The sequence below is a fragment of the Xenopus laevis genome, chromosome 6S (genome assembly GCF_017654675.1).
Source record: "Xenopus laevis strain J_2021 chromosome 6S, Xenopus_laevis_v10.1, whole genome shotgun sequence".
Lineage (NCBI taxonomy): Eukaryota > Metazoa > Chordata > Amphibia > Anura > Pipidae > Xenopus > Xenopus laevis.
In genome coordinates, this window is record NC_054382.1 from 4948314 (window position 1) to 5092492 (window position 144179).

At 41.4% G+C, this 144179-nt stretch overlaps 1 protein-coding gene across 2 annotated transcripts; it reads right to left on the reverse strand.

Moving 5' to 3' along the window:
• Positions 1-32243: 32243 nt before the first annotated feature.
• On the reverse strand, positions 32244-114445 carry wnt9a.S (wingless-type MMTV integration site family member 9A S homeolog). 2 transcript variants are annotated; one of them, XM_041567326.1, is made up of 5 exons: positions 114206-114445; positions 84019-84144; positions 57379-57638; positions 46193-46455; positions 32244-33770 (listed from the first exon to the last, which is right to left on the reverse strand). In XM_041567326.1, exons 1-5 carry the CDS (start codon positions 114289-114291, stop codon positions 33297-33299), a joined length of 1209 nt encoding a protein of 402 aa, XP_041423260.1. In that variant the 5' UTR covers positions 114292-114445; the 3' UTR covers positions 32244-33296. The 2 variants fall into 2 exon arrangements, with proteins under 2 accessions (XP_041423260.1, XP_018124458.1); XM_018268969.2 differs by lacking the exon at positions 84019-84144 and having other exon boundaries at positions 114206-114438.
• Positions 114446-144179: the final 29734 nt, after the last annotated feature.

Below are 144179 nucleotides of genomic sequence, written 5' to 3' on the forward strand. Positions count from 1 at the left end.
ATAATAATAACATTATCATAACATCATTATAATCATACACATTTATAAATACAAAGTAAGATAACAAAATTGAATCTATAGTAAAGTATTTATACAATTTAAAAATAATAAACTCTTCTTCAGTATTTGCTTGGAGGGGGATAGATTGGCGCCCACCAGTTTTTTATGGACTTATAGTTGCCCCAAAGAGTTAAGACTCATTGTGACATTTGCCATTGGATGCAGTTTAATTTAAGTTGTTCTCCAAAAAAATATATATATATATGTTTGGGACTTGTCATCCAGAACACTCAGGACCTGGAGCTTTTTGGATAATGAATCTTTGAGTAATTTGGATCTACTAGAAAATCATATAAACATTAAATAAACCCAATAGGCTAGTTCTTCCTTAGTTGGGATCAAGTACACGGTACTGTTTTATTATTACACAGAAAAAGGAAGTTTTTAGTTATTTGAATTATTTGGATAAAATGGAGTCTATGGGAGACTTTAATTCTGAGCTTTCTGGATAATGGGTTTCTGGATAACGGATCCCATATATATATATATATATGTTTACCAAAAAGACAGAATGCGTCCCCTTTAAAGTGACCCATCGAAAAGGTTTTAAAGATAATTAAAAATAAAATAAATAAAATCTTATATGTTTAGTGGTCCGTCTGTTACAGTTTTTACCACTTTTAAGTGACCTTATTCTAATAATAATAATAATAATAGTTATTCCATTGTTGTAATTTTTGGTGGGTAAAACCCTCAGCAGCATTAATACACCAATGTGTAATCACAAGCACATTCCCGCTGCTGTCGGTTTTTCTTTTAACTTTCCCATACTCCATTGCACCCCTTGATCACCGTGATGCCTTATTTCACAATATTTGTTAATTTCTGCCAACGTAGCGGCGCAGGGAACCGTTAATTACAAGGTTGCTTGAGGATTGCTGGTGCCATCTTGAAAACGCAGAAAATGTGGGCGTCAGAAATCAATTCTCATTAAAGGAGAAGGAAAGACTCTCTTTACTAGAGGGTGCCAAAAGTTAGGCACAGCTAAGTGATTGTATATACCGGGCCTGGGGATTAATCCAACGAGGACCACAGATCGATCGATTCCTTCTACGTTTTTCTTCGCTCGGCTGTGATTGCACAGAAGAGTGAGTTGAATTTTCACTATTTCGATCTACTGCGCATGTGTCGGTCCCGGGAAATTTGAAGAAAGAAGAAGTCGGAAGCCGATCGATCCGCGGTGCTCGCTGGTATAACCCCGGGCCTGATAGAAGCACCAGCCCAGGGTGTGAGGTAAGTATATACAATCGCTTGGGGGTGTCTAACTTTTGGCTCCCCCATTCAGGGTCGGTGCATCTGGGGCGCACCGGGTTCCAAACTGCATGCATACGCAAAATCCGGGAGGCAGTGCGCATGTGCAAAATTCGGCACACCGCTCAACATATGTTTTTTCTTTAAATTGCACCTGATTGGGGAGCAGGTCTGGGCCAGTAGGGGCCCATGAGGGCCAGGGGCCCACCGGGTTTTTTCCCAAAAAAGTCAGACCAGAACACTACTTGCTTTTCAGCTCTCTAACTCTGAGTTAGTCAGTGACTATAAGGGGGGCCACATGGGACATAACTGTTCAGTGAGTTTGTAATTGATCCTCAGCATTCAGCTCAGATTCAAAAGCAACAGTTAAGACCCATGTGACCTCCCCTCAAGTCACTGATTGGTTACTGCCTGGTAACGAATCAGTGAAAACCAAAAGAACTGAAAAGCAGGAAGTAGTGTTCTGGCTATTATGTTACACATCCAGTCACTCCAGCCTTTATACATTACATTTTTGCCTAACTAACTATATTAGATACATTTTTTATTTTGCGCAGTCTTATCTATTTACCCAGTGTTTAGTTTTATACTAAACAATTCCTTTAAAAGGAGTTTCAGCCATCGCCAATGTCTTGCATAATTTGCGTTTATACGCCCCTTGGGATATTTCGGATAGCAACGCAGCATGGTAACACAAGGGGAAGTTCACCTATTTCTTTTTAAAGACGACTGTTTCTTTTGCTTTTCATAATAAATCTGCACTTGCCCATTTTGGGATTTTGATCTGTCCCACTTGAGGACAATCCTGTTTATGTATTTATATCTGTATTATGCCGTTAGTAAGCAATCTTTATATACTGGGGGTTTTTTGCCTCTTTTTTTGCCCGCTGTCAGTTAGAGATCTGTGCACCCTCACGCATTTGCTGAAGGGATTAACTGCTAAATGGACATGTTGTGGTTTCCAGCAGGCGGCCTATAGAGTAAGCATTGTGCTTCACACTGGAATTCCCAAATTCTAGGATCCCCTTTCACTCAATAGTTTTTGTTCCACCAGTAATTATGAGGGCAGGATATTGGCCTTTTGATAGCAGAACGGCAATAATATTTAGACATTGGAATTCCTGTGTCAGACTTGGGGTAACCATAGAAGTATTGCCTCTGCCGACAACACATGAATAAATGAATAAAATGAGGGATTAAGGAGAGCAAAAAGAATGAGATTTCCCTGTAAGAGGGAGCAAGTGTTGTCTGTCAGTTTTTATTTAACATACGGCTTAAGTCTAGACACACAGATTGGCCAGTAATAACATGGGGTAAAGTCACAGAGTGGCATCCAGAAAATGTTTGCATGGAACAAGTTAGAATTAATTGTCTATCTATACACAGAACAATCCTCTTTAGCTTCATTATCACCTAAATTATCCTACTCCCTTGTAAAACCCTTGTAAAATCTAACAAAGATCGGATTGATTGGAACTTTCTATATATATGATGTATTGTACTTCTTCCTTAAATGCTGCAGTAGAAAGCATCACTTTTCCATTGAGTTGCCCTATGGACACTACTGTTGCCCCACCAAGAGCATAACCATAACTTTCTTCTGCTACATAAAATTCTCACCAGAAAGTGTCCCAAGCTCTTCCCACAAGTCAGTAGCCATTAGGCAGGAGAATATTATAATTTTCAAGTTTCAAGAAGTCTGTGACACAAATGACACCACTAAGCACAGGCAACACTGTCAGGGGCCTATCGGTTCCAAATGGAGAAGTCAGGACTATGGAGGAAGCTTTAGGGCAAAGTCCAAGTTTGCAGTAACCAATAGGAATTAGGAGTAGTCAAAATCCAGGCAGTAGTTCAATAGGCAGGCAGAATAGGAGCAAAATCTCTTCACCAAGCCTAGTAAGCACCTTCATTATCCTAGAACAGTGATCCCCAACTAGTGACTCTTGCGAAACATTTTGCTCACCAACCCCTTGGATGTTACTCTTAGCAGGTGTTTATTTTTGAATTTCTGTCTTGGAGGCAAGTTGGAACCTTGGAGCCTCCTTTAGACTGCCAGTAAAAATAGAGGCTACAAAATAGCCAATCACATCTTTGATATATCACCCCAGGAACTTTTTTTCAATTGATTGTGGCTCATGGGTAAATAAAGTTTTGGTAGAATATACCAAACAGGCAGCACTGATAATACTACACAGAAGGTTAACCAATATCATAAGGCTTTCATATGCTGAATACACTTTACAACGTTACTAGAACTTATTATTGTGGGAGAGAAACAGGGGATGAAGAAATTCTGTCAAGGATACTCTACCGCCCAACAATTATTTTGTTCCTGAAATACTGTACTGATGGAGTGATGGAATTTCACCAATGGATACTTCAAATGAGCTTCACACTAAACTTGTTGGTGCTTTGTTGAATTGTAGCACATATTGAGAACGCAGTTTTGACATTAGATCCTATTAAGAAAACTCTATTAAAGGGATACTGTCATGGGAAAAAAACACTTTTTCAAACTGAATCAGTTAATAGTGCTGCTCCAGCAGAATTCTGCACTGAAATCCATTTCTCAAAAGAGCAAACAGATTTTTTTATATTCAATTTTGAAATCTGACATGGGGCTAGACATATTGTCAATTTCCCAGCTGCCACAAGTCATGTGACTTGTGCTCTGATAAACATCAATCACTCTTTACTGCTGTACTGCAAGTTGGAGTGATATCACCCCCCTCCCTTCCCCCCCCAGCAGCCAAACAAAAGAACAATGGGAAGGTAACCAGATAACAGCTCCCTAACACAAGATAACAACTGCCTGGTAGATCTAAGAACAACACTCAATAGTAAAAACCCATGTCCCACTGAGACACATTCAGTTACATTGAGAAGGAAAACAATGCCTCTCCCAAAGTGCAGGCACAAGTCACATGACTGGGGCAGCTGGGAAATTGACAAAATGTCTAGCCCCATGTCAGATTTCAAAATTGAATATAAAAAAATCTGTTTGCTCTTTTGAGATATGGATTTCAGTGCAGAATTCTGCTGGAGCAGCACTATTAACTGATGCATTTTGAAAAAAAACAGTATCCCTTTAACTATAAAGGAAGGTTGTTGTAATTTAAGATAATACTTCAGTGGGTATGAAAAAATCTGTCCGTGCTGAAATTCTTCCAGTGCCCCTTCTTGGCATATAGATGAGGAGCTCAGAGAAGTCATAGTTGCTTCCAACTTCCCCTCAGATCCATTCCTCATTGATATTGGGCTACCTGTGTTGGTGGTTAAGTCACACAATAGCTGACCCTTTGGTTTTGGAATCCATCAGATGATTGATAGGTCAGCCCATGTCGACCTTTAGGTTATCCGTAGTGCCGTGCAAATGACGTCTATATTAAGTAACAAATACTGATTTGCAATGTACAAGGTTATCGGCTCAATGTCCTTATTGCATTGTCTCCTTCTTCCTTCCTGACTCCTCGCTGAAGTGCAACTCTATCATTTTATGGACATTTGCTGATTCATGAAGGTAACACCAATATCACAGTGTTCATTGTTTTTAAAGGCAGCAATTTTTAAATGAGTTCTTGGAAAAATCTGCTATTCAGAGATTTCCCTTCCAAATGCATTTTCCATCTTAAGATCTTAGAAAAGCTTCAGAACAGCTTGATACACAGTCAGGGCCAGATTTACATAGAGGGCACCCCTAGGCCCACTGCCGTTCGTCGCCCCTGTCCCCTCCCCTTTATTCGTGCAAATTTTCATCATGAATGGGGAAATTGAAAAAATGATTGTATCTCCCCAGGGTTTTTGAACCAATGTGGGCGTGGTTGGGCAGCATGCCGCCCCCCTAAAATCCTGCCACCCTAGGCCCGGGCCTAGGTGGCCTTTCCACAAATCCGGGCTTGCACACAGTATCTTTAGGGGGAGAAGAAAGAAAGAAAGAAAGAAAGAAAGAAAGAAAGAAAGAAAGAAAGAAAGAAAGAAAGAAAGAAAGAAAGAAAGAAAGAAAGAAAGAAAGAAAGAAAGAAAGAAAGAACCCAAGAATTTATTTTACATCACATTCCCATTACTACTGAATGTCCAACCTCATAGGTTAAGAATCCCTGATCTATGTAAAAACAGAGATGGATTTACTAAATTCTAGATAAGATGCTGAGTGTAAATATTTTGACTGTTATCTCAACATTTAACAACGTTCTGCAAGATCTCTGATTATTTTGCTAATTTGGGGGAGGATTTGTTAGCCAATGATCCTCAGCTGAGTGGCAATAGTCTGAATAAGTATCCCAGCCGCTGTTAGTTCAGCTGTTTCTCCAGGAGGACTGAGTTTTACCCAAGGATTCCCTTTTCTCTTAACACTCTCTTTACGTCTTTATCCTCTGTAATCTGATCTATCAGAAGGAGGGGATTTTAAAACAACTGTAAGGGGGCCAGACAATGCGACTGGCTCTGCCGGGAAGGCATGTAAACCAATTGTACAAAAAGAAACATGGATTCCCACAGATGTTTATGATAATTACAGTTAAGCCCCAACAAGAGAGCTAAAGCTCGAAACAGAAATCGCATTTACAAAGAAAATACGGTGGTTTTAAAGAAAGTTAATGGTATGTGTAAGCAGGGTTAACGCTGGTATATTTTCCTTCGATTAGGGAGTGTTAGAATATAACTGTATGGGTTCTAGGAACATTCCTTCTCTGCACATTTATACTCATACCATAGTCATATGGTTTTTCTTAAACCTGACCTTATAAAATGATGCCTTGTGATGTCATCGGTCACCTAGGTGTTCCATGTGCATCAGCCCATATTATTGTGACATCACTTACGTATTAAGCTGGTCATACACATACCAATAACATCTTACTAAACGTAATAAATCCGATGTCCATGTGCCTTGGAACTTTGACGGTTCATTAAGTCAGACGTCTAATCTGCCATTGCAATGTATCTGTCAACCTATGTAGTAGATATGATCTGCCATAGGCAATTGTTGGCCCCTATGTGGACTGGCAGCCTACAGGAGCCTTTGTTTGGCAGTACACTTAGGGGCAAATTCACTAAACGCCGAAGAGCCTAAAGCTAGCGTGAATTCGCCAGCTTCACTAACGGACGCTGGCGTAAATTCACTAGTGTTACTTCGCACCCTTACGCCTGGCGAATTTGCTCAAAGGACGTAACTACGCAAATTCACTAACGCGCCGAGTGTTCTGAACGCTACCTTTTACGCCAGACTTCCTTCGCCACCTCAGACCAGACGAAGTGCAATAGAGTAGATAGGGATTGCTTCAAAAAAAGTTAAACATTTTTCTAAGTCCCAAAAAACGCTGGCGTTTTTTCATTTTTTATGGGTGATAGGCTGAAAAAGATCGAGAATTGTTTTCCTTCCCCCCTACATTTCCTAACTCATGGCACCTTAACTATACAGTGGGCACATGTGTAGGGCAAAATAAACATTTTATTTGCTGTTTTGAAGGTTTCCCAGGCATTTGTAGTGATGCTACATATACCTCCATTGTAACTTCAATTTGGCGCAGTATGCAAATTAACCATTGCTAGCGCAACTTCGCTTTGCTTGGTGAATTAACGCTAGCGCAACTTCGCAACCTTACGCTACCCCTGAGCGCAACTTCAGATTTTAGTGAATTTGCGGAGCGCTGGCGAAAATACGCCTGGTGAAAATACGCCTGGCGAAGTGTGGTGAAGCGGACGCTGGCGCAACTACGAAGCTTAGTGAATTTGCCCCCTGGCGTTTATGCAACAAAAATTTGCCTCTAAGCTGGAATTCAAAATTAAGCTCCTGCTTTGAGACTGGGCACAACATCCAATGGATTGGTGAGCAACATATTGCTTATATGCCAATGGTTGGGGATCACTGCCATACAGAACTGTCACTTGTATGGCAACCTAATTATCTTAGTATAAGATTAACTTAAAATATCGCTAACTAGTCATTACCAACTGGGTCCCTTAAAGTTCTTTTTTATTCAATGGCTGTCTTCCTTGGGGCCTTCAGTACTCCGGGCAAAACATCATCCACCCTCGTTCATGAGGTGAGTCAAACATGGCTACTGTACCTCCAGAACCTTTACTACCACTAGCATGAAGCCACCTGACATCCCTATTCCAATGAGATGCTGATTCACCTACAGGATATGATTAAGCCCTCTTGGATTCTGGTATCTCCCACCCATGTTTACATAGAAAAGCCCTAGTATCTAAGATCATAAAAATAAAAATTTATGAGGGCTTACACTCTTTGGGTAAAGATAAAGTTCTACTCCCGAGCTGAAGTCAACTGTAACAGAAGTCCATCTGTAAGATCGCTTGGGAAGTAAATGTACACACTGGGAAAAGTATCTACTGACCTACTTTATTCAATGCTAATAAAATATTAATTAACAGTGTCCACGGCATTTAGGGAAAGTTTGAAATACTTGTATAGGATACACTTAATAGACTTGTGTCCTTGGCACTTCCCTAACAAAAATCAAACAGGGGTAAACAGGGCCGAGGAAAGATGGAGAAAGGAGCCTTGCAAAGCTTTCCAGCAAATACTTCAAGGACAGGTTCTTTCCACAGTGGAAGGCAAAGAAAACTGATTTACTAAACAGTGTGACATAAGCTGTTTACACAGCGCACAGTGACGTCTGTTTTAATACCTACATTACTGCCGCGTTAGCTTGTCGAGCCTGTCCAAAAGAACCCTCCGAGTATGTATGGAAAAAATAAACACAGCATGGATGAAATAAAATCCCCCAAACCGACTGTAGGCATAAATAAAGAAATTGTTTCCTTTCTAAATTGTAAAAAAATTGTCATACAAAAAAATATGTGTTTCTGTCAAGGACTTGCTAGACATTACTTAAAAGCTCAACCTGCAGAACTCCAGATTTTGTGGAATTACAATGCACAGGGTCCTTGAATAGCTGCAGGAATGCTGGGAATTGTAGTCCGGTGATTGCTGCGTTGCCCCATGCTGAGAATCCCTCAAGGTTAGCTGGGAAGTGACAGGCAGCGACTGCAAAATGAACCTTTATACGTTCAGTGTATTTATTGTATGCATGTTTGTTGTTTATGGGTGCCTTCATAAAGGTACAGTATGGATTGTCTCTCTGTACAAGGCTGCACAAGATTACATACGTTCTTCAAGGCACTTAAAGAGTTCAAGAACCAGGCAAGCCCTGCCCAATAGGTTCAGGTAAGAATCGAGACATTGCTTTTCTGGGGTCTTGGGCTGAACCTGCCATTGCAGACTCAAGTATCACTGTGATCTGCACCTATGAATACTCTTGACATAAGTATTTTTTCTTGAACTTTTGCCTAGATTAGTGCTAATCTAGTCAACACACATTGGTAGAAATGTAATATTTTCATATATTTTATAGTTCTCAGTAGAAGAATCAGGGTTGTATCTAAGAAGTTCTTATTCAGCGATAGCCTCCCACCTGCCCGCCACACGCATTTTTAGACCTCATTCTTCTTATTGATTGCAAGACTAACTTCTACCAGCTTTAGTTCAGCTTTTGTAACTGTATCTGGTATAAAGTTTTAGCACTTAGTATCTCTGGTGACCCTCATAGCGGCAACATTCACACATGTGACTTTCATAGTTGCTCAGGGGATCTAGATGTCAGTCAGATCCTTTCATGTAAGGCCTCCCTGGGGACTAGTCCTCACATCAGGAATTTAACTTACGAACCCTTTGAAATTGGGTTTATGGTGTACTTTCTGTGAACAGAATTTTGTTTTGTTTTTCACTTTTCATAAAACATTTTAGATTTGTCCTAACAACTAAATAGGGTTTGTTTCACAACATACTAGAATATGGGTGTTTAAGAATGCTGGGTATTCCCAACAACCTGAAGGTTAAATGACAATATTCCATTTCTCTAGCACTGATAACTTCACAGAACAGTCCACTACTTGCATTTATTAGTCAATTCAATCAAATAATCTAAGAAAATTTTTATGCTGAGCGCTGCATAGTAGTCCATATTCCCATTATAGAATCAATCTCAGTAGAATTCTACACAGGAAGTGAATACTTGCTCCCATACAGTTCAAGAAGGTTTTCATTGTTATCATATTGAATGTTATGGTTTATTGTGAAAACCAAATAAAATATTTCAAACCCTAAGGCTAAGGGCACACTAGGCGATAGCGCCGCGATTTGACTCGCGGCGACTTTTCGCCGCGACTTTTAATCCGCAATCGCTGGGGAAACTTTGGCGCTGGCGTCTATGGGGAATTGCGACAAATCGCCAGCGTAAAAACACACGCGGCGATCTTTTTTCTATTGTCGCTCGAAATCGCCTAGCGAGGCGATTTCGAGCGACAATAGAAAAAAGATCGCCGCGTGTGTTTTTACGCTCGCGATTCCCCATAGACGCCAGCGCAAAAGTTTCCACAGCGATTGCGGCTTAAAAGTCACGGCGAAAAGTCGCCGCGAGTCAAATCGCTGCGCTATCGCCTAGTGTGGCCTTAGCCTTAGAAGGTTTTCAAGTACTGCCATGCAGCAAAATATATCACTTCTAATTTTATGGTTATTTACATGTGTTATCCTTTCATCAGTCACTAGCCTTCCACCTTTCACAGAAAAGTAGGGATCTGTGACCTTCTTGAGAACTTACCATGAGGGTAGCTAGAGACACCCAGAACTCCTTGCTAACAGTGTTGGGCTGTATCAGGGGCAGAGACTACCAAGGATGGGGACGGGCATATTGTTTGCCCCAGCTGCCATATTGTTTGCCCTTTTTAAGAATGTTTATGTGAAACAATATGGAAACGTAGAGAATATTTCCTATGTACATTAAGCAAGGCCCTTAACTTTACTGTCAAAGGGAAAAAAAGAGTACTGAGAAAAAACAACTACTTCTAATTACCTCTAAATGTTTTTCTCTTTAACAAACTTCATTTCTGCTGTTTTAACCATAAAGTGTTAACACTATATATATTTTTTTCCAAGGAAATGCCCACTTGGAATAAAAATATGATGGCAGGAAAACATTCAAAAACATGTACCATAGGAGGGGATTTTGTAACAGCCTGCTCTATAAATATAAGCCAACTTGTCACGGACCACCTACTTGCATGATCCCTCACCCTCTTGAGTCCTACAGAGTCATCTCAGCTGCATCCCAAATCCCCGCCTCACCTAAAGGAAGCAATGGGTCACATTAAGCCAGTGGAAACACCTGTCGGCCAAACAAGATTTAAGAGAAGGAATGGAAAAATAAAACAAAACAAGATGACGAACAACCCCTGAAGGAATATGTTTCACATTGCATGCTGGTTGCTGGGGATTTTCAAGATTTATGGTTGGGTAAGGGAGTCTGAAAGAGAAAAAGAAAGTCAATACATTAGTAATTTCATGCTCCTTTCCAAGGAATCATCAAAGTTTCCATGATATGACCTTTAATTTCACATCCGCTCGCTGCAGAATGCAAACTCCTAGCAGCCACTTCAGCCAACATTTGGGTGTTGGGTCACTATACCATGTGTGTTGTAAACTAGAATTGATGAAGAACAGAGACATTGGTTGTCTGCTTATTACTAATGATTTACATACATGTAATTCTAATGTAATTATATATCAATAATTTATTAATTAAAACGAGATATACTGTTTGAATAGTAATTACATTCACAAATAATTCTAAAATTATTAAAAACATGCTTAGAATTATATTTCCTTTCACTTTTTTTTTCACCTTTTTTTTGGTTGATGTCTCTGGGTAACTAGGTGTGGCCCTATGTGTTGTAGCTCTAAGTAGGACCAAGCTTGTACATACAGGCATAGGATCCTTATCTGGAAACCTGATATCCAGTAAGATCTGAATTGCATGAAGGCCATGTCCCATAGAGTCCATTTTAATTAAATAATTTTAATTTTGAAGATTTTTTTTCCTTTTTCCTCTGTTGTAATAAAACAGTAGCTTCCAGTGAGTTCCAGTGAGTTCCAGCTCTTCATTGCTAGTCAAAGCACCAATGATTGGCTTGGTGGGTGATATGTTTCAGGCATCGTGTTTCCCTCAGCCTGTAGAGATGATCTTGCTGGTACATTTCATTTTAATGACCATATAACCCAACCATCTGGGCACTTATGGTACCTTATGGGGTACCACACTATGATGTAATCATATCGCATCACAGGCTGTCCAAACTGGAAATGTCATCTTTGTGTGCAGATTCTTGGGGCAGTTCATGGATCAGTGACAAGAGTCAAATGAAGGTAAAAAAGCCATTAGTACATGGACACATGACAAAAAGCCCTACATATTACTAAAGCTGACTGATAAAAGCTTCCGACTTAAGTTGTCAACTTATTTGCCAATTTATGGGGCCTTCTCAACAGCCAGCACAATCAGTATTTGACTAAAAATTATCCAGATATCTGGGAAATCCTGTAGGACAGATGAACATACTAGGACCTCCATTGTGATCCAACCGTTGGCCTTGAAAGCCAGAGGTTATATCAGTCTGATGTGGTCAAGCCAGTGGGTCACCAAATCAGGCACAGATATGATCCTGGATGAGTTGGTCAAACAAGCATTTCTTCACACACTTTTCCCTATGGGACATGTTGATGCAGTGAGTCCAGTTATTAGTTGCCTTAATCTACTTTAAGACACCTCAAGAAAGCCTTTATGATAGTAAAATGGCCAATAATCATATAGCTTTCATTTAATATCCAAAAATGCTTTACCAAATTAAAGTGACTTTTTTTTAGAGGTTTCACTTCCCCATTTCCATTCCTGCCAATGGAAATCCCATGGGAACGCCAGCAGATATAGATTTATCACATGCCTTTTGCCTGAAACATGCCCATACCATGACAAATAATAACCAGGTAAATGCCGCTGGTGTGATACCCATTAACGACAATAGGGGGCTACTTCGAGTGATTTTAGGCTGTAAATTGTAAAAAAAAAAAAAAACTAAAGGGAAAAAATACTAAATGTCTATGAATGCTACTTTCACCTGAACTTTGCATTACACTGCATGGAATTTCCACCTCCTGTTGTTCATAAATGGTCCAGCATTGGTTTATTTTGACTTGTTTCAGTTTCCCCTTTATTTGCTATTTCTGGTGCTGGATTCTATGGGTCGGTTTTCATGTATTCTAATTTCATTTCATTCCAAACATGAAGAATTGTCAGCATTGCCACCACCAACACCCTCTGCAGATGCTTAAACCTGAACCCAAGGAGTGATCTCCTAGTCCAGCTGTTACAGTCATTAGGAGGAGAGTTTATAACGTGGTTAAGCGTGTGTTTTGGGAGTAGATATTCGCCTACTTAGGCACAGGCACACGGTAACCCATTTCCTTCCTAAACAGACCCCTTCCAAATTGCCTAGTGTTCAAATTGCTTTTTACAAACAAAACCTGGAGACATTTTGTGCTAGGCTAAGCAGATCTTTCCCCCAGTGTTGAAATTATCTCCTCATTCCTATTATTTGCCGTCTGGACCAATTTAGCCTTTGAGAAATAAAATAAATTCTACATTTGTTATTTTTTTACCGTAATCTGTGTTGCACCCACTTCCTCTGTGGGAACAGCTGTAAAAACGCTGTTGGATCGTAAGCTACTGAGGCTTAATGACTCAAATTAGCAGTTTTTTTCATGTCTCTGCCGGAGGTTAGATATGAGAATAATTCCTGATATTTCTGCTGAAGGGGCTCAAAGGGAAAGGAGCATCAAGTTGGATCAAGAAGAATGGAGTTGGTTGGGTCAGGACAACAATTAAGTTGGCCATAGATGACTATGAAGATTTTCATTCATCCAGGTCAATGTATATCTAGTATAGGTAAATCTAAAAACAACTGGACTTGCTGAGTAATCAATTGAGACGTTTCACTACTCATCCGAGCAGCTTCTGTTGTAAAGCTTTTTAAAAGATCTTTTCATTATCGTTAGACTAAGCTTATCTTGAAACGATCGTTTAAATGTACGATTTGTCCATCAAGTAAAAAGACCATTTCAAGCGATGTTGTCTAGTTGAAGCCAGGAAAACTAAGAGGAGCTGCCTGCTTGGCCCTGCAAACAAATGGACAATTTTCTAACATGGCCGATCAATTTTCTGTCCGACGAAATATCGTTAGATGCACGATCGTTCGATTCCCACTAACCTCACGATAATTTGATGGATTGGTTGGATTGCACTAAAATCGGTCATTCATCAAAGAAAAATTTTGCGTCTATGAGGACCTTTAGAGCAAATTGGTGGACTCTACAACCCAGGACAGGAGGCCATATATGTGCCAATCTGGACCGATCGTACCAACACACCAAAGGAGCAGGAATCGTAGCAGATGAAATTTTCCTACCTGACTGATCCCTGAACCTATCAATAACCGTAGTTCATGGATATCAGTTGGCATTGGTGGGGCAACATAGACATACCTATAATTGTACCGAATGCTTGTGCATGTATGGTCACCTTTACAGCTATGCACTGTGATCAGTAAATTATATCAGTAAGAATTACAAGATAGGTTGCAAATGTTTCCTCCAAGGATTAAGGTGGCCATACACGGGCAGATAAAGCTGCCGATATGGGTCGTTTGGACCAATTTGACAGCTTATCTGCCCGTGTATGGGGTCTTCCGACAGGTCTTCCTGATCGATATCTGGCCACGATATCAATCGGGAAGGTTGGATTTTTACCCGACCTTGGCGCATGGTAATTCGATCGTTCGGCCATATGGCCGAACGTTCGAATTACCCCTGATATAGCCATGCAGTTAGTGGCATATCGGGGAAAGATCCGCTCGTTTGGCGATGTCGCCAAACGAGTGGATCTTTGAGTCTATGGCCACCTGTACAGAGCATGTGTGAGAGGAAGCCCATTGGTAAATCAGGAGTCGTTCCTGACCGAGGTCACATTTCCCTTCTGCTTGTTGCCAGAACTATGAATGGACGGAGCGTATGCAACGGCTCTCCAGTGAGTCAAATCTATGCGCTTGCTAGGAATTCTATGGAATTCATCCCCTTCGGGCGTCTGAAATATCTACAAGGAGAAGCTCTGCTATAATTAAGTAAGAAATGTAACATTTTGGGGGCATATGAACAGTATGTTTAGCTGAAATTTAGATGAATGCAGCTGGTTTATATGCAAATATGTAAACCCAGGGTCCAACATATAAAGTGCCAGAAAATCATCAGAATTTTTTTTCCAAACGCTTCTTTTTTTCTCCATCTTTATATATAAAAAAAAGCTCATTCTAACAGAAATGTTTCAGTGCCAAGTCCTTTCCTGCTTATTTCTATCTCCTGCGTATTTACATTTATATTTCGTAGAAATGAACAAAAGATCACACTTTTTGTAAAGTATTGTAAAGGCCAGGATAAAGAGTGCGTCTAGTGTCCAAAAGGAGCAGCATAGGAAAGATTTTCTAGATGGAACTGAAGTACATATCAATCAGTACTCATAATGCCATGCCATAGTAAGTAGTGATGGGCGAATAAACTCGGGCAGGTACGAATTCGCCAAATATTCCCATGTTTCACCACCGGCAAATACATTTGTGAAACTGGGCGGAAATTTGCCAGTGTCAAAAAATTTTGAACGCATGCCGGAAAAGTCGCTTGCAACAAAACCGTCGTGCAACAACATTATTCAGATGCCCATTGACTTTAACGCTGGTGTCAAATTTGATGCGGACATTGAAATTTGAGTTTCGTGAATGTTTCGCTGAAACGGGACAAATTCGCCCATCACTAATAGTAAGACCATTGGGAGCAGATCTCCAACTTTCATGGAACCTACAGAAACAAAACGCAGTGATTGTGCCCAATCGGAACTTTCAGCTGCAGAACCACATTATTGACTAATCTCTTGTTGCAGAATACAATAGAAATTATTATGGTGTATTGAACTCTTTCACCTTCTTGAGTAGGACTTCCTTGGGCAGGAAAAAGCACTTCAATGTCTTAGCGTCTGACACGAGTTCTTAATCTTTCAATTTAGAAGCAGAACACAGCCAGCTAAACTTTGACTCTTCTAAATCAGATTCTGTAAAATTAAGGACCAGCATCCACCATTGCCAAATCTGGAGGTGGAAAGCAGATGACACACGGCATTATAGTTTTAAACTGGTGGTTTCCTTCTGCCCAGCCTACCGGGGTCCATGTAAAGGTTTTAAGAAAACCTACATTTGTAGTTATCCCTATAACCTGAGGATACAAGCAACACTAGCAGTAAGATCAAGTTGCTCTAAGCCTTCTACTAGACTGCGTGGCCTCCTGCCAACAAACACTCCTAATGAGACCATTTGAAATTGCAACTGAATGATAATCTCTTCCTTCTATGCTTTAAATCCCAGTCTTACATCTGCTGCACTTGACTCGTAACATTATGCACTGACTCTCTAACCCGCAATTGTGCCTCCATATTATTTTGGTTCCTGGTAAGTACACTGTCATAGAGTAGTAAGAGAAGAAATTGGCTTTAACTACTTTGTAGCACAAGTCCTGACCTTGAGGTTCAACATGTGGTTGGGACCCCATTACCTAATGTAACACGTTTTTGGACTATCCAGGCCAACGAGGTTAACAACCAGCTAGTAAACTAGAGCATGCGTTACACTGGACTCTAACACTTAAGGCAGGGCCTTGGCAAAGTGGAAGAAATGAAGGTGCGGTGTAGTGCAACTACAACTTCCACATTGGCTTTAACCAATAAAGAAATGGGCACCAGGAGGTTTTATTTGACAGAGACAAATGATCCACAGGCAGTGCCGGATTTGGCTAAACGGTGCCCTGAGGCCCGCATAGTCCCAGTGCTGGGTGCTTCCGCTCGCCTCCGCTTCCCCCCCCCGCTTTGACGCCGGATTCTAGCGCCGGTTGCAGCTCTCTAAGACACAGAAGCACTGGGGAGCTCCTTGATGGAGCACAAAGCTGCTCTTTCTCTCTACCCTCACTGTCTTACTCTCCTAGAGAGTCTATAACAATTATATTCCTGCAACTCACCAGCCTCATTCACAGGGTCCCTGCTCCCTGACTTCCACACTGGAGGTTCAGGTCCCTCTAGAGCAAACTGGCTTTACTGGGCCTTGTTGGACCCAGACACCAGGAGCCAAAAAGGAAGATCCAGAGTTGTCAGGTCTAATTTTCAAACACAGCCAAAATTAGCTACAAAACAAGCCAAAACTAGCCAAGAGTCACTTCAAAAGTAACCCAAAAATAGCACAATATGTGCAGTGAAAATAAAATTGAAAAAAAAAAAATATATGTAAAAATACACCTTTTTCAAATTTTCACTATTTTGCAAATTTTTCTATGAAGTAAAATGGGACATTTTCGCCCATCCCTAGGGGGCGTAACTACAAAAGGGGGCCCAGGAGGTATAGGGGCCCCATAAGGCCTAATTCATATACAATTTTAATAAATATTGGTAAAACAGTTCAACCTCTAGACATTTTGGCGGCCAGCAGATTTTTGCCCCAAAATTGTCTGAAATTGAGAAAAGTCACATGAGAATGCTTAAGAGGGACGGGAGACTGGGGTGCAGAGTCCGAAATCTGGTAACTCCCTACTTCTACCCAAGTCAGTCCCACTGCATGCTGGGTATTGTAGTCTTTCATTAAACTTGGCACTCTGCAAATTGTTAAACAAAAACGACATTACCCAACATGCATTGGGAGACACAGACTCGGCACATTAAGGCAACAAAAAACAAAGTACAAACCAGCCAAAGGCCCAAGAACTAGCCCAAGTCCATACCTTGGCTAGTTTGGCTGGAAACCTGACAACCTGGCAACCCTGGGAAGATCCACCCCTTCTCACTGACTATATTCAAGTGTGACAGGAAGTGGTCACAACACCTCTTGGCCAATAGCTGGGATATATAAATTACATCTAGCTGCATGGGCATCTGCCCAGAAACTAGGGAGATCAGGAAGTGTAGCGATTTAAAGCCATAGGGGCACATTAACCCTATGGGTCCCTACACTAGTATCAAGGTTATATTGCTGTATCAGTCACTAAGACATTTTTCCAAAAATATTTAGGGCAATATGTCCTTCATGTTGGTCTTCCCTTAATATCTAGGATAACATATTAACATATAGATCAGATGCACTTTGCTCCTTCTTCCTGAAGTCTCTGCACGATCTCTTTACTAATCCCCCCTATCTGCTATAACTGCTCTTCAGGCTGAGACCCCCTGACACTCTTCTGTACAAGAACTTAAAAAAGTCTTTACATTTATGGTGCAAATTTTACATTTTAGGTTGAACATAACTGCTCTCTTTCTATCCCATTCTGCCTGCAGTGAGCAGTTATAAGAAATAACAATATAGTGTTCTCGGCGGAAGCCACTGTGTCACTTTCAATTAAATAAGAGTTTATGTAACTCCTTATGGTGCAATAAAAATATTAACCTAACAGACCATTTATTCCCCATGACTTGTTTCTGGCCAGTCTGTTACTACAAAACAAATTGACAATTTTTATTCTGTTGGCTGAACACGGTGACCCACACGCATGCAGCATCCACAACCTTAGAGCTCCTCTTTGGCTGAACATTCCTTCAGTCTCATCCAAAACTCCTTAAAGGAGAAGGAAAGCTCCTGAAGCAGTTTATTGCCAATAGATTAGCCACAATAGTGAAAGCTATAAGACTATATCTATTCTGCAGAATGCTTTAACATTCCTGAGTAAACAGCTCTAGAAGCTCTCTTTGTTTCGTTTAGGATAGCAGCTGCCATATTAGCTTGGTGTGACATCACTTCCTGCCTGAATCTCTCCCTGCTCACTCATAGATCTGGGTAGAGTCCTGCACGGGTCCATTTTTTGGAACCTGTACCTGCAACCTGCAATCCGCAAACCGGACCCGCATTCTTACCCGATTGGACCCGTTATGAGAGCCGAACCGCGAGTACCTTATCCACAACCCGGAAACGCGACCCGCTGACCATCAAGAATCAGGAAGTGCTGTCATTGTAACCCGGAAGTGACATCATCAGAAGTAGGCGTGATCAGAAAGAGTAAAAATCTCTGTTGAGAAGACCTGTAGCCCGACCCATGACCCACAAACCAGCAGAACCGCCGAACCACGTCTATACCCACACCCGGAACTTCTACGCGCAAGGGTACCGCAGGTTTTTGCGGGTAACCCAACCCACTGCAGGACTCTAGCTCTGGGCTCAGATTACAGTAGGAAGGGGAGGAGGAAGGGGGAGAGAGGAACAAACTGAGCATGCTCAAGCCCAAGCCCTGGAGGATTAAGCTGAAAACAGGAAGTCTGATACAGAAGCCCATGAGTACACAATAGAAGGAAATAAATGTGCTGTTTCTTTTGACAGAGGACTCAGAGCAGCATTACTTTGAGGGGTTACTGGTGTATTTATATAGACCTTTCTGATAAAGCTTACTTACTTTTAGCCTTTCCTTCTCCTTTAAACCAGCACTACTGTACTGTAATATAACTTCATAATATGTATCACAGAGCATATATTATTTAGTAGAATGAGATAAGAAATCTTAGAAATTCTTAGAGGGAACATTTCCATGACGACTTATGAATATGTCATTTTATGCAATCTGATTATTATTATTACTTAGCACTAATTATAGGTTGGAGCTTGAGTTAGAGATGCTTAAGTTCTGACAACGTTTAATACAGTTATGGGATCCGTTATCTGAAAACCTGTTATCCAAAAAGCTTAGAATTACAGAAAGGCTGTCTCCCATAGACTCCATATTATACAAATAATCCAAACTTTTAAAAATGATTTCCTTTTTCTGTGTAATAATAAAACAGTAACTTGTACTTGATCCCAACTAAGATATAATTAATCCTTATTGGAAGCAAAACCAGCCTTTCGGGTTTATTTAAAGGGATACTCTCATGAGAAAACATGTTTTTTTCAAAATGAATTAGTTAAAGGGATCTAGCTGCCTGCCAGAAAGCATTTCTCTCCTAAAGTGCAGGCACAAGTCACATGACTTGGGGCAGCTGGGAAATTGACAATATGTCTAGCCCCATGTCAGATTTCAAAATTGAATATAAAAACATCTGTTTGCTCTTTTGAGAAATGGATTTCAGTGCAGAATTCTGCTGGAGCAGCACTATTAACTGATTCATTTTGGAAAAAAAAAAAATTCACATGACAGTATCCCTTTAATAGTAGTGATGGGTGAATTTGTCCCATTTCACTGCAAATTTGGCAAAATGCGAAAAAACTATTTCAATTCACAGGCATCAAAATTGATGCTGGCCACAATTTTTACGCCGTCGACAATTTTACGTGTTGCATTAAAGTCAATGGGGCTAATTTATAAACACTGGGCAAATTTGCACCTGGGCAGTAACCCATAGCAACCAATCAGTGATTAGCTTTTTTCAACCAGCTGCAGAACTGTGAAAGCAATCATCTGATTGGTTGCCATGGGTAACTGCGCAAGTGCAAATTTGCCCAGTGTTTATAAATGAGCCTCACTGTGCTCGTGCAAATTGTCGCAGACGTCAGAATTGTTTTGCGGCAGCATATATTCGCCGACATCAAACAATTTTTGAAGCCGCTGAATTTTTGTAGCTGTTTCACAAATGTATTCGCCGGTGACGAAACGTGGAAATTCCCGGTGGATTCCTGGTGCCCCCAGTCATGTGACTTGTACTCTGATAAACTTCAGTCACTCTTTACTGCTGTACTGCAAGTAGGAGTGATATCAACCCCCTTCCTTTCCCCCCCAGCAGCCAATGGGAAGGTAACAGATAGCAGCTCCCTAACACAAGATAAAATTTGCCTGGTAGATCTAAGAACAGCACTCAATAGTAAAATCCAGGTCCCACTGCGACTCCTTCAGTTATATTGAGTAGGAGAAACAACAGCCTGCCAGAAAGCAGTTCCATCCTAAAGTGCTGGCTCTTTCTGAAATCACATGACCAGGCAAAATGACCTGAGATGCACCTACACACCAATATTACAACTAAATAAACTTGCTGGTTCAGGAATGACATTTTATATTGTACAGTGAATTATTTGCAGCGTAAACAGTGAGAAATTTAGAAATAAAAACTACATCATAAAAATCCTGACCGAATCCCTTTAATATTTACTTGATTTCTAGTAGACTTGGTATGAAGATCCAAATTACAGAAAGATCTGTTATCAGGAAAACCCCAGGTTCTAAACATTCTAGATAAGAGGTCCAATACCCGTACATTCATTTCACCCACGCAAAGTTTTTTTCCTTGTTTTTCCCCAAGTGATGGGAAATGAAATGAAGAAGGACAAGTTAATCCGGCGTGATGCATCGGGTGCTTTATACTTGTGCAGATAAAGGGAGGTAGATAAGGCAGATAGATACGCAGATTTATTTTCTCCATCACCAACGCACACATTCCCCATAATGTAAGGCTGACAAGTATATCCAGTGCGCCGAGAGCCGAGCTCCAGATGTGGCCGACCCTATGCTAAGCGACCTCTGTTCCTAGGAATTGGGCCCAGGGGTGCAAGTTTCCTTTATATCTGTGTCTTGTTACAATCATTTGTTTAAACCTTGGGTGTGCGTCTCCGATATTAAACCAGATCTTTCCAACTGCGTTTGATAGACTGAGAGCATGTGGTCGAACCCCCAGTTCAGATGTGATTGAACGGAGCCTCTTTGTATCTGGGTTGGAAACTTCCAGTTACATTAAAGGGGATATAAACCATCTATAAAACTGTCCCACTGTGCATCATGTGGTTACGCATACAAGCTAAGGAGAAATAAAGGTACAGGAAAAAAAACTGCAACATGAAGGATGTGTTTCCCTTTAATTAAAGCTCTTGTAAAAATATGAGCAGCAGGGGCCTTATCTGAAGATAATGGACTCTCAGTTCTTCTTCCCCGTCTGGCGAGTGATGACATTGCTGTTGAGTTATCTCAATGCCTCTCAAGCACAAGGCTTAGAGTAATCAGTGGTGGAACTACCGGGGGAGCAGGGGGTGCAATTTGGCCAGGGCCCACACCCCCTCAGCGCCCCCGGCAACTCGCGCACTGCCGATTTCGGGTAAAAAAAAATCGGGGGCGGGGGCCCGGCGGCCCGGCGGCACGTCCAGCACCAGGGCCTGCCCCCCTCCAGTTACGTTACTGAGAGTAATACTTGTCCCATGGGTATAAAATATGTCTTAAAGAGGAGTCACATTGTGGGAACCGTCTAATGAATTAACTTTGCCGTTCCTACAGAGTTTGAGTAAAATGTTTTCCCCCGATGAGTAAAGCACTTACCCATCCTATTTTATTCATTTTAATTAGTGATGGGCGAATGCATCCCGTTTCACTTCGTTGAAAAATTGTTGAATTTCCAGCGGAATTTGCGAATCGGCGATAAAATTTGTGAAGCGAATTGTCAATGGGCGTCACAACTATTTTGACGCGCGTCAATTTCACGAGTATCTGCAAAAGTCCAAATTGTACAATGTCTTCATTAAATCCATGTGTGTTTGGTTGTGAAAATAAAGGTCAATCATAACTTTGTACTTCGAGCTTCACCTTATTTGTTGCCCGCTCAAGAAACGTACAGAAAAACCCAACTGTATGACTTTAATAATGTTTTATCAGATATAGAACCTATTCTGATGAAGGTTTGAGTGTAGCAGAACATTGAATGTTTGAGTGTAGCCGAATCTTGAATACACAAAAAAAACTTGAAATATTCCAAAAATATGAAAAGATGTAATTTGGGGTTTCAATCAAAGGGAGGTGTATTTTTTAAATTGGAGATATTTTAAAACTTGATTTTTTTTTAAAAAAAAATTGCAAGTTGCTTTTCATGGTTTCAATTAATAAAAACAAACTTGAAAATACTTTGAATTTTAATATATCTATCAAGGGATCCAGTTGGCAGGCTGATTATACTCAGGGCAACTATCATAAAAAAATGGCATTAGGCCATGCCTTGCAAGAGGAGCACAGAAAATATAAGCATCAACGAGAAAGGTGTTCTTAAAGGAGAACTAAAAACCCCTGCAGCTGGGGGGCCCCGTTCACCCCTCCCTGCTTCATCCCCAAATGTTATTGTACTGAAATGGGTATCCCCTCTGGTGACACTGACCTGTATGTGCAGAATAACACAGCGGAGGAGCTCAGGGGCACCATGTTCTCTTGTTTTGGTATCTTCCTGTCAGGCTCTGCTGGGATTCAAACCAGGGACCTTTGGGTTTATGGCTCAGTGTCTTGACCATTGGGCCAGGTGAGCAGTCTGTAAGCTGGCTCATTATCTATTACCTGACCATTGCAGCTCTAGCATAGCAGCAGCCTGACTGGTGGGTTGGGGTCAGTCAATCACGGCTGACCCTGCCCTATATAAGGCCAGCCCTCCTCACCCTCAATGCCTGAGCATTGGCCTTCCAAAGCCCTGTGGCATCACCCTTAGCTTGGTTCCTGTTCTAGCCTTTAACCTTGCCTTGACTTCCTTGCCTTGTCCTGCCTTGACCTTGCCTTGACCTTGCCTTGCCTTGTCTGACCTTCTTCTTGCTCCAGCCTTAAGCATTCCTTAGCTTGTCTTGCCTTACTTTGTTTCTTGTACCTTACACCTCGTCTTGTATCTTTCCTTGTCCTGCCTAAATCTTGCTCTGCCTTGCCCTCCTCCTCCTGCTCCAGTCCTCCTGCTCCATCCCATCCTGTCCTGATCTACGTCCGCACAATCCTGTCTGTCCAGTCCAGTTCTGTTCCACTCCTGCTCTGTCCTGTACCAGTCTGACTCATCGTCCTCTTAACCCTGTTCCTTTCAGTTTCTCGTGTGCACAGCCAGTCCCTGCCTTAAGGACTCACCTTCCCACTTCTGCCTCCACAATACCCCCTAACCTCAGCCTTGGCACTTCCAGATCCTCTTCTTTCTTTTTGGTAATTTATGGAGCTTTCCAGCTCCAACTGCGCATGCGCCAAAAGCAGACGTTTTGGTGCTCACTTGAAGAAGATGCCGAGGCTGGCAAACATGGTGCCCCTGTGCTTGTTGCACTGTTGCTAGAGGGGACACTTGTTCTGAATCGCCACTGTGTGGTGGGGATGCGGGCTTTTGACTGTGGGGTGGTTTAGTTCTCCTTTAAGGATAGCCAATAAAGGTATGAGACTCATTGCCTGTGGAGGTGGTAAAGGCCCATTCAGTGGATAAATATAACAAATGGCTGTCCTTATAGAAATGAAGCCTTTCTTTCTTTCAATAACTGTCATCCTTTTTTCTTTAACACAGTTTAAGGGAAGAAAAGACTTTTTGCAATTTCTACAAGCCATGTCTAGAAATGCTGCCCAAAACTGAATTTGGTGCTTCTCATATTTTTCTAATATAAATAATGTAATGAAAGCAAATGTATTTATATGTAACTTTCCAATATTAAATACTAAATATAATAAATGTCAAAAAACAAGCAAAATATACACAAAAATATGAGTGTTTTGTTATAGTCATTTTGCACAATATTTCACAAAAATGTATCACCGACTTTTTACATTTCATAAATATATTACATAGTTTCCTGAAAACTTTCGCAATATATGTAGAGTTCAATTACATGAAATTATTAAGTTACATTTTTAAGTTTTTTGGAAAAAATCGGATAATGCATGGTCTCTTTTAATGTACAGTGTCACAAATATTCTGGAAATTCTACCCACTGGTTAAAGTTAAAATACATTTAGGTGCAGATTTACTAAGGCAAGAATTGGATTTTGAATTTTGGAGCTGGGATTTGTCATAAACACTTGAATTCAAATGTGAGATTTATTACAGTCAAAAATTCAGATTTGAATATTCTCCTCCTAAAACCCGACGAGTTCATGTAGAAGTCAATGGCAGAGGTTCCTTGGACTATTTGAAGATGTTAATAGTAGTGATGAGTGAAATGTTTATATTTATTTTAAAAATTAAAAAACAAATAAAATTATTACATCTAATTTTGAAGTTGATGTTAAAATACTTCTGTTTAAAAAAAAAATAATAATAATTTTAATAAAATGATTCATGCTAATTTTTTAATTGGATGACAAAAATGAGCCAGTAGTATGACTTTACTAAAAATGTACAGCTTCACTGAAAAAACATTTTGAAAAAATTCTACCCTAGAATTCTAATGTTTTTATTTGACTGAGCATGAATCCTGAGACATATGTTACAGAAAGAAAGAAACCTATAATTTAATATACATTTATGAAATTAGTTTTTAGGGTTATACAAGAAAAAAAAACAGAGAAAGTACAGAGAAAATTCACGTCCTTCACCTGTTAAGCCCCTTGCTAATTTATCTTTTTTTTCCAAGCAAAAATTGGTTACTTATGCACAAAACATGAACAAAGTCAAAAAATCTACATTCACATTAATATGGATATTGTTCTGAAGATGAAGGAGCCAAGGTATAGCAGTTTACATCCAAAAGGATGATCCATAAAGGTTCTGAAAAAAAATCTGAAAACGAAATAATATTTACCCAAAAACTGTTTGGGACATTTTTATAAAATGAGAATTTAATAAGAAATGGCTAGCAAATCAAGTTGAAGGAATTATTATTAAAAATGTATCATTTATTTTAATTAATTCACATAATATCAATTTGTAATTTAGAAATTTGTTCATTATGTACGTTATTTACACATTTAATTTTTTCATGTATCTCTTGTTGGCATAAAATATTTGTAGTTTTCCTCTGATAATAGATAATGTACATTGTTGTCACCCCTAAAAAGGAAAACTTTGACATGGACAGGACGGTTTAAAAAAATTTTTTTTCCTGATTTCTGAGTTTTTCTAATTAGTAAAACCTCAAAAATTAAAAAATCTCATATGTATACTTTTTAGAAAAAAACTCCAATTTCAAAAACTCAAATGTGTAAAAACCTGAAAAAAACTGTAATGAAGCAAAATCACATTCTACACATCATTTTCAATTTTGTTGTTAAAAATAATTTTTACATTGATTTTTTTATGTTAACTGAAAATTAACATAGCGGAAAAACATTAATTCAGTATTTTATTGAAGTCTGAGACAGTGAATACCTTTATAACGTATGGACAAGATTTCCTAGAATTAGTGGCCGTATTTGAAAAATAAATTTGAAAAAAGTCTTGACTACTTTTTCTCACTTTAATTTAAAAAAAAAATTCCACCAAACCCCCAAACCCAAATCCCTTTAATTTACCAATAATTATTCTCCAAAAAATTTGGCTGAAAAAATATTGCAGCTAAATTTAAATTGTGCACCTTTTCCGATTTGACACTTGAAACCAACGACTTTTTCAAGTTGATGCTCGAAAAATGCAAAATATTCAGATTATCGAACACAAACGAGCATTGAAAGCCCGGAACTTTCAACAACCATGAAGGCAAAAAACATGTTCCAATTTTTAAAGGGACCATTGACTTTGACAAGTTTTAGCTGGTGTATTTTCAGATTCAAATTGTTACCAGCTTTGAAACATAATAAATCTCTAAAAATGTTAGTTTTTTCTTCCCTCTAAAGATTCAAGTTTTTTCCTTTAAAAACCGGACCAGAAAAATTCCAGGTTTAATAAATAGACCTCTAGATGTCAAATTTGTCTTGGCAAATTACCCAAACTTTTTTTTAGGTGAGAACATTTTTTACCATTAGTAGCAAATGCCCCACACCCAAAAAATGTTATGCCTGTAAACAGAAACCTTGGAAAAAAACAAATGCAAGAGTGTGTATGCTGAAAAAGTAAAAAAGTTGGAGAAATGTTACCATATTTTGATAAATATTTCCCATTGTGACAATTTTTTACCAATGTTTTGACATTCACACAGTGTAGCCTTACCTGTCAAACACCGTCCATGGAAAAAATTTCAGACCATAGCAGACAAGGCAATATGAAAGTCTATAATTACGACTAAACTGAATGTGAATTGTTTACTGACTACACAAAGTTCCAAAGGTTACCCCAAAATGCACAGGACAAGTTCTCAAGTTTCCTGTGAAAAGTGAGTCGGATAATAACCAGAAAATGCCCTTTATGACGCACTCCTTTGGAAAACATAAACACACTCAAATAGTGTTATTGTGAAGCCGAAGTTCATGTCAATAAAAATCTTTAAATAAAAAAATCTTACAATCTAATTTATTCTTTTATAATTAATCCTGTCTATAAGACTAAATTATATGTGTGTGTGTCTGCATATATAGTGCTATGATGTACTGTATATTTCTGAAGGAATTTCAAAAGTTCAAATAAGTAAAAAATATTTACTAATTTGTTGGTTTCCACCGCTTTTAGACTTGCCTTTTTTTTAATGTTTAAAAGTTTCTGCCAAAGATTATAAAAGTTTTTGAGTTTTTGTAATCGTGAAAATTCAACTGATATAGAAGAAAATGCTACTTAAATACCATTATTTAAATAACATTTCAACAATTTTGACAAATTTTGCTCAAAAGAAGGTTTCATTAGCTTTAGAAAGGGGTTGGATGGCTTTTTATCAAAGGAGGGAATACAGGGATATGGGAGATAGCTCATAGTACAAGTTGATCCAGGGACTGGTCCCATTGCATCTTGGAGTCAGGAAGGAATTTTTCCCCCTCTGAGGCAAATTGGAGAGGCTTCAAATGTTTTTTTTTGCCTTCCTCTGGATCAACTGGCAGTTAGGCAGGTTATATATAGACTTAAAAGGTTGATCTTGATTTATGTGTCTGATTTTCAACCCAACTTATTATGTTTGAATGGTTTGTATATTAAAGGAGAAGGAAAGCTCCAAGACAGTTTATTGCCAACAGATTAGCCACACTAGCACAAGCTATAACACTATATTTATTCTGCAGAATGCTTTACCATACCTGATTAAACAGCTCTAGACACTGTCTCTGTTTGTTTAGGATAGAAGCTGCCATATAAGCTTGGTGTGACATCACTTCCTGCCTGAGTCTCTCCCTGCTCACTTATAGCAGGGAGGAGGGAGGGGGAGAGGAACAAACTGAGCATGCTCAAGCCCTAGCCCTGGAGGTTTAAGCTGAAAACAGGAAGTCTGATACAGAAGCCCATGAGTACACAATAGAAGGAAAGAAATGTGCTGTTTCTTTTGACAGAGGACTCAGAGCAGCATTACTTTGAGGGTTTACTGGTGTATTTATATAGACCTTTCTGATAAAGCTTACTTAATTTTAACCTTTCCTTCTCCTTTAACTAGAGGTTACCTTTTTAGAGGAAAAGCAAGAAATAAAACATCAATTTGCTCCCCAATTTTTTTATTTTTACAACAAATATTTCTAGAAATTTAGAATTTATTTGTTCATTTTTAGGAGAAGGTTTGGTAGTAAAATATTTTTGTGGCTCTACACACACACACACCGATATTATTGTACAAAATGGTATTTAGTGTGTGTACGGTGGGAGACGAAACAACCAATATCGGCAAAAGCCTTGGATACTGGGCATCTCGACGATTGGACAGGATGGAAAATTATTTCAAATTAATTATTATTTATTATATCTTTGACGGCTCCCAAACATCGTCAAAGGGTGAATGCTGAATGCTCAGATATTGGTAGAATTTTCTTGTTTCTACCTGCATATCTGAGGATTCAGCTCTTAACATTTCAGAGAAATCGAACAATCTTTCTTGTGACCAATGGGCAGCAAAGATCCTAATTGTATCGTGTATGGCCACCTTTAGAGTGAATGTTCCTGCATTAGCCTTTTTTGGCATACTATTTCTCTCAAACTTACTTGAATGATCTATTTTCTGTTTCTCAAGGACTTGACTTGGCCTGAAAAAGCTGTACCAGTGCAGCCAATCAAAAATGTACTTTGTACTGCACCAGACTAGATAAAAGCTATCTGCTGACCTGTGTTTTGGTACAGGTAGAGAGTGCTTCATGGATTGTACCCGTTTTATAAACCAATTTTAATATAAAAAGTTTTTCGTACTTGTGCAGAATCAAGTCTTCAGAGGACGACAATCAATCTCACAACCAACATAAGTCAAGAAATATAAAATTGTGATTGTGAGCCAAAGTAAGCTGGCGAAACATGAGTTATTGTTCATTTGTGATTTATTAAATTAACTTAGAAATTATACCTACATATTTTATACATAAAACATTTCAAAACATTCGAGTTCAACCTTCAGACAGGTATCTAAAGTATTCAGAAGGCTTAAGCGGTGGTTTTAGTGTCTACACAAAACATTTTATTAAAAAAACATACAAAAGTAACCCAGAAGTATTTCTGTTTGGTTCTGACCTAAATTTCTGAAGATGAGGTACCTCCAGCAAATAAACAGAAGACCCTCGTGCTCTTTTCCAACACTGAGGTTCTACCATTTAGAGCTTTGTTGGATCATTTATTTTCTTGCTGTTTCTGGAAAAAAACAAGGCACAAATGGGTATTAAGTGAAAAATATATAGAACAAAATGTAAAACAGAGATGGGGACTCCAGACTTTATTTCAAAAGTGACCAACGTTACTCAACCTTCTGGATTGGCTTTCACTCCTTGGATGCTGGTCATGAAGATTTTCATTAGGCTAACTATAAGACATTTAATAGATTAGTGGTCATACACTGGCTGTCTCTTGTTTATAACCCCAAAAATATTGCCACCCTAACAGGTAAATGGTTTGGGCAGGGTATACATTCCTGTTAGTCAAGAGCAGTGCATGTGTTTTTTGGCTGGTGGCTCAGCATGCATCTCCTATGTGACTTGATCATTGGTTCTGCCTAAATTTGGTCACCACTCTAACAAGTAGAACCTTCTGTCTATGGCCATCTTAACTGATCTGGACACTAGTAATGTTTTTCACCCCACCTTGGAGATAAATGGGATTCAAAATTCATGGAAGTGCCACAGGTTTGACCTCGTTCATCAAGACCAATGCAGAAGGGACATTTGTAAAGTCAAACATATTGGAATTTTTTTCTCTGACCTCAACTGCATTGCCACCAACTCAATTTAGCTGAACATTCACAGATGGCATCAAGCCTTTCATCTGATTCCTGTATAAATAAGGAAAAGGATTTTGCAACCTGTGCCTAAGAAAGCGCTTGCTTTGTGGTGTTAATTAGAAATTGGTCTTCGTCAGACTTTTACACAGAATGGAGCTGATACAGGCTTCTGTTGGGAGTTCAGCTCGTAGCTAACGGATGTAATAAGCCATTGGGTTTCCTATTCTCATGAATGTTTGGCATGGCTATATTATTGTCAGTGGGCCATAAGCAGTCTCCTGGCATGACTGTAGTTGGCCCAATGCAGCGGGGAAATTTGGAAGTCATATCAGGCAATAAGTCAAGCTAATTTTAAAAGGAACACGTGGCTATAGGGTGTCTTCCAACAAGTAACATTAGTCTTTTTATTATGTATGTCTTGCATTCCATTAAAATAACGATCTTGGCTGAGAGGTTACATGCTCTGCCTTTGACATTGGTTCAAATGGCATTGTCAGCCCCTTGTGGCCACAAAAAAGCCACGACTTCCTGGTATCCCACAGAATACAAAAGATGGCATCATTGACTACTGTATATATTTTCGTTTTGACCTCACTGGTGGAAAGAATGAGTTGCCCGGTGATCACATAAACATGATTCCTCTGTCTGGCCTAACAGGGGCTACATGAGTATTAGATAACTAAAGAAAAATAAACTCAGTCCCACCGAATCTCAATAATATCCTGAAGAATTAAGGTTGAGTAGCGCTGGCCACAGGTTGAATGCATGTGCCACATACTTAATTAAAGTTTATCTGCTTTGTTTTTTTTTGGTTTTTTTACATTTTTAAATTGTTTCTATACCACAGGAAAATAAACCCGACTATGTACACTATATAACAAGAAAAGCAATATATCCACATGATCATAAATACATTTTTAAATACAGAAAGCATCTAGGCTTCAGTGCGTAAAATAAAATACACCAATGAGCTCGTCCACTCAGTAGTTCATTCACTCTGTACTCGACATGCTACTGAAAGTACATAACTAGATATATACGATGTGCAAGCTTACTGGATCCGCTTCAAATGCCTTAATATGATGTTTGAGGAGGCTACACACAAAGACATGCAAGTTCCGTGTATGCGTTGGAGGCACAAAATCTGTGTCTGCTCAGAAACCAAGTCAACCTATTTTTTTTGGAAAAAATAAGGATTACAAAAGAAAAAGACTCCTGTGTTATAACTGGACATAATACCACATTGAAACCATAATAAGGTCCTTCAAATTGCTTTTGAATAAATAAATGTACTTATATATATATATATTTATATATTCACACGGAATACAGTTCAGACCTTCAATGACCAGGCAATTGCTGTAGGCTTCATACACTTGTTAAATCTCTAAGGATTTTTGGTCAATACTGTGGAGTATTTGCACTTGGAATGTAGAAAGCCCTATTTTCATACAAATGCTAGAATGAATATTTGAGGTATCCAAAAGATACACTGGAGGTTTTGGAAGTTAGGTAGAGGTAAACAATGTACATTCTTGGCTTTGCAAATCTACATCACCTAGCATCCTCCAACCAGCTCAGTAAGTGGCTGATATGTTGGGAGTTTGTAGTTCTGCAAAAGCTCAAGGCACAGAGGAAGCCAAGGCTCGTGGAGATAAAAAAGATTTTAAAGTTATACATTCCAATAACCTGAGTCTGTGACCGGTAGAACTTTATTAACAGAGTAATGTAGTGGCTACTGGTATGTCCCTATGGTGTTGGCTATCTCATTGAGTTCATCAAGGATATCTATCACAGAAGAATCTTTGCTTTGATGAGACTCAAGGTTTGACCTGAAGACCAATGTCCCAGAGGAGTCAAATGATATTGGTGACACAACCAAGATGGCGCCCTCTTCAACAGATCAGTGTCTTTTGAAGTGGGACCTATCTTGGTTTTGTCCCCAACAACTTCTGTCTCCTTTATGTAGAACACAACAACAAGTATATGGTTCCTTGTAATAACTAGGGGCCACTTATTTCAACATCCTCCATTTATTGCATTTTATGGATAGCCAAAATTAGGAACAACCCCAGTAGCCTTGTCTATGCTTTTGTTTATCAGTTTAGCTGAACTGAAATGTTTCCAGTTGAAAGAAACTAGACGCTAAACATCAGGCATCAGCAACTTTTGGTACTCGGGAGTTCAAAGCACAAAATATTTGCACAATGTTCCAACAAATGTACGAAGGCCGAGACATGTAAGGCCTTATCAAAATCTGAATTTTTCGGACTATTTTAATTAAAAAAGTCCAACCAAACTAGAATCCGCGATTGGAGCTTATTTATTATTTAAAAAAAGCATTTAACTGGATCATGGACAAATCCGAAAAAAATTTTAGCGAAAATCTGAATCGTACAATATTTTCTGAGTTTTTTCCAGAATCCCTTGATTTTTTGGGATTTTTTGCCAAAAAGCCATAATTTTTCGCATTTTTGCCGGAAAAGTCCAAAATAGTCGTAATTTCGGGGCTAAGTCCAGCTAAGTCCAGCGCAGACCACAGAAAATTTCAAATGTAGAAGGACCTCTCTCATTGACTTATATACAACCTTGGTAGGTCTGAGATGCCGGATTTTCAGATTCTGACTTTTTTCATCCTTGGGGTATAATAAGTCTCGAAAAAAAAAATGTTACCACCAAAAATTCGGATTTTTCGAGTTTTTGCCATTCAGACTTTAAAAAAAAAACTCCCATACATGCTTCAGAGGAACTAATAAAGTCCACTCTGTAAAACCATGAGTTCTAAAAGTTGTGTATTGATCCCTGAACTAGATTCCCAACTGTATATATTCAGCATGCACAACAGGTACATTTTAGAAACTGTACCATAGTCTCTTATGGATCAGTGTATTTCCAATAAAAGGGTTGGATGTTCCAAATATATCTCTTAATGTAATGGTGGCCAAGGAACATCTGTCTTTCTGCGATAGCCCAAGTTCAAATAACAGCATGCCTTAACCCGATTGGTTCCTAACAGATCCCCTCTCATATAAAAATTTCTGAATATAATTTTTTCTATTTTTTTGTTTTTAATTTACATTTTCTATAAAATAAGCATCAGGAATATACATCATTCTGGTCTAGGTCATTGAGATAGTACTCTTGAAAACAAAGGTGTTTAGGTAACCTCCACAGGGTTAGTTTTAATAAAAGAAAAAAATCAAAATATATACGTCTATATATTTATATATTTATACAATGAAAATAAAATTTTCTAGTGGTTTTTTTTAAGACAGTGATAGTGCTAAAAAGGCCTCTGAAGGTTCCATTTGCATATTCTAAAGACAACAGACTCTCTAAAGTTGGTCTTTGCTCGTCAACAAAAGGATATGATTTAGCCCTTGCCGTTCAGAACAAATCAGTATGAGCATTCTCTTCGTACAAGGCCATTATGGTAATTTGGTTTTCCATTACTATTTGCATTATGTAGACATATTCTCCCACAAAACTTACTGGAAGATTGCAGAAAAGAACAGAAGAAAGCTATGGTTTCCCTTGCTCTCCCACTTGCTGGAGTTTCCATCACCAAGTGAATTAGTGTCCAGGCCAAGATCCAGGTGCCCACATAGTGTCATCTTTATAGGATGACCTATGATGACCAGAAGATGACCACCATATTATGGATCTCTACCTGTGCACTTAATTATACCACTGAAATGTTCCAGCTTGGCCAAAAAAGCCAGTTGAATGTATGAACTTTGTCTCATATAGAAGCATGTTTGAAACATTTAGTTGCTGTTCCTATTGCATTCAGCTCTTATCTTTGTATTGTGAACATTCTACTACTGTGATTGGCTATGGATTGGATCAGCCCTTACAACAGTTACAGGTTTGTTCTAGCCCTGCTCACTATAAGTTGGTTATACTCATAGACACAGAGCAAATAAGAGATTATAAAATGGGTGTACAACCCAGTGAAACACGCCTAAAAACAGCAACACAGTTGGGTTATCTGTACCCTACAAAGTGCTTATGTCTTAATATATAGCTTTAGATCCCATAGTCAATCAGACCTTGCTTTGATTCCATATGCTGTGATGGTTTCCTCCTATGGTGACCTCCAATCCTATAACTGTTGGCTAATCTTTACATGTATACACCTCCTCCTTTTGTGTGCACTCTTTACACTCCACATAGCAGCACCATCGAACCTGACACTGGCAAGGTCTTGTAACTACATTACTCTGAGTGTTATGTCCCCGTCCACAGCAAATGCTTTCACAGTTTTTATCTTTGTAACATCTCCTTCCGGAAGTGCCAGGAGAATATTTGCTCATCCGACAAAAACTTGGTGAATCGTCGATGTATATTAAATCTGTAGTCCTTGGAATTTGGTCGCTGTGGCCAGCAACTGGCTTTTTGGGTGGAGAAATGTCCCCTTCTCCAGTTGCTTCATTAGTAGTGCTTCCTACTTTTAGTGAAGTCTCGTATTTTTGCTTCAGTTGTTTCCCAATTTCGTGAAAAGGCGACAATTGTCTCCAACATGTGCGCACTGTACAAGATCCAGAGACTCCGTGACACTTGCACGTCGTCTTAACTCCAGCTTTAATAACCTAAAAAAGTAAGAGACATATGAAGTTAGGAAAGTGTTCGCCAACTACTTTAAGATCATTCAACATCTGAGACACTAGGTCATTTTTTAATTTGTCCTTTCAATTTATCTTGAACAAAATATTAGGTTAACATACAATTGTTTTTTGTATTTTCCTTATTGCAGTTTTAGCCATGCTCAAAATCAACCCTGACCGATCGACCAAACGACCGATCTCCGCCGGACGAAAGATGTCGGCACACGCCACACACGATTCTAAAATCGTACGAATCCTCGATTCCTAAGATAGGATCTGTGTGTCTATGACCACCTTGAGGTTTCCACACAGACTTTACAGAAGCTTGGTGGCATGATTAGATTAGTCTGTGGAACCATCAGGTTAAAATTTGAGATGGCCTATGACTAAGTGTTGGGTAAGCATGAAACGCATTAGGCTCCATATGGGGTAATGTTTCAATAAATATACTTTTTAATATAGCATGACTATAGAGAATTTTTTTTGGACTTCGACTGTAAATTTTAACACTGGTACGCCACTTGCAACTTGTTGTCCCCCTCACATCTCCCTATTTCCACTGTTCCCAGAATCACCAGCACTTTTCACCATTTCAGATACTGTCCCCTGAACTTTGCTTTCCTAGGCCTGCCCACAAATTTGGGCCTGGAACCACAGCAAGTTCATGGAAAGATCTTAACATCAAAGATAGAAATTTGTGTACTAAGTTATGTTAACATGCCCCCCAACTACACTACAGAACATTTAAAAAAAACTCCTCCTGATTGAAGGACTAGGACAGACAAAGAGAATGAAGAAATCCCATATGATTTGCTTTATGTATTAGATACTAGATTTCCATTGGCTTTGCAGGAAGCATTCTTTAATAGGGGAGACTCGCTGCAGGTGACCCAAAATCTAAAAACACAGAATATTTCTTTAAGGAACTCCTTAACTACCAAGAGGCCCTCTTAAATGTACTCATGCAGCTCGTTGGCCGGATTTTTTTTTTGTCATGCTTGGAAGACCAAGGAAAATGTGAATAAATATTTATTGACAGTTTCTTTATTACTTGGCTGAGAAAACCCCGCAGAAAGTTGGCAAAATTGCATTCGGGGCATGGAATTCAGGTTGAGAGAGTTCCAGGTTATGATTGTGCACACAACTTTTCAGAATAATATAAACGCACATTAGTGACCTGAGCCAACACTCACACCCCATTGCTGTCCCAATTGAGACCTTTTAAATGCTATCCAATAAAACACAGTAGCCCCCCCCCATGAGTCTAATTTCTAACACATGGGTATTATTTACAGTTCTAAATTATTCAAAAGGTCCAGGGTTCTGAAACCAGATGCCTTGCCCAACGACCCTGTCTAAAGGAGACTTGAAACAAGTAAAGATTGAAGATTGTCTATTATGCACAACAGTACAAAGCAGGAACATTTAAGTGGAATGCAAGTCATACTGGTCACCAAACTTAAAGATGACTTAGTTGAGCTACAGTATGGCAGCCCCTACTGATAGAAATAAACACAGTTATGCAGATAAACCAGAAAGCCTTAGACCATGGGCCCACTTTCCAAACTATTATTCCTCCTCTCCTTACTCAATCTCTTTATTCTCTTAGGGGCAAATTTACTAAAGGGGCAAAGTTGCTAATGCTAGCGAAAATTCGCCAGCGTGACGTCATTTTGCCACTTCGCCGATTTACTAACGGGTGCTGGCGTAAATTCACTAGCGAAGTAGACATACTCTAGCCCTACTTTGAACCCTAACACCAGGCAAAGTTGCGATCTGGCGAAGGGACGTAACTACGCTAATTCACTAAGTTGCGGATTTTACTGAACGTTACCTCTTGCACCAGACTTTACTACACCAGCTCAGACCAGGCGAAGTGCAATAGAGTAGATAGGAGTCTTTTACTTTTTTCAGGGTGATAGGCTGAAAAAGATCATAATTTTTTTGGGGGGTTACCCTCCTTCCCTCCTACATTTCCTAACATATGGCACCTAAACTATACAGTGGGCACATGTGTAGGGCAATATAACAACTCTATTTTATTAAGGTTTCCCAGGCTTGTGAAGTGTAATGTAGTTGCTGCAGCATATACGTACATCCATTGTACTTTAACTTGGCGCCGTATGCAAATTAGGCATCGCTAGTATAACTTCGATTTGCTTGATGAATTAATGCTAGCACAACTTCGCTACCTTTCGCCTCCCTGGACGCAACTTCAAATTTTAGTGAATTTGTGCAGCCCTGGCGAGTCTACGCCTGGCGAAAGTGAGCGAAGCCATCGCTGGCGCAACTTGCCCCCTAGTCTTTTATATCTACCTACTATATTCTTCCAATTATTAAGCATTTTTTATAGAATGACTGATGAGGAAACCTGCATATTATGGTAATGTATTCATTTAGCATTTCTATAGTACCTGCTCTACTGTCCATTAAAATAAACATTGTTCTTGAGCATGTCTTGAGCAGTGGGCCTGCTGCCTTAGGGGGCCCCCACACCACCCCCAGGCCCCCCAGCCGCAAGCACTCTCTACCTCCCACAAGCCACAACCCCACTCTAGCCCCCCATACCAGCCACAAAACCCCTCTTAACCCCCCTCTTACCTATTCCTTCGTGCAGCAGCGTCGGAGCCACAGAGAGAGGTAGGGGGAGTGCAGGAAAGTGCTTAAAGTAGGGAGCAGGTCTGGGCCAACAAGAGCCAGGCCAACCGGGTTTTTCCTGGCCCAGTCAGACCCTGGTCTTGAGCAACACAATGGGCTGTTGTACCTAATATATATTTTTATATATATATATTTTAATGTCAGTTTTATCCACTCTTATTAGCCAAGACAGATCGTTTCTAAGTCTGTGTCCACTCTTACTAATGGCTCCAAGATTACAAACGAGGAGAGTGGTGAAAGTTTGTGACCGCACGTCTTAACAATGAACAATAGTTCTGAGCCCGTCGCTGGTTAATACCCAGTGAAATCAGTTTAGACACTGTGCAAACATAATCCGCCAATGTGTAACTGGAATAGCCATCACAGATTCCCATTCATTCCAAATGGGCACTCAGGCTCTTCTTGCGACTCGGCCAATTCTGTGGATGGTCCAGAAACCAGAAGAGCAGAGTCACCACTCGTCTGAAGAGAGACCCTGGTCTGAATCCGTGAGCAGCAAATATCACCATACAAAGGGGTAATACAGTGTTTACATGCAAGTAGGATGAATACAATTGTGTAACAGTTATTATTAAATACAAAAATTACTATGGACCAAACTGTGGAACATACAGAAGTGGCAGAGCTGGTACATTTGTGGAGAATTTGCTCTCCTAGATACACCTGTAACATCATCTGAAGGTCATTTTGGGTGGGGTTTGGGGTAAAAACATACTCTCTGCCCTATATTTATATTTTTGGAACTATGGCCCGGGGCAAAATGTCTGTATCAGCAGGATTAGGCTGATGTGAGGCCAAACTGAATAAAGCTCCAAGCATTTGGCAAGGTCTATGGCCAGTTATAAATTTACTCTTAGCTATGAGGTCATAGTTTATAAAGAATGTTTATTTTTATGTTCAGCAGAAACGTGAGTTTGGCTCTTTTCGCCTCTTCTCTAGAATGAAAGTGATGCCTGTTGGATCGGCTGTGGTCTGACACAATTCTAAGTAAAGTTCAGCCCCAAGTGACAGTCACCCTGCTATAGTTCCAGGGGTACCCAGGGGACAAATAAGCACTCACCCCAAATCTCCCCCTAACTGACCTTCAGACTGGGCCCCCTTAGCTCATAACAAGGTTACAGATATATAGAAACATTGGGGTAACAGTCACCCTGCTATAGTTCCAGGGGTACCCAAGGTACAAATAAGCCCTCACCCCAAATCTCCCCCTAACTGGCCTTTAGGCTGTCCCCCTTAGCTCATAACAAGGTTACAGATATATAGAAACATTGGGGTGTCACCCTGCTATAGTTCCAGGGGTACCCAGGGCACAAATAAACACTCACCCCAAATCTCTCCCTAACTGACCTTCAGACTGGGCCCCCTTAGCTCATAACAAGGTTACAGATATATAGAAACATTGGGGTAACAGTCACCCTGCTATAGTTCCAGGGGTACCCAGGGCACAAATAAGCACTCACCCCAAATCTCCCCCTAACTGACCTTCAGACTGGGCCCCCTTAGCTCATAACAAGGTTACAGATATATAGAAACATTGGGGTAACAGTCACCCTGCTATAGTTCCAGGGGTACCCAGGGCACAAATAATCACTCACCCCAAATCTCCCCCTAACTGACCTTCAGGCTGGGCCCCCTTAGCTCATAACAAGGTTACAGATATATAGAAACATTGGGGTGTCACCCTGCTATAGTTCCAGGGGTACCCAGTGTACAAATAATCACTCACCTCAAATCTCCCCCTAACTGACCTTCAGACTGGGCCCCCTTAGCTCATAACAAGGTTACAGATATATAGAAACATTGGGGTAACAGTCACCCTGCTATAGTTCCAGGGGTACCCAGGGCAAAAATAAGCACTCACCCCAAATCTCCCCCTAACTGGCCTTCAGACTGGGCCCCCTTAGCTCATAACAAGGTTACAGATATATAGAAACATTGGGGTGTCACCCTGCTATAGTTCCAGGGGTACCCAGGGCACAAATAATCACTCACCCCAAATCTCCCCCTAACTGACCTTCAGACTGGGCCCCCTTAGCTCATAACAAGGTTACAAATATATAGAAACATTGGGGTGTCACACTGCTATAGTTCCAGGGGTACCCAGGGTACAAATAAACACTCACCCCAAATCTCCCCCTAACTGACCTTCAGACTGGGCCCCCTTAGCTCATAATAAGGTTACAGATATATAGAAACATTGGGGTATCACCCTGCTATAGTTCCAGGGGTACCCAGGGTACAAATAAGCACTCACCCCAAATCTCCCCCTAACTGACCTTCAGACTGGGCCCCCTTAGCTCATAATAAGGTTACAGATATATAGAAACATTGGGGTATCACCCTGCTATAGTTCCAGGGGTACCCAGGGTACAAATAAGCACTCACCCCTAATACAGTATGGTAGGAATTAGGCTGCAGTAGGGAGTGTGTATGTTTATGTAAATCTTGGGGTGATTTAATTATGAAAGGATACTGAGAGAGGGGTGGAATTGAGTTGTAGGTGCTACAGAAGCACAATACAGATAGTGAGAGAAATTTGGGGCAACTAAAAGCCACAAAAAGTAAAGTAGAACGATGAACTCCAGTTTTGTCACCAGAGTAGGGGCCAGAGGTTACAATATCAGTAATAAAATTCTATCAGAAAACCAAAGTGACAGTATTGTCCCATCTCTTTCCTGGGAATGACCTGAGTCAGGTTGAAACCGCATGAAATTCCAGGGGTCCATGGGGTCTTGTAACGAGCCAGTCCTGCCGCTCTCACAACAATGTTCTGCACCAGACGCAGGGAGTGTAAGAGACGATCATTCTGTTCATTCTGCCGGAGCAGCTGCTGACGGGATCACTTTCTGTGCCAAGTACAATGTTCCTTCGAATTCATGATTTCTTACCATTCCCATCTCTCAAACATTAACCCTGTAAATCCCTGTGTCCTTAATAGTACAACTCCCAGCATCTTCTGCTTCTGAGATATGATGGGAAATCTGCATTATTTTTATATTCTTTTGTAATGAGAGTTTTTTTTATGATATTTACTTTTTTAAATAATGAATGATGTCTTTAAATATTTCTTATAGGACAGGAGGCAATGCCAATCTTGTCCGATCGCTAACAAGGGGCTTTTCTGCCCCTGATAACTTGTGGGGTGCTGCCTCAACTCCCCTCATTGATGCAGAACCCCTGCTGTGCTAAGCACAATTCAGCAGGAACAGTCCCTAAGTTTGCTCATAGTCTGTACAGAGAGATCCCATAAAACTATGGCAGTATAGGTATTCCCTGTACTAAGCACAATTCAGCAGGAACAGTCCCCTAAGTTTGCTCATAGTCTGTACAGAGAGATCCCATAAAACTATGGCAGCATAGGTATTCCTCTGTACTAAGCACAATTCAGCAGGAACAGCCCCTAAGTTTGCTCATAGTCTGTACAGAGAGATCCCATAAAACTATGGCAGCATAGGTATTCCCTGTGTACTAAGCACAATTCAGCAGGAACAGTCCCTAAGTTTGCTCATAGTCTGTACAGAGAGATCCCATAAAACTATGGCAGCATAGGTATTCCCTGTACTAAGCACAATTCAGCAGGAACAGCCTTCTAAGGTTGCTCATTTAAGTTTGACGAGACAATTTCGAGATAAGCAAATAAGTAATTGTAACAATAATAGATAGGTCCCTTGCGAGCAGTTAGACTCACAGTTTAAAGGGCAATTCGCCTTCATTAGCAAAACTGTACAAACTGGAAAAAAAACACAGAAATATGTTCAAACTTTCATAACCTGCCAAATTTTATAAAAAAAAATGTATTTTCCAAAATGTTGGGAGGTATGCTCAGAACAATGGGAAGGTAACCAGATAGCAGCTCCCTAACACAAGATAACAGCTGCCTGGTAGATCTAAGAACAACAATAGTAAAATCCAGGTCCCACTGAGACACATTCAGTTACATTGAGTAGGAGAAACAACAGCCTGCCAGAAAGCAGTTCTAACCTAAAGTGCTGGCTCTTTCTGAAATCACATGACCAGGCAAAATGAGCTGAGATGCACCTACACACCAATATTACAACTAAATACACTTGCTGGTTCAGGAATGACATTTTATATTGTACAGTGAATTATTTGCAGTGTAAACAGCGTCATTTAGAAATAAAAACGACACCATAAAAATCATGACAGAATCCCTTTAAAGAGCAATTTAAACATTTATTGGTAAAAAAGGTCAATCTCTGGATCTGTTGGGGGGCACTAAAATAAATTTGCTGTGGGGCCCAGTAATATTTAGTTTAACCACTGATAGGACAGGTGGTCAAGACATGCAGAACATGGTGGATTAGGCCTGGGTTTTCCACTTTGCACCCTGCTCATGCCATAAGTTTAGAAAACAACCCAAATTATCCTCTACTGACGAGTATAACTCATTAATTGCATGTAGGGCCACTCCTGCATTGAGACAAGGTGAGAACCTTTCAGCAGCGAGAGGCCAGTTGCAGGGGGGAGGCGAAAAGCAACTCTTGTAACTTTAAGGGGCTGATTTATCAAGGGTCAAAATGAAAATTCTAATTCAAATTTCAAATTTTTGAATTTTTTATTGTCAAAACCATTAACTTCGACTACAAAGGTATTCAAATTTGATTAGAGCTTTTTTTTTAAAATACTCTGGCCCTTTAAGAATTTGAATTAGACTCTTCACCACATAAAACCTGCCGAATTGCTGTTTGAGTCAAAGGGAGAGGTCCAGGGATCAATTTGGAGTTGTCTGCAGCCTTCCTGACATTCGAGTTCTTTTTACGGAGAAAAAACTCGAGTCAACTTTTTTAAATTCAAGTTTTCAGGTTGATTTATGAGAGTTTAGGGGAGTTTTTAAAAACTCACATGAATTCAAAGTTCGTCCTTTGATAAATGTGCCTCTAAGGGCTCTTACTGACGAGCGTTTTTACCTGCGCTCCCCTGCGTTCCGTTTTTCAGCGCATTACATTTTTTCCAATGGGGCTGTACTCACACAGGCGCTTGTAGAACGCAGGAAAAACGCAGCATGTTGCGTCTCAACCTGCGTTCGGCTCCTACACGCGCCTGTGTGTGTCTATTCCTGCGCTCCCGTGCGGCTGAACGCAGGTAAAAACGCTCGTCAGTTAGAGCCCTTAGTGTCAATGTAAAGTGTGAAAGTGTTAAATTTCGAGTTTTTAAACTGGAAATTAGGTATGCACCAAACCCAATATTTTGGATTTGCCTGAATCCAAATCCTATGTAATTTAACTGTAAATTACAGTTGTAGGGTGGAAAAACCCCTATATAGGGGATAAAAGGGATAATAGTCTCTGGGAAGGGAGTGTGACTGTGGGATAGCAGGTATAGTAGGGAGAGATGTGTCTATAGTAACAGTGGATAATAGTCTCTGGGAAGGGAGTGTGACTGTGGGATAGCAGGTATAGTAGGGAGAGATGTGTCTATAGTAACAGTGGATAATAGTCTCTGGGAAGGGAGTGTGACTGTGGGATAACAGGTATAGTAGGGAGAGATGGTGCCTATAGTAACAGTGGGATAATAGTCTCTGGGAAGGGAGTGTGACTGTGGGATAGCAGGTATAGTAGGGAGAGATGGTGCCTATATTAACAGTGGATAATAGTCTCTGGGAAGGGAGTGTGACTGTGGGATAGCAGGTATAGTAGGGAGAGATGTGTCTATAGTAACAGTGGATAATAGTCTCTGGGAAGGGAGTGTGACTGTGGGATAGCAGGTATAGTAGGGAGAGATGTGTCTATAGTAACAGTGGATAATAGTCCTCTGGGAAGGGAGTGTGACTGTGGGATAACAGGTATAGTAGGGAGAGATGGTGCCTATAGTAACAGTGGATAATAGTCTCTGGAAGGGAGTGTGACTGTGGGATAGCAGGTATAGTAGGGAGAGATGGTGTCTATAGTAACAGTGGATAATAGTCTCTGGGAAGGGAGTGTGACTGTGGGATAGCAGGTATAGTAGGGAGAGATGGTGCCTATAGTAACAGTGGATAATAGTCTCTGGGAAGGGAGTGTGACTGTGGGATAGCAGGTATAGTAGGGAGAGATGGTGTCTATAGTAACAGTGGATAATAGTCTCTGGGAAGGGAGTGTGACTGGGGGATAGCAGGTATAGTAGGGAGAGATGGTGCCTATAGTAACAGTGGATAATAGTCTCTGGGAAGGGAGTGTGACTGTGGGATAGCAGGTATAGTAGGGAGAGATGGTGCCTATAGTAACAGTGGATAATAGTCTCTGGGAAGGGAGTGTGACTGTGGGATAGCAGGTATAGTAGGGAGAGATGGTGCCTATAGTAACAGTGGGATAATAGTCTCTGGGAAGGGAGTGTGACTGGGGGATAGCAGGTATAGTAGGGAGAGATGGTGTCTATAGTAACAGTGGATAATAGTCTCTGGGAAGGGAGTGTGACTGGGGGATAGCAGGTATAGTAGGGAGAGATGGTGTCTATAGTAACAGTGGATAATAGTCTCTGGGAAGGGAGTGTGACTGTGGGATAGCAGGTATAGTAGGGAGAGATGGTGTCTATAGTAACAGTGGATAATAGTCTCTGGGAAGGGAGTGTGACTGTGGGATAGCAGGTATAGTAGGGAGAGATGGTGCCTATAGTAACAGTGGATAATAGTCTCTGGGAAGGGAGTGTGACTGTGGGATAGCAGGTATAGTAGGGAGAGATGGTGCCTATAGTAACAGTGGATAATAGTCTCTGGGAAGGGAGTGTGACTGTGGGATAGCAGGTATAGTAGGGAGAGATGGTGCCTATAGTAACAGTGGATAATAGTCTCTGGGAAGGGAGTGTGACTGTGGGATAGCAGGTATAGTAGGGAGAGATGGTGCCTATAGTAACAGTGGATAATAGTCTCTGGGAAGGGAGTGTGACTGTGGGATAGCAGGTATAGTAGGGAGAGATGGTGTCTATAGTAACAGTGGATAATAGTCTCTGGGAAGGGAGTGTGACTGTGGGATAGCAGGTATAGTAGGAAGAGATGGTGTCTATAGTAACAGTGGGATAATAGTCTCTGGGAAGGGAGTGTGACTGTGGGATAGCAGGTATAGTAGGGAGGCTTGTTTAATGGGCTTGTTTAGATTGGGTTAGAAGAAAAAGCAAAGGGTAAATAAATGATTTGTTATATTATGCAACCATTGGATATTAAAAACATTTTTTCCTAAATGGTTTACATCATTAAGTGCCTTGTTCAAAATTATGGTAAATGTTCCCTTTAAATGCAATTTGGAATTCGGATACTATAGATAAGTGCTTGCCATAATTAAGACTTTTTTCATTCTCAGCAGAACAGCCAGGGGTGTATGTGGCAATAGGGTGGAAAGTTTATTTAATAAGTGGTTTATTCTACAAGAGGAGTCTGAAGTGATGCTCAGCCTAATTACCTCATACTCGCCCAGACAATCTCGCCCTCTCATTAGGGGCTGAGCTCATGGATCAAGCACTCGAGGAGACACAATAAGCTGAGCCGGCTGATGGTTCATTATCTGTGGCCGCACAAACTCCATGACAAATTAGAGAGGAGCGATTTTGTTGTGTTACTCATGGGGATGATGACTTATTGTATGATAATGATGGAGCAGAGAGGAGCGAATGAGAGGGATCCAGTTTAGGAAGCCCAAGGCACTCGACCAAGTACTATTGTGACTCAGCACAGTCTTCCACACTATCAGTAAAACAGACTCCTTATTTGCCACAAAGGAAAAAAAAGATCTATGCCATCTCCTGCCAATGTGCCCCCACATAATTTCCTAAGGCCCAGAGTCTTAAAGCAATATACAGTCATATGAAAAAGTTTGGGAACCCCTCTCAGCCTGCATAATAATTTACTCCACTTTCAACAAAAATAATAACAGTCGTATGTCTTTCATTTCCCAGGAACATCTGAGTACTGGGGTGTTTTCTGCACATCATAAAACATCATAAACATAATTTCTAGCTACTTCTTTAGTTAGTCTTTAGTTCTCCTTTAATATTGATATTTTTATATCTATAATCACACGCACGCTAGGCAAGCTACTTTCTCACGGCATTCATGGGGAAAGTGAGTAAAGATGTTGCAACCAATTATGATCCAATCGGGACGATCCTGTGGTCAGTCATGACCTCACTGGACTAAATGACTGTAAAACAATTTTTTATGTGGACGATAAATTCCAAGCAATAACATGGACAGTGTTGGCTTCAGGGCCTGGTTCTCCATATTAACCAACATGGTCGCTCTGGTGTCAAAGACACAGGGAAGGAAGCAGTTGAAATATTCTTTTGTTAACAGGGATTACACTCCACTTCATGTTTATTAGGGATGCACAGAATCCAGGATTCAGTTCGAGATTCAGCCTTTTTCAGCAGGATTCGGATTTGATCCTTATGTCTGGCCGAACTGAATCCAAATTCTTATTTGCATATGCAAATTAGGGTCAGGAAGGGAAATCACGTGACTTTTCTTACAAAACAAGGAAGTAAAAACATGTTTTCACTTTTTCTTTCCCGCCCCTAATTTGTATATGCAAATTAGGATTCAGTTCGGTATTCGGCCGAATCTTTCACAAAGGATCTTTTTCAAACAAATCAAAAATAGGGCACTCGGTGGATCCCTAATGTTTATACAGCAAAATCTGGGGCATCAGCCAGTTAAAGCCGTGATCCATGCCTCCATGTCAAAGAGAAGCAAAATGTGTTGGGAGCTTGTCCATTTGATACTATTAGGAGACTATTAGTGCTTCCCCCCGGACTCCACCACAGAATTTATATAGGGAGAAGACCAGGCCCCCCGCAGCCATAGTAGTTTGCTCCGTCAATATTTATGCCACTACTTCATTCATAACCCTAAATTTCCTTCCTTTCACCTAGTCCTTCTGTAGACCTTCTTAACTCCTATTTCTATATCTTCTAACTCTAGCTCATCCCACCCCAACTATGTATCAACTTCCTTCCTTCCTCCTCCCTCCCTCCCTCTTTCTTTCTTTCTTTCTTTCTTTCTTTCTTTCTTTCTTTCTTTCTTTCTTTCTTTCTTTCTTTCTTTCTTTCTTTCTTTCTTTCTTTCTCTTTCTTTCTTTCTTTTTCTTTCTTTCTTGAAATGAGTCCTTCTGTAGACCTTCTTAAGCCCTCCTATTTCTCCTATATCTTCCTACTCTACCTGACCCCACCCCAACTATGTATCACTTCCTTCCTTTCTTTCTAGAAACGAGTCCTTCTGTAGACCTTCCTTCTTACCCCCTCCTATGTCTCCTATATCTTCCTACTCTTTCTGATCCCACCCCAACTATATCCCTTCCTTCCTTCCTTCCTTCCTTCCTTCCTTCCTTCCTTCCTTCCTTCCTTCTAGAAACTAGTCCTTCTGTAGACCTTCTTAACCCCTCCTATGTCACCTATACCTTGATCTATGTATCACTTCCTTTCTTTCTTTCTTTTTCTCTTTCTTTCTTTCTTTCTTTCTTTCTTTCTTTCTTTCTTTCTCTCTCTCTCTCTCTCTCTTTCTTTCTTTCTTTCTTTCTTTCTTTCTTTCTAGAAATTAGTCCTTCTGTAGACCTTCTTAACCCCTCCTATGTCTCCTATATCTTCCTACTCTACCTGACCCCACCCCAACTATGTATCACTTCCTTCCTTTCTTTCTAGAAACAAGTCCTTCTGTAGACCTTCCTTCTTACCCCCTCCTATGTCTCCTATATCTTCCTACTCTTCCTGATCCCACCCCAACTATGTATCACTAGAATTGCAATGACAGGTACCAGGAGCCTTACCTTAATCCCCACGTTGGTATTGTGTAAGTCCACTCTTGCCCGCAGATCCTTGTTGGACTTATTAGCCAGAAACTCCTTAACAAATTTGTTGCTGTACTTCAGGTTGTCCCCACAACCCCCCCACTGCCAGGCCTCTCTGTTCTCCAGGTCTGGAGCTTCGTCACATGTGCAGCGTTCCATGCGACCTGCGCTGCATGCCTTGGCCATTGCATGGGTCAGTCCTGCTGAGGAGATGGCGTAAAGGAATGCTGTTTCCTTAAAACCTGCAAAACAAACAAGTGGCATCAAAAATATGACATTGTTCCCATCATGACAAGCCAAATAAAAATGTACTGTAATTAGGGTTGCCACCTGCCCGGTTTTCAGAAGTCTGAAAACTGGGCAAACCTGTTCCCTGCTTCCTGAGCGTTTGGCCAATCACAGGCCACGTCACTGGCCCACCACTTCACGTCACCGGCCCACCACTTTGCAGCACTGGCCTGCCCCTTCACGTCATCAGCACCGCCACTGATGTCATGGTTATATCCCCCTGCCTGGATTCCAAATGTAGAAGGTGGCAACCCTAACTGTAATAAAGCTTGTGTGAAGTGTCAGGTATTGTGAGCCCTATCTAGTTTATTCCTAGTGGTTGCATTTGCCTAAATGCCATATCAGGGAAGCTGAGGGAAACGATAACCCCTCTCTTATATTGTTGGCCTCCTGTAAAGTGTAGGGCCCTGAGTTTTAGGTATTGTAACTCAGGTAGTCCCCTCTTTGTATTTGGACACCTAAGTGGTCCTTTAGTATACCCAGGTAGAGATGTCTCCATTCCTGGGTCCACTGGGATTTACACTAGGCTATGGTTTGCCCACTAGGTGGCAGCATGTAAAAGTATAAAGGGGTTTAGCTCCATGTGCTCAAGGTCTTTTCTTGGACCTCACCTCTATGTGAGGTGTTAAAGGCCCAGGGCTGCAGTTTGGTAAAAGAGTTATATAGTGCTAGTAAGTTTTGTTATAGTTGCTCTAGGAACAAGAGGAAGGCTCAAGGAAGATAGTGAGCAGCTTCCGCTCCAACGAGAAGAAAAGTTGGGGTTAGGACCCCATGATGAGTGAACCACTAGTGCAGGGATTTCAGTGGGTGAGTTCAGGACCAGTGAGGGTGTCAAGATACAAGACCCCAAGCTGAGGATCCCTATGCACAAAGCTCAACTCCCTGCAATGAGTTGCAGGGAGTTGCTCAGGTACACATGGGTCAGTGGTACAGCACAAGCAGACCTGTTGAAACTATGAAGGAACATACAAAAGCATTGCGGGAATTAAATCTTGGCTGGAAGAGACATGGTTTCTGATATATTCTTCAAGAGACAGAACCAGAAGTGCAAAAACATTCAAACATGTAGAGGCACATTTATCAAGGGTTGAATTTTTAAAACTCCCATAAACTCGAAATTCGACCAATCGAAATGTATTCATAAAATCTAATTTTCTCAGCTCGGGTGAATTGAATCGACCCGAAAACTCAAATCGAATTCCATTCCAATTAGAAAACCTCGAATCGAATTAAAATAAACGTGACTGTCAGGAAGGCTACAGACATCACCAAATTGATCCCTGGACCTCTCCCATTGACTTATACAGTAATTCGGCTGGTTGTAGGTGGCGAATAGTTGAATTTGAGTTCTTAAAGGGCCAGAGTATGATAAATCTCAAAATTCCAATTAAAACTCGAATCGAGTTTGGATATTTCCCAATTCGAATTTGAGACTTTTTGGAAAAAAAATTGGAATTTGCACTTCGACCCTTAATAAATCTGCCCCGTAATGAATGATTATTTGAATGTTGGTTAAATATAAATTCATTTTGGGGTTTACATCCCCTTTAACATGTCCTAGAAGAACGGATAGAAGAAACCAAAACTTCTGACGGGTGGAAAAACAAACAGAGGTACGTGGAAAGTCTCCTTAGAGTAAACAGGGTACAGTGTATGTAACCAGGTCTCACTTTGCCTAAATCTGCACTCTTTTCTCTTGCACGAAACCCGCACATGTTAAAACATAATAAGGGGAGATGGAAACAATTATGGCTGCTGGTGTCGTTTCTCTGGGCGTATTCTGGCAGATGCAGGGAAATAATCCCAAATATTTATAGCCTTCTCAAGTCTGCCATTCCCAATGCCAAAGAAAGGCCAAGGTAACCCTGCACAAATATGTTCAATTAAAAGTGGTTGCCTAGCGATTCATTCAACAACAACAACATGAGCACCATGAGAAAGGGTTAAAACAGGAGAGATTGTTGTTGTGCTGATTTAGGAGTTGGATGAGTGTTGGGTACAGGGAAGGGATGGTGTTACCCTGTTCTGTAGATTTTACTCTGCTGGATTCGGTCCTAGAAGAGAAGGATTCAGACTGAAGTTTGCTACTTATAGGGGTAGTTCACCTTTAAATGAAGTTTTAGTCTGGAGTGATATTCTGCTTTTGTTTTTTATTATTTATAGTTTTTGAGTTATTTCTCTTTTTATTCAGCAGCTTTTCAGTTTGAAACTTCAGCCGTCTGGTTGCTAGAGTCCAAATTCCCCTAGCAACCAGGCATTGATTTGAATAAGAGACTGGAATATAAATAGGAGAGGCCTGAATAGAGGAGTAATAAAAAGTAGCAATAACAATACATTTCTAGTCTTACAGAGCATTTATTTTTTTAGATGGGGTCAGTGACCCCCATTTGAAAGCTGGAAACCGTCAGAAAAAAAAGGCAAATAATTCAAAAACTATAAAAAAAAAAGGCCAATTAAAAAATTGCTTAGAATTAGCCATTCTATAACCTACTAAAAGTTAACTTGAAGATGAACCACCCTTTTAAAATGGTTAAATCTGTTGCTTATACATTTCTCACTAGTGATGGGCGAATAAATTCGCCTGGCACCAATTTGCGGCAAATTTTCGCCGCCTGTGAATAAATCCGCCAGTGAAAATTTGCCAGCGTCAATTTCTGATTTTTTCGTGAAAACTTTCGAATTGCTCGATTTTTCTGTGAAAACTTTACAATTGCTAGATTTTTCCGTGAAACCGTTTGAATAGCTCGATTTTGTAGTGAAAGATATTCGAATTGCTCGATTTTAGTGAAAACTTTGGAATTGCTAGATTTTTCTGTGAAAATGTTTTAATTGCTCGATTTTATAGAGGAAACCATTCGAATTGCTCGATTTTTCTGTGAAAACGTTCGAATTGCTCGATTTTATAGAGGAAACCATTCGAATTGCTTGATTTTTCGTGAAAATGTTCGAATTTCAAGTTTTTTTCATGAACTTTCCGATTTCACGATTTTTCGCAAATTGTTCTCCAAAGTAGAAAAATCCAGACCTGATAACTAACATCAGTGCCCGACCTGAATGGAAACAGAACTAGGGATGCACCAAATCCAGGATTCGGTTCGGCATTCAGCCTTTTTCAGCAGGATTCAGATTCGGCCGAATCCTTCTGCAAATTAGGGGCGGGGAGGGAAAGCGCATGACTTTTTGTCACAAAACAAGGAAGTAAAAATGTTTTCCCCTTCCAATCCCTAATTTGCATATGCAAATTAGGATTCGGTTCGGTATTCGGACGATTCTTTAGCGAAGGATTCGGGGTGTTCTGTTTAGGGATGCACCAAATTTAGGGATTTGGTGCATCCCTAAACAGAACCCACCAACAATGTTCCAAAATCTAGTGGGGACCTTCCCAAAAGAGAAAAGGGGATTTGTATAATAAGGTCTTATTAGTAGAGTTTAATGGACAGTAATGTCCTATGCGAAGCTGAAATGCCAATAATTCTTCCATATTTCGGTCCACTTCTACTATTGCAAGCGGCTGCATCACAAAACAGCACCCCTAGGGGTCATAAAAGATGTCACTGTTTTGGTTTCTAAGGCTAGGGAATCCCTCCTCTGTATAGCAATGTGGGTAGTTATTCCTCTTCTTGCATTGTCACTGAAACATCTGAAGGTTCAATATGTCCTAATGTGCTTGGTGCTGAAGCACAAACACCCAGTATAACAGGAGCCAATGCAGAACCCACAATGCAGAACCCACAATGCAGAACCCACAATGCAGAACACACAATGCAGAACCCACAATGCAGAACCCACAATGCAGAACACACAATGCAGAACACACAATGCAGAACCCACAATGCAACACATGCACAGCCCAAGAATAAGGATCTCCCTCACACACACAAGGGGAGTCATCATTTTTGCAAATAGGTTTATTTTATGTTAATCAGGCTCTAACCAGGTGGTCTTGAACAGTCAGCAAAATATTTCACTCCAGCTAAACATTAAACTAAGTTAAATATATAAACATATAATTGAGCCACATTGCTTCACATCTCTGCATTCCCAGCCACAGCCCATTAACCATTGCAGCTCTACTTCGTTTGAGATGATTGAATCTTTTGCAGAAGATGGACATTTTTCAGCACGGATCTACAGCCAATGTCGGCCAGAATTTACCGATTTTGATAAAAAAACTGAAGTTGTGATTAGTAGGTGTATATTTTGTGAAAAAAAATAGATTTCTGTGGCCCTCAGAATGTGACATTACCACATCTATCATAGGAGCAGTCACCATAAATGTGACATAGAAATTTGTAAATTCAGTCATTTTTGGTTGATGGCTGTTTTTTGACTTGCAAATTAGTGATGGGCACATTTCTCCCGTTTCGCCGGAAAATGCACAAATTTCCTGCAAATTCGCGAAACATCGGAAAAATTATGAAAAATTTTGAAATTGGAAAGTTCACGGAAAAATCGTACAATTCCAAAGTTTTTGCTAAAAAAAATCGAGCAATTTGAACGTTTTCACAAAAAAATCGCTTCAAGCACCTGATGAAGGATACCTGTATCCGAAATATGTTGTAGAGAAATAAAAACACACTGAGTCTCCAGAGTTTATGTTTAAGCTTCATTGATAAACAAGTTGAAAAGCAAGGTTCCAGGCCAACATTTCGTAATTTAACCAGTAACCTTCTGTGTGACACTGTATCAAATGCTTTAGCAAAGTCTAAGTAAATCACATCCACTGCCATCCCAGAATCGAGGTCCGTGCTCACCTTCTCATAAAAAGAAATTAAGTTAGTCTTACGCATAAAACCATCTATTATGCATAAAACCATGCTGGCACACACTCATAGTATTATGATTTGCTATGAAGTCCAGTATCTTATCCTTTATTGACCCTTCGAAAAGTTTTCCTACCACTGACGTCAGACTAACTGGCCTATAGTTTTGAGGCTGAGAACGGGGACCTTTTTTGAATAGCGGCACCACATTTGTTTTACTGCTTGCTGCAATATCCTTTTCTATAACAATTTTAGCTTGCCTTATAGCTTTTTTGCATGATTTATTGGCCTCCTTGTACCTTATAAATGATTCGGCTGTACCAGCTAACTTGAAAGCCATAAAAGAACGCCTTTTCTTACCCACGTCAACACCAACGCTTCTATTGAACCAAAAAGGTTCGAAGCAGTCTTCTAATCCTTGCAGGTCACTAAGAGGGAATATTTTATAAAATAAGAAGACCTAGGGCATTAAAGTGCCAGCCCCAAATATCCGAGAGCAGGGATGCACAGAATCTATCATTTGGTTTAGCATTTGGCTGAACACCCCGACCCAGACTTATATTAAGTGGTCAGCCAAACCAAATCCTACCAAAAACGTTACAGCTCTGAATGAAGTGTTGAAAGCTTGTGACCCACCAGAGGACCTGACAGCAAGAGCAACCACTCATACCCACGTAGGTGCACTTGGCTCCTGTGTAACATTGTGCTGTCTGGGACATGAATAGTGGGAGAGGTGCAGCAAAAGGAGACTGTTGCGGCCAAAGTGAGACTTAAAAGGATAATGTCATGGGAAAACATGTTTTTTTTTTTCAAAACATATCAGTTAATAGTGCTGTTCCAGCAGAATTCTGCACTGAAATATATTTCTCAAAAGAGCAAATTGATTTTTTTCGATTTAATTTTGAAATCTGACATGGGGCTAGACATATTGTCAGTTTTCCAGCTGCCCCCAGTCATGTGACTTGTGCTCTGATAAACTTCAGTCACTCTTTACTGCTGTACTGCAAGTCGGTGATATCATCCCCTTTCTTTCCCCACAGCAGCCAAACCACAGAACAATGGGGAGGTAACCAGATAGCAGCTCCCTAAGACACGATAACAGCTGCCTGGTAGATCTAAGAAGAGCTTTCAATAGTAAAATCCAGGTCCCACTGAGACACATTCAGTTACATTGAGAAGGAAAAACAGCAGCCTGCCAGAAAGCAGTTCCATCCTAAAGTGCTGGCTCTTTCTGAAATCACATGACCAGGCAAAATGACCTGAGATGCACCTACACACCAATATTACAACTAAATACACTTGCTGGTTCAGGAATGACATTTTATATTGTACAGTGAATTATTTGTAGTGATGGGCGAATTTGCGCCGTTTCGCTGAAAAATTTGCGAATTTCGCACTAAATTCGCGAAACGGTGAAAAATTCGTGAAACGGCTCCGGCGTCTCGTTTTTGACGCCGGCGCCCGTTTTTGCAGTGTGAAAACAGTGTAATTTAGAAATAAATACTACACCATAAAAATCATGACAGAATCAGGCTAATGCGATCGGATTACAACAAAGGAGATGGGCGCTGACTGGTTGTAGGACTGCATCAACTAGCCAATGTGGTTTTCAATCGCAAGAAAAATCAAACCTGCCCAATCAATATCAGACCGATTTGTGGCCTGATTTAAAACGGGGAGACCCATTGGAAGCCCCCACACACGGGCAGATAATCTGTCTAAAGGACCAATATCGACAGCTTTAATCTGCCCGTGTTGGTGCAGCAGAATGGGAATTATGAGGTGTGGACCCAAACGGTGAGCACTATAAAGTAGAGCTAGAGAACTCACCATGACTGAGGCCCACCAGAATGTCTCCTGGTAAGCCAGTCCAACACCGTATATACAGAATTTGACTTTTGGGCTCATTTATAAAAGTAAACACAAGTACAAAGTGTTCCAATGGATGCAGAGTTGTGAGTGCACTGATGCAACTTGTAATACCTGCGCCTGCCCATGACTTGCGTGCAACTGAATGGATGGAATCAAAAGAACCCTGAATTACCCTTCTAAGTGCAGCCCACAACCATGACCATGAAAGGCTGATACGAGATGAAAACCAAAACTTTGTCTTTGGGGGGTGGCCTAGAAATCGGTTCCAAGCTGCAGCCGCTGTGAGTGTAACAATGTCCCCCTACCCTGGGGCCTTGTTTCTCTGCGAGCCTCACACATTCCTGGGCACAGGGAACAATCGGAGCAGAAAATGACAGGAAGCCGCTGTGTTTGATACACGTTATAGGGGGCGGTCGGGGCTTTATTGATGGATGTAAATGGATGTTTCAGAGCACAAGAGCAGATTACAATCAGAGAGGCCAGGAAACAGGATGAAATCGGAAGCTGCCTATGGCTTTATAGGGATTTACAGGCAGGTTCCCCCATTAATTGCTCCCTGGAAGCTCCAGATGTAGAGCAGCGTGTCACACACACAGGAGGAGAATGGCTACTGGCCCCGTGACTTTCTTATAAAGTACCCACTTCAAATGTATTTTCTGCCAACTTAGGAGAAAGCTGGGCACAAACCTGCACAGATCACATTAAAAGTAACCTGTTCCTTTTATAACAGACAGGACACTGATATACTTTATTTAATGCCCCAAGCTGGCACTTTAAAGCCAACGTAAAACCTTAATATTACTTTAATTACTATATACTATAACTATAAGCAGCCACAAGAGATCGATGTTAGATCAGTTCTTTCCATGGTCAGACTGGAGCATTGGGGACCCACCGGGTTCCAAACTTCCAGCATGAACAGATGCCAGAGCATGGCACTGCACATCATTGTTTTTTTGGGGGCCGGACAATTGGGGGATCGGGCCAGGGCCCTTTGGTTCTATCTAAAGAAAAATGCACAGGAGTAATGACATTTTTGTGCAGACTTATTGGAAGGGTTACTGCCTGCTCTGCTCTCTACAGAAATAGGGATTGGTAGCACTAGATAGGTACCTAATATATAGAGACAAGAGGAAAGTGTTGGAAGGGTTACTGTCTGCTCTCTCTCATTTCCCTACAGAAATAGGGATTGGTAGCACTAGATAGGTACCTAATATATAGAGACAAGAGGAAAGTGTTGGAAGGGTTACTGTCTGCTCTCTCTCATTTCCCTACAGAAATAGGGATTGGTAGCACTAGATAGGTACCTAATATATAGAGACAAGAGGAAAGTGTTGGAAGGGTTACTGTCTGCTCTCTCTCATTTCCCTACAGAAATAAGGATTGGTAACACTAGATAGGTACCTAATATATAGAGACAAGAGGAAAGTGTTGGAAGGGTTACTGTCTGCTCTCTCTCATTTCCCTACAGAAATAGGGATTGGTAGCACTAGATAGGTACCTAATATATAGAGACAAGAGGAAAGTGTTGGAAGGGTTACTGTCTGCTCTCTCTCATTTCCCTACAGAAATAGGGATTGGTAGCACTAGATAGGTACCTAATATATAGAGACAAGAGGAAAGTGTTGGAAGGGTTACTGTCTGCTCTCTCTCATTTCCTTACAGAAATAGGGATTGGTAACACTAGATAGGTACCTAATATATAGAGACAAGAGGAAAGTGTTGGAAGGGTTACTACCTGCTCTCATTTCCCTACAGAAATAGGGATTGGTAGTACTAGATAGGTACCTAATATATAGAGACAAGAGGAAAGTGTTGGAAGGGTTACTGTCTGCTCTCTCTCATTTCTCTACAGAAATAGGGATTGGTAACACTAGATAGGTACCTAATATATAGAGACAAGAGGAAAGTGTTGGAAGGGTTACTGTCTGCTCTCTCTCATTTCCCTACAGAAATAGGGATTGGTAGCACTAGATAGGTACCTAATATATAGAGACAAGAGGAACGTGTTGGAAGGGTTACTGTCTGCTCTCATTTCCCTACAGAAATAGGGATTGGTAGTACTAGATAGGTACCTAATATATAGAGACAAGAGGAAAGTGTTGGAAGGGTTACTGTCTGCTCTCATTTCCCTACAGAAATAGGGATTGGTAGCACTAGATAGGTACCTAATATATGGGTTGTTTTTTTTATTCAATTGAAAACTTTACAAGGACAGAGACAAGGGGAGAGTGTTGGAAGGGTTACTTCCTATACGGCTTTAATTCACCACCACAGAATCCAAAAAGTGAATCGAGACCTCAATGGAAAAGCAAAAAGTGCTGCTTCATTTCTATCCACAGTGCAGTTAGACTCCTATAATGAAGGGACCAATTCCTAATCACATAACAGAGGTTTGGCTGTTTGCGGTGGGTCATAGATATATCCCAGTTAATAAACTGTCACAGCCTTTTGGTGGTACCTGTTAATCCCTTAGCCACGTGTGAGTGTGTAATCAACAAATTGGAGGAATCTGCAGCCCTGTGACCTCGTTGCTTTGATGTGCAAAGGACCCTCTTGGTAGCGAGGAGTTAAAGTGAAGTTCCCTGAGGTCCCGGGAGGTTTGTAAATACCATTAACCATCACAGATTGTGCAGATGTTCTTAGTGTGCACTCACCATGGAGGTTGAGTTTTGAGCGAGGCCAAGTCCTTAGAATAGATCCGAGCTGCTTATGAACTGACCAAGGACATTCCAGAAAGGGACGAGCTTTGAAAGAATTACTCGCTGGAGCATGACACAACATTCCTAAACCTTTACTTCACATAATGTCATTGTTTTCTGACCCAAGGAAATGTGTATATTAAAGGGGAAAAAAACCCAAAACCATTTGGAGGGCACAATAAAAGAAAAGAAAATTCTAAACACATTTCCAATAGACACTGATGAAAAAAATGTAATTGGTTATTAAATTATTTGTAAATGTAATTGCTATTGATCGCTGTATCGGAGCGGCCATTTTTATTCCCTGCTGTTTGATTCAATCTAACAATTATCTGACCCGTCTGGGCTGCAGGAGAAATGAATTTGCAACATTGAACTATAGAAGAAAATGTAAGTCCTGACTGAGGCGTCCCTATAGCGCGTCTCCCAAATTGTGGCTACGAGGGTCGGACTGAAGCAGCTCTGAGGTTCCAGTATAACACTAACCAATCGGAAAAAAGAATCCAGGGGGAAAGTTAAAGCTGCCTGTTAGTGGTTTCCCCCTATCCAAAGCCAAAATCTGTTTCAGCACATATATATGCTAGCTTAAGGTTTTACTTAAAGGCACCCGAACTGCAAAAGATGCATTTGCTTGAGGGGCACATTCACCATAAAACTTTTAGTATGAGGTGGGATTCTTAAAGGGATACTGTCATGGGAAAAAAAAAATTTTTCAAAATGAATCAGTTAATAGTGCTGCTCCAGCAGAAATCGGCACTGAAATCCATTTCTCAAAAGAACAAACAGATTTTTTTATATTCAATTTTGAAATCTGACATGGGGCTAGACATTTTGTCAATTTCCCAGCTACCCCCAGTCATGTGACTTGTGCCTGCACTTTAGGAGAGAAATGCTTTCTGGCAGGCTGCTGTTTTTCCTTCTCAATGTAACTGAATGTGTCTCAGTGGGACATGGGTTTTTACTATTGAGTGTTGTTCTTAGATCTACCAGGCAGCTGTTATCTTGTGTTAGGGAGCTGCTATCTGGTTACCTTCCCATTGTTCTGTTGTTTGGCTGCTGGGGGGGGAAAGGGAGGGGGGTGATATCACTCCAACTTGCAGTACAGCAGTAAAGAGTGATTGAAGTTTAGCAGAGCACAAGTCACATGACTAAGGGCAGCTGGGAAATTGACAATATGTCTAGCCCCATGTCAGATTTCAAAATTGAATATAAAAAAATCTGTTTGCTCTTTTGAGAAATTAATTTCAGTGCAGAATTCTGCTGGAGCAGCACTATTAACTGATGCGTTTTGAAATTTTTTTTTTCCCATGACAGTATCCCTTTAAAGGGCCAGTGTATGATAAATCTTGAAAATGGAATTTGAATTTTTTTTAAAAAATTGAATCTAATTTTAATAATTCCCTAGTCGAATTTGACAGTTTTGGCCATAAAGAAAGTCGAAAATTAGAATTTTAACTTCGACCCTTGATAAATCTGCCCACTACAGTCTACTTTTCCATCAAATGTCATATTGATGTCATCACTGATACTTTGTACTTACCTCTCTTCAGTAAACTGGCTCGGTATCGTCCTTCCAGGGTGCAGTTCCAGCGCTCAAAGTGAAACTGGTACTCGCACTCCTGTGCACTCATGCTGATGGCCTCTATAAGGGTCTCGGCCACCCCCGGGTCTCGTCGGCACATCCTACGTTGCTTCCGCTCAAGCTTAAGCCGGTCACAGATTTTGTAATGGGCCTTCACTGCAGCTTCCTCCGTTTCTGAGGTCAGAGGGAGGATGGTCAATGGTTCATTCCCTGTCAGCCTAGAGAGAAACGGGAGGGTTAGAAATGGAAGTGCAATATAATCCAATGACAGTCAGTGCTGCAGATATACAATTATAATACACTAAAGCCACGAATATCTTGTAAATTATATCCTCATAAACGGTGAGTTCTGATGTCATTCCTGTCACATGACTCACTGAAACTTGTGTATTATAATAAATAAAGTACCCCCAGTTGCCTTCGGCCTCGTGTTTTTACATGGTCGTGAAACTCCTCGGTAACTTATAATATCCTTATATTTTACAATAGGGGGTACTTCATTCACTATATAATGTATGGGAAGGCAATTTGTAATCCAAAATGGCAAAGAGCAGAAAGGAACCAACACAGTCAAGTTATGTTCTATGGAAAGTCAATTTCTATTGGTAAAACAGGTCTCCTCTAGACATTTTGGGGGCCTGAAAAATTATTTGCTGTGGGGCCCAGTAATATCTAGTTACATGGGATGCACTGAATCCAGGATTCGGTTTGGGATTCAGCCTGGATTCGGCCTTTTTCAGCAGGATTGGGATTCGGACGAATCCTCCTGTCCAGCAGAACTGAATCCGAATTCCAATTTGCATATTTAGATTTCCGCTGAATCACCGAGTCCTTTGCGAAAGATCAGCTGAATACTGAACTGAATCTGAACCCTAATTTGCATATGCAAATTAGGGCTAGGGAAGGGGAAAACATTTTTTACTTCCTTGTTTTGTGACAAAAGTTATGCAATTTCCCTCTCCACCCTTAATTTACATATGCAAATTAGGATTTGGTTTGGCTGGGCAGGAGGATTCAGCCAAATCCAAATCCTGCTGAAAAAGACCAAATCCTGGTTGAATCCTGAACGACTCCTGGATTCGGTGCCTTCCTAGTAAATACTCTTTGAGGCCCATCTTTTGAGGCTGCAAATGTAGCCCTGTGGCTAATCCTGCCTTTATTTTATATTTGCTACGATAACAACGTCCCTTTAATTTCCACCCCCGCCCCCAAAAAATATGAACATTTTCCTTTGTAAAGTAATAAATATGTGACCTTTCTTTGTGCTGAAAGTAAAAAGAAACTCTCAGCCCTTTGTGTGGATGAAACTGGACCAAAGCCCTGGAAATGACTGGAAAAATCCTATATTTCATGTTCCCGTCTGTCATGATTTCCCAAATCAAAGGGTTCCTCCTTATTGGACATGTTAGCAGAATATTAAGTGCAAAGAGTGATTGCTTGCGAAAATGTACTGAGTCAGCAGCCCAGATCTGATTGTGTAACTGAGCCCGAGGTACTGTGTGGAGACCCCTTGAAACAGCCCATTGTTTTAAATGATATCAATATGGCACAGGGCTCAGTAGTGACCTGCATTAATACACAAAACATTCGTCACTTTTTCCTGTTTCCATGTGATTAAAGGGATACTGTCAATCGAAAAACATGTTTTCTTCAAAACAGAATTCTGCACTGAAATCCATTTTTCAAAAGAGCAATTTTTTAATATTTAATTTTGAAATCTGACATGGGGCTAGACATATTGTCAGTTTCCCAGCTGCCCCCAGTCATGTGACTTGTGCGCTGATAAACTTCAGTCACTCTTTGCTTCTGTATTGCAAGAACAATGGGAAGGTAACCAGATAACAGCTCCCTAACACAAGATAACAACTGCCTGGTAGATCTAAGCACTCAATAGTAAAATCCAGGTCCCACTGAGACACATTCAGTTACATTGAGTAGGAGAAACAACAACCTGCCAGAAAGCAGTTCCATCCTAAAGTGCTGGCTCTTTCTGAAATCACATGACCAGGCAAAATGACCTGAGATGCACCTACACACCAATATTACAACTAAAAAATACACTTGGTTCAGGAATGACATTGTGAATTATTTGGAGTGTAAACAGTGTAATTTAGAAATAAAAACTACACCATAAAAATCATGACAGAATCACTTTAAGAAAACAGCAATCCAGCCTTGCTTTATGGCTTGGCAACACTAGTAAAAAGGCAACATCTACAGTTTTCTTGCCCTACTTCAGGTGATACAATCCAGAATCACTCACCCCCAAAAGGAAAGGTTCTTGCCTGGAAATTGACAATTTCTGATAGATCTGTCTAGTGCTGTTGGTCAGTGGCCAAAAATGTCCTGATTTTCAAATTTTCATGTTTAGATTTAGGCCAGCCCAAACTGCTAGGCCCAATGTGGCCCCACACCCATTGATGCTCAGCCAAGAATACCTTCCAGGCACAAACTGTTCCCTTACGGAGTGCTTGTCCCCGTCTAGCAAGATTAGATTGTGACGTCACTACCCACATTATATAAATGCATCCACAGCCACTAGGAGATGAGAGGATTGGGGCTTATTAATGTTAAAGCTTATGAAGGACTTAAAGCAAGCTGGGGGGCTATCACTGTGTCTGTCATGAAATGCTTAAAGGCTACAGTGTGTCCTGAAATACTTTGGGCTACAGGCTACCATGACATGCTGGGAGCCTAAGGTACAAGTGATAGAGGTGACTAGGCAGGGATAGAGTGTAAGACCCAGTCTAGGACTAATAACCATTAAGACCTGTCCTTGAGGTGGTAAAAGTGCAGAAGGTCCCCTGCACCCTTGCACGTTTCTTCTTTTACCAAGAGCATTTACAGGGTCGGACTGGGCCAGTGGGACACCAGAAAAAAAATAGTAGGCCCCAGCTCTCGTGGGCCCCATCGGCCCAGACCTGATCCCAACAGCCAGCAGCTCCTGAGCCCCCCACCAGTGATCACTTGTAGTGATGGGCGAATTTATTCGCCAGGCATGGATTCGCTTCAAATTTCCCGATTTCGGCAGGCGAATGTTCTCGCGAAACTGCCGAGAAGATTCGCCATGGGAAAATTTGCTGCTCACCAAATTGTCACACGTCAAAATTATTTGAACGCCCATTGACTTTAATGCACTTGGCCAACAGAGTCGCACGTATAAAAATTGTCGCTCGTGTCAAAATTGTCTCGCATCAGAATCATTTTGACGCCCAGTGACTTAGATGCGTTTCTCAGTGAAGAGAAATGGGACATATTCGCCCATCACTAATCGCATGAAGAAATGATGCGTAGGTTTGTGTTGGCGGGGGAGGGAAGGGGAAAGAGGGAGATTTGCGTCTGGGACGGGGGATTTGCAGTGGTGGCGGGGACCACTGGGATTTTCGCTGGGCTGGGGGCCCGTGGGGGGGGGGGCCCAGACAGTGTTGGACTGGGACACCAGGGGCCCACCTAAAAACCTTAGACCAGGGGCCCACTCTCAGTACTATTATTCTTCCTCTCCTCATTCAACCTCCTAGTCTCTTTTATTACATACTATAAGCTATTATTCCATCTATTTAGCCTCTTCGGTCTGATAGAAATAGGGAATGGCCATGAAATAGGCCAAAAGTTTAGCAGCATGATGGGCCACTGATACCTGGGCCCACCGGGAGTTTTCCTGGTCCGACACTGGGCCCAGACCCCTGCAGTCCGACGCTGAGCATTTATATTATCTACTCCCTGCCACCCTCTGTATTCCACACGCTGCCCTATGTTAGTAAATAAAGTGGAATACAGTGTACTTTCCCTTTAAAGAATTGCCTTCCCTAATAACACGCCTGTACACATGACGCTTAACACAGAGGCTGCACATAACAAAAGTGCATTGAACAAGTAAGTGCCGCAGGGATCTGTCTCCCGGCCAGAACCATGTTTTATTTTGGGATTAGGGAGGTGTTAGGAGCATGGGTGTGCAACCGTGGTTTATCCCACTACTCTAGGCCGGGTTTATTTTGCACAAGGGTCCGTAGAAACCAGCGAAGGTGAGTGATGTCAAATTCCTCGACCGCCCTCTAACAGTCCTGCTGAAATACGACATTCCGGAAAATTCTCTCTTGGCAATCAGAATGCATTTTTTTTGGGTTGAAAAGAAGTCATTTTTTGTTAATCCGTACACGACTTCTGTTCAAAGCGTGCCAAATATTCCACTCTGCCAGGTCTTCCCACTGCATTGCCTGCCTATACCAGCCAGCTAACGACTTTACAGGTCATTAGTTCAATCAGCTACAGTTCCTTTGTCTTCTAATTAGCACAATTCAAATATGGATCAGAAGGTACTATACGTCTAATGAGGGCAACAGCACTTGGTTTTGGTTAAAGGAGAACTAAACTCTAAAAATGAATGTGGCTAAAAATGTCCTATTTTATATAGTGAACTTATTACACGAGGCTAAAGTTTGAGCTTGTCAATAGCAGCAATGATCCAGGACTTCAAACTTGTCACAGGGGGTCACCATCTTGGAAAGTGTCTGTGACACTCACATGCTCAGTGGGCTCTGATTGGCTGTTGAGAAGCTAAGCTTAGGGCTCGTCACTAATTATCCAGCAGAAAATGAGCTTCCCTGGCTGTAATATAAGCTGATGCTACAGGTTTGCTGATTATTCAATTCTGATGCTAATTGCACTGGTTTCTGTGCTGCCATGTAGTAATTATGTGTATTAATTACTAATCAGCCTTATATTGTGATATTTCTATTCTATGTGTACTGTATATTGTGAGTGGCTCCCTAAGCTCAGTAAGTGACAGCAGCACAGAGCATGTGCAGTGAATCAGCAGAAAAGAAGATGGGGAGCTACTGGGGCATCTTTGGAGACACAGATCTTTACTGCTAAAGGGCTGTGGTTGCCTTGGGCTGGTACAGAAGCACAAAACATCATGTACAACATTTCTGGCTACTTCTTTAGTTAGGCTTTACTTCTCCTTTAAGATTCCCTTCAGTTTAACCGCATTTGCATACAACATACCTCTCAACATTTTTGAAATAGAAAGATGGAGAAAAATGTTTTGGCCACACTCATTTTTGTGGCAACACCCAGTAATTACCTTATTATTTCACAAAATTTGGCAGATTATGAAAGTTTTAACACATTTCTGTGTTTTTATGTGTTATTACAGTTTTGCTAATGAAGGTGAATTGCCCTTTAAGCTGCAAGTCACAGTTTCCCCCAAGAGACCCGCTTATCTCAAATTGTTACAATTGCTTCTTTCCTTATCTTAAATTGTTACAAAAGTATCCAAGTGCACCTGCAACTTTGAATCTTTTTCTGGCTGTTCAGTGCAGGAGATCAAAGAGTAAGTTGGGACATTTCAGTAACAATATGGGACTGCAGACTGAGCTTTCAAAATCATGACTGTCCCACAAAAATCGGGACAGTTGAGAGGCTTGAATTACAATGAGATCAACAAGCAACCAAAATCTGTGGCTGATTTAAACACCAACAGAAAAAGAAAAATGCTATATAAAATAATTTCCCTTTCCCCCTCGGGCTGAGCATAGCATAAGTGCAGGGCTGAGCAGTTGGTGGCTGTTTCTATAGTGTTCCTTGCTTATATTTTTGAGATTAGGAACCAAGAGATAGGCCCCAGGATCACAGTTAACTTCCAGTGCTTTTCTCAGTTAGTTTATAGTGATTTGGTAGGTGAGCGGCAGGGAGGAGGCTGTTTATTGGCGCCACAAATAAACAAACATTCTTTGGGAATGCTTGACTTCCCCTTTAATAATCATAAGACTTAAAGGGATAATGTCATGGGAAAACAGTTTCTTTCAAAATACAGTTGATGCTGCACTGAACTTTGTTTCTTAAAAGAGCAAACAGATTTTTTTTTATATTGAATTTTGAAATCTGACATGGGGCTAGACATATTGTCAGTTTCCCAGCTGCCCCCAGTCATGTGACTTGTGCTCTGATAAACTTCAGTCACTCTTTACTGCTGTACTGCAAGTTGGAGAGATATCACCCCCTCCCTTTCCCTCCCAGCAACCAAACAACAGGACAATGGGAAGGTAACCAGATAGCAGCTCCCTAACACAAGATAACAGCTGCCTGGTAGATCTAAGAACAACACTCAATAGTAAAATCCAGGTCCCACTGAGACACATTCAGTTGCATTGAGTAGGAGAAACAACAGCCTGCCAGAAAGCAGTTCCATCCTAAAGTGCTGGCTCTTTCTGAAATCACATGACCAGGCAAAATGAGCTGAGATGCACCTACACACCAATATTACAACTAAATACACTTGCTGGTTCAGGAATGACATTTTATATTGTACAGTGAATTATTTGCAGTGTAAACAGTGTCATTTAGAAATAAAAACATCATAAAAATCATGTCAAAATCCCTTTAAGATCCTGGGAAGCAAAACAACTGCAATACAAACTAAAATGATTATGAAAGCCCGTGTTTTGTGGTGATTTATGTGCTATAGGGCTACTGGTGGGACCACTGAGATTTATGGAGGCCCAAGGCTTCCTACATGGCCAGGGACCCCCCTGCTCTAAGCCCAGTTTGTGGCAGGTCTATGCACAGCTTGGCACCTCATTCAGTCTATTCTGGGAAGAGTTTAGAGCTGGGTCATTCCAGAGCCGAGCAGCAGTCACTGCTATTTCACTCATCCCCAGGCTTTAATGTCACTTTATATGAGAGACGATGGTTTGGGTTAAACTGCCAATTCTCTGGTGGGTAAACCAGGACTGCCATCCACTGTCAGGGCAGCAGAGATGAGCAAATACAGCTGCACTTGGTACTACCCTGATATAAAGTCAATGGTGTAACTAGATGTTACTGGGCCCCACGGAAAATTCATATTCGGGCCCCAGAGTCTGTCCTGTTTTCCAATATATGTTGGAATTGCTCATTAATTAGGGCCTTATGGGGTCCCAATGCATCCTGGGCCTCCCTGCAGCTGCAGGGTCTGCTTCCTCTGTAGTTACACCCCTATGTACAATGGTGTATACCTCCCAACATTCTGGAAATAGAAAGAGGGTAAAATAAAAATATTTCTGACCACGCCCATTTTGTGGCCACACCCCCTAATTACCATGTCTGTTTTATAAAACTTGTCAGGTGAAAGTTTGAACACATTTCTGTGGTTTTTATGTGTTATTGCAGTTTTGCTAATGAAGGTGAATTGCCCTTAAAGCTGCGAGTCTCTTCTGAAGTATCTATTCTGGGCTCTCTGCCAAAAGACAATTAAGTTTTATGGCAGAGAAACACGGTCAGATTCGGGAAAATTAGTCACCCGGCAGGAAATCTCTTTTTCAGTGCGACTAATCTCCCCGAACTGCCTTCCCGCCGGCTAGAATGTGAATCGCCGGCGGGATGGCAATCGGTTCTCTTCGTTTTCAAAACTCGCCCGAAGTTGCCTCACGAGGAAACTTTGGGAGACTTAAGAAAACTAAGTGCTCCGAGTGCCATCACGCTGGCGATTTACTTTCTAGCCAGCGGGAAGGCAGGGGAGGCAGTTCGGGGAGATTAATCACCAGAAAAAGAGGATACCGTATATACTCGAGTATAAGCCGTCCCGAGTATAAGCCGAGGTACCTAATTTTACCTCCAAAAACTGGGAAAGCTTATTGACTCAAGTATAAGCCGAGGGTGAGAAATGCAGCAGTTTCTGGTAAGTTTCAATCAAAAAATTGAGGGTTTCTGCTTCCATTGGAGGTGCCGGCGTCTCGTATTTGGATGCTAGCGACCATTCTTGGATGCCGGCGAATATTCTTGGAGACTATTCTTGGACGCCGGCGACTATTCTTAGACGCCGGCGACCATTTTTGCGCTTAACCCGAGTATAAGCCGAGGTAGAGTTTTTCAGCATATTTTGGGGGCTGAAAAACTCGGCTTATACTCGAGTATATACGGTATTTGTTGCGGGCAAGTAATTTCCCTGATTCTGACCATGTGTCTCTGCCCTTGGAAACTCTGTATGTTTTTCTGGCTGTTCAGTGCAGGAGATCAAAGAGAAAGTCAAGACATTTCAGTAACAAACCCAGGAGCTGTCAAAATCCGGACTGTCCCGTGAAAAACGGGACAGTTGGGAGGTATGTGGATGCCTTACTACACACATACTGTGCAACAGCTACAGCCCCTTCCCCTGACACCATATTGCCTTATTAATCACACTGTGTAACAGTTACATCCCCCCCCTATACACACTATCTCACAACCCTATCAAAGTATTGCCTTACTATGCACAATAGCACACATATTTAGCACACAGATTTAGCACACAGATTTAGCACACACACATGCTGCACTTTTGGAGAAATCTGTGGAGACCTCAATAAATACAACTGCTGCTCTTTAGAGCCTCACAGTGTGTGCTGTCCCCATGCAACGCGACAGTGCACCCCCAAAGCGCTGGCTAAAATAGTTGCAAATGAAGAAAGGCAAGACGTCGGCTATAAAACATTCCGACAGGGTATTAGGCCTCGGTAATGACAATATTGTGCAATGTGACACTCTGGGGATTTAAAGTCTTCGCTGCCAGATATGATATTGCGCTCGGCCCCTCCGCTCTGTCCCATGAAACTGGAGAGAGTTATCAGAACTTTACTGAGCGGATTCATAGAGATCAACTCACATATAATGTTACAGCTCAGAGCTGGGGGTGCAAAGAAGGGCCGTTGTGTTGGGACCTGCAGAATGTGGGACAGGCAGGATAGTAATATACACTCAGTCTTTGAGTTTGTAATGTCCCGCACTGCATATAAACAACTAGTAATATACATGTAATATTTACTTTATACAGACTATAAGTAAACTGCAGAATTGTGCTTAGTACAGGGAATACCTATACTGCCATAGTTTTATGGGATCTCTCTGTACAGACTATGAGCAAACTTAGGGGACTGTTCCTGCTGAATTGTGCTTAGTACAAGGAATACCTATGCTGCCATAGTTTTATGGGATCTCTCTGTACAGACTATGAGCAAACTTAGGGACTGTTCCTGCTGAATTGTGCTTAGTACAGGGAATACCTATGCTGCCATAGTTTTATGGGATCTCTCTGTACAGACTATGAGCAAACTTAGGGACTGTTCCTGCTGAATTGTGCTTAGTACAGGGAATACCTATGTGCCATAGTTTTATGGGATCTCTCTGTACAGACTATGAGCAAACTTAGGGGCTGTTCCTGCTGAATTGTGCTTAGTACAGGGAATACCTATGCTGCCATAGTTTTATGGGATCTCTCTGTACAGACTATGAGCAAACTTAGGGGACTGTTCCTGCTGAATTCTGCTTAGTACACGGAATACCTATGCTGCCATAGTTTTATGTGATCTCTCTGTACAGAGTATGAGCAAACTTAGGGGACTGCTCCTGCTGAATTGTGCTTAGTACAGGGAATACCTATGCTGCCATAGTTTTATGGGATCTCTCTGTACAGACTATGAGCAAATTTAGGGGCTGTTCCTGCTGAATTGTGCTTAGTACAGGGAATACCTATGCTGCCATAGTTTTATGGGATCTCTCTGTACAGACTATGAGAAAAATTAGGGGACTGTTCCTGCTGAATTGTGTTTAGTACAGGGGAATACATACAGTATGATGATATAGTTTTCAGATTTATCCCTATTATAGGGTTTTAGGCTACTAAACCCCTATAATGCTGCCTCTGTTATGGAGGCAAATGAATGGCAATAGAAGTGCATGTATGGAAAGGCTTTTGTACTAGACTAAGATACAAATAATAACCAGATATAGAACAAAAAAAAAAACAACATAAAGAAAATACAAGAATACAGAAGCCAATGTATGAATATCAATGTAGGATCTGTAACTATGACAATACAATTAAAAGGAAACTGTCATTACTCAATGTAATGATTTGTATTAAGGGACATGGAGGTATAAGAATAATTTCCCAAATAATCAGCCAGAAGTTACGGTCTAACGAGAGCTCACTCAGCAACGAGACTGTTCACTAATCCATCAGCAAAGGGACACGTGTTCATGGGAGGACAGTATGTTTGGAGCGTGTTGTTACACATGTCAGTTACGTATCTTATATAAATAACCTGGCCCAGGTAACAACACTTGAGAATAATTCCCTCTTCATAATGGATTTATTTATCATATTATACACCACAGAACAATTTCCTCCACCACCACGCCCCAACATTTGTTATCTACTCTGAAATATGCACCGATTGGCCTTTCATTTTTGACTTAAGTAATTAAAGGGACAGTAAAACTTTACAAACAAAAGATTGTGTTGAAGTAGTATATCAGAAATAAGATATACAGATATACAGATATATTTTCAATTGCTTTTCTATTTGTTGCAGTTTTAAAATGTAGAAGTTTGAATAAATGATCTTGTTTCTGATACCAGCTCTATAAACTATCTATGTGCAGGCCAGCACCGATACCCACGGGTTCGGGTCGACGTCGCACCCCTCTTTGCAGTCCGGGTCGAGCTCACCCACTTTCATTGCCAGTTTCCGACTTCTGGTTTTATAGACATCGCCCCACCCCTTTTGTGACATCATCGGCGGTGCGGGTCTATAGAGAAAACCCGGAAGTCGGGCTCAGGCGGGCGTGGGTGGAGGGAGGGTGGATGCCGGGTGGGTGCGGGTCGGGACAAATACGGATGGGAGTCCCCAGGGGTGCTTCGCCAATGAGGCGAGTTGAGGCTGTCGCCTTAGGCGGCAGTGCCCCACTAGGTACCAGGGGCAGCAAAAATGCTGCTCCTGGTACTTTAAGAGCGAATTCCCGGGGGAGGGGGGGCAGCAGCAACTGCTGTTGCCTCAGGCGGCGGAGGGGCCAGGATCGCCCTGGGCGTCCCAGATCGATATCTGGCTGAAAGTGGGGCAGATGTTGATCGGGTAGGGTAAAAAATCCTTTCGGATCGAGGCCGCACCTGTTCGTTGATGCGGTCCCGCAATCCGACCCCCCGTATAGCCTCCATTCTAATCCGATCGTTGGGCCCTAGGGCCCAAGATTGGATCAGCTCGATATCGCCCACCTCAATGTGGGCGTATCAGGGAGCGATCCGCTTGTTTAGTTACCGCCAAACTAGCGGATCTCCCTATGTATGGCCACCTTAACACTTTATCTGCTCAGGGAGCATGCTCAGTAGTACAGCTGATGGTACAGGTATGGGATCCATTATCCAGAAACCTGTTATCCAGAAACCTCCAAATTACAGGAAGGCTGACTCCCATTGACTCCATTAAAATCAAATAACTCAATTTTTTTTTTCAATGATTTCCTTTTACTCAGTAATAATAAAACAGTAGCTTGTACTTGATCCCAACTAAGATATAATTAATCCTTATTGGTAGCAAAACCAGCCTATTGGGTTTATTTCATGTTTATATGATTTTCTAGTAGACTTCAGGTATGAAGATTCAAACTACGATAAGATCAGTTATCCAAAACACCCCAAAAATTCTGGATAACAGGTCCTATACCCGTACTGCGGAGAAATATATCAATCGCTGAATCAAACTGTAGCAGTTTGGAAAGTCATCTATCTTGCTTGCTGAGCATGAGAGGGTGAGGGTATACTGTGAAATAATCTTTGAAAAATATAGATATTTTAAGATGAATTGCCCTATTTAAAGGGAACCAACCCCTGCTTTAAAGTTGAACTTGCAGGTCCTATAAGCACATATTGTTCAGAAGGGGATACATTCATATTAAGAAGGCAAATATTTGTTCACTTTCCAGCAGATATACTGGTAGTGTTAAAGGTTAAGTAAACCATAAAAATGAATGTGGCTAAAAATGGCATATTTGATATAGTGAACTTATTGCACGAGGCTAAAGTTTGAGCTTGTCAATAGCAGCAATGATCCAGGACTTCAAACTTGTCACAGGGGGTCACCATCTTGGAAAGTGTCTGTGACACTCACATGCTCAGTGGGCTCTGATTGGCTGTTGAGAAGCTAATTTTTTTGATGACAATTAAAGACACCCTTTGACTTTGATGTGCGTCAAATTGTCACCAGCATCGGAATTCTCACCGGCATCAAAAAATGTTGACGCCAGCATCAAAATTCGAGTTTCGCAAACTTTACACAGTTTTGCGAATTTCGCAAGAGATTTGTGAATTTTTTGGCGAAACGGCCGAAATATGCCCATCACTGATAGTTAGCTGTAGGTTGGGAGATTTGACGATCGTTCACCGGATATAAGGATATATCTCCTCGTCTATGGCCAGCTCTAGTGAAAAGTTGGCAATACACAAATAGATCGGCTTATTTGGTGAGACACAGATCATTGTCCAGCTTGGCCCCATGTAGCACTGGGCCAATGGTTTGATTTTTGTCCAGGCAGGTAATCAGAAGGGACCCATACCTGGGCCATAATAAATGGGCTGAGCTGGCCGCTTTGATGAGCCCATTGGTGAGCCCATTGATGAACCCATTGATGAGCCCATTGATGAGCCCATTAATGAGCCCATTGGTGAGCCCATTGATGAGCCCATTGATGAGCCCATTAGTGAGCCCATTGATGAGCCCATTGATGAGCCCATTGGTGAGCCCATTGATGAGCCCATTGGTGAGCCCATTGATGAGCCCATTGGTGAGCCCATTGGTGAGCCCATTGGTGAGCCCATTGGTGAGCCCATTGGTGAGCCCATTAATGAGCCCATTGGTGAGCCCATTGATGAGCCCATTGATGAGCCCATTAGTGAGCCCATTGATGAGCCCATTGATGAGCCCATTGGTGAGCCCATTGATGAGCCCATTGGTGAGCCCATTGATGAGCCCATTGGTGAGCCCATTGGTGAGCCCATTGGTGAGCCCATTGGTGAGCCCATTGGTGAGCCCATTGGTGAGCCCATTGATGAGCTCAGCTTTATTTGTATTACTTGATGCACAAATGTACACAACCCTCCCTACTCTCACACACACACACACACTGGCATCATTACAGGCATGGTAATGAGAGAATTCTTTAAAGGTCAACACAGCCGAAAGAAGAATTACAAGCGCAGAACATTACCGTCTTTTGTTACGGGCCTTGGAATGCAAATATTGCACTGGGCTGACATGAGCGACGTGTCTGTGTTATCAATAAAGATTAAACTCAGATGACATGGGGCAAGAAGCTTGACATCCCTGAGCCGTCATGCTCTATAAAGACAGACAATGCCTGTGTTTGCCCAACTATTCATCACCTGGGAGTTCCTATACCCTCCTCACGTTTCATTATGGATTCCCCAGGCCGCTGACAAGTAACTATAGTAGACGATATTCTTTATTCTATATTCCTGTGACACCAGCATAGGACATTTACTGCTCCGACTAAAAGCTCATGATGGGCAGATTTACTAAACTACGAATTGTCGCTAGCGACTGCTTCGCACGCATCGCACCACTTCGCCAAGCACAAATTCCCTACCAGTACGTTAATTCACTAATATTCGAAGTCGGGCGCTGAATGCTAGCGGCTTTTCACTGGCGTTACTTCTGCAGTGCGAACATTTCATAGCGAGCGTTCGTTTGTGCCTAGCAAAAATGCGCTAGTGATCTTGCGATTAGGTCTATTTGCATACAGCGAGTAATTTAAAGTTGTATGGACGTCTTTATTATAAATGTTGGCGCAAATGCTTGAAGTTACCACTTTTTCTTACAAATGTCCAGGAGGGAACCTCTAAAGACAAGAGAGTTAATATAATGCCCTACACATCAGCCCACTGTAAAATGAATGTTCCATATGTTATAAAATGTCTGGAGAAAACCGCTTACCCAAAAAAAGTCAGGACATTTGCAGGCAATTCCGCTTCAAAAAAGGAAAAGTCACCAGCGTTTTTGGAACTTTAATGCATTTTTGGCTCACAGGATATAGGGGCAAATTCACCAAGGGTCGAATAAATTTAATTAACCCTCGATATTCGACTGGGATTTTAGCGCAAAAACTGCGATCGAACGAATAATTGTTCGATCGAACTATTAAATCCTTTGAATCGAACGATTCCAAGGATTTTAATCCAACGATCGAAGGAATATCCTTCGACCAAAAAAACTTAGGCAAGCCTATGGCGACCTTCCCCATAGGCTAACATTGACTTCGGTAGGTTTTAGATGGCGAACTAGGGGGTTGAAGCTTTTTCTTAAAGAGACAGTACTTCGACTATCGAATGGTCGAATGGTCGAATAGTCGAACGATTTTTAGTTCGAATCCTTCGATTCGAAGTCGAAGTCGTAGTCGATGGTCTAAGTAGCCCAAAAAACACTTCAAAATTCGAAGTTTTTTTACTTCGAATCCTTCACTCGAGCGTGGTGAATTGGCCCCATAATGTAAGTGACAGAAGATTGAGGAAGATCTAGCAGCTTTATAGCAACTCTAGCGAAAGAGGTAACTACGTTCAGTAAAATCCGCACTTTGGTGATTGATCGTTACTCTGCAGATTCACTAGAGTGAAAAAACGCCTGGCGATAAGAGTGAGACTGAACGCTAGCGACGGTCACTTTCTCTAGCGAATTGGTGCCTGCGCCTGTTAGTGAATTGTCCCTGCGGGTGGAAACACTGACAAAAGTCGCTAGCGTTAGCCACTTCGCCCTTCAGTGAATCTGCCCCTAAGAGCTTACGATGAACATTAATGCCAATGGATCTTCTGGAGCTAACCATTATGGCAGAGGGGTGACATGGGCATGCATGTTTGTTTTAGATGAAATGCATTTTAATATACTGTACAAGGCTCACACTATATAGTGAATAAAGTACCCCCTCTTGTAAATTATTAGTGATGGGCGAATTTGAGCGAAATTCGCGAAACGGCGAAAAATTCGCGAAACGACGCTGGCGTCTCGTTTTTTACGCCGGCGCCCGTTTTTTACGCCGTCCATTTTTTTCGACGCGGCAAAATTTTTTTTGACGCCGGCGTTTTTTTTCGGGCGAATTTTCGCGAATTTATTCGCTGCCGGCGAATCGCGCAAATTCGCCGCGACTTCGCGCCTGGCGAATAAATTCGCCCATCACTATAAATTATAAGGATATTATAAGTAGGGATGCATCGAATCCAGGATTCGGTTCGGGATTCTGCAAGGATTCGGCCTTTTTCAGCAGGATTCGGATTCGGCCGAATCTTTCTGCCCAGCCGAACCGAATCCGAATCCAAATTTGCATATGCAAATTAGGGATGGGGAGGGAAATCATGTGACTTTTGGTCACAAAACAAGGAAGTAAAATGTTTTTCCCCTTCCCACCCCTAATTTGCATATGCAAAAAAGGGTTCGGATTCGGTTTGGTATTCGCCCGAATCTTTCACAAAGGATTTGGGGGTTCGGCCGAATCCAAAATAGTGGATTCCGTACGCCCTAATTATAATTTACCGAGGAGTTTTATGACCATATAAAAACACGAGGCCGAAGGTTATGGAACTCCAAGGTGACTTCTAATATCCTCATATTTTGCAACAGGGGTACTTTATTTATTATAATACACAAGTTTCAGAGAGTCATGTGACAGAAATGACATCAGAACTCACCGTTTATAACTGATGACCTCAGAACTCACCGTTTATAAGGATATCATTCACAAGATATTCATGGCTTTTGTGTATTATATAGTGATACAAATGAACAATTTGGATGTAAAGGGGAAAGTTCCTCTATAAAAAGTTTGGGGGGTGATGGAGAATGGCGCTTTTATAACTGCTATATACTTCCATTAGGTTTGTGAAGATGCAGCTGCGCCCCTCTATAACCACTTTGCCCAGCAGAAGGGAAGAAACAGATGATTGTTGTTAATAAACAGGAACGATATGTATGGAGATATGTGTTCCATTTGGGATTGCCTACGACTAAGTGCTAGGCAAGCATGAAACGCGTTAGGCTCAATGTGGGCTTTTTTGGGATTTTATTATGATACAATAAAAAGATTTTTTTTATCTAAATAAGCATGGACACAGAGATTTTTTTGAATTTATAATAAACAGGAACAAGTCAAATTCCAGAGTCACAATACGTAATACTATAATAATAGTAATTCAGCATATAAACCCAACTCAAGTCACATGTCAAGTGTGTTTACAATGCCGTTGACCCATTATGGCCCCAGCCACGTCCCACTGCTTTGCCCAAGAAGGTTATATAAATAGGCTTGACACATCTGGGACCTATTGGCCCAACTTGGGTTCCAGGAAAAAGAAGGTGATACTTTCCCTCCCTCTTATACAACAGTGGAGTCACATGACACCAGTGAAGCCCTCCAATCACTCCCACTAGTCTCCCCCCTTGGAAGCAACTTCAATCCCTTACTGGGGAAATAAAGGGGAAACATTATGGGGCCCATTCACTAAGTTTGAGTGAAGGAATAGAGGAAAAATAGTTTGAATTTCGAATGTTTTTTTTGGCTACTTCGACCATCGAAATGGCTACTTCGACCTTCGACATCGAATCGAACTAAAAATCGTTCGACTATTCGACCATTCGATAATCGAATTACTTTCTCTTTAAAAATTTATTCGACCCCCTAGTTCGCCACCTAAAACCTACCGAGGCCAATGTTAGCCTATCGGGAAGGTCCTACGATCGATGGATTAAAATCCTTCGAATCGTTCAATTCGAAGGATTTCATCGTTCGATCGAACGATTATTCCTTCGATCGTTCGATCGAACGAATTGCGCAAAATCCTTCGACTTCAATATTCGAAGTCGAAGGAATTTAATTCGGCAGTCGAATATCGAGAGTTAATTAACCCTCAATATTCGACCCTTGATACATCTGCCCCTATATCATATCTAGAGGCAGATATCCACTCCACTAGTGACGGGTGAATTTGTCCCGCTTCGCTTTGCCGGAAAATTCACGAATTTCCTGCAAAATTCACGAAACGGCGAAAAATTTGTGAAACTCGAATTTGATGCCTGCGTCAATTTTGACGCTGACATTAAAGTCAATGGGCGTCCAAATAATGTTGACGTGTGAAAGTGAGTGACTTTTCCGACTTGAGTCCAAAATTTTTTGACTCCAGAAAATATTCGCAGCAATTTATTCGCCGGCAGGGAAACGCAGAAATTCATCCCGAATTCGCGCCTGGTGAATCGCCCATCACTATACTCCACTGCTACAAAAACATATTTTCTATTTTTAATTATGCACCATTAATAAATAAAACTATGATAATGAATAAAGAATGCGCTGGTTATTACTAGGCCCCCCCCCCCCCAGCATACAGAGTTAACTGGGGGGGAGCGACTCCAGTGTTTCAGTCATAAAGCAAATCATATTTAATGGCCTGTGTATATGAAGTAGACAGTTTAATCTAAGGTGAAGTACATTTCTATTCAGCGGAGATATCTGTATCCCTAACATACTTGTACTATAGTACTACATCTCCCATCATCCTTAGCAAATCACTTTAAATCCTCCAGCCACTACAGAACTACAAACACCAGTAAGTTTAAAAGGAAAATAAGCCAAATGGTTTTTCCCGATCCGCATCCGCCCTCCCTCCACCCGCGTCTGCCCAAGCCTGACTTCTGGCTTTCCTTTATAGACTCGCGATGACCCGCCCTGCCAATGATGTCACAAAAGGGAGGCGGGACGAGGAAGTGGAGGCTTTAAAGCCAGAAGTCAGCAGTTGAAGGTGGCACCCGAGGTCGGCCGACCCAACCGACCCACAGGTCCTGCGGGTATTGGGCCAGCCCGCACATCGCTACTGCCTAACAGCCCGAATAAACTGTAACAGGGGCTATCTAGGAAAGTGTAAGTTATGTACATTAAACGGATACTGTCATGGGAAAATATGTTGTTTTTTTTTTCTTTTCAAAACACACAGTTAATAGTGCTGCTCCAGCAGAATTCTGCACTGGAATCAGTTTTTCAAAAGAGCAAACGGTTTTTATTATATTTAATTTTGAAATCTGACATGGGGCTAGACATATTGTCAGTTTTCCAACTGCACCCAGTCATGTGATTTGTGCTTCAGTCACTCTTTACTGCTGTACTGCAAGTTGGAGTGATCACCCCCTCCCTTTCCCCCCAGCAGCCTAACAACAGAACAATGGGAAGGTAACCAGATAACAGCTCCCTAACACAAGATAACAGCTGCCTGGTAGATCTAAGAACAACACTCAATATTAAAATCCAGGTCCCACTGAGACACATTCAGTTACATTGAGTAGGAAAAACAACAGCCTGCCAGAAAGCAGTTCCATCCGAAAGTGCTGGCTCTTTCTGAAATCACATGACCAGGCAAAATGACCTGAGATGCACCTACACACCAATATTACAACTAAACAAAAATACACTTGTAAAGAATTCCATTTTTCATGGTAAAGTGAATTATTTGCAGTGTAAACAGTGTAATTTAGAAATAAAAACCACATCATAAAAATCATGACAGAATCTCTTTAAAGACACTATTGACCCACAGCCTAGTTGTCTTGTCTGCAGCTTGCAGTAGATTAGGCTGAAACATTTATCTCTTATAGCCAGAATTTTTTTTAAAACAAAAATATATAAATAGTTTCTGTGCATTGGATTTCTGTGCATTCTACCACACAGAAATGCGTAAGTGCTTGCGGATCAGTACCCACAGGAACTCACTTACACGCTGCACAGAGATAAAATTATGGGGAGACCCAGATCAAGACATCTGTTGCCGTGCGATGAAACACAACAAAACTCAGTGGCCAGGGAAGAAGGGTGAAAAAAAAAATCCTTGTGTGTAAGGGCCTTTAGTGGAGAAATATAATAGGTGTGAGCTGAAGATTGCCTGCTCGTGGCCATTGTATCACTAACAATATTGCAGCAGCCAAGGATTTACGTTAGCACTTGTGCTCAGCAGCAACTTTACATACCTCCCAATTGTCCCGTTTTTAGAGGGACAGTCCCTCTTTTGACAGCTCAACCCGCAGTCCCTCATTTGTATTGGAAAATCCTGTTTTTCTCTGCACTGAACAGCCAGAAAAAGAAACAAAGTTTCTAACTTAATTGGCTTTTGGCAGAGAGCCCATAACAGCCACAACAGAAGATAAGATACATTTGTAACAATTCAAATGTATCTAGATAAGCAAATAAGTAATTGTAACAATATAAGATAAGCAGGTCCCTTGGGAAAAGTTAGACTTACAGCTTAAAGGGCAATTCACCTTCATTAGCAAAACTGTAATAACTGAAAAAAAACACAGCAATATGTTCAAACTTTTATAACCCCGAAATTTTGTAAAATCAACACAGCAATTAGGGGGCGTGGCCATAAAAATGGGTGCCAACTTTTTTGTCCCTCTTTTTATTTAAAAATGTAGGGAGGTATGCTAATCCAGTAGTAAGGTGATGGCATCTCAACGATTTCGCCCGGTTTTTAAACTTCCATTAAATACAGGCAGGGGACAAAATAATGCCAACATCTTGAATTCACAGAATTCTTTGTCTTAAAGTGGACCTGTCACCCACACATACAAAGCTGTATAATGAAAGTAATTTGCAAACTAAACATGAAACCCAAATTCTTTTTTTCTTTAAAACATCCATACCTTTTATCATCTGATTTTATAGTTTCACCTGTCAATCATATATTGCATGCCCCTCCTCTATTTCTCAGGCATAGGGGCGGGGCAGTCACTTCCTTTCACTTTCCATTCAGTACTTCCTAAATGTCACTTCACTCCCTACATTTCCCCTTCCTCCTCACAATCTATAATTGTGTAGGGTACCGTGCATGGGCATCAGGTCCCTAATTCTGGTACATACACAAGATTTTGGGGTGATCAACAACTTGCGTTGTCACAAAATGGCACCTGCCTGCTTAATATGATTGTGAATTCCATGAGTGAAGAAAACAAAAACGAAATAATAAATATAGTGTGAGTAAACTTTATTTTGCTCAACTCTCATGATAGAAAAGAATTTGGAATTATTTCTTAGGGTGACAGGTCCCCTTTAAAGGAGACCTAAACCATAAAAATGAGCCTAGGACACCTGGCCAGCCTGGTGCGGTGCTGTTTCCAGATAACGGATCCCATACCTGTATGTCTGGCATTTAAGGGGTGGGATAGACACACATCCACTGAATACGATAGGAAATATTGGATTTGACTTTCACTGCATAAAATATCATTTCTACACTTCTACCCATTAGAAAAAACTGACAGCAGCCTGTACAATACACAGAGAAACCAGAACAGTCTCAGGAGAGCAAGAGAGTGAATGCTGGGACAGTAAAAACGAAGAAGGATGTGGTTAGGAACTAAAAAGCGCTCGCACTCCCCGCACCCATGGCTCACACACTGCAAATGAATGGGTTACCTCTGAGGCACAGGGAAGGAATGAGGGTCAAACGGTGAATTGGAAAACACAACAGAATCCAGTGTCAGAAAGCGAAATTTGGCCAAAATGAAAAAGCCGAGGCGTAGACAGAAACTCACAAGCGAGTCTTACTGCTGGAGCGACAACAAACGAACATACCACATGCCGCGTAATACGGTCTGCGGAAGAATTCAGTGGTTCCAAAGGCCAAATAGAAATGCAGAAAGTAGGATGGAGCGGTCGTTCTTGGATATTGCCAGTTACAAATGGGTTTGAGGTTTGCCGAGATACAAGCAGTAAGATTTTGGCAGTGGAATGCTGGAAGTTGCCGGTAAAACAACATTTTCAGCTTTTAGCTGATTATTGTAGTTCAACATTAGTCAGACTCCTGATCCTGTGGATCAGGAGCTGCTGCTGGTCACATGACTCCAACAGCCAACCAGGAAGAAGGACATGAAGGATAATCCCTTTGATAGCCCCACCCATGAGGAGACACCCACACTCAGAAGAGAGTTTCAGGCACAGGAGAGTCAGCAGCCAATCATTTTACAGAGTTTTCTACTACTAGATTTTTTTAGGTTCTTACCCTGCAGGTGTCAGTGTCACTTTAATTCCTGTAGGTGCTCAGAGTCCTGGCAGCAGCCTGCGAGACCACCCGCAACATGAACTTCATTTCAGTTTTGCTGACGGGCGCAGAGCAGCGGTTGGGTATTCGGGGGTTGTCCAAGGATAACATCCAATACAGCAAAACAGCCCATATCTTGGCACATCATGTGTATGTATATATTTACAGGTATATATATATATATATATATATATATATATATGTGTGTGTGTGTATGAATAGTGATGGGCGAATTTATTCGGCAAGCGCAAATTCGCAGTAGCGATGCACCGAATCCACTATTTCGGATTCGGCCGAACCCCCGAATCCTTCGCGAAAGATTCGGCCAAATACAGAACCGAATCCGAATCCTAATGGGAAGGAGCAAACATTTTTTACTTCCTTGTTTTGTGACAAAAAGTTACGCAATTTCCCTCCCGTCCCTCATTTGAATATGCAAATTATGATTCGGATTCGGTTCGGCTGGGCAGAAGGATTTGGACGAATCCGAATCCTGCTGAAAAGGCAGAATCCTGGCCGAATCCTGAACCGAATCCTGGATTCGGTGCATCCCTAATTTGCAGCAAATTTCCTTGTTTCGCCGCCGGCAAATAAATTCGCGAAATTGCAAATTTTTTTAACCCCGATGATAATTCGGATGTGGATGCTGGGGACAATTAAATGTGCCCATTAACTTTAAATGAGAATTCAACCCGTAACATAAAAAACCCCTACCCTACGTAGACCCCCCTCCCTTCTCCCTCCCCCAGCCTACCTGGTACCCAGGGCAAATGCTTCTAACTTTTTACTTACCCCTTGGTGCAGATTCTGTCCTCAGGAGTTCATGGCCGCCATCTTCTTTTCTTCGTTAAACTTTGGAAGCATTCCGTTCCCGAAACAATTGCGCATGCGCCAGAAGTCACAAAAAATGTTGTGCCGTTTTTTGACTTTTGGAAATTTTTGTGACTTACAGTGAATGCGCAGTTCGGGACCGGAATATTACTCCAACTGCGCATGCGCCGAAAACGACGGTCTGCTTCTGAAGTTTAAAGAAGAAAAGAAGATGGCGGCCATGAACTCCTGAGGACAGAATCTGCCCTGAGGGGTAAGTAAAAAGTTAGGGGCATTTGCCCTGGGTACCAGGCAGGTTGAATTCTCCCTTCTCCTGAATTCTTTTCAAAGTGCCTGTACTATTACAGACGCATGTAAGCAACGAACGCAGGAAAAAATGCAACATGCTGCATCCCAACCTGCGTTCGGCGCCTGTGTGAGTATGGCCGCATTCAAAAGAATTCAGCACGTCTACTCCTGCGCCTGTGAGTAAGGGCCCTAATAAAATCATCAGTTTTTTGAAAATAATTTAAAAACATGGAGCGCACAAAAGAGTATACACTTGACGCATTTCGTAGGCAAAGCCACTTCCTCAAGGCTGTGGATTCGATATGTGTTTGTTTTAGGGCTCTTACACACAGCCGTTTTCTCCTGGACTCCCCTGCGTTGCGATTTCTTCCGTTCAGCCGCAGGGGAGCGCAAGAGTAGATGCACTCAGTATTGTGAAGGGGGCTGCACTCACACAGACGCATGTAAGCAGCAAACGCAGGTGGGACGTAGCATGTTTCATTTCACCTGCGTTCAGCGCATACATGCGTCTGTGTGAGTGCACAATAATTGAATGCGTCTACTACGGCGGCTGAACAGAAGAAAGCGCAATGCAGGGGAGCGCAGGAGAAAACGGCAGTGTGTAAAAGCCTTTCAAGGGGTGAGATGGCAACCCTAACGTGTGCACACTGGATTTTTGCCTGCAAATTACTGGAAATCGGCAGAAATCAGGGGAATGCATCAGAGTGAATGGAAACTGGTAACTCCCAAAAAAATGGGGGAGAGGGTGGACTGCGTCAGAATCAAACTCAGGACTTGCAGCAATGTAAATCTCAAGGCTGTCCCATATGTACAGTTGCATACAGTACAGTCTGGATAAGTGGAAAAAAGCAGAGTCTTTAGATTGTAAGCTCCACTGGGGAATGATGTGTAATCTCTGCAAAGGCAGCTGGCTGATTCTGGCTGCTCTCATAGCTGCGGAGGGAACTGAATTTCTAATTGCTGTGATTTTCATGATCTGTGCCAGGGAGAAATTCCATCTGTCCACCTTTGGCCTAGCACTAAATCTGCAATAGCCATTAAGCCGTAAGAATGCCCCGGGCTTCAGCACGCAAAGTAGCCACTCGCAACTCTCATTTTCCATGGTTTTTTTTCGTTTGCTGTTGTTTTTTAATCTGATACTGAAATCCCTGGTTCTGCTGTGAATCCTACACTGATGATTTTATATATTCTGCACCATCCCAGAATCCCTGCCTCGCTGCAAACATTAATGATATATTTTAATTTGACATGAATTATAAACCTGTTTGGGTCATGCAATATGGCAGCTCCAACACTTCAAATAAGTGCAAACAGGCAGAGGTGGGGATTCACTGTACACTCTTAAGTCAACGCTCAAATTCTTTCTTGTTTAGTTAAGGGGAAAATAGCAGAAAATCAATGTAGTTTAAAAAAAAAAAAACACTTTTTCCCCCCAGTTTGGCAGCCATCACCAGTCAAAGTCAAACAAACAATTTGTCCACATACAGTGAGTGCAGCCACTTGTCTCAATTGGCTTAATGGGTTTCATAGCACAGCTGCTGTGCACATCACAAAGGATGAAAGCGGGGATGTGTATTTGATGTGTCGGGGAGAGTTTCCCTTTAATGTTGAGTATGGGTGCCCCCTGACTGTGCTTTTTTCCGGGTGCAGGGAAGGCAGAGGACTAGTTGGAAGCGTAGCAAGTGATTTCTGGATTAATGAGATAAAAATATCCCCTCGTTAAGCACAAGTCAGAATTCTCATGTCCCAATTCATTATTCCCAACCAGTTCGTTGGCTGGTCAGTCATGTGCATAAGCGAGTCATTAGGGTTCAATCTACTACTAAGTCAATTCATTCAAGTCATTAAGAGCAAACATCGTGGGCTGTTCCTGCTGAATTGTGCTTAGTACAGGGAATACCTATGCTGCCATAGTTTTATGGGATCTCTTTGTACAGACTATGAGCAAATTTAGGGGGCTGTTCCTGCTGAATTGTGCTTAGTACAGGGAATACCTATGCTGCCATAGTTTTATGTGATCTCTCTGTACAGACTATGAGCAAACTTAGGGGCTGTTCCTGCTGAATTGTGCTCAGTACAGGGAATACCTTTGCTGACATAGTTTTATGGGATCTCTCTGTACAGACTATGAACAAACTTAGGGACTGTTCCTGCTGAATTGTGCTTAGTACAGGGAATACCTATGCTGACATAGTTTTATGGGATCTCTCTGTACAGACTATGAGCAAACTTAGGGACTGTTCCTGCTGAATTGTGCTTAGTACAGGGAATACCTATGCTGACATAGTTTTATGGGATCTCTCTGGACAGACTATGAGCAAACTTAGGGACTGTTCCTGCTGAATTGTGCTTAGTACAGGGAATACCTATGCTGCCATAGTTTTATGGGATCTCTTTGTACAGACTATGAGCAAACTTAGGGGACTGTTCCTGCTGAATTGTGCTTAGTACAGGGAATACCTATGCTGCCATAGTTTTATGGGATCTCTCTGTACAGACTATGAGCAAATTTAGGGGGCTGTTCCTGCTGAATTGTGCTTAGTACAGGGAATACCTATGCTGCCATAGTTTTATGGGATCTCTCTGTACAGACTATGAGCAAACTTAGGGGCTGTTCCTGCTGAATTGTGCTTAGTACAGGGAATACCTATGCTGCCATAGTTTTATGGGATCTCTCTGTACAGACTATGAGCAAACTTAGGGGACTGTTCCTGCTGAATTGTGCTTAGTACAGGGGAATACCTATGCTGACATAGTTTTATGGGATCTCTCTGGACAGACTATGAGCAAACTTAGGGACTGTTCCTGCTGAATTGTGCTTAGTACAGGGAATACCTATGCTGACATAGTTTTATGGGATCTCTCTGGACAGACTATGAGCAAACTTAGGGACTGTTCCTGCTGAATTGTGCTTAGTACAGGGAATACCTATGCTGCCATAGTTTTATGGGATCTCTCTGTACAGACTATGAGCAAACTTAGGGGACTGTTCCTGCTGAATTGTGCTTAGTACAGGGGAATACCTATGCTGACATAGTTTTATGGGATCTCTCTGGACAGACTATGAGCAAACTTAGGGGGCTGTTCCTGCTGAACTAGACTGTAAGCTGTTTAAGGCAGGGCCTTATTTACCTCTTGTATGAGTTATTGCCTGGTTTGTATGTAAATCTGCATGGACAATGCACCCAATTATCATATAGCGCTGCAGAATATGCTGGCACTCTCCAATAATAATAATTGTACTTACTACAGGGTCAATACGTAATAAAAATAGGCATATCTCATTAAAGAGTAAAAGCTAGGTATATTGTTCCTGCCCCTGCTATAGATGCAATATTGTGAGCAACATTCAGGTTTTTCGTCGACAAAACGCACGCGACAAGTCGGATGGAGTCGCACGCGTGAAGATATAATTGGACTGAATGAAAAGTCGGAGGTAACAACTACACGGTCCAACTGTCGGATGAAGACGCTGCTTTCTGCGTCCACATCCGACAGTCGTGTCATGCGGATGTAATGCCGTTTTTACCTTCAACTTTTCATTCAGTCCAATTCAGTGTCGGACTGGGTGCCACGGGCCCACCAGAAAACCTGAGCTGAGGGCTCCCTTTCTAAACTATTTTACCTCCTCTCCTCACTCAACCTCTTTATTCTCCTAGTCTCTTTTCTCTACCTACTATACTCTATTCTTCCATTATTAAGCATTATTTCCCATAAAGAAATAGGGAATGACCATGAAATAGGCCAAATGGTTAGAAGCAAGAGGACCACTGACACCTGGGCCCACCGGGAGATTTCCTGGTATCCCGATGGGCCAGTCCGACACTGGTCCAATTAGAATCTTCAAGCCTGCGTCTCCATTCGACTTGTCGCATGCGTTTTGTCGCCGGGCATCGATCCGGCAAAAATCGCTTGTGGAGTTCTACCCCAAGGAATGCAACGTTTCTATAAGGTGATAATAAAACAATAAAAGGGCTACAGGGCTACTTTTGCTAAGCTCCTTGAGAACAATAGAAAGTGATAGGCAGATACTGTTTTCAATGAGTATTTGGCTGGAGTACTCCAGTTCTGGAAATTCCTGCCTGAGCAGTATCAGTAATTCATTATGAAGCAGATGTGGGTATAGTAATTGACTGCAAGTTACTGCCGCGTCCCCATTAAAGTATTTCCAGGCCCTGCCAACGCCATGCACTTCCCATGATCCCCCTGTTGGGTGGTAAGTTTAAATAATGTTCATGCTCCACTAGGTTAAACTAAAGGGCAACTAAAGCCCATAGAAAATGTTTAATTACAGTTATGACATAGACCTATAGTGTTGTTTGCCAAGCCCTACAGCATATAGTGCTAGACCCAATTACTTGCCAGGTTCCCCTGCCTTGGCCTCTCTTTCTCCAGTACATAAGAAGTGCACCACTTTGAGGTTCACTTGCACCACGGGATGGCACACCACAGACATGCTTTACCCAAAAGAGTAAGGGTAGGTACTTAGCAGAAGGCAAGTGGGGCTGCTTAGGGGTGCTGTGCTGATGGTTGCGTGCACTAGGTTTACATCTCCCTTTTAACAGAGACCCCCTAAGACTCTAAATGCGTTGATCTTTACTCACGTTCGGGTGTATCGTCTATGTCTGGGTGCCTCTTCTTTAGACCGAGGTGGGTGCAGACTCTTGCCATTGCTCTGCCCCTCCGAAGTCAGTCTGGTGTGGGAACGTAGAGACATGAGGGCTGGAATTCTGGGGGCACGTAAAAAAAAAGGGGGAATTTCAAATATGGCCAAGGGAGCACCCTTTAGTTGTGACCATATAAGGTGAGATTAATGCTGTATCAATAATTCATGGAAAAGGCATGGGAATTGCTCACTATCGCTTACTAATTCCCTGTTTATCATTTTTTTCAGTATTTTATTATATATTGTTTTTTTGTTTATTTTATATAAAGTTCTTGGTGTTTTGTAATGTCTTCAATGTTGAGAGCACCAAGATGGCATTCAACCAGCCTATTAGGGCTTGGCTTACTTTGGTGAGGTCATATCGAAGGCCACCACTATTAGTGATTTATGTTGCCTTTTTGGAGAGGCCTCAGTAAATATGATTTTGGATTATTCAGCCTATGATTAAGTGTCTGAAAGATACAAAACGTGTAAGGCTGTAGCCTTGTGTACCTTGTGAAATAAACTACTAATAAGTCTTTGGAAGTGCCTGCTCTTTTTACTATACGGTTAAAAAAAAGTGTCAGCTCTTTGCAAGCCAATTCATTTATAAAAGATGGTATTATCCTTTTAAATATATTTTCTCTTCAGATACCCAATTCATTTTCTTATTTCACCCACTCTGCTATTTGATACTACTGAGGCCTCTCTTGTCTGCAGTGCTGTAAACCATATGCTAACCATGTGATCACTAAGAAAGAAGCACCCAGGAGTGACTATATAATATATTTCACATTTTTAATTTAGTTCCCCCTATATTACTGTATGTTGTTACACACTCAACAAGATGACCGTTAAATGAATGTATATTCCTTTACTGGTTTTATTTCTCTTTAATGTTTCCTTAAGTAGACATTGGATTAAAAATGCATAATTTATTGCGAGTACAAAGCATTCTATGTAATACATAAAGAATGGTTTGCTGCAGTTGTATATCAGCTGCCTCTAATACACCTGGATTAGCGTGTGGTGAGTCTGGTCCTGCAATTATTGGATACAGGCTGGTCCCTCTCTTAAAAGGTAGTTACAGAGATTGGAAAACATATATTTCAAGGGACACAAATACCCAATAACGTCAGGAAACGAAAATGTCCTAAAAGTATTTTTACATTACTTTCATTTAGTGTGAACATTTTCCGAAATTTGGCTCAACAAAATTAGTTTCTACAAAGCATGACATTTTTATGTAGAAATATCTGTGAATTTTCTATTGTGGATTTGGGAAGCATTTCGCCAGAATGACTGAGACACCTAGCATGGCCTTTTACACAATTTATTCAAGATGAATCGATCATTCATCATCATCTATTTATCCATCATCTATATATCTATCTAGCTTTATCTATATATCTATCTAGCTTTATCTATATATCTATCTATCTATCTGTCTGTCTGTCTGTCTGTCTGTCTGTCTATCTATCTATCTATCTATCTATCTATCTATCTATCTATCTATCTCTATATCTATCTCTATATCTATCTCTATATCTATCTATCTCTCCCTATATATATCTTTCCCTATATACATCCATCCATCAATCTATCTATCTATCTATCTATCTATCTATCTATCTATCTATCTATCTATCTATCTATCTATCTATCTTCTATCATCTATCTATCTATCTATCTATCTATCTATCTATCTATCTATCTATCTATCTATCTATCTATCTATCTATCTATCTATCTATCTATCTATCTATCTATCCCTATATCTATCCATCTATATATATCTACTGTATATATCTTTCTTATCTATCTCTACATATATCTCAATATCTATAAAGCACTGTGTAACTTGTCAGCGCCATATAAATAAATGATGATGATGATGATCTCTCTCTCTCTCTCTCTCTCTCTCTCTCTCTCTATTAGTTAATTTGTAAGCTATAGTATACAGTATCTTTCTATGCATCCTCCTTATACAGGATAGTGCACACATTACAATTTGTAACACTGACGCCTGGTTTCACTTCCGTTCCTTGAGAGAAAAAAAGCCAAAGCCCTCAGCCTGGGGTTGTGGTTCAGACTCCATAAAATGGGCGTGAATAAGCAGCTCTCACCCTGCCAACACCATAAATAAACACTGGGAGAAAGTACATGTGTGTGTTCCACTTAATGTTTCCTGTGGTTCCCTCTATTCTGCCTACAGGTCCATTTATCCTCAGCGTTAGCCACTCAGCCGACTTACTTGGGCTGCTGCTGTTTCCCTTAGGTCAGGCTGCTAATAGAACTTTGGTTCTGATACCATTTATAAGTGCATGGCATGTGCTGGCTACTTGAACTGAGCAGCCTGTACTTTCTTATCTTAATGGGGTTTAAACTGGGTCTATGCCACTATGACAGAAGCTGTTATACAGATAGCTAGAATCTCAGCTGCCATAAAGCAGGACAGGACTGCTGCTTACAATGGGGATCAGATAGGATCTGTGCAGCCACTGGGACAGAATGTTCTGTTATACAGATAGCTAGAATCTCAGCTGCCATAAAGCAGGACAGGACTGCTGCTTACAATGGGGATCAGATAGGATCTGTGCAGCCACTGGGACAGAATGTTCTGTTATACAGATAGCTAGAATCTCAGCTGCCATAAAGCAGGACAGGACTGCTGCTTACAATGGGATCAGATAGGATCTGTGCAGCCACTGGGACAGAATGTTCTGTTATACAGAGAGCTAGAATCTCAGCTGCCATAAAGCAGGACAGGACTGCTGCTTACAATGGGGATCAGATAGGATCTGTGCAGCCACTGGGACAGAATGTTCTGTTATACAGATAGCTAGAATCTCAGCTGCCATAAAGCAGGACAGGACTGCTGCTTACAATGGGGATCAGATAGCATCTTCAATTATATTACACACCCCTAATGCACTTGCACCTACTTCTGCTGCACTGAAAAAGCAATCTGGCAGGAGTAACATACAGGGATCCCTTTGTGTATTACACACACACATATACAGTTATGGGACCTGTTATCTGGAATGTTTGGGACCTAGGGTATTTCGGATTACGTCTCTTCATACCTTAAGTCTACTAGAAAATCATGTAAACATGAAATAAACCCAATAGGCTGGTTTTGCTTCCAATAAGGATTAATTATATCTTAGTTGGGATCAAGTACAAGTGACTGTTTAATTATTACACAGAAAAAGGAAATAATTTTTTTTTAAATTTGGCTTATTTGGATAAAATGGAGTCGATGGGAGACCGGCTTTCTGGAATTCAGAGCTTTCTGGATAACAGGTTTACAGATAATGAATCCCTTATCTGTATGTATATATATATATATATATATATATATATATATATATATATATATATATATATATATATATATATATATATACACACATACACACACAACATACACAAGTCAGGAGCACAAGGTTTTTTTGAAAAAGTTAAAAAAACATAATTTTATTTATCATATCTAAACACAGGCCAACGTTTCAGTCTCCTTCTAAGACCTTAATCAAGAGCTGACAGGATGATAGAGCATAATATGGAAGCACCCATGTCTGTGGGAGGCTTATGGACTATATATATATATGTATGTTTATAGTATTTATTAAGTTACTTTTTCTCCCTGTGTTTTTTACTTTTGTATATTGTGCAGGGCTGCGTCTCCTTAACAGCGCTTATAAAGCACCAATGAATGTGAATGAGGCCCTAGGCACAACATACAGAGGTGCAAGGTCTGTGCCGTTAACAAACACATTTAGTAAAGTCCCTAGAATTTCCATAGCCCCATCCAGACTCCCGTAAGCCCAGTTAGAGTGTGAGCCCTGTAGAAAGACTGCAGAAATAAATATGTCATACAAACAGCCCCGGGATGATGCAACTGCCAATGGCGGTGACACAGACAAACGTCCTTCTGTCGAGCGGCTGAAATGTTTTCGTAGCTGGGAATGAAACTGTGTGTGTGTTTCTCAGAAATATTGCTCAGCAACACGGCCATAAATTAAAAGATGGAAAAGAAAATTCACAGCGTATAAATTTATAAGTTGTTACAATATTTCATGTGACAGCGCGCGGGGGCCCCTTACAATGCCCGGTAACCTCTGATTCATATTGCACTTCCTTTTTACTGTCTCAGGGTTCCTCCAGCCATTTGTGCTGGCAGCTCTCAACTGTGACATCATCACAGACCTCCCCTATAGAAGAACACTCCTGTGCTGGCAGCTCTCAACTGTGACATCATCACAGACCTCCCCTATAGCAGAACCCTCCTGCGCTGGCAGCTCTCAACTCTGACATTATCACAGACTTCCCCTACAGCAGAACCCTTCTTTACTGGCAGCTCTCAACTGTGACATCATCACAGACTTCCCCTACTGCAGAACGTTCCTGCGCTGGCAGCTCTCAGCTGTGACATCATCACAGACTTCCCCTACAACAGAACCCTCCTTCACTGGCAGCTCTCAATTGTGACATCATCACAGACTTCCCCTAGAGCAGAACCCTCCTGCGCTGGCAGCTCTCAACTGTGACATCATCACAAATTTCCCATACAGCAGAACCCTCCTGCACTGGCTGGCAGCTCTCAATTGTGATATCATCACAGACTTCCCCTACAGCAGAACCCTCCTGCACTGGCTGGCAGCTCTCAATTGTGATATCATCACAGACTTCCCCTAGAGCAGAACCCTCCTGCGCTGGCAGCTCTCAATTGTGACATCATCACAAATTTCCCATACAGCAGAACCCTCCTGCACTGGCTGGCAGCTCTCAATTGTGATATCATCACAGACTTCCCCTAGAGCAGAACCCTCCTGCGCTGGCAGCTCTCAACTGTGACATCATCACAGACTTCCCCTGCAGTAGAACCCTCCTGCACTGGCTGGCAGCTCTCAATTGTGACATCATCACAGACTTCCCCTACAGCAGAACCCTCCTGCGCTGGCAGCTCTCAACTGTGACATCATCACAGACTTCCCCTACAGCAGAACCCTCCTGCACTGGCTGGCAGCTCTCAATTGTGATATCATCACAGACTTCCCCTAGAGCAGAACCCTCCTGCGCTGGCAGCTCTCAATTGTGACATCATCACAAATTTCCCATACAGCAGAACCCTCCTGCACTGGCTGGCAGCTCTCAATTGTGATATCATCACAGACTTCCCCTGAGACAGAAATCACAGACAGACTTTCCCTGAGACTTTTCAGCAGGCCTGTTTACACCACCTCTGAGCCTGCAGAATGGGGCCCCGGTATAGCTATCTGGGGGGCGTGAAATTTATTTAGTGGAACAGAAAACATTGAAGTTAGCAGGTGAAAAAATTGTGTGCATTTAAAGGGGTGGTTCACCTTTTGGTTAACTTTTAGTATGTAATAGAATGGCCGCTTCTAAGCAACTTTTCAATTGGTCTTCATTATTTATGTTTTATAGTTCTAATTTAGATTTTAGCCGTCTTCTGACTCTTTCCAGCTTTCAGATGGGGGTCACTGACCCCTTCTAAAAACAAATGCTCCATAAGGCTACAGATGTATTGTTATTGCTACTTTTTATTACTCATCTTTCTATTCGTGCCTCTGTTATTCATATTCCAGTCTCTTATTCAAATCAATGCATGGTTGCTAGGGGAATTTAAACCTGGCAACCAGATTGCCAAAACTGCAAACTGGAGAGCTGCTGAATAAAAAGCTAAATAACTCAAAAACTGTAAATAATAAAAAATGAATATAAATTGCAAATTGTTTCAGAATATCAACCAGAATATCAATCTCTACATCATACTAAAAGTTAATTCAAACGTGAACAACTCCTTTAAGGGGAAGGATGAACAAAGATAAGAATCAAAAAATAAATCTGCATTACACATTTTCACTGGTTTTAGAACTGCTATTGACATCATTGTTTATCTGTCTTTTCTATTCTGCACTGCTGGTTCTGATTCATGAAAAACTGTTGTAGAAGCCAGCTTTGTGGGAAAAGGAGTTCCATCTCTCACAACTGCTTCCTCGGCTTTCCTTGACTACTTATACAATTTAAACATACAGGTATAGGACCTGTTATCCTGGTGTTTTCTGGATAACGGATCTTCATACCTTAAGTCTACTAGAAAACCATGTCAACATTAAATAAGCCCAATGGGGGGGTTCTGTTATTAATAAGGATTAATTATATCTTTGTTGGGATCAAGTACAAGCTACTGTTTTATTATTACAGAGAAAAAAGGAAATCATTTTTAAACATTTGGATTATTTGGATAAAATGGAGTCTATGGGAGACAGCCTTTCTGTAACAGGTTTCTGGATAACGGATCCCATACCTGTACTAGTTTCAGCCCAGACTATTTAGTGTCTAGCACAATTCAGCAGAAACAGCCCCTAAGTTTGCTCATAGTCTGTACAGAGAGATCCCATAAAACTATGGCAGCATAGGTATTCCCTGTACTAAGCACAATTCAGCAGGAACAGTCCACTAAGTTTGTTCATAGTCTGTACAGAGAGATCCCATAAAACTATGGCAGCATAGGTATTCCCTGTACTAAGCACAATTCAGCAGGAACAGTCCCTAAGTTTGCTCATAGTCTGTACAGAGAGATCCCATAAAACTATGGCAGCATAGGTATTCCCTGTACTAAGCACAATTCAGCAGGAACAGCCCCTAAGTTTGTTCATAGTCTGTACAGAGAGATCCCATAAAACTATGGCAGCATAGGTATTCCCTGTACTAAGAACAATTCAGCAGGAACAGCCCCTAAGTTTGTTCATAGTCTGTACAGAGAGATCCCATAAAACTATGGCAGCATAGGTATTCCCTGTACTAAGCACAATTCAGCAGGAACAGTCCCTAAGTTTGCTCATAGTCTGTACAGAGAGATGCCATAAAATTATGGCAGCATAGGTATTCCCTGTACTAAGCACAATTCAGCAGGAACAGCCTCCCAGAAGAAGTTCTGGGGAAAAGGAAAAATCATGCTATGTACTGTATGTCCATGTGCCCCGCTTGCCATGTCCTTGTTGTAGTGAATATGAAGTGCGGAGCTTCTGGCTGTGAGGGAAAGAGCAGTTATCAGGGAATTACATGCTGTGCCGACACTGTGCCAACATAACTTTTTAAGGATCTGTTTAAGTACAAGTTTTTACGTGGCAAGTCAAATAATACGGAGCCAAAGCACTTTCCATTTGAGGTTTGGATTTGGCATTTAACACCTGGGCTATCTCAGGAATTCTAAATCTGCTGCAAATTAATTTAATCCAGGCACCTATAATAACAGCAGCTCGGAGTGTTGCTCTCCCACGTGTTCCAAACATCAGACTCCAATATAAAGCCGTTATTTCAATAACAATCATAACTTACCCCAAATGCACAGCCCCAAAATGGACCCAGGGACCAAACGGACAAACTCAATTTAGCCCAACCACTAATCCAAAGGCCTCCTTGTTGGAACCTGGTTGTGTTTCAATAGCCCTACATGTATTGCATTTCCGAGTTTCACCTGTTGGCAACAGAAAGTTCTTTCCAACTGGCCCGTTTTTTGCGGGACAGTCCTGATTTTGACATGTTTCTGAAATGTCCCGACTTTCTCTTTGATTTCCTGCACTGAACAACCAGAAAAGGTACAACGTTTCTGAAACTTAATTGGCTTTTGGCAGAGAGCCCAGAAGATTCAGTAGGTGCACTTCTTCAATACTTTTGTAACAATTTAAGATCAGCAAAGAAGCAATTGTAACAATTTAAGATAAACGGGTCTCTTGGGGAAACTGTGACTTGCAGCTTAAATGGCAATTCACCTTCATTAGTAAAACTGTAATAACATAAAAATCACAGAAACGTGTTCAAACTTTCCTAACCTGCCAAATTTAGTAAAATGGACATGGTAATTAGGGGGTGTGGCCACAAAATGGGTGTGGTCAAAACATTTTCACTCTGCAAATCCTTTTGTCCTTCTTTCTATATCCAAAATGTTGGGTTGTACAGTATGCCACACCCACAGTCAAACTAAAGTCAAAATATTTACATCCAAAATACATCCCAACCAACCAACTTTTCAATTGCTCTTCATTTTTCAGTCTTTATAGTTTTCACATTATTTGCCTTTTTCTTCTGACTTTTTCCAGCTTTCAAAAGGAGGTCAACTATACTCTAAAAAAAACTCAACTAAAAAAAACAATGTTTTCTACAGCTACACATTTAGGGGGTTATTTTTTAAAGTCTGAATGCCAAAAACTCTAAAAAGTCAAGTTTTTTTTCACTATAAAATCTGAATTTTTAGTGGTAAAAAAACCTCGACTTTTTTTCAAGATTTATGATACTCCTAGGCTGCAAAATATCTGAATGCGAAAATCCACCATCTCAGACCTCGCGAGGTTGTATTTGGGAGTTTTTGTAATCTGTGCAGGAATTAGTGTGAAAATCAAACTATTTCGAGCAAAAAAACGAAAAATTCAGGCTTTCCGGGAAAAAGTTGAGCGATTTGAGAAAAAAATCCAGAAAAACGTACGATTCGGATTTTCACTTGGTTTTATCAAGTTTTTCCCCAATCCGATAAAATTATGCTTTTTTAATAATAAATAAGGTCAAATCGTGGATTCTAGTTTGGTCGGACTTTTTTATATAAAATAATCAGAAAAATTTGGATTTTGATAAATAACCCTCTTATTGTTATTGCAACTATTTATTACTCCCCTTTCTATTCTGCCCCTCTCCTATTCGTATTCTAGTCTCTTCTTCAAATCAGTGCATAGTTGCTAGGGTAAATTGGACCCTAGCAACCAGATGGCTGAAATTGCAAACTGGAGAGCTGCTGAATAAAAAGAGAAATAACTGAAAACCCCCAAATAATAAAAACAAAAACCAATTGCAAATTGTCTCAGAATATCACTCTCTACATTATTATTATTTTTATTATTATTATTCGTGTATTTTTAGAGCGCCAATATATTACGCAGCGTTGAATCATACTAAAAGTTAATTTAAAGGTGAAAAACCTAAATAAAAAGCTAAATAACTGAAAAACTCCAAATAATAAAAAACGAAAACCAATTGCAAATTGTCTAAGAATATCACTCTCTACATTATTATTATTATTATTCATTTATTTTTAGAGCGCCAACATATTACCCAGCGCTGTATCATACTAAAAGTTAATTTAAAACCCCTGTAATTAAGATAAACGCGAAGGGAGGTCATTAAGCTGAATTGGCATTTCCTTTATTCGCTTAGTTGCTCTTCTCTGTACTTTCTCTATTCCAAAAAAATGCTTTAGGGTGGTGGCATATGTGGCTACTTGGGGAGATTAGTCACCCAGAGACAATCGCCTCTTCTTCGGGGTGACTTATCTCCCCAAAATGCCTTGCTGCTGGCTAGAGTGTAAATCGCCGGCGGGATGGCAATTGGATCGCTTTGTTTTTTCCAAAGTCGTCCGATGTTGCCTCACAAGAAAACTTCGGGTGACTTTGGAAAACTGAAGAGATCCGAGTGCCAGCCCTGCCGGAGATTCACATTCTAGCCAGCGGGAAGGCATTTCAGGGAGATTATTCGCCCGAAGAAGAGGCAATTTGTCTCTGGGCGACTAATTTCCCCAAGTAGCCACATATGCCACCAGTCTAGGTATGGGTGAATTTTTTCGCCTTGTTTCGCTGTGGAAATGACGCCCATAGACTTGTATGGGATTGCATGTCAAAAAAAAAAATCGATGTGCATGAAAAATGTTTTGACGACCGTAGACTTTAATGGGCATCGGCGACATTTCGCCAGCGGCAAATTTTTGGCAAGCGAAACGGCTCAAATTCGCCTGTCCCACCCTAAAGCATTTTATTGGAATAGAAAAAGTACAGAGAAGAGCAACTAAGCGAATAAAGGAAATGGCAATTCAGCTTAATCACCTCCCTTCGCATTTATCTGTAATCACAGGGGTTTTTCACCTTTAAATTATCTTTTAGCTGCAAGAGAGTCATCTTCTTCGAAATTCAGTAACTACTATTACTTAAAGGGATACTGTCATGGGGAAAAAAAAATTTTTTTCAAAATGAATCAGTTAATAGTGCTGCTCCAGCAGAATTCTGCACTGAAATCCATTTCTCAAAAGAGCAAACAGATTTTTTTATATTCAATTTTGAAATCTGATATGGGGCTAGACATATTGTCAATTTCCCAGCTACCCAAGTCATGTGACTTGTGCTCTGATAAACTTCAATCACTCTTTACTGCTGTACTGCAAGTTGGAGTGATATCACCCCCTCCCTTTTCCCCCCCAGCAGCCAAACAAAAGAACAATGGGAAGGTAACCAGATAACAGCTCCCTAACACAAGATAACAGCTGCCTGGTAGATCTAAGAACAGTACTCAATAGTGAAAACCCATGTCCCACTGAGACACATTCAGTTACATTGAGAAGGAAAAACAGCAGCCTGCCAGAAAGCATTTCTCTCCTAAAGTGCAGGCACAAGTCACATGACTGGGGGCAGCTGGGAAATTGACAAAATGTCTAGACCCATGTCAGATTTCAAAATTGAATATAAAAAAATCTGTTTGCTCTTTTGAAAAATGGATTTCAGTGCAGAATTCTGCTGGAGTGGCACTATTAACTGATGTGTTTTGAAAAAAACATGTTTTCTGATGACAGTAACCCTTAATTATATGGTCAATGTATCCTGGGCATTGTTTGGTCAATAGGCAGCAACTGTGCTCTGCCCATTCTGCTTTCACATCTCTATTAATTTTCTACATCTCCAGGCTGAAAGGAAAGAGTTGTAGTTCGCCGCAATGCCGGCTGCAGCCACAGCGGAAGTTCCTGGTGTAGTTGGCAGGAACAGAAGTGAAAAGATGTTGACAGAGCAGGTCTGAGGAAGAAAAAATTCATGTTTCAAGTCTCTCCAGAATAAGAGGAAGCAGCCGGTATTAGGTCTTGTGAATACAGCCGACAATAGGCCCTTATTGTGCAACTTGCTGCCCCCACCAGAGATAATGTGAATATGAAAACCCAGCGGTGTGTAGCCAAGGGACTAGAAGAGCGCGGAGATAAAAAAAAAGGGCCCAGCGTTGGTATTTGCTTAAATCAAATATTTACATTAGAATTTACCCAGATCTGATATCGCTGCCACGTTAATTGCTGTTGTGATTGTGCGGCTATTGTTGTATTTGGATTGTGTAATTGTTATGAAGGATGTCATTGATCTCGGCATTGTATGTGTTCTCTCTAGTGATCAGATAGAGGGTTTAACTCAAGGACCATAACCTCAAGCACTGCCGGAACTACAAAGCTCCTTCATTATCATTCACATTAAGCAAACACATACAAGGCAAAAGCTTTCTAACATCCTTATACTTTAAAGTAGGGGATACATTATAATACTTGAGTTCCCTGTATACCTCAGCCTGCAGCCTTGTACTTTTATATGGTCACAGAACAACCCCTCAGTGACTTCTAATATCCTTATCATTTACAGTAGGGGGTACATTATCCCTTATAATACATGAGTGATACTCAGAGTTCCCTGTATAACTCAGCCTGCAGCCTTGTGCCTTTATATGGTCACAGAACAACCCCTCAGTGACTTCTAATATCCTTATCATTTACAGTAGGGGGTACATTATCCCTAATAATACATGAGTAATACTCAGAGTTCCCTGTATAACTCAGCCTGCAGCCTTGTGCCTTTATATGGTCACAGAACAACCCCTCAGTGACTTCTAATATCCTTATCATTTACAGTAGGGGGTACATTATCCCTTATAATACATGAGTGATACTCAGAGTTCCCTGTATAACTCAGCCTGCAGCCTTGTGCCTTTATATGGTCACAGAACAACCCCTCAGTGACTTCTAATATCCTTATCATTTACAGTAGGGGGTACATTATCCCTAATAATACATGAGTGATACTCAGAGTTCCCTGTATAACTCAGCCTGCAGCCTTGTGCCTTTATATGGTCACAGAACAACCCCTCAGTGACTTCTAATATCCTTATCATTTACAGTAGGGGGTACATTATCCCTTATAATACATGAGTGATACTCAGAGTTCCCTGTATAACTCAGCCTGCAGCCTTGTGCCATTATATTTACCATGAATGGCTAAAAATGTCCTATTTTATATAGTGAATTTATTGCACGAGGCTAAAGTTTGAGCTTGTCAATAGCAGCAATGATCCAGGACTTCAAACTTGTCACAGGGGGTCACCATCTTGGAAAGTGTCTGTGACACTCACATGCTCAGTGGGCTCTGATTGGCTGTTGAGAAGCTAAGCTTAGGGCTCATCACTAATTATCCAGCAGAAAATGAGCTTCCCTGGCTGTAATATAAGCTGATGCTACAGGTTTGCTGATTATTCAATTCTGATGCTAATTGCACTGGTTTCTGTGCTGCCATGTAGTAATTATGTGTATTAATTACTAATCAGCCTTATATTGTGACATTTCTATTCTATGTGTACTGTATATTGTGAGTGGCTCCCTAAGCTCAGTAAGTGACAGCAGCACAGAGCATGTGAATTAGTGAATCAGCAGAAAAGAAGATGGGGAGCTACTGGGGCATCTTTAGAGACACAGATCTTTACTGCTAAAGGGCTGTGGTTGCCTTGGGCTGGTACAGAAGCACAAAACACAATGTACAACTTTTCTACCTACTTCTTTAGTTAGGCTTTAGTTCTCCTTTAAGTCAGCAGATTCCTGTATAATGCAAGAGAAGAAATGCAAGAGAAGAAACCTCTCAGACCCCAGTGGTCAGCGAGTGATTAATAATTCACCAGGCTGTGAAAGCTCAAGCCCATGAATGGAGCACAGGGGCCACTTTCAGACTCGCAGGGAGCCAAAAGGCCACTTAATGATTAAAGGAGGCATGCTTTATCTCTGCCTTATTAAGCCCTGCCTGCAGCACTATTCAATGACATATAATTGAATAAGGTCGCAAGGTTAAATAAGTAGAGTCTCTATCTGATGTGACCAGCGTGGTGAGCTTGCACTTTATTAGTGGGCCAGACTCCACTTGTGCTAGAGGTAAAGGGTCAGTATGAAAACCACCCCACTTGCCTTATTACTACATACAGTTACACTATACCAGTTACATTTCAAGTAGTTGCCTGTGGGGCACCACAAACAGTTTCCCCCTGCTGCAGTTTGCACATACAGAATATTAACTTCCCACTGGTTTTGACCATGTCCCTATATTGATTGGAACAGGCCCCTGCCCTATTGCAATAGAACCCCAACCCTCGCCATGTTGAGGTTCCAGCCCACCCTGTATATGAATCCAGGTAACTCCCAGATCCAGTGGAACTATAGTCTATGGCACACATAATGATTCCCGACAATTGCATGTGGCAGTTTTTTTCCCATTCAGAGAATGCCATCAGCTTGGACAAAATTGCCCCCAGTGCCTCAATTGCTCCAAATACATGGGGATTTAAATAATGGAAATGCTCAGGTATATCTGGTGAGCAGCCCATCTGCCATAATGCTTTGCCAGAGATCTCTTATTTAAAGGGATACTGTCATGGGAAAATGAATCAGTTAATAGTGCTGCTCCAGCAGAATTCTGCACTGAAATCCATTTCTCAAAAGAGCAAACAGATTTTTTTTATATTCAATTTTGAAATTTGACATGGGGCTAGACATATTATCAATTTCCCAGCTGCCCCAAGTCATGTGACTTGTGCTCTGATAAACTTCAGTCACTCTTTACTGCTGTACTGCAAGTTGGAGTGATATCACCCCTCCCTTTCCCCCCCAGCAGCCAAACAACAGAACAATGGGAAGGTAACCAGATAGCAGCTCCCTAACACAAGATAACAGCTGCCTGGTAGATCCAGGGGCGTAACTATAGAGGAAGCAGACCCTGCGGCTGCAGGGGGGCCCAGAAGGTATAGGGGCCCCACGAGGCTCTAATTCATATACAAATTCAATAAAACTTGGTAAAACAGGTCAATCTCTAGACATTTTTGGGGCCTATAAAATTATTTGCTGTGGGGCCCAGTGATATTTAGTTACACCACTGGGTAGATCTAAGAACAACACTCAATAGTAAAAACCCATGTCCCACTGAGACACATTCAGTTACATTGAGAAGGAAAAACAGCAGCCTGCCAGAAAGCATTTCTCTCCTAAAGTGCAGTCACAAGTCACATGACTGGGGGCAGCTGGGAAATTAACAATATGTCTAGCTCCATGTCAGATTTCAAAATTGAATATAAAAAATCTGTTTGCTCTTTTGAGAAATGGATTTCAGTGCAGAATTCTGCTGGAGCAGCACTATTAACTGATGCGTTTTGGAAAAAAAATTTTTTTCCCATGACAGGATCCCTTTAACCACAGATTCCGTTCGGCCACAGACATCACTAAAAACAAAATTCCAGTTCCGCATTCCAATTCTCAGCTAATTAAGCAGATCTGGACCTGCAGTTTATTTTCTCACTACGTATAACCATATTAACCAATACCAAAGCTGAAACACCAAAGATTTCAAAGGTGAAGTAGAACTATACAACAAACTTTTGGATCACAATGAATGTTGATCAGTAACGGAACTACCAGGCGCAGGGCCCAGAATCGGAGATCGCGGCAGATTCGCGGCAGATTCGCAACTCAGTGAACTGATGTTCACTGAGTGAACCGCCCCCTGGAGCAGTCGTAACCCCCTGTAGTTCCGGCACTGATGTTGATTCCCTCTGTCTAGAGACTCCAAACCAGGGATTATCAACCTTTTTTTACCCCCTGAGTTCTCAACAAACAGCTTGTCTTAATCACCCTCAGTCATTCTTTTCATTCAGATATTTATTAAGTTAAGGTTACCTAAGAAATAGTTGTTTGTTAAATATAGCCATATAAATTCTCTCATGAATCAATATAATATTTAAGTAATATTTTCCATGGAACAGAATGCTAACAATGCTTTTATGGATGTAGATCATAATGGGACAACATCACTAAAAATAGACCTCGTATTAGTAAAGTATGGGCCCTCCTGCTCTAGAACTTGCTCCATTGTACCCAAGCACACCCACAATTATCCACAAACCCTGCCCTTACCATAGTAAGCCCCACCCATTTGGAAATACATTTTGAATACCGATAGGAGCATGCAATCTTAAGCTAATAACAAAAATAAATGCAAATACTGTACAGGTATGGGATCTGCTATACAGAACCCCTTTATCCTGAAAGCTCAGAATTACGGAAAGTCTGTCTCCCATAGACTCCATTTTATCCAAATAATCCATATTTTTAAAAATTATTTCCTTTTCCTGTGTAATAATAAAACAGTAACTTGTACTTGATCCCAACTAAGATATAATTAATCCTTATTGGAGGCAAAACCAGCCTATTGGGTTTATTTCATGTTTAAGTGATTTTCTAGTAGACTTAGGGTAAGGTCACACTAGACGTTTCGGGCGACCAATCGCCTTGTCTTTGCGGCGACCAATCTCCCCGAATGCCTTTCCTCTCTCTTGCGCTGGCTAAAATGAAAAATCGCTGGCGCTAAGCTCATGCAGTGATTTGTTTTCCGAAGACGCCCGAAGTTTCCTCGTGAGGGAAGGCGTTCGGGGAGATTGGCCACAAAGACAAGGCGATTAGTCGCCAGGCTACTAAATCTCCCCGAATTGCCCAGTGTGACCTTACCCTTAAGGCAGGGGTCCCCAACCTTTTTCACCTGTGAGCCACATTCAAATGTAAAAAGAGTTGGGGAGCAACACAAGCATGAAAAACTCCCTTGCGTTGCCAAATAAGGGCTGTAATTGGTTATTTGATAGCCCCTATGTGGACTAGCAGTCTACAGGCGGCTCTACTTGGCACAATAACTTTTTAATGTAAATAAAACCTGCTTCCAAGCCTGGAATTCATAAATAACTACCTGCTTTGAAGACCCTGGGGCTCATTTATCAACACTGGGCATATTTGCCCATGGGCAGTTACCTATAGCCACCAATCAGTGATTAGCTTTTTGAAGCCAGCTGCAGGTAGAACAATGAATGCAGCAATTTGATTGGTTGCCATGTGTTACTGCCCATGTGCAAATTTTCCCAGTGTTGATAAATGACCCCCACTGAGAGCAACATCCAAGGGGTTGGAGAGCAACATGTTGCTCGAGAGCAACTGGTTGCTCAACACTGCCTTAAGGTATGAAGATCCAAATTATGGAAAGATCCATTATCCAGAAAGCCCCAGGTCCAGAGCATTCTGGATAACAGATCCCACACCTGTACTTGATACTGCTATAAATTATACTGCAATATGATGAATAGACATTGTACTGCTTATACCAAAAGCTCTACTATTCTTATACTACAACAACCACCATCCCTGCAACAGCTAAAGGCTGCCCTTGTACAAGCAAAAATAAAAGCATTTCAAAATTCAAAGCAAAAATACATATGACATAGGACAGTTTCGGTTAAATAATGTATAGTTTACAGGTTTTGCTTGTCCTTTAGTTGACTGTAAAGCAACACTGTTGAAATTGCAGCAATAAGCAACTAATCATTATCTGATTGTCCCCTCCCAGTTGCATAACGACAAATAACAACAACAATTTATGTAGCAAACTGCTCCGAAACTTCCTTTCTGTGGATGCATTGTCACTGAAAAGAATTGGGGGACGGCAGCCAACTCTAAATAGGCCCCCCCCCGTATGCCATAAAACGAAAACAGATGTGAGTCCTGAAGGGAAGAGAGAGTCCCTTTGCCTTTCAATCTCCATTCCAGTGCGACAGGACACATTTACTAGTGGGGCGAGGATTGGGTTACAACCCGTATATTGTGCAAGGCAAGAGCAAAATATGTAACATCAAATCCAGTTGTTTCCAACCCTCTGTGTTTATCCTGCCAAAGTGTGTGTAGCCTGTCGCCTCGGGGGCTTTCAGATGTGGGAATTTATGGGAAAAAATGTAAAAACCGAGCGGGAAACCCTTGTGAATAAGTGCCACAGGGCTAATGAGAAAGCCGTCACATTTATTTTAACTGATAACCATAATGTGTTAATAATATTTAGGGGCTGCAATGCAAAACAACAGGTCATTCATTTTAATTTCATTATGCTCTATTGTTGTCTTTTTGTTCTGTTGTGATTCTTTTTGGCTTAGCCCAGTCATCAGCCTTGAAAGAAACCTGAACACTTTTGGTTTGGAGCATCTACTTTCATCACTGATCATGTTCTAGTTCAGGGATCCCCAACCTTTTGAACCCGTGAGCAACATTCAGAAGTAAAAAAAGGAGTTGGGGAGCAACACAAGCATGAAAAATGTTCTTGGGGTGCCAAATATGGGCTGTGATTGGCCATTTAGTAGTTCCTATGTGGATTGTCAACATACATTGAGGCTCTGTTTGGCAGTACATCTGGATTTATACAACCAAAACTTGCCTCCAAGCCTGGAATTCAAAAATAAGCCCCTGCTTTGAGGCCACTGAGAGCAACATCCAAGGGGTTGGAGAGCAACATGTTGCTCATGAGCTACTGGTTTGGGATCACTGGTCTAGTTGAAAAATAATTGTTTTAGGTTAAAGATTAGCTTTAAAGGTGAAAGATCAGCTTCTTTAGTGCCTCAGGTGGAAGATCATTGTTTTAGGTTGAAGATTGCTTCCTTGATCAAGACATAAGGTGGCCAAAGACGCATAGATAATATCGTACAAAACAAATTTTCATACAATATTCGATGTGTGTATGGTGGGAAAAGAACCGATCAATATCGGCAGAAGACTTGGATATCGGTCGGCTCCTAGATCAGGCTGGACAGAAAATTGTCATTGGGTGCCTTTGAAGGCACCCAAACATCAGCCATTGTTAAGTACTGAATAGTCAGATTCAGGTAGAATTCTATTGTTTCTACCTTTATATCTGACAATTCAGCTCTACACGTGTGTATTGAAACTAACAATCTTTCTTGGAAAGATTTTTTCCAAGAAAGATCGTAATTGTTACGTCTATGGCCACCTTTAGTAAGGTTTCCAAAATTAGCTTATCTTGGCCAGATTTGGCTAGCCAGCTGGTAGGTATAATCAGGATGATAAGAGCATTTGGGATCAGATCATAAAGTACCTATGCACTCCATGACCAATGTGCTTTTCAATTCCAAATTCCTTTGTACAACCGGCTGCACCCCCCACATTAAAGGTGGCCATAGACATTACAATTATGATCTTTCCTGGAAAATATCTTTCCAAGAAAGATCGTTTGTTTCAATACACACGTGTAGAGCAGAATTGTCACATATACAGGTAGAAACAATAGAATGCCTTCAAAGGCGCCCAGTCAAAACTTTCCAGCTGACTCAATCGAGCAGCTGACCGATATCCAAGTCTTCTGCCAATATCCAAGTCTTCTGCCGATATCCAAGTCTTCTGCCAATATCCAAGTCTTCTGCCAATATCCAAGTCTTCTGCCAATATCCAAGTCTTCTGCCAATATCCAAGTCTTCTGCCAATATCCAAGTCTTCTGCCGATATCCAAGTCTTCTGCCTCGTCTCCCACCATACACGCACCGGATATCGTATGAAAATTTGTTTCGTACAATATTATCAGTTCATCTATGGCCACCTTAACTTGTTTATGAATGTTAGATGGCGCTGCTCCCTGGATGCCTGTCTCACGTCCTATCTCTGTCAATGTTGAAAACAGGAGTTGCATAGACCAAATATCTTTGCGGGTGCTTAACCCTTTTATTAAGTCATCACCAACTCAACGTTTCAGGGGGTCGTTGTCTGGAAGGGAGGTGATGAAAGGAGGTGGAGACCCCCTGATAGTTGAGTTGGTGATGACTCAACTTTTAATCCTTAAAAGGATTAAACAAAACACCCCCAAAGATATTTGGTGTACGCAGCTCCTGTTTTCAACATTGACAATGTGCTTTTAAAACCTGCTGAAGGCCAATAAGATACCGACTTGGCCTTGAGTCATACACTGAAAGATCCACTTGCATAGTAAGGTTACCAAAACTAGTGAATATCTGGCGGATTTGGCCAGCCAGCTGGTAAGTATAACCAGGATGATCAGAAAGTTTTTATCAGCTCATATTGTGCCTGCACTCCATCACCAATGTGCTTTTCAAACCAGCTGAAAGCCAATAAGTGGAGTGGGCAAGTTGGCAGGTAGTATGGGCCCATGTCTTATCTCAAACAACCCCACCCTAGACTGAGTATCACTTTATTAGAGCGAAGACCACTGCCTTAGACTGAAAACAACAGCCAAAGGCTAAAGACCACCACCATAGGTTGAACAGCACTGCTGAAGGTCACTTCCTTAGATTGAAGACCACTGGCTTACACTGAAGCTCACTGCTGCTGAATGAATATTGCGGCCATCGGTTGAAATCTCTGCCTTAGACTGTAGATCGCTGCCCTGGGTTGAAGATGCCTACCCAAACTTGGTTGCAACTGCCACCATCACAACCATCAATGATACAGGGACCTTCTGCAAAAAGTCAGTTTATTAGAAACCTATCGTTTCTTTTATTACTAAGTTAAAAAAGAGTTGGACCATTATCCAATTCTTCATCTTCACAGGAGGTCTGGAGTTTTGTAGTATCAAGTTGTGTTCTAATGTTCTGTACAAAGCTCAACCAACAGGCCTTTAGAATGGGCACATAATTATGTGCTGACACAAGCCTGTTAACATGTGCCATGCAGGATTTCTGTCCTAACACACTCATTAGACGTGGGCCACACATCAGGAGGCAAAACATTCCAATCCTACTACCCTGGCATTGAGGAGATTACCCACAGCTGTCCTCTGTCTCCGTCACCCTTGCTAGCTCTGGGAGAGTTGGGAACGCTTATACTCTAATTCTCTCTGCTCGACTCACACAAGATGGCATATAACTGAAACCCTTTGAGGTGAACAGGAGAAATAGAAGCAAATATAAAATATAACAGCAAGAAGAATTCACCAAATCGACCCACTAAGATGAACTTCCCCTTTATCTCTACAGTTAGTTGTGCAGTCCTGATAGTCATAAATGTTATAGTTATGTCAATGTTATAGATAAAATATCGAGTAGTATGGCTTATTTTTATTTTCAAGCCCACTACTATTCAAGAACTGTAAACTGGTTGCTAAGGTAATAATCCCCTAGCAACCAGGCAACCGTTTCAATTTAAAGCCTGGGAGCTATGCAAAAAAAAGGTATATAATCATTGCCGCTGCTTTGCACACCGAATTCAACCCGCAGTCTGCCGTTTTAGAGTGGATACAGACAGAATGCTAGCCTTACAATGGGCAGTCAGGTTCAAAAAGTTTACACTTTCTTTATTCAGCAAGTTGCTATACTTCTGCTAGGTGAAGGGAGGTCCAGGCATATCAGGGGATGCTGGGAGCTGTAGTCCCACAGCTGGTTGCTCGTGGCTACATCAATAACAATGTATCAAGTCCATCTCCTGTCATTATCATGAGCCACAATTATAGGCTGGCTGGGGGTTGCAAAGAGAAGCTCAAGTCTTAAAGCAAAGAAAAGAGGCCAAGCTGCTACGTAACTGTAACTGCTGCATTCTGAGCCGTGGTTTCAATTACAACATTCCAGGTAGGAATTATAAGGCCAGACATGAGTGTGCGCATACCACGAACATGAAAAAGCTACAAGTCCTTCCCTCCCGGCTCTCACGCACACCAGCCAGACATGCACATGCATGGGAATGCACCAACCTGCTCCCAGCAGTCTCATACAGCAGCTCTCCAGGTATTGCTGAACTATCAATCTCATCATCCTCTGTCAGTATTATATAACCAGAGCCCAAGTCAGCACTGACTCCACTAAACTGCATTATATGGCCCTAGTCTCTAGTGCTGCCATTAAAAGGGATGTAAAGGCAAAAAAATAAAATCCCATTTTTACTTTCATTAATGAAAAATAAATCTATCTCCAATATACTTTAATTAAAAAATGTGTACCGTGTTTTTATAATAAACCTGAATGTAGGCAGTGAAATTCTCCCTTCGTTTTACTTGCTCTGACTGCTGTGAATAAGAAACTTCAGACGGTCCCTAACTGCTCTGCAGGGAAACGATCATACTTTAAAACAGCACGGGGGAGAGCTTGAGCAACTTTGTTTGTTTCCCTGTAGAGCAGCCAGCGAACGTGTCGAGATTTGTATCCACAGACCCAGTGCAGTCTGTATATTCTGATTATTAATCAGTCTTGTTGTATCGGCTTCTGGCAGATATTATTTGACTTGTGCTGTTTTGATCATTTATGACGATCCCTAAGCTTAACCTCCCAATTGAAGCCCAGACCATACTGAGCATGTGCGTAGTCTTAGTCTTGCAAAGATGACACAAGATTACAAGAGTTACAAGATGGTGACCGCCTGTGGCCAACTTTGAAAGCATAAATCATTTGTTTTATTAGGCTTCTGTTGCAGGTAGTTCATGTTTATGTTTAGTATACAAAATACAGCATTTGTAGCATTATTCTATTATAGTATACCTCCCAACTGTCCTGTTTTTCATGGGACAGTCCCAATTTTGACAGCTCAACCCGCAGTCCCGCATTGTTACTGAAATGTCCAAACTTTCTCTGTGATCAACTTCTACAACTTCTGGCAGAGCCCAAAATATGTGGCAGGTGCACTTTGAACATTTGTAACAATTTAAGATAAGCAGGTCTCTTGGGGAAACTGTGACTTGCAGCTTAAAGGGCAATTCACCTTCATTAGCAAAACTGCAATAACATTAAAAAAACACAGAAATGTGTACAAACTTTGTTAACCTGCCAAGTTTTGTAAAATGAACATGGTAATTAGGGGGTGTGGCCAAAAAATGGGCATGGTGAAAAAATACGACAAATCTTTTTTGTGTCTCTTTTTGTTTCCAAAATGTTGGGAGGTATGACTTAAAGGAATAGTAACACCAAAAGAGTGAAAGTCTTTTAAAATAATGAATATATAATGTACTGTTGTGCTAAACTAATAAAATTGGTGTATTTGCGTCAGAAACACAATTATAGTTTATATAAATGAGCTGCTGTGTAGCCATGGGGGCAGCCATTCAAGCACAGAATACACAGTAGTTAACATATAAGTACTATTATAGTTTATATAAACAAGCTGCTGTGTAGCCATGGGGCAGCCATTAAAGCACAGGATACACAGTAGATAACAGATAAGTACTACTATAGTTTATATAAATAAGCTGCTGTGTAGCCATGGGGCAGCCATTCAAGCACAGGATACACAGTAGATAACAGATAAGTACTACTATAGTTTATATAAACAAGCTGCTGTGTAGCCATGGGGCAGCCATTCAAGCACAGGATACAAAGTAGATAACAGATAAGTACTACTATAGTTTATATAAACAAGCTGCTGTGTAGCCATGGGGGCAGCCATTCAAGCACAGGATACACAGTAGATAACAGATAAGTACTACTATAATTTATATAAACACGCTGCTGTGTAGCCACTGGGGCAGCCATTCAAGCACAAGATACACAGTAGATAACAGATAAGTACTACTATAGTTTATATAAACAAGCTGCTGTGTAACCATGGGGGCAGCCATTCAAGCACAGGATACACAGTAGATAACAGATAAGTACTACTATAGTTTATATAAACAAGCTGCTGTGTAGCCATGGGGGCAGCCATTCAAGCACAGGATACACAGTAGATAACAGATAAGTACTACTATAGTTTATATAAACAAGCTGCTGTGTAGCCATGGGGGCAGCCATTCAAGCACAGGATACACAGTAGATAACAGATAAGTACTACTATAGTTTATATAAACACGCTGCTGTGTAGCCATAGGGACAGACATTCAAGCACAGGATACACAGTAGATAACAGATAAGTACTACTATAGTTTATATAAACAAGCTGCTGTGTAGCCATGGGGGCAGCCATTCAAGCACAGGATACACAGTAGATAACAGATAAGTACTACTATAGTTTATATAAACAAGCTGCTGTGTAGCCATGGGGGCAGCCATTCAAGCACAGGATACACAGTAGATAACAGATAAGTACTACTATAGTTTATATAAACACGCTGCTGTGTAGCCATAGGGACAGACATTCAAGCACAGGATACACAGTAGATAACAGATAAGTACTACTATAGTTTATATAAACAAGCTGCTGTGTAGCCATGGGGGCAGCCATTCAAGCACAGGATACACAGTATGTGATCTGCTGTATATCCTGTGCCCTTTTTTAACTTTGAATGGCTTCCCCCATGGTAACACAGCCCAGTGCAGTACCCTGTACAAGTATGGAACCTGTTATCCAGAATGCTCTACTAGAAAATCATGTAAACATCATCATGTAAATTATCAACCCAATAGGCTGGTTTTGCTTCCAATAAGGATTAATTATATCTTAGTTGGGATCAAGTACAAGTGACTGTTTTATTATTACAGAGAAAAAGGAAACCATTTTTAAAAATTTGGATTATTTAGATAAAATAAAGTCTATGGGAGATAGCCTTTCCGTAATTTGGAGCTATTATTACACAGAAAAAAAGGAATCAATTTTATTTGATTATAATTAAGTTTATGGGAGACGGCATTTCCATAATTTGGAGCTTTCTGGATAAGCAGTTTCCAGATAACAGATCCCATCCCACTGCACACTGAGCTTGCACTCCACTGCTCTATATAATTCCGATATGAGAGACTGGGGGCCTCGAGTTAGAACAAATGAAAACCGTAGGTTGTGCCGGGCGTCAGCAGACAGGAGATGAAACAAGGGGGGCTGCGAGGCACAGACAGACGCTTTCATTTAGGTTACGCTTAAGACTGGATAGAAATTGTGCGTGTCTGTGTGGAGACTTGGAGGATATTCTGTAGTGATGAATTGTATCCAGATCCACATTGTTAACTCCTCAAACCAGAATATTTCTGCCCCGCACCACAGGTTTCTATTCAGAGTGCATGGAGTCTTAAAGGGACACTGCCCCTTTGTCATTAAACACATCCTAGATTAAAGGGTGAATGTTTAATTTCTCTCTCTTGTCTAAACTGTGATTGTCTCTATTGCTGGCTTGGCACAGCCTTCCTTATTAAATCCCATAGCCCTACTCTTGTGTTTTGACCCTTCTGCTGTTCAAGCCCCAGGCTTTGGTCAGGGCCTTCTTTGTACATAACAGAAAAAGGGAAACACTGGTTGGTGTGTAATTTTTATCATAGTTCAAAGAACAGGCACAGTTTAGCAGGAACAGTCCCCTAAGTTTGCTCATAGTTTGTACAGAGAGATCCCATAAAACTATGGCAGCATAGGTATTCCCTGTACTAAGCACAATTCAGCAGGAACAGTCCCCTAAATTTGCTCATAGTCTGTACAGAGATCCCATAAAACTATGACAACGTAGGCATTCCAATGTACTAAGCACAATTCAGCAGGAACAGTCCCCTAAGTTTGCTCATAGTCTGTACAGAGAGATCCCATAAAACTATGGCAGCATAGGTATTCCCTGTACTAAGCACAATTCAGCAGGAACAGTCCCCTAAGTTTGCTCATAGTCTGTACAGAGAGATCCCATAAAACTATGACAACGTAGGCATTCCAATGTACTAAGCATAATTCAGCAGGAACAGCCTCCTGAGTTTGCTCATAGTCTGTACAGAGAGATCCCATAAAACTATGACAACATAGGTATTCCCTGTACTAAGCACAATTCAGCAGGAACAGTCCCCTAAATTTGCTCATAGTCTGTACAGAGAGATCCCATAAAACTATGGCAGCATAGGTATTCCCTGTACTAAGCACAATTCAGCAGGAACAGCCCCCTAAGTTTGCTCATAGTCTGTACAGAGAGATCCCATAAAACTATGGCAGCATAGGTATTCCCTGTACTAAGCACAATTCAACGGGACACTGCCCCTTTGTCATTAAACACATCCTAGATTAAAGGGTGAATGTTTAATTTCTCTCTCTTGTCTAAACTGTGATTGTCTCTATTGCTGGCTTGGCACAGCCTTCCTTATTAAATCCCATAGCCCTACTCTTGTGTTTTGACCCTTCTGCTGTTCAAGCCCCAGGCTTTGGTCAGGGCCTTCTTTGTACATAACAGAAAAAGGGAAACACTGGTTGGTGTGTAATTTTTATCATAGTTCAAAGAACAGGCACAGTTTAGCAGGAACAGTCCCCTAAGTTTGCTCATAGTCTGTACAGAGAGATCCCATAAAACTATGGCAGCATAGGTATCCTCTGTACTAAGCACAATTCAGCAGGAACAGTCCCCTAAGTTTGCTCATAGTCTGTACAGAGAGATCCCATAAAACTATGACAACGTAGGCATTCCAATGTACTAAGCATAATTCAGCAGGAACAGTCCCTAAGTTTGCTCATACCTGTACAGAGAGATCCCATAAAACTATGGCAGCATAGGTATCCTCTGTACTAAGCACAATTCAGCAGGAACAGTCCCCTAAGTTTGCTCATAGTCTGTACAGAGAGATCCCATAAAACTATGGCAGCATAGGTATTCCCTGTACTAAGCACAATTCAGCAGGAACAGCCCCTAAGTTTGCTCATAGTCTGTACAGAGAGATCCCATAAAACTATAGCAGCATAGGTATTCCTCTGTACTAAGCACAATTCAGCAGAAACAGCCCCTAAGTTTGCTCATAGTCTGTACAGAGAGATCCCATAAAACTATGGCAGCATAGGTATTCCCTGTACTAAGCACAATTCAGCAGGAACAGCCCCTAAGTTTGCTCATAGTCTGTACAGAGAGATCCCATAAAACTATAGCAGCATAGGTATTCCCTGTACTAAGTACAATTCAGCAAGAGCAGATGAGCATACAGAGACCCTCTGTCTAGTGAGTATCTGCCAAATAAGGGTTGATTTCCATTCAGGTAACATGCAATAGTAATTCTTTATGAGTGATGGTGAGTAAAAACATAAATGAACAGTTCTTGTCCTACTCAATACAGTAACCCACAATTACAGACCCTTCCCCTACACAATCTTATCTAACACTGTCATGTCAAACTCTATACGCGACTATAAACTCTACACAACATCCCACATTTGCAGTCCCCGGTCTAAAAACGTGGGGTACCACTTTTTTCGAAACGGGTTGCCAACCCTTGGTTTAAGTCCCATAAAGACTGCTCTGAATTTCAGACAACCCCCTAACCAAGAACATACGGCAGCCAAAACGTTGACTTTTATAAAGTAAATATTATTTGGAAGGGCGAGAGTAAACAAATCCTATTGGAACCACATGGCAGTCGCTTTGAACTGATCGTGCAGCGTATGTTTTATTATTGAATATGTAGCACCTCACCTTTACCCTCCATTGGTGATTTATGTGCACCCCCTAATGTATAAAGAATATGCATGAATTAGGGATGCACTGAATCCAGGAATCAGTTCGAGATTCGGCCGGGATTCGGCCTTTTTCAGCAGGATTCAGATTCGGCCAAATCCTAATTTGTATATGTAAATTAGGGGCGGTTGGGAAATCACATGATTTTTAAAAGAAGATTTTTTTCCCACTTTTTCCTTTCCTGCCCCTTATTTACATATGCAAATTAGGATTCGGGTTCGATATTCGGCCGAATCTTTCACTGGGGCTTTTGCCGAATCCTAAATAGTGGATTAAATATATCCCTAACATGAATATATTGCACATGGTAGTGATGGGCGAATTTGTCCCGACAATTCGCCGACGTCTAAATGGGTGCCGGCATCATTAAAGTCAATGGGCGTCCATTTATCATCTAAATTGGCACCGGCGTCGAAACTGTCGCCGGCGTCGGAAAAATTTTCTCTGCAAATTTGCAAATTTATTCACCGCCGGCAAATTCGCAGCGAATTCGTGCCTGGTGAATAAATTTGCCCATCGCTACACATGGACCTTATAGTAACATTCTATTTAACTACAGCTCCCAGAAGCCTTGTTGGAATCTGTCATTTGCGCCAGCTTAAAGGGGTGGTTCACCTTCAGGTTAACTTTTAGTATGTTATAGAATGGCCAATTCTAAGCAACTTTTCAATCGGTCTTCATTGTTTATTTTTTATAGTTTATGAAACATGTGCCGTCTTCTCCTGACTCTTTCTAGCTTTCAAAAGAGGGTCACTGACCCCCTCTAAAAACAAATCCTCTCTAAAGCTACACATTTATTGTTATTGCTTCTTTTTATTACTCATCTTCGTGTTCAGACCCTCCCCTATTAATATTCTTTATTCTCATTGAAATCAGTGCATGGTTGCTAGGGTAATTTGGATCCTAGAAACCAGATTGCTGACACCGCAAAATGCAGAGCTGCTAAATAAAAAGTAAAAATAACTTAAAAACCACAAATAATAAAAAATGCAAACCAATTACAAATTGTCTCAGAATATCGCACATTATACTAATAGTTAAATCAAAGGTGAACAACCCCTTTAAATCCTGCAATAAATCAGATCAGCACAAGATAAATACAATGAATTGTGAGAGGGACCCCCGCGGGAGCACATTACAGGCACGCTCCCTATTAACTAAACTGTGTTAGGAATTCAGCAAGGGTCAAAGCAAAAGGCGGGACAGTTGTTCTTTACAGTAAGAATCGCCAGCATTTCTGCGACAAGCTCATTATGAGTATAAAGACGGCGTTTTCCCAAAGAGAACATAAACCTCGTAGCAAAATAAAAAAAAAGAGAAAAATAACACAAAAGAAACTTTCCCATGAAATCGCTGCAATTTTCTTAGAGAACAGGATACACCTGCAAGACTAGTATTATCCCCAAACCGATGAGCAGAGCATTCATTAATGAGTTAATGGAACCCCCTAGTGGCCATAGGGTGGCACTGCAGGGGTCTTGCTCAGGAAAGTAGGGAACAGGTGATTAGGGAAATACATCTGGCATGGCAATGGGCACCAAGTAAGACATATTTACACAGCGCAAAAGGAGGTCAGGCATAAATGAGTCATCTGCTCATGCAACAATATATCAGATGTAGCTACAGCCATTGCAAAACTACATTTCCCAGCATTCCCAGCTACGTTCTACAGCAGAAAATCAGCACAAGTCAATTCCATGCCGTTCCATCCATTGACTGGCCTATGAGTAAGTGCCCATCTCAGGCATGAAAAGCGTCAGGCTTACACACGTCCTAATAACGATTTTTTTTTACTTTTGCAAAACTTTTTTGGCTACTGCTTTACTACAAGATGACCTCTTACTTCATTTGAATTCTTTGTATTTTCCCAAAAATTGGCAAACCCTTGGACTGGGGGTTACCCGGGTAAGAGATCATCTTTTAATATCATTTTCTTTTTTGACTTTTGTATATTTCATTATGTATTTGTTTGCTTTCCGACTCTGGACTTTACCCCCAAAAAATTGTCGTACACACCAGTACTAATATGGCTCTATATCAATATCCATTCCACACTGCTTTTTACTGAACCCAAAACTAAGGGAGGGGGTATTAGCAGGGGCATCGACCTTGGGAATCCACGACGTATTACTGCAAGTTACAGAGTGATATTTAAATCATTTTAATTTATATATCTTTATAATGAGTGAGTTTATAACGAGTGAGCTTCCATCAAGTAAATCACTGAAGGAACACGTCCAGCTTATTGCAACCTTTGGCTCTCCAGCTGTAGTTGAACTACAACTCCCACCACCCCATTGGCAACGTTTGTGCCTGAGATAAACCATCCTGAAGGCAAAGGCAACCGTCAATGAGCATTTTTATTTTCAACTCCGTTTCCCTAAATCCACTTTGCTCTGACGTGCCTACTATCAACTTGGTAATCCTCTATGTCCCACCTTTACAGTGGTACAGTGTTTGGGTAGATGATTGTATGTAAAGCAATTAACGCTTCATTTTCATAAAGAAATTAACATATAGATATAACATTATTCTACCTATATAATACACAAAAGCCATGAATATCTTGTAACTGATATCCTTATAAACGGTCACTAGCGATGTCATCAGTTATAAATGGTGAGTAGTGATGTCATCGGTTATAAATGGTGAGTAGTGATGTCATCGGTTATAAATGGTGATGTCATTTTTGTAACAAGACTCACTGAAACTTGTGTATTATAATAAATAAAGTACTCCTTGTTGGAAAATATGAGGATATTAGAAGTAACCTTGAAGTTCCATGACCTGTATAAAAACACTCGGCCTTCGGCCTCACACTTTTATGTGGTCATGGAACTTATATTTTACAATAGGGGGTACTTTATTCACTATGTGTTTGATTGCAGTTATAACTACACATATACAGCTGTATATAATATTAGATAAATCATAGCTCTATAAAGAGACACATAGAGATATACATTAACAAAAGATATTGCCGGCATATTGGTATGATTCTATACCCAGTAGATTTGATTGTAAGCTCCTTGGGTAGAGTAAACGTGACATTTCCCCTACCTGTATGTATAGTGTCCATGTAGAGTGCACTATAGAAATAAATACATTTCTAGCCCTGCAGCTCACACTCATTGATACACAACCAAGCTCTGAGATTCATAGGCCCCAGCTGGTGACAGGCAAATGTTCTCATTCAGAGGAATAACCAAATAGATTGACTTGTCACCGGATTATTTGATACCTCTCAGGGAAGAGGGGTAGAAGCAGTGAACAAATCCCAAGTATAAAGTGCAGCAGCTGCAGCTCAATAAACAAGTAGAGGATCCAGGCAACAAATATGCTCAGAATGGGATCAGTTACAACGTATTGAGAGAAGAGGACCTGCCAGTGCTTTAAGACTACAACTCCCAGCATTCCCAGCAGGCTTCAATCTGCAGCTGGAATGTTGCTAATGTCCTTGAAGCTGGAGGAACTATCAGCCCCTTGCAGAGTTCTACTTCCATCAGCTGTGGAGCAAAGCACAACTCTACCTGCTCTGCCATCTGCAAAGGGCAAGTTAAACTACACAAATGACATCACAAGGGAAAGGGCAATGCCCCAACAACCATCCGACAATCCGGTTACCCCTAATAAAGCCAACTTTTTTTTTCTCCCCTCCCAAAACACAACAGTCGCCTTTCCAATGCACTTGTCGCACGATCTAATAAAAAACGATCGTCAGACGCAGATCGTTGATCGTCCTCTTCTGCAACAGACCCGACTCTCGTCATTGAGCACCATGAACCCAAAAGGCTAACAATCAGTGTGTCCCATGAGAGAACAATCCAAATGAGCCGGTTCCTCGGCTGGAGGAGCGATTGTAGCAGCGAGACCTACCCGAAGTTAGCAGCCGCCGGCCCGAGGCAGTGGAGGGCTACTAGGGCAACTGATAGCCATCCCAGAACAAGGTGTCCATCCAGCATTTTGCTGCAGCTCCACGGCTGACCATTTCGTTGATGTTGGTTAATGATGAGAGTGCGACTGTGAGCGCTGCGCTTTATACTGCTGAGCACTGGCTGAGGCGGAGCTGTCCGACTGTCGCACCGACTCCCCCCCAAACCCTCCCAAACCCAGCCCCTGCCCTCTCCCCTGTGCTCCTGTCTATTCCCACTGCCCCTGCCCTTCTAATTACACACGCGTGTCTGCTGGGGGCTCACATTGCCATACACACGGCTCTCAGGCTGAGGACAGCGAAACTGGGGTCGGATCCTGATGACAGGGGTCGGTCGCAGGGCTGAGCTAAGGTATTTCGGCACTCTAGCTCCAAGGGCTTAAATCAGTCCTCCCCCCAACCACTCCTGCATTACCATTTCCCACCTTAAAACTGGGGTCGGATCCTGAGGACAGGGGTCGGTCGCAGGGCTGAGCTGCATTACCATTTCCCACCTTACCATTCATATTGCCCCTGAACCTGTGCCAACCACATTCATTCCCTCAGATTGCCCCCAAGACCCCAATATGTACCTGTACCAGCAGCAGCCAAAAATCCACAATATTGCCCCCAAATATGTACCTGTGCCAGCAGCTGTGGGGAGTGCTTCTACCTGCAGTATGAATTACAGACAACAGGAGGTTGGGCAGGCGCCTACTTTGTCTACCCCTAGTTCCGGCTCCGGTCGGTCTGTGTAGCCTGCTCCATAACTCCCCAATAGCTGCCCAATAGCTGCTCAATAACTCCCCAATAGCTGCTCAATAGCTGCCCAATGGCTGCCCAATAGCTGCCCAATAGCTGCCCAATAGCTGCCCAATAGCTGCTCAATAGCTGCCCAATAGCTTCTCAATAGCTGTCCAATAGCTGTCCAATAGCTGCCCAATGGCTGCCCAATGGCTGCCCAATAGCTGCCCAATAGCTGCCCAATGGCTGCCCAATGGCTGCTCAATAGCTGCCCAATAGCTGCCCAACAGCTGCCCAATGGCTGCCCAATAGCTGCCCAATAGCTGCCCAATAGCTGCTCAATAGCTGCCCAATAGCTGCTCAATAGCTGCCCAATAGCTGCTCAATAGCTGCTCAATAGCTGCTCAATAGCTGCCCAATAGCTGCCCAATAGTTGCTCAATAGCTGCCCAATAGCTGCCTAATAGCTGCTCAATAGCTGCCCAATAGCTGCTCAATAACTGGCCAATAGCTGCCCGATAGCTGCCCAATGGCTGCCCAATAGCTGCTCAATAGCTGCCCAATAGCTGCTCAATAGCTGTCCAATAGCTGCTCAATAACTGCCCAATAGCTGCTCAATAGCTGCCCAATAGCTGCTCAATAGCTGCCCAATAGCTGCTCAACAACTGCTCACTAGCTGCCCAATAGCTGCCCAATAGCTGCTCAATAGCTGCCCAATAGCTGCCCAATAGCTGTCCAATAGCTGTCCAATAGCTGCTCAACAACTGTTTAATAGCTGCCCAATAGCTGCCCAAATAGCTGCCCACCTCTACCAGGGAAATCATCCTCAGAACCCACAGCAACTTTTTACCATTATTTTATCTAAATTGTCGGGACTAGTTTACTTTGTGGTGAAGAGTTTCTCAATCTGTGCAGAGCACATTAAATGGGTACTGGCACACGAAAAATAAACACAGACTAGTGGTCAATTTTACAAAAAGAAAGAGCCCCAGAGATCACACGGACCCCCTTCTGGAGAACTCGTTTGATTCAGTATGTGATTAGAAGCAAACATTCTGCCTCCTTGTGTCCTGCCTGCAATCCAACCATCACCAACAGTTACAGCCACTGATCTAACATATACAGGTCTTCAAGCAACATAATTGATATTGTTTTTATTTTAGCCTAGAGGAGCAGTGTCATTATTTACCCCAAGCCGCCACCTACACTGTTACTATAGGCACCACCATCTCTCCCTACTATACCTGCTATCCCACAGTCACACTCCCTTCCCAGAGACTATTATCCCACTGTTACTATAGGCACCATCTCTCCCTACTATACCTGCTATCCCACAGTCACACTCCCTTCCCAGAGACTATTATCCACTGTTACTATAGACACCATCTCTCCCTACTATACCTGCTATCCCACAGTCACACTCCCTTCCCAGAGACTATTATCCACTGTTACTATAGACACCATCTCTCCCTACTATACCTGCTATCCCACAGTCACACTCCCTTCCCAGAGACTATTATCCACTGTTACTATAGGCACCATCTCTCCCTACTATACCTGCTACCGCTATGCTGCCTGCACTGCAAATAAAATATCTGGTCCCTACATATCCTAAACTACAGTTGCTGCTCTATGTTCTGTACTCTGTACAGGGGCCCTGCTTGGACCCCTCCCTATACACAGCTTTGATCATATCTTGCTGAATGTACATTTTGGTCAACGACAGCACATTGAGTTCACTGTTGGACTCCTAAGAGCGAGAATGTTAAACTCATGACCCTTCCCCACCATTCACTGGCAGCAGATGCAGTGATTTGCAACTCACAAGAGCTGGGGGTCCGTGAGTCTGACATCTCTGCTTTGGAGCCTTCCAGCAGCATCAGCACAATCTGTTTTGTCAGCTCTAGCAGAAATTCCAGCATCCCTTACAGAACGATAAAGAGAAGGAGTTGTGTCTGAGTCCACATGATCCCATTGATGCAGGTAGTTTTACTGTACTTTATCTGCTTGTGCTTTATGGCACCACAGTGAGTGGACAGATGCTTTGGGCCCATGAGTCTAGGGCAGCAAGTAAAGAGTCACAGCAGAGCAGGTCCAGTCTAATTTCACAGGTCACAAGTAAGACAGCCTCTGAGGAGCACAGTTTCATCAATGCCTATAAACAATATTCAATTGAATCTCAACCGACATGGCAGCTCCTGCTCATATCAATTAAAGGGCAACTAAAAAAAATCCCACACCAAATCAATCAGCAGTAAAAAATGACATACAGTACATAAAGAATATCCAACCTGCAGACTAGTTGCTAAACTACAACTCTCAGCATCCCAAAATGAAAGAAAGTAGTATGTTTGTATGGTATGGATATTAGATTGCAAGCTCTTTTGTTGAATGACTGGCTTGAGTGATTAAACATTCTCTGTAAAATGCTGTGGAATATGTTGGCATTATAATTATTATTATTATTATTATTATTAAGTGGTATTTATTAAGTGCCAATATATTCTGCAGTGCTACAGAAATGAAACAAATAATCATTCAGTTACAGTTAGTTTATTATCACCTCTTAAGGATGGTATCGTGACCATCCCAGGACTGATCTAGTTGCCATTTTATTTTTAAGCACATTTTTCTCTACTTCTCAAGGAAACTTTAGAAGCAACATAGAGGTTCAGTCATCAGGTTTAATCTCTGGTGGAAGCTGCTTGTGACCCTTTAAGTCCCTTAAAGTGGTGGTTCATCTTTAAGTTAACTTTTGGTATATTTTAGAATGGCTAATTCTAAGCAACTTTTCAATTGGTCATGTTTTCTTTCAATAAGTCTTCATTTTTCCTTTTTTCATTTTAAAATGATTTGTCGTCTTCCGACTCTTTCCAGATTTCATATGGGGGTCACTGACCCCATCTAAAAAAAAAATGCTCTGTAAGGCTACAAATGTATTGTTATTACTTCTTTTTATTACTCATCTTTATATTCAGGCCTCTCCTATTCATATGCCAGTCTCTTATTCAAATCTGCATGGTTGTTAGGGTGATTTGGACCCTAGCAACCAGATTTCTGAAATTGCAAACTGGAGAGCTGCTAAATAAAAAGTAAAAAAAAAAAAAAATGAAAACCAATTGCAAATTGCATCATATTAAAAGTTAATTTAAAAGTGAGTGTCCTGGCATACTTAATGATGGCTGCTTTGATTGCAGTAACAACCCTGTGCTATATAAATCTTTCCTCTTCTCTGCTTCAGTGAGAAGTTACAATATTTTGTTTTTTTTATCAACCTCAATGTAGCTAAATTCAACTTTTTTTTCCTTTAAAGAATGTTGTTTGTTTCCGGTAAACTAAGAATGCTGAGGCACTATCCAGGGAAACTTGAATCTCAGTACACCGGGCTTCATCCTGAAAACCAGACAGTGTCTATCCACACGTGTTCACCCAGTCTATCATCACATGTATCATAATCACTAGCCATCAGGTCAGGATCAGCTAAGACAATCTAGTGTGCCTGTCAGGCTCAGCAGTGCACAGAAGAGCAGTCAGTAGTGACAACCGGCAGTGAACTCACATAGCTGTCCCTTATCTTCATAGTCAGGTATTTCCCAGTTCAGGTTAACACTTCCCTCCTATAAGGTACATATCAAACCAGTTGGAAAGACAGATTGTTTGGAGAGGAAAAATGATGATATCTATTAATAGAGGAATTACAGAGGATGATATCTATTAATAGAGGAATTAGCCACCTCTTATAACTTTAAGAGACTTAAATTAAATTCAATTAAATTTAACCCAGAAATTCAGCTCCGCTAGTGCAGAGAGCGCAATTGCGCTCAATGCACTAGCGATGTTGACCCCTTTGACCCGCTCCAACGCTGATTTTTAAGCACAGATAGGGAGGGGGTGGCATGGGGGCTGCTGCCTCAGGCGGAAGCAGCCCCGGGATCGCCACTGACTGCAACGGGGTAAAGCTGGGTGGTTAGGGGCATGGAGTATATTAAGGGAACCTGGTAGGTGGTGGGCAACAAATGAAATTTGCCCCTAAAATTTCTAAAGGCAGCCCTGCAACCACCATATATTGTTGCAACATAAACTTTGAGCACTGCTATTCTTAGTAATGAGGCAAAAACAATTCCTGTGTGGGACAATGAATATAAGGTGGCAATTTTGTGTTTTACTGTAGTTAATTTGGGTTGAAAGAAGAAATTGTTCATGAAGTTTAGGGTGGTGGTACACCGGGAGATTTAGTCACCTGCGATAAATTTTCACTACTGCAGGAGAAATGCCTTTACAAGGAAACTTTGAAAAAACCATCATTCTGCCATTAACATTCTTGCCAGGGGGAAGGCATTTCGGGCAGTAGCGAAGATTTTTCGCAGGTAAATAAATCTCCCCATGTGCCACCAACCTTAACCTCTCCAATATATATATATATATATACACACACACACAAAATCATTAAGATGGCTCCAAATTGCAAGAAAATTACCAAAAGGCACTTATTTTACTTTACTTTTGTGTGGGGCAAACATTGGGGTAACAGTCACCCCAAATCTCCCCCTAACTGGCCTTCAGACTGGGCCCCCTTATCTCATAACAAGGTTACAGATATATAGAAACATTGGGGTAACAGTCACCCTGCTATAGTTCCAGGGGTACCCAGGGCACAAATAAACACTCACCCCAAATCTCCCCTTACTTGCCTTCTGACTGGGCCCCCTTAGCTCATAACAAGGTTACAGATATATAGAAACATTGGGGTAACAGTCACCCTGCTATAGTTCCAGGGGTACCCAGGGCACAAATATATACTCACCCCAAATCTCCCCTAACTGGCCTTCATTCTGGACCCCCTTAGCTCATAACAAGGTTACAGATATATAGAAACATTGGGGTGTCACCCTGCTATAGTTCCAGGGGTACCAAGGGCACAAATAAACACTCACCCCAAATCTCCCCCTAACTGACCTTCAGACTGGGCCCCCTTAGCTCATAACAAGGTTACAGATATATAGAAACATTGGGTAACAGTCACCCTGCTATAGTTCCAGGGGTACCCAGGGTACAAATAAACACTCACCCCAAATCTTACCCTAACTGACCTTCAGACTGGGCCCCCTTAGCTCATAACAAGGTTACAGATATATAGAAACATTGGATAACAGTCACCCTGCTATAGTTCCAGGGGTACCCAGGGCACAAATAAACACTCACCCCAAATCTCCCCCTAACTGACCTTCAGACTGGGCCCCCTTAGCTCATAACAAGGTTATGAGCCAAGGTTAAGAAACATTGGGGTAACGTCACCCTGCTATAGTTTTACTCGAATGGGCAGCACGTTGTACTTTACTCTTTAGAGTAACTTGATGGCATCATTAAATGCAGGGGGCATCCCTGAAGATTGAGAAATAAAGTACACACTAAAGGCTGGCCTTCTTATACTGAAGGTAAGTTGATAAAAAGTGTGAGAAACTTGCTGCAAATATTACAATGAGCAGTGACTTTAAAACAAAATGACAGAATGAACATTGTATCTTAATTAACCGTAACATGTTCACCTCTAATGTCCCAGGAATGACAAAGTTCAGGAAACATTAGCAACACTTACCGAAAGTCTCCAACATAAAAACAGACAGTGTCATGACCAGGAATCACTCAGCGATTTGAAAACTTCCAGTCCAGACCTCCAGATGTTGCCCATGGACTCTTGGAGTCTGACATCTCTGAAAAGGTTACCAGAGCCCCCATCCAGCAGATGCTTAGGCACTGATCCTTGTAATGGAAGGTCCTACTTATTCCTCAGTAGTGCAAGCCCTGGGCCATATTGTTTATATAAATTAGGACCTGTGACCTTGACTGTGACCTAGTGGCCTTTTGCTGTTCTTGAACTACAAAATCATACTTCTAACACTGACACAGATTGTATACAAATAATATGAAGCACTACTGTTACCATCTTGCCCTATCCTACCTATTTATTACATTATATACCTATTCCCAGAGACTATTATCTCACCGTTACTATAGACACTATCTCTCCCTACTATACCTGCTATCCCACAGTCACACTCCCTTCCCAGAGACTATTATCCACTGTTACTATAGGCACCATCTCTCCCTACTATACCTGCTATCCCACAGTCACACTCCCTTCCCAGAGACTATTATCCACTGTTACTATAGACACCATCTCTCCCTACTATACCTGCTATCCCACAGTCACATTCCCTTCTCAGAGACTATTATCCACTGTTACTATAGGCACATCTCTCCCCACTATACCTGCTATCCCACAGTCACACTCCCTTCCCAGAGACTATTATCCACTGTTACTATAGACACCATCTCTCCCTACTATACCTGCTATCCCACAGTCACATTCCCTTCTCAGAGACTATTATCCACTGTTACTATAGGCACCATCTCTCCCTACTATACCTGCTATCCCACAGTCACACTCCCTTCCCAGAGACTATTATCCACTGTTACTATAGACACATCTCTTCCTACTATACCTGCTATCCCACAGTCACACTCCCTTCCCAGAGACTATTATCCACTGTTACTATAGACACCATCTCTCCCTACTATACCTGCTATCCCACAGTCACATTCCCTTCTCAGAGACTATTATCCACTGTTACTATAGGCACCATCTCTCCCTACTATACCTGCTATCCCACAGTCACACTCCCTTCCCAGAGACTATTATCCACTGTTACTATAGGCACCATCTCTCCCTACTATACCTGCTATCCCACAGTCACACTCCCTTCTCAGAGACAATTATCCACTGTTACTATAGACACCATCTCTCCCTACTATACCTGCTATCCCACAGTCACACTCCCTTCCCAGAGACTATTATCCACTGTTACTATAGACACCATCTCTCCCTACTATACCTGCTATCCCACAGTCACACTCCCTTCCCAGAGACTATTATCCACTGTTACTATAGACACCATCTCTCCCTACTATACCTACTATCCCACAGTCACACTCCCTTCCCAGAGACTAGTATCCACTGTTACTATAGACACCATCTCTCCCTACTATACCTGCTATCCCACAGTCACACTCACTTCCCAGAGACTATTATCCACTGTTACTATAGGCACCATCTCTCCCTACTATACCTGCTATCCCACAGTCACACTCCCTTCCCAGAGACTAATATCCACTGTTACTATAGACACCATCTCTCCCTACTATACCTGCTATCCCACAGTCACACTCCCTTCCCAGAGACTATTATCCACTGTTACTATAGACACATCTCTTCCTACTATACCTGCTATCCCACAGTCACACTCCCTTCCCAGAGACTATTATCCCACTGTTACTATAGACACCATCTCTCCCTACTATACCTGCTATCCCACAGTCACACTCACTTCCCAGAGACTATTATCCACTGTTACTATAGGCACCATCTCTCCCTACTATACCTGCTATCCCACAGTCACACTCCCTTCCCAGAGACTAATATCCACTGTTACTATAGACACCATCTCTCCCTACTATACCTGCTATCCCACAGTCACACTCCCTTCCCAGAGACTATTATCCACTGTTACTATAGACACCATCTCTCCCTACTATACCTACTATCCCACAGTCACACTCCCTTCCCAGAGACTAGTATCCACTGTTACTATAGACACCATCTCTCCCTACTATACCTGCTATCCCACAGTCACACTCACTTCCCAGAGGCTATTATCCACTGTTACTATAGGCACCATCTCTCCCTACTATACCTGCTATCCCACAGTCACACTCCCTTCCCAGAGACTAATATCCACTGTTACTATAGACACCATCTCTCCCTACTATACCTGCTATCCCACAGTCACACTCCCTTCCTAGAGGCTATTGTCTTAGTACGTTGGACAAAGTACATCACCTGTATGGACAGCAACGTTCTTATCTTTACCAGGAGTATAAATTTTGCATTTCTGCAGTTGTTAAAGGGAATCTGCACCCAGAATTCATAATGAATGAATGATTTGCAGTTCAAAAGTGTTTGTTTATGTTTATATTCTGTCCTCGGTTCTGTTGGAAAATTTAGCAGGGTCAGTTCTACTCTGATAATTAGCTGGCTTCTACTACATTGTGTTCAAGACAAATGCACTCTCTTCACTACTGTAACCCAGGCCTGGATCAGAAGTAAACTGGCCCTATTATGTTAACATTTAATTCTTCCCCTAATTATAGGAGATGGACATTGGACCTCCCTCAGCCAAGACAAGTTCAGTTGCAAAGTTCTAGTCTGTAAATGTGTAAATAAAAAGCTGCAATGGGGAGTTTCAACCAGCTCCCAATCCAACGCATTATGACTTCTGCTCAAGCATTTGATCCTATGCTGAGTAATGTGCAGGAGAAAAACTGCTGTGTATTGTCTAATCCATCCTGTTAACTGGACACAGTTTTTAGAAGAATAACTACCCAAATCAGGTGCCTTCTTCAACTGGATGCACATAGACTGTACTGCACATGTAATACCATAAATCAATGTATAGCTGCCCTCTAGCTGTAAGTACTTCCTGGTTACCTCACAGGTTATTTTCTCTCTCACAATAATGAAATATTTATCTCAATATTCACACATTATGCGATGGCTTATCTGTTTCAGCCTCATTTGCTGTAAGTACTTCCTGGTTACCTCACAGGACAAACACAGTCAAAGTATTGGGGGTGGAGGTATTAGTACTGGCCTAGCCACATGCCAGTAATGAATCCAGTAATAAAGAGAAAGCCAATATCTGAGTATGCAGCAAACGGGGTGATCCCAAATTTATTCCATGGTGCTATCGACACAATACAGAAGATCAAACGTTTTGGGACTGCATGGCCCTTCCTCAGTTTCCTCTGATTTGCTTTAAGTACTTCCTGGTTACCTCACAGGACACTTCCTCTCACTCTTTCATTACCTGTAAGTACTTCCTGGTTACCTCACAGGACACTTCCTCTCACTCTTTCATTACCTGTAAGTACTTCCTGGTTACCTCACAGGACACTTCCTCTCACTCTTTCATTACCTGTAAGTACTTCCTGGTTACCTCACAGGACACTTCCTCTCACTCTTTCATTACCTGTAAGTACTTCCTGGTTACCTCACAGGACACTTTTTCTTACCCTCTGATTTGCTGTAATAATTCCTGGTTACCTGAAAGGACACTCTCTCTCACTTTTTCATTACCTGTAAGTACTTCCTGGTTACCTCACAGGACAGTTCCTCTCACTCTCTCATTACCTGTAAGTACTTCCTGGTTACCTCACAGGACACTTCCTCTCACTCTCTCATTACCTATAAGTACTTCCTGGTTACCTCACATGACAGTAGTGTTGTCGAAGGGCTGTCGAGGTAAAAACTGCCTGCCCGATTTTCCTAATTTGGAAAACCTGACAGGATTCCTAAAGATTGACGCGGTGATTGGCCAACCGCCATGCCATAGCTCCGCCCACAGACCTGCCCTCATGACACCACTGCCCTGCCCCAATGTTGGTGTCCAGTCCCCATGATGTCATTGGTCCACCCATCACGCCCGGCGTTCTCAGCGCTAAAGGGCAACCCTACACGACACTCTCTCTCTCCCTCTCATTTGCTGTAAGTACTTCCTGGTTACCTCAAAGGACACTCTTTCTCTTTGTGAATCTCCTGCTGCTGCTGCTGCTTGTATTTCTAAATGTTTCTGTTGTAAAACAACTCGTGCAATTACATTTACGCCATATATAAATGTCTGACATAATCTGAAACCTCTATGGGATCCTACTATATTGCAGTGTCCTCTTTGCCATATATGAAAGTTGTCTAGGGTTGCCACCTTTGCTGATGGCTAAACCCGAACACTGGGGCAAGGCAGATAGCATTGGAGGTTTGGGCAGTGATGTAGGAAAAGGCATGATTACATCAGAGGTGACCAACTGGCTTCATTTCTATCCAGTTTTTGCAATGTTTTAAAGCAGGGGACCCCTACCTTTTTACTCACGAGCCACATTCAAACATAAAAAGAGTTGGAGAGCAACACAAGCATGAAAAAAGTTCCTTGGGGTGCCAAATAAGGATTGTTATTGGCTATTTCTTAGCCCCTATGTGACTGGCAGCTTACAGGAGACTCTACTTGGCACTATACTTTTTTTTGTGCAATTAAAACTTCAAGCCTCCAAGTCTGAATTCAAAAATAATCTTCTGCTTTGAGACCTCTGGGAGCAACCAGGCCCGGATTTGCGGCAAGGCTGCATAGGCCCGGGCCTAGGGCGGCAAAAAAATAGGGGCGGCATGCCGCCCAGCCGCATTATGGGGACGTGTGCGTCCCCATTTAATCACAGCAGCTGCGCCGGCGTTTTTTCGCCGGCGCGCTGCGAAAGGGAGGTGAGGTGGGCGCTAGGTCCGCATGGCCGCCTGGTCGGACCGCGTGGCCTAGGGGCGCCCGTCATTGAAATCCGGCGCTGGGAGTAACATCCAAGGTGTTGGAGAGCAACATGTTGCTCACGGGCTACTGGTTGGGGATCACTGTTTTAGTGTGTTGATGCCCAGTTCAAAACCCCACAGGTGGCAACCCTATCTCTAACTATATTCTGCTTGATGAGTAAGACCGATCCTTTCATTACAGGTATGAGATCTATTATCAGTTATCCAATCAGAAATCAGTTATCCAGAAAGCTCTGAAATACAGCAATGCTAATTTAGAAAAAAATGTTTTTGATTAATTTGCTTTTTTTTGATACGGTAATCATAAGAAATTAACTGCACTTGATAGTAACTAAGCCATGTTGAGGTTGATATTTAAAAGCTTGTCCTGTATTGGCCAGATTATTGTTCGGGTTTTAGAAGGCTGAAAACCGAACAGAAAGTTCAGACCCGAACAGGCCTTACAAAAACCAAACTGTTCGGGTCAAAACCGAACAGGTGGCAACCCTAAAGTTGTCTAAGGCCCCCCTACATGTTTCACACTGCGTTCCCTCCACCACAGGGGAGCCAGGACAAAACAGACTCTAGTCTTTCTCCCGGGCCTGTAATGACACAGGTGCATCCAAGCACAGATCACAGGTGGAACACATAATGTGCTCTATAAGAAAGACTAGGCTGCGTTTTGTCCTGCGCTCCCCTGTGTGGTGAAGCCCCGGGGTGAAATGTCTGTGTCTAAGGATCCTGATATGTTTCCAGTTAGACCTAAGATAGAGTTGCTTTTCTGGGAAATTAATCCCATTCTTCCTTATATTTTCTCTTTTTTTTCCTGTTGCCAAAGTAGGAATGTGAAAAGCATTTTGGAATTTTTAAAACTGAACTGGCCCTTCACCTCTAATACAAAGTGGCAGAGGTGGAGGATCATCACGTGGTTTCCCTCAAGACACAAACACATTAGCTTGGTCGATCTTATCTGCATTTCGCTGCCATTTCAGTCCAGATGCCGCATGGGAGCACATGGAAAGGAGAAGACTTTGCTGTTGGAATTCTGCTTGTGGAAGTGTAGGTAATGTGTGCTCAATGTTTTTATTTCTGCACTAATCTTACTGGCATGTCTGAAGTGAACTGAGTGCTTATTGGTCATATTTTTGGTGATCTTACTGGCGTGCCTGTGGTTAATGAAGTGCTCATTGACCATTTCTACAGGGTTTCTATTGGAAGAGCTGGAATTAATATTCTGTTTATTTATTTTCTGTAATTATTATACTGTCACACCTCGGGTTAATATGCCTTTTATTCATTTCTTTAGTAATTCTACTGTCACATCTGGGATATGGTTTTTGGTAAAATGGGTATTGTATTTAGAGGTGTGGACACGGTCAAAAATTTCACAGATTTTCTTTTTGTCGCTCTTTATATGGGAGGTACTTGGGAGGTATGCAATATATAGTGAATAAAGTACCCCCTGTTGTAAAATATAAGGATATTCTAAGTTACCGAGGAGTTTCATGACCATATAAAAACACAAGGCCGAAGGTCATGGAACTCCGAGGTAACTTCTAATATCCTCATATTTTGCAACTGGGGGTACTTTATTTATTATAATACACAAGTTTCAGTAAATCATGTGACAGAAATGACATTAGAACTCACTGTTTATAACTGATGACATCAGAACTCACCGTTTATAAGGATATAATTTACAAGATATTCATAGCTTTTGTGTATTATATATATATTTATACAAATGCTACAGTCTTGTTTGAGTGGTGTTTGGAGCATTTTTCCACTAATAAATAGGATGTCTAATAAATGTTACCCAAAATAAACCATAATAGATCTATACTGAACAACAGGAAGACATAAGGCTACGTAGGCATTCCAGTTACAGGTATGGGATCTGTTATCCAGAATGCCTGGGACCTGGGGTTTTCCAGATAATTCATCTTTCCATAATTTGGATTTTCATACCTTAAGTTTACTAGAAAATCATGTAAACCCAATAGGCTGGTTTTGCTTCCAATAAGAATTAATTATATCTTAGTTGGGATCAAGTACAAGTTTCTGTTTTATTATTACAGAGAAAAAGGAAATCATTTTTAAAAATTTGGATTATATAGATACAATAGAGTCTATGTGAGATAGCCTTTCCATAATTTGGAGCTTTCTGGATAACGGGTTTCTGGATAATGGATCCCATAAACTGCAGTTGAGCTGAGATGCACTCTTGCATACCTCCCAACTGTCCTGTTTAAAGCAGGACAGTCCTGCTTTTGACAACTCAACCCGCAGTCCTGCTTTTGTACTGGAAAGTCCCGATTTCTCTGCACTGAACAGCCAAAAACTATACAATGTTTCTAACTTAATTGGCTCTTGGCAGAGAGCCCAGAATAGATACTTAAGATACATTTGTAACAGTTTTGTCCCTTGGGAGAAGTTAGACTCACAGCTTACAGGGCAATTCACCTTCATTAGTAAAACTATACTAAAACATAAAAACTACAGAAATGTGTTCAAACTTTCATAACTTGGCAAATTTTGTAAAATGGGCATTTTAATTAGGGGGTGTGGCTGCAAAAGGGGGCATGGTCAAAATGTTACGCGCGGCAAATATTTTTGTCCCTCTTTCCATTTCCAGAATGTTGGGAGGTATGACTCATGGAATAATTCAAATGCCTTGATTTTCTCCCCTTCCCGCAAATAATAATAATAATAATACATTTTGCCTTTTGCTTGGGGGTGGGGGTTAAAGTGAGGTGATTGCATTTTACTAGGAATTTGCTTTCTGTGGATCAGCAGTTCCTAACAGGCCCCAGCGGTATGTCCTGGTTTGGGAAAAGAGGGATTTTTTTTAACTTGTCCAAGCGATGAGTTTTGCTTTTAATGAAAACATCTCGGCCCACTTAGCGTTCAGAGTCCGTCATTTTGGTTTCCTGTCAATTATTTATCTAGGAAGTAGGGCTGAACTCGCTGCTGGGAAATACACTGCTGTGTAACTCCTTCCACACTTGTTATTGAGCTGGGGCTCCCGGGGAGCAATGTGCAAGGTGCCATTGTAGGGGGGTAAAAATGAACAAAATGAAAACTTATGATCTTCGTCAAATTACAGCTGGAGCTTATGAGTGTTTTGTTGCCGGCTGAGATATTAATCACCCGGACACGTGAGAACGTTCAGTCTGTGCATGTTTGCATTGATACATATGAATGGGAGCTGCCTTACAGCTGCAGGGTTGGACCAGAAAAGGCTGAAAAAGTCACTTCCCATAAGTTCACATTCACCCAAAAATAACGGAGACAGAGAGAAACCTGAGTTCCCATACATCAGAAACATATGCCTTCTGTCCATTAGCAACTTGGCCCTGCACTGAAGGAGTCACAATGCCTTCATATTTTATATTCTGTTTGTTTTTGTCTAGCAAAACAAGCTACTGTTTTATTATTACACAGAAAAAGGAAATCATTTTTAAACATTGGATTCTTTGGTTAAAATGGAGTCTATGAGAGACGGCCTTTCTGTAATTTGGATAACAGGTTTCCGGATAACGGATCCCATACCTGTATCTAGATTGAGGTAAAAGAAATTTTCCTACACTGGCTTTAACCTGGATACTTTCAGTTCATTTTATTGCCTAAATTGTCATTGTTACAACATGCTCTCAGAAGTCAATGGGAGTTGTATCTTTAGCATGCGGCTAGCACAATATTTGTCTAAATATTTGTCTTTATTCCATAGAGCATGTAGCAACACTTCTAACATTCTTCAGAGGTCGCTCAGAACACTGACCCAGGTGCAGGAATTCCTGAATCTGTATCATCTGTATCTGCCCCAACTCTGGGACCTTTCACATTAAGAGCAGATATGCAGCTGAAGGAGAAAGAGAGAGACAGATAGATAGACAGATTATATATAAATATATATATAGGGATAGATAGATAGATAGATAGATAGATAGATAGATAGATAGATAGATAGATAGATAGATAGATAGATGGGAAGATAGATTAATGGATTGATAGATAGATGATAGATATATATAGGGAAAGAAAGAAAGAAAGAAAGAAAGAAAGAAAGAAAGAAAGAAAGAAAGAAAGAAAGAAAGAAAGAAAGAAAGAAAGAAAGAAAGAAAGAAAGAGAAAAAGAAAGAAAGAAAGAAAGAAGAGAAAGAAAGGCCTAGATAGATGGATTGCTAGATATATGATAGATAGATGAATAGATGATATATATATATATAGGGATAGACAGAAAGAAAGAAAGAAAGAAAGAAAGAAAGAAAGAAAGAAAGAAAGAAGAAAGAAGAAAGAAAGAGAAGAAAGAAAGAAAGAAAGAAAGAAAGAAAGAAAGAAAGAAAGAAAGAAAGAAAGAAAGAAAGAGATAGAAACATAGATAGATAGATGGATAGATAGATAGATAGATAGATAGATAGATAGATAGATAGATAGATAGATAGATAGATAGAGGGATAGATGGATGGATAGATAGATGCAGGGATATACAGATAGAGGGATAGATAGACAGGGAGTCAGATCAGATGTATTTAATATGGAGGTTAGTAGAAAAACTCACAACACAAAATAAATAATGACGACCAACTGAAAAGTGTCTGAGTGTGTGTCATCATACAGGATGAAACTTTCCCACAACAGCAAATAATCACGACTTTACAAACCAGTCACTATTTATTTCTTTGAAGCTGGTTCATGGGCAAGAAACCATAATAGGTCAGTTCTCTTCATATCCCCAGACTTGCCACAATGCTCATCGTTTCACAGTTAAGGGAAGTGGGTGTAAGCTTTAAAGGTCTTCGTGTTACAATTGGGGTCACATTGTGGGTAATTAGCAATATTAGCGTCATTACAGAAGCCGGGGTTACAGCCTGTGACACTTGCTTTCTATTTAGGGCACAAGTGATATCTGTTCTTTTTCCCGTGCCTCTCGTCTGTCAGGATTTGGTGTCAGTTTTGTTAAAAGTGGGATCTTGACCAGGTTTAAAGGGGAAGTCAGACCCACAATGCTTTGCCTAATGAGACTATATATACTGTATATTATAGTAAACTGTTCATTGGTTTTAAAGGTACTTGTTAGCAGGGCCACCATTAGAAATCACAGGGCCCCTTAAGTTCCATCCCAAATCCCGCCCACCCCACACCACAATTAAAAGACCACACAGACATCAGCTCTATACAACGGTAAACCTCCCCCATACAAGTTATAAAAAGCCATTGATAGTGAGGGCCCCCTTATAAGTTAAAGAAAAAACTGAAAGGCCAGGGCCCCTAATAAAAGTTTTTTAAAAAAAACATTGGTGGTCAGGGCCCACCACAAGTTAAAAAAAATAATTGGCGCCAGGTCCCCCCATAAAAGTTTTTCAAAAATCATTGGTGGTCAGGGCCTCCCATAAGTTAAAAAAAAATTCACGCCAGAACCCCCCCCATTATAGTTTTTTTTTTTTTTAAAAAAAACAGTCACCAGGGCCCCCCCTTACAAGTTAAAAAGAAACACTGGGGCCCCAGAAAATAATTTCTAAAAAAAAAAAACATTGGTAGCAGGGGCCTATGGAGTATTAAAATAATACACTGGTGGCTAGGGGTTTAATAAAATTAAAAAAAAAACACATTGGTGTTCAGTAGAACTGAACTCATGGCTTCAGGACTTCAATTTAGGCTCCTTTCGGGTCTGTTTGCAGCTACAGGACTTCTGGTCTTTTCGCTGCTTCGGCTTTTCGGCATCTTTGCAGTTCGGGACTTCGGTTCTTCGCGTTTTCGGTGGTTTGGGGCTTCAGCAGGGCACAGTTTCGGTGCTGTCAAGGGCAGCCCGGCTATTTCAAAAAGTGCAGCAGAGCCAGGGGCGTAACTACCAGGGGAGCAGGGGGTGCAACTGGGCCAGGGCCCGCACCCCCGCAGGGCCCCCCGGTAGATTGCGCGCGCTGCAGCCGGCTGGAGTCGGCTGTAGCGGCAGAGAAAAATCACGCAGACGAGGGTGGGGGAGGGCCCGGCTGCACGGCCCGCACCAGGGCCCGCCCCCACCAAGTTCCATTACTGAGCACAGCAGGGCACCCCTTTAAGCCCAGGCCCAGTACAACAGTAATCCCTGTACCCCCCTGATGGAGGCCCTGCATTTGAGAATCAGTGACAGCCAGGGACTTGCCTTGGACACCCCCTTAGCAATTGAACTCGCTCCTGTGGCAGGCCACAAGGACAGGGTGAAAAGCACCCACTGGATTTGCAATTCTGTACAAGGTGCAGAGGCCAGCCAGACCCCAGACACTTTTGTGCTCCTCTTAACTCTTGCAGTAAATGTAAATGAACCCTAATAAGCAACCCTTCCTAAATATTAAAGGAATACAGTCCTCCCCTTGTTCTGCAGCTTGGTTTGAATGTGAAGCAGAATTGACAGGCATGATGGCACACCTCCCAACATTATGAAAATAAAAAGAGGGACAAAAAAGTTGGCGCGCATAGCATGGTGAATTTTTTTTGGTCACACCCATTTTTGTGTCCACACCCCCTAATTACCATGTTCATTTTTTTCAGTTAGTACAGTTTTGTTAATGAAGGTGAACTGCCCTTTAAGCAGTGAGTCTAACTTTTCCCAAGGGACCTGTTATCTTATATTGTTACCATTACTTATTTGCTTATCTAGATACATTTGAATTGTTACAAATCTATATTATCTTCTGTTGTGGCTGTTCTGGGCTCTCTGCCAAAAGCCAATTAAGTTAGAAACTTTGTTTCTTTTTCTGGCTGTTCAGTGCAGAGAAAAACTGGACTTTCCAGTAAAAATGAGGGACTGCAGGTTGAGCTGTCAAAAGAGGGACTGTCCTTCTAAAAACGGGACAGTTCTGAGGTATGAGATGGGGCTGCATCTAAGGGCAGAGACACACGCGAAGATTCAGGGAGATTTAGATGCCCGCCGACAAATCGCCTCTTCTTCAGGTGACTAATCTCCCCGAAAAAGCCTTACCACCAGCTAGAATCTAAATCGCCAGCGGGACGGCACTCGGATCACTTCATTTTCCGAAGTTGCCCGAAAGGTTCCTTGTGAGGCAACTTCGGGTGACTTGGAAAACGAAGTTCTCCCGAGTGGCGTCCCACTGGCGATTTAGATTCTAGCCGATGGGAAGGCAGTTCAGGAAATTAGTCGCCCGAAGAAGAGGCCGGCCAACTTAATCTCCCCGAATCTTTGGGTGTGTCTCTGCCTTAAGTCTACTAGAAAATCATATAAACACTAAATAAACCCAATAGGCTGGTTTTGCTTCCAATAAGGATTAATTATATCTTAGTTGGGATCAAGTACAAGCGACTGTTTTATTATTACACAGAAAAAGGAAATAATTTAAAAAAAATTGGATTATTTCTATGGGAGATGGCCTTTTTGTAATTTGGAACTTTCTGGATAACGGGATTCTGCATAACGGAACCCATACCTGTTCAATGTCTTTGTCCCTTGCCTAACCAGCAGCCCAGTGAATAGAATTGGGTGATTTATAGAGTCGGATATTGAACAAGACCCATTGGCTGAAGGGAGTTTTTCTAACTCTTATAAAAATAAACATTTAATACAAAATATGCACCAGCACTGCTTATAGAATAAACACCACAATGAACAGATATAATAGATATTCCTTCTCCCAACACAATCGGATGCAACAGAGGAAACAATAGCAAACGAGAAGGAGATTTTCCTTTTCCTCCGAATGAAACGAGCGACCAGCGAACATTTCCAGAAACCACTGAAGCTAAAAGTAACCCAGGAATATAATTAGAAGGTTATAGGAATGTTCTGGGGCAGCTTCAAGAGTGACATCTACTGGCTAAAAGAGAGTACTGCTCGAAAAGCAGTTTGGAAGGTTTGAAATGATTATACATATATTATAGTAATATTGCCATTACATAATGAGCCCTGGCAATTCTGATTGACATCACATTGCTAAATCCCTGGTTGGTGCCCCCCAAGAGACGTGTGATCTGTATCCAACCTGTAGAACACCTGCTGCATTCCTGCCTGCCCGGCCAAATCCCACCCCGGAAAATCTCTCTTCCAGAAGAAGGGTCACAGACATCAAGGCAAGGGGAACCCAGCTCCCCGAGGGATTAACTTTTAATTCTTTCAGAATTACGGGCAGCTTTAATTATGAGAGCATTGTAACATATAAAACAGCACTGACTAAAAGTGCCAATTACTGAGAACATTTTAATTCTTCCAATAAGACAACTCTCTACCCCCATTCCCTGGCCCCCACCAGATAGCCAGCAATAGGATTCTTAAAGGGGAACTATCCCAAAAATGAAAATTTAATATAAGCTTTCTAATACTGAAGTAAGAAACTTTCTAAATAAAATCAATTAAATATTTTGCATTGTTTCTGAAATAATCACGTTTATCTTCACTATCCCTCTCAAAGCATCATCTTCTCTTCATTCTCTCTTCATGCAGCAGTTGGGTGTCAGATGAATAATCCAATATATCTTATAGGGGGAGCTCTCTTTCCTAGCAGATATATTAGAGCTCACTCAAATAACTGATTCCAGTACAAACCAAATCTAACAAAACAACTGCCTTTTGCACAAATTCTGCATGTAGAGAGACATGATGTCTGGTGATTTTAATAGAGTGAGCTCTAATACATCTTCTAGGTAAAAGGAGCCCCCTATAAGATATATTGGATCATTCATCTGACACCCAACTGCTGAATGAAGACAGATTAAGGAGAAACAGATGCTGAGAGAGAGGAATAGTGAAGATAAACTTGATTATTTCAGAAACGGTACAGAATATTTAATTGATTGTATTTAGAAGGTTTTTTTTATTTTAGTATGCTGAAGCTTATATTAAATGTTCATTTTTGAGATAGTTCCCCTTTAATCCATCAATGAGGTTAAACAAAAAAAAAAGAGAAAGAGAGAGAGACAGGACTAGAAGCTTTTGAAAACACTGGCCATATATTGACTGGGTGTGGTAGCACAACTATAGGATGATGTAAGAACAGATACGTTACCCACTGCTTGACAATTCAGTTACATATGTGCCCACTGGGACAGAATGTTCTGTTATACAGATAGCTAGAATCTCAGCTGCCATAAAGCAGGACAGGACTGCTGCTTACAATGGGGATCAGATAGGATCTGTGCAGCCACTGGGACAGAATGTTCTGTTATACAGATAGCTAGAATCTCAGCTGCCATAAAGCAGGACAGGACTGCTGCTTACAATGGGGATCAGATAGGATCTGTGCAGCCACTGGGACAGAATGCTCTGTTATACAGATAGCTAGAATCTCAGCTGCCATAAAGCAGGACAGGACTGCTGCTTACAATGGTGATCAGATAGGATCTGTGCAGCCACTGGGACAGAATGTTCTGTTATACAGATAGCTAGAATCTCAGCTGCCATAAAGCAGGACAGGACTGCTGCTTACAATGGGGATCAGATAGGATCTGTGCAGCCACTGGGACAGAATGTTCTGTTATACAGATAGCTAGAATCTCAGCTGCCATAAAGCAGGACAGGACTGCTGCTTCCAATGTGGATCACATGGACAAGCTGTAGTTTTGGATAAGTGTCCCTTTAATGATTGCCACCCTGAGTATAATAATTCTTAATAATTCTATATTAATTCTTGTCAAAGCCTAGAAGCTTTGCAGTCACATCCCAGGGGTTTTATTGGTGGCAGATGGAAAGGAAAGAATCCCACAGTAGCAGTGATGACCTTGTCATGTCTAATGAAGGGTCCGATAATCACATCGCTCATAATTAGCTCATATCTGATTGGGTTAATCACACAGGGGTCTTGAGCTTGCTATCTCAGAGTTACACAGTGACTGTAACAAGCCGGGACATGTCCCCCATTCAGTCTATGGGAAGCAGTTACACTCACTGCCAATTAGAGGGATGTATTTTAAAGTGAGACTGTTCCCTTTAACATAAACTTCTGAATTACGGTAACGAGATGTTCTAAGACAGCAATTGGTCTTTATTTTTGGGGGTTGATTTCTCTGTGCAGCTTAGTTGCTAGGATGGCATCATAGAATTTAAGTAGCAATAGAACAATAAAAAGTGTTGAGGTCAACTTGTTTTTTCTGGTTGCCAGGGAAGTGACCTCTAACAACCAGATGCCATTTTCAGTTGCAGGCTGGAAAGAGGCAGAGGGGCTAATAAGACTCTGACTCTCTCAACCTTCCCCGTATTGCCTGATTTGTTTGCCCATCTAGATTGTAAGCTCTTATGGGCAGGATATGGTATATGGTGATGCAGAGCTTTAGTGCAAAAAACCTTCTGGGGATTCCCCGCCCCTTCCTTCTGTCTAGCGGAAACTAGGATGGGATTGGATTTAAGGCAGGCCTTCAAAAGGGGCGGGGAATTAAGGGCCTTTCTCAAGTCCAATCTCGATCTTAGTTTCCGCTACACAGAAGGAAGGGGCGGGGAATTAATTTGTGGGTCACAAGGGGGAAAGGTGTAGGATATGGTAGGTCATTGGTTCATAATGGGGCATTACTGGAGTGAATCATGAGCATTTTCATGAATGTGGGTCATTTTTATTTCATTAGGGCCCCATTTCACTGGTTAGCAATGCGTTTTATCCAAGGGCCCAGGTGACCATTGGGTTAATAATTGGGGTGCCCTGGAGCCCTGGGATTCCTGATGGTTAAAAATGGCATTTTTAAACCTGATCAATAGACGTATGTCGACTCAGTCTGGTAGAGCTTAGTCAAAGTCTTTTATCAGCCAGTGTATAATCAGCCAGTGTATGACCAGCTTTTGGTTCTGGGACATCCTAGGGGGCCAACCACACAGTTTGGGAACCACTGCCCTCATTTGTAGAATTTTTATTTTAATCGAATTTACTATATACAAATATTTTGAACCCCGTTGCGATCTAAGGTAGAATAGTGTCATATCTTATAACCAGCTCCCATTTCAGCCCTGGGCTTTCCCTTTATCAAGAAAATCTGCTGACAAATATTTGCACAATTACTAGGAAAACTTAAAAAAAAAAAAGACATAATTTCTTTGTGACTGTTTAAAGGCAAAGTATGAAGACTGACTCCTGCTAAAGCGCATAGTTTTTGCCCACTTCTTGCCCCCCCTCTGCCCTGCCCATGTCCTGCCTCTACCCCGCCCACTCCCACCTCAACTCCGCCCACTCCCACCTGACTGGGGAGAAGGGTTTTCTTATTAGCTATAAATGAAGTAGAAGTAGCTTCCTCTATAATTACACCACTGATCCTGTCACTCATCTCACTTGTATAAAAGGAATGTACAAATAAGCAATACACAGAATACATTTCATTTCATATAAATAAATATATACTGTATATTTCCATTTATGTACTCACAAGCACTTTCCTAGAGTGAAACAACCCCATGTATAAGTATTTCTCCATTATAATATAGCAATACCTGATGTTCCCTTTTGTGCGTTTATTAAAATAAAGACTCTTGCTCCTTCCCAGTGTGTTGTGCCTTTGAAGTGGTTGGTGTAAATGACACATATTTAAAGGCATCTGAAATATTTAGAACCGTATTCATTCTAAGCAACTTCCCAATTTACATTCCTAGTGGTTTTATTGTTATTGGTGCATCGTTGCTATTGTAACCAGTATCTGTCTAGCCTTTGCTATTCCTGCACTGCTGGTTCTAACTACATGTACCATTTGTATTACTAGTCAACCCTCCTCTTCTTTACAGGTTCGTTAGTCACAGAGCTTGCAAGCAACTAACTACAAACTGACTTACACTTGCCATACACAGGCAAATTTAAGCTGCCAATTTGACCCCTTCATATTGAGTCACAATTGTCAGGTTTAAATATCCTCTGCTAAAGGGCACAATTCAGCAGGAACAGTCCCCTATATTTTCTCACAGCCTGTACAGAGAGATCCCATAAAACTATGGCAGCATAGGTATTCCCTGTACTAAGCACAATTCAGCAGGAACAGTCCCTAAATTTGCTCATAGTCTGTACAGAGAGATCCCATAAAACTATGGCAGCATAGGTATCCCCTGTACTAAGCACAATTCAGCAGGAACAGCCCCTAAGTTTGCTCATAGTCTGTACAGAGAGATCCCATAAAACTATGACAGCATAGGTATTCCCCTGTACTAAGCACAATTCAGCAGGAACAGCCCCTAAGTTTGCTCATAGTCTGTACAGAGCGATCCCATAAAACTATGACAGCATAGGTATCCCCTGTACTAAGCACAATTCAGCAGGAACAGCCCCCTATATTTGCTTATAGTCTGTACAGAGAGATCCCATAAAACTATGGAAGCATAAGTATTTATCTATACTAAGCATAATCCAGCATTTTCCAGTTCAATTAAACATTCAGCCTGTGTGTGACACATCACAGTATTTAGGCCATGAGTTTACTTCACATATACGTATGCCCGACGTCACTGTATTGAAAACGATATTTTTCTTTCATTTACAATGTAAGCAATTTCTTATTAATAATCAATCAGCATTAATGACGTCCCTAGACAACATTCTTGGGAACTACAGAACACTGCGTTGCTGCTCGGTCTGAGCATTCCACACAGAGATCTAATGACGTTATCACTTCCGCAGGGTTTCTATACATCAGTGTCTGCAGCTGAGATACTGGGGCTAATTTATTAAATACTACTCTTTCTCAGCCGTTCCATTTTTTCATTGACACCTTCCTGACGTGTCCAAATGTCTTCCGCTCTGATCAATCAAAGCTATCCATTGCCACAGAGAGTCAGCAGCTAGGGTCAAAACTCAGTACAGCTAAGTAGCAGCACTGAACTCTAACACCCATCCAAATCGCTAACACCCTAAGTGACCTTGTAGATTATTCAGATCATTTTCTTCCATGCTGGAAGTGAAGTCTGTGTTTCTTGTTGCAAACACATGATTCTTGATAAATCAAGTGGCCAATAATGTGACATTCATACGGAATGCCTGAACAGGAAATAGCACTTTTATGGGAATCTGAGGTCGCTGCACATTGTCCTTTAAAAGTATTTATATGACAAGTTACTGCTTTTGTTTTACTCCATAGCACACTAACGAGTGATCCTAACCCGCATTCTCTATGCATCTTTCTCCCAGTGCTTTGTCAATGTCATTTATTGTGGAGTCTGTGCTCCATCCATGCTCTCTGCCTTGACACTTAGGAGCACAGAGCTTGACATTTAGGGCGTTTAGGGGTTTAATACAATAATAATAATAAAGGAAATAGAAGAGATGTCAGCTCAGTGGCGGAACTACCGGGGGAGCAGGGGATGTGATTGGACCAGGTCCCCCCGGCAGCTCGCTCACCGATTGAAGCCGCAGTGAAAATCTTGTATGGAGGGGGGTGCTGCACCAGGGCCCGTCCCCCGCTATTTACTTTACTGTGTCAACTTGAAAAAATGTGCACTTAAGCCACACCCCATAATAACCTGTTCATACCCTGTTACGCCCCTGGACACACCCTCAGTACTAGGGATGCACCGAATCCCGGATTCGGCCAGGATTCTGCCTTTTTCAGCAGGATTCGAATTCAGCCGAATCCTTGTGCCTGGCCGAACCGAATCTGAATCCTAATTTGCATATGTAAATTAGGGGTGGGTAGGGAAATCATGTGATTTTCCATCACAAAAGAAGAATTTTTTCCACTTTTTCCTTTCCTGCCCCTAATTTGCATATGCAAATTAGGATTCGGTTCGGTATTCGGCCAAATTTTTCACCAAGGATTCGGGAATTCGGCCAAATCCCAAATAGTGGATTCGGTGCATCCCTACTCAGTACTATCCCTAATACAGGTAAATTTAGAATAGTTTATGATGGCTTTAAAGGCCAAAGAAAGGATAACACACTGGGGGCCATGTATAATACCCCAGAATGCATGGCAAAATAATATAACAATAATATAATTCCTATGTATAATGCAACCAGAATAAATAGCAGGTTAAACACAGTGCCAATTTTAGGTATAAAACCCCAGAACATATGACAGGATAAATACAGTGCCAACTACTTCCTGAAAGAAATCAGACAGATGCATAAGAACAGTAACTTGCCAACAGAACAGATCTTTGCCAGATTTGCTTAGGCTGATCTCATTGTTTGGCCACTGGGTCGAAGACTGGATTCTATATTTACGTTTATACATTTACAAGCCTGTTGGATATTATCAAACTGAATTTGATCGGCCATCTGGAGGCCGCCACACAGGGGCCAATAAGCTGTCTTACCAGATCTTGTATGGTTACATTTAGCGGCCGTCCTTCAGCAATCAGTTACAGTACTTGGTCCAATGTGTAAAACCTGGATGATAGCTGGCCAACATGCTAGTAATCAGGTATAAGTAGGAGACCATTTAGTGCATGCATCAAAAGTCTATTATTATCTAGTATATGTAATTGTTGACTAAGGTAAGGATAATGGCACATGATGTTGTTTTGTAGCATTCTGTCACCACAGACAGAGATTTGGGGGTACTCCCTGGAGTACCCATGGAACTATAGCAGGGTCACTATCACCCCAATCTTTCTATATATCTGTAACCTTTTTATGAGCTAAGGGGGCCCAGCCTGAAGGCCAGTTAGGGGGATATTTGGGGTGAGTGCATATTTGTGTCCGGGGTACCCCTGGAACTATAACAGGGTGATTGTTACCCCAATGTTTCTATATATCTGTAACCTTGTTATGAACTAAGGGGGCCCAGTCTGAAGGTCAGTTAGGGAGAGATTTGGGGTGAGTGCTTATTTGTACCCTGGGTACCCCTGGAACTATAGCAGGGTGACTGTCACCCCAATGTTTCTATGTATCTGTAACCTTTTTACGAGCTAAGGGGGCCCAGCCTGAAAGCCAGTTAGGGGGATCATTGGGGTGAGTGCTTATTTGTGTCCTGGGTACCCCTGGAACTATAACAGGGTGATTGTTACCCCAATGTTTCTATACATCTGTAACCTTGTTATGAGCTAAGGGGGCCCAGTCTGAAGGTCAGTTAGGCGGAGATTTGGGGTGAGTGTTTATTTGTGCCCTGGGTACTTCTGGAACTTTCAGTAAAAATCCTCAGACAACAGATAGTATCTGAAAGGTAAAAAATTTCCACCAGAAGAAATGTGTAAGGACGCAAACTCTTATTCATGCTGTTCTGGACACTATTGCACTTACCATGTGAGCCACTGGAGGCTCTTGGGGCTAGTCCTGATCTTGTCTTTGATGCTCCTGTACATCTGCATGTTCCCAGTATTTTCTCCACCCACCTTGTTTCCCTCATGTGTTTTCTATTCCCAATCACCTGCCCTTTATAAACCCCATCCTTAGCTTTGCTCAGGGCTGAGTCATTGATCGAATTTGCTTGTTCCTGGATGACCTACGTTCCTTGTTCCTGAATTCCTAGTTCCAGTGTTCTTGTTCCAGCATTCCTTGCCCTCCTGGATTTTCTGGGAACAACTTTGTTTTGACCTTGTATTTGATTTTGGCCTGTTCCTGTTTTCTTCTGTTATCATTAAACCTGCAAAATCACTGCCTTCTCCACTTGATTATCGCTATCCCCCCTGGGCTTCCACCATAACCACTTCCAAGTGTGAGATTAACTCCTGTTACAGCGGCTTCCTGCTGTGAACGTTACAAATGTTGCTTGTGTCTATAAACATTTTTCTCTTTATTGTAGCCTAGAAACCAAGAACCATAGGTATTTATGGAAGCCTCAGCTTGGCCTCTGCATCTCTTCATGTGCAACCCGCTCTGAGCTCTACTTAGTGAGACTTACCCCCAAAGAGAAATCCTGTAGCTGACTCCCAACATGAAAGATCTCCACTTGGAACCATAAAAATGATTGTCAACAGTCATCCTGTTTGTTCTCAAGCAACAGTTAGAAGAAGAACCACAGGTTCTCCAAAAAGAGAAGGGAGATAATCCTGTACAATATCGGCTCTATGTCACGGAAATTGTAATATATATTTACAAAATAGACTCACCAAATGGCTTAAAGTCCCAGTGTTCTGAGCAAAGAGGAACACCATCCCATGAGCACCCCTCACCCTCAGTGATTGCCTTTTCCTGCAACAGAGGGTGTCCAGGGGGCTGCATTACTAGAGCAGAGAGGGCAATTGTGCTCCCTTGCAGTAGCAGAATTTCTAGTTTAAAAAGCCGCCCCTGCGTCCCATCATCAATGAAGAACCGAATCAGTACAAAAGCAATATATTAAAGTATAAATAACATCAGTCTGTGATGTTTTGGGCAAGCTATATACCACATATATTAAGCCATATTCACTGTTCTGAAATGTTACCTATTTGAAAGCACCTGGGCATATACTCTTTGTATTTATTCTTGAGGCCACCAGGACTATATATATATATATATATATATATATATATATATATATATATATATATATATATATATATATATATATATATATATAGGTAACACTTTATTTTTTTTCACTTAGGATAGGACTGACGCATGGACACTGCCTTGACGGGGCGCGTCAGCTTATGCATATTTTGTACAAACTTTGTAACTAAAAGTTTTTTTTTAAAGAAAGTTACAGTTCAGTTGTGCAAGAATATTTTTTCAGGGGGTTATATATTGAGAGTGTTGGGGCTAACTTGTTTAAGCCTTGCCCATGTGCACCCAATAGGAAAGGTGAGGAGCTTGTTGGTTTAAAAAAAAAATATATATATATAGTTGCAGGAATAGCGACACTCACGGGACTCTTCTGAAGCTTAACAAATGTGATACTTTATTGGAGATTCAACGTTTCGATCCCCCACAGGGATCTTCGTCAGGAGAATACAGAACAATCTCCTGACGAAGATCCCTGTGGGGGATCGAAACATTGAGTCTCCGATAAAGTATCACATTTGTTAAGCTTCAAAAGAGTCGCTATTCCTGTGTGTGTGTGTGTGTGTATATATATATATATTGCACCCGGGCATTTACATAGGAAACAGAGTGCACCTTTGGGACTTGTTTATATAGTGAATAAAGTACCCCCTCTTGTAAAATATAAGGATATTATAAGTTCTAATATCTAATACTTCTAATATCCTGCAACTGGGAGTACTTTATTTATTATAGTACACAAATTTCAGCGAGTCGTGTGGCAGAAATATATATATATTCTCAACAAGATCAAGGCAAGAGATGACTTGTAAACACCATTATGTAAAAAATGAATATACAATGTGTCTTTCATGTTCTGTATAGTCACACTATTGAAAGAGATAAGCCAAACGTGCATGAAGGGTTACTGCCTGCTCTGCTTTCATTTACCCTACAGAAATAAGGATTGGTAGCACTAGATTGGTGCCTAATAGAATTGTTAAGTACACTCTATATACTTACTTTATACCAACTATTATGAACAATTCACAGAAATAATAAAACAAAACATCAAAACCCCCAAACCCACTCATATAACCTTCAGCCCACAGAGTCATTCCATCTGCCCTTTGGCAACTCTCCACACACCAAATCAAAGGCTGGTAAGCAAATTCTTGTTTTATACCATCTTTCTTCCACCACTAATCCAAGTCATAGTAACATAGTAAGTTGAAAAAAGACACACATCCATCAAGTTTAACTTTTTAAATCAATATATAACCTGCCTAACTGCCAGTTGATCCAGAGGAAGGCAAAAAAAACACATTTTAAGCCTCTCCAATTTGCCTCAAAGGGGGGAAAATTCCTTCCTGACTCCAAAATGGCAATGGGACCAGTCCCTGGATCAACTTGTACTATGAGCTATCTCCCATATCCCTGTATTCCCTCACTTGCTAAACACCATCCAACCCCTTCTTATACCTATCACTAATGTATCAGCCTGTACCACTGATTCAGGAAGGGAAACCCTTCCCAACAATTAGGTGGAACCTCCTTTCTTCTAATTGTAATGGGTGACCTACTGTTAAATAAAGCATTAGAGAGATTATTATATGATCCCCTTATATATTTATACATAGTTATCATATCACCCCTTAAGCGCCTCTTCTCCAGAGTGAACATCCCCAATTTGGCCAGTCTTTCCTCATAGCTAAGATTTTCCCTTTACCAGCTTAGTTGCCCTTCTCTGTACCCTCTCTAATACAATAATGTCCTGTTTGAGTGATGGAGACCAAAACTGTACGGCATATTCTAGATGGGGCCTTACCAGTGCTCTATACAGTGGGACCCCCTCCTCCCGTGACTCTCTGCCCCATTTAATACAAGTCAAGACCTTATTTGCCCTTGATGCTGCTGACTGGCATTGCTTGCTACAGACAAGTTTATTATCTACAAGGACTCCAAGCTTCTTCCATTATGGGTATAAGTGGCTTAGATATTTTGCATCCCAGGTGCATGACTTTAAATTTATCAACATTGAGTCTCATTAGCTGCCCAGATTGCCAGTTTATCAAGATCCTGTTGCAAGTGCCACATTCTTGATGGAATTAATTGGGCTGATAGTTTTGTGTCATCAGTCAGTGTCACTGCCTGCTCTGCTCTCATTTCTCTACAGAAATAGGGATTGATAGTAATTGATAAGTGTCAAATAAATATGGACAGAGACAAGGAGAACGTTTTGGAAGGGTTACGGTCTGCTCTGCTCTGATTGATATTACAATGCCGAATCAGAAATATTGAAAATTATTGCAATTTGAAGTAGAGCTCAAACCCTCCATGGCGTAAAAAATCAAAATATGTGATGGTTCTGGTGGTGTAACCATGTGTTACAGGTCACTATAATATCACGTGTGTGAGCACAGATTTGATCTACAGTAGGGTTACTTTCCCAAGACCATGTGATGCTGATTTAAGAATTATTTTTCATGTGAGTTTCTAATATGTC

Bases quoted from the DNA above. Each gene is read 5' to 3' on its own strand.
- wnt9a.S (XM_041567326.1), bottom strand. From the start codon at position 114,291: ATGCTGGATGGACACCTTGTTCTGGGATGGCTATCAGTTGCCCTAGTA. The intron at 46,456-57,378 runs GTAAGTACAAAG...TTTGTTTTGCAG, and splicing joins AGCCAGTTTACTGAAGAGAG to GTTTTAAGGAAACAGCATTC. The intron at 33,771-46,192 runs GTAAGGCTCCTG...TTACTTTTTTAG, and splicing joins ATACCAACGTGGGGATTAAG to GTTATTAAAGCTGGAGTTAA.